At 44.8% G+C, this 144,179-nt stretch overlaps 1 protein-coding gene across 1 annotated transcript; it reads left to right on the top strand.

The window, feature by feature from the left end:
* Positions 1–70,401: 70,401 nt before the first annotated feature.
* LOC146830628 (ADP-ribose glycohydrolase OARD1-like) lies at positions 70,402–130,574 on the top strand. The gene is made up of 6 exons (XM_085604809.1): positions 70,402–70,538; positions 74,503–74,571; positions 109,021–109,165; positions 109,309–109,367; positions 110,937–111,049; positions 128,926–130,574. The coding sequence occupies exons 2-6, from the start codon at positions 74,536–74,538 to the stop codon at positions 129,026–129,028; spliced, it is 456 nt and encodes a 151-aa protein (XP_085460935.1). The 5' UTR covers positions 70,402–70,538; positions 74,503–74,535; the 3' UTR covers positions 129,029–130,574.
* Positions 130,575–144,179: the final 13,605 nt, after the last annotated feature.

Genomic DNA, 144,179 nt, shown 5'->3' with positions numbered 1-144,179 from the left:
GAGCTCCCCCTTATCTCTTGTCTGAGCTCCCCCTTCTCTCTTGTCTGAGCTACCCCTTCTCTGTTGTCTGAGCTCTCCCCTTCTCATTGGTCTTAGCTCCCACATTCTCTGTCGTCTGAGCTCCCCACTTCTCTTTTGTCTGAGCTGCCCCCTTCTCTGTTGTCTGAGATCCCCCTTCTCTGCAGGCTGAGCTCCCTCCTTCGCTGCGGTCCGAGCGTCCCCTTCTTTGTTGTCTGAGCTCCCCCTTCTCTGTTGTCTGACCTCCCACTCTCTTTTGTCTGAGCTCCCCACGTCTCTATTGTCTGAGCTGCCCCCTTCTCTGGTGTCTAAGCTCCCCCCTACTCTGTGGACTAAGTTCCCCCTTCTCCGTGGACTGAGCTGCCACCTTTTCTGCTGTCTGAGATACCCCCTTCTCTGTGGTCAGAGCTCCCCCCTTCTCTTTTGTCCGAGTGTCCCTCTTCTCTTGTTGTCTGAGCTCCCCCTTTCTCTGTTGTTTGAGCTCCCTCTTCCCTGTTGTTCGAGCTGCCCCCTTCTCTGTTGTCTGAGCTGCCCCCTTCTCTGTGGTGTGAGCTTCTACCTTCTCTGTTGTCTGAGGTCCCCCCTTTCTCTGTTGTATGAGCTCCCCCTTCTCTGTTGCTGAGCTCCCCCATCTCTGTGGTCTGAGCTCCCCCCTTACCTGTGGTCTGATCTCCCCCTTCTCTGCGGTCTAAGCTTCCCCCTTCTCTGTTGTCTGAGCTCCCCCCTTCTCTGTTGCCTGAGCTCACCCTTCTCTGGTCTGTGGTCCCCCTTCTCTGTTGTCTGAGCTCTCTCCTTCTCTGTGGTCTGAGCTCACCCTTCTCTATAGTATGAGCTCCCCCTTCCCTGTGGTCCAAGCTCCCCCCTTCTCTATTGTCTGAGCTTCCCCCTTCTCTGTGGTCTGAGCCCACCCCTTTCTCTGTGGTCTGAGCTCCCCATCTCTGTTGTCCGAGCTCCCCTCTGCTTTGTTGTCCAAGCTTCTTCCATCTATGCTGTATGAGCTTCCTCCTTCTCTGTTTTCTGAGCTTCCACCTTCTCTGTTGTCTGAGCTCTTCCCTTTTTTGTTGTCTGAGCACCCACCTTCTCTGTGGTCTTTATTGTCCCCTTCTCTGTGGTCGGAGGTCCCCAAATTTCTGTGGTCTGAGCTCCCCCATTCTCTGTGGTCTGAACTCCCTCCTTCTCTGTGGTCTGAGCTCACCCTTCACTTGGTTGTAGCTCCCCCTTCTCTGTGGTCTGAGCTTGCCCTTCTTTGTTGTCCATAGTGCACTCTTCTCTGTTGTCTGAACTTTCTCCTCCTATGGTGTCTGAGCTCCCTTCTTCTCTGTTGTATGAGCTTCCCCCTTCTCTGTTGTCTGACCTTCCCCCTTTTCTGTTGTCTGAGCTTCCCCCTACTCTGTTTTCTGAGCTCCCACCTTCTCTGTGGTCTGAGATGCCCCTTCTCTGTGGTCTGCGCTGCCGCCTTCTATGTTGTCTGAGGTCCCCCTTGTCTGTTGTATGAGCTCTGTCTGAGCTTCCCCCTACTCTGCTGTCTGAGATTCCACCTTCTCTGTGGTCTGATCTGCCCCCTTCTCTGTAGTCTGATCTGCCGTCTTCTCTGTTGCCTGAGGTCCCCCTTGTCTGTTGTATGAGCTCTCCCCTTTTCTGTTGTCTGAGCTCCCCCCTTCTCTGCGGTCTGAGCTCCCCCTCTTCTCTGCGGTCTGCGCTCTCCTCTTCTCTGCGGTCTGAGCTCCCTGCTTCGCTGTGGTCTGAGCTCCCCCCTTCTCTGTGGTCTGAGCTCCCCCTTCTCTGTTGTCTGAGCTCCCCCTTCTCTGTGGTCTGAGCTCTCCCCTTCTCTGTGGTCTGAGCTCACCCTTCTCTGTTGTCCAATGTGAACCCTTTTCTCTTGTCTGAGCTTTCTCCTTCTCTGTTGTCTGAGCTCCCCCTTCTCTGTGGTCTAAGCTCCCCCTTTCTCTGTGGTATGAGCCTTCCCCTTTCTCTATGGTCTTAGCTCCCCTTTCTCTGTTGTCTGAGCTTTCTCCCTCTATGTTGTCTGAGCTCTCACATTCTCTGTTTTCTGAGCTCCCACCTTCTCTGTGGTCTGAGCTCCCACCTTCTCTGTGGTCTAATCTACCACTTCTCTGTGGTCTGAGCTCATCCCTTCTCCGTTGTCGGAGCTGCCCACATCTCTGTTGTCTGAGCTGTCCCTTCTCTGTTGTCTGAACTCCCCCCTTCTCTGTGGTCTGAGGTCCCCCCCTTCTCTGTTGTCTGAGCTGCCCCCTTCTCTGTCGTCTCAGCTCCCCCTTCTCTGTTTTCTGAGTTCCTCCTTCTATCTTGTCTGAGCTCTCCCCTTCTCAGTGGTTTAAGCTTCCACCTTCTCTGTTGTCTGAGATCCCCCTATATCTGTTGTATTGGCACTACCCCTTCTCTGTTCATTGAGCTCCCCTTTTCTCAGCGGTCTGAGCTCCCCTTCTCTGTGGTCTGAACGCACCCTTCTCTGTTGTCTGAGCTCCCCCTTTCTCTGTTATTAGGGCTCTACCCCTTCTCTGTTGATTGAGCTCCCTCCCCCCTTCTCAGTGGTCTGAGATCCCCCTTCTCTGTGGTCTGAACGCACCCTCCTCTGTTGTCTGAGCTCCCCCCTTCTCTGCAGTCTGAGCTCCCCCATTCTCTGTGGTCTGAGCTCCACCTTCGCTGCAGTCTGAGCTCTCCCTACTTTATTGCCTGAGATACATCCTCTCTGTTGTCTGAGCTCCCCCTTCTCTGTTGTCTGAGCAGCCCCCTTCTCTGTAGTCTGAGCTCCCCCTTCTCTATGGTCAGAGCTCCCCCCTTCTCTGCTGTCTGAGCTCCCCCTTCTCTGCCGTCTGAGGTCCCCCCTTCTCTACGGGCTGAGCTCCCCCTTCTCTGTAGTGTGAGCCCTCCCCTTTCTCTGTGGTCTGAGCTCCCCTTTCTCTGTTGTCCAATCATTCTCCATCTATGTTGTCTGAGCTTCCCCTTTCTCTGTTGTCTGAGCTCTCCCTTCTCTGTTGTCTGAGCTCCCACCTTCTCTGTGGTCTAAGCTCCCACCTTCTCTGTGGTCTGAGATCGCACCTTCTCTGTGGTCTGAGCTCTCCCTTGCCTCTGGTCTGAGCTCCCCCTTCTCTGTGGTCTGAGACCTCCCCTTTCCCTGGGGTCTATGCTCCCGCTTCTCTGTTGTCTGATCTCACCCCTTCTCTGTGGACTGAGCGCCCCTTCTCTGTGGTCTGAGCCCTCCCCTTTCTCTGTGGTCTGATCTCTACCTTCTCTGTTGTCTGAGCTTCCCTCTTCTCTGTAGTGTGAGCGCCCCCTTCTCTGTGGTCTGTGCTCCTCCCTTTTCTGTGGTCTGAGCTCCCCTTTCTGTGTTGTCCGAGCTTTCTCCATCTATGTTGTCTGAGCTTCCCCTTTCTCTGTTGTCTGAGCTCCCCCTTGTCTGTTTGTCTGAGCTCTTACCTTCTCTTTGGTCTGAGCTCCCACCTTCTCTGTGGTCTAAGATCCCCCTTCTCTGTTGTCTGAGCTCTCCCTTTCTCTGTTGCCTGAGCTTCCCCTTTCTCTGTGGTCAGAGTGCCCCCCTTCTCTGTTGTCTGATCTCCCCCCTTCTCTGCGGTCTGAGCTGTCACCTTCTCTGTTGTCTGAGGTCCTCCCTTTCTCTGTTGTATGAACTACCCCCTTCTCTGTTGCTGCGCTCCCCCTTCTCTATTGTCTGATCTTCCCCTTCCCTATGGTCTGATCTCTCTCTTCTCTGTAGTCGGAGCTCCCCTTCTCTGTTGTCCAAGCTCCCCCCCTTCTTTGTTGTTCCGAGCTTTCTCCTTCTATGTTGTCTGAGCTTCCTCCTTCTCTGTTTTCTGAGCTCTCCCCGTCTCTGTTGTCTGAGCTCACTCCTTCTCTGTTGTCTGAGCTCCCACCTTCTCTGTGGTCTGAGCTGCCCACTTTTCTGTGGTCTGAGCTCCCCACATCTCTGTGGTCTGAGCTCCCTCCTTTTCTGTAATCTGAGCTCACCCTTCTCTTGGTCTGAGCTCCCCCCTTCTCTGTGGTCTGAGCTCCCCCTTCTCTGCTGTACGTAGTGCACCCTTCTCTGTTGTCTAAGCTTTCTCCTTCTATGGTGTTGTAGCTTCCTTCTTCTCTGTTGTATGAGCTTCCCCCTTCTCCGTGTTATGAGCTGCTCCTTCTCTGTGGTCTGAGTTGCCACCTTCTCTGTTGTCAGAGGTTCCCCCATGTCTGTTGTATGAGCTCTCTCCTTTTCTGTTGTCTGAGCTTCCCCCTTCTCTGCGGTCTGCGCTCCCCCTCTTCTCTGTGGTCTGGGCTCCCCTCTTCACTGCGGTCTGAGCTCCCCCCTTCTCTGCGGTCTGAGCTCCCCCTTCTCTGTGGTCTGAGCTGCCATCTTCTCTGTTGACTGAGGTCCTCCCTTTCTCGGTTGTATGGCTCCCCCTTCTCTGTTGCTGAGCTCCCCCATCTCTATGGTATGAGCTCCCCCCTTCTCTGTGGTCTAAGCTCCCCCTTCTCTGGGGTCTGAGCTTCCCCCTTCTCTGTTGTCTGAGCTCTCTCCTTCTCTGTGGTGTGATATCACCCTTCTCTATTGTCTGAAATCCCCCCTTCTCTGTGGTCTGAGCTCCCCCCTTCTCTATTGTCTGAGCTCCCCCTTCTCTGTGGTCTGAGCTCCCTCTTCTCTGTGGTCTGAGCTCCCCTTCTCTTTTGTCCGAGCTGCCCCCTTCTCTGTTTTCTGAGCTCACCACTTCTCTGTTGTCTGAGCTCCTACCTTCTCTGTGGTCTGAGCTGCCCCCTTTTCTGTGGTCTGAGGTCCCCACATCTCTGTTGTCTGAGCTCCCTCCTTCTCTGTGGTCTGAGCACCATCCTTTTCTGTAATCTGAGCTCACCCTTCTCTTGGTCTGAGCTCCCCCTTCTCAGTGGTCTGAGCTCCCCCTTCTCTGTTGTCCGAAGTGCACCTTTTTCTCTTGTCTGAGCTCTCCCCTTCTCTGTTGTCTGAGCTCCCCCTTCTCTGCAGTCTGAGGTCCTCCTTCTCTGTGGTCTGAGCTCCCCTCTTCTCTGTGGTCTGAGCTTCCCCCTTCTCTGCTGCCTGGGCTCCCCTCTTCGCTTCGGTCTGAGCTCTCCCCTTCTCTGTGGTCTGAGCTCCCTCTTCTCTATGGTCTGAGCTTCCCGCTTTTATATAGTTTGAGCTGCCCCTTGTCTGTTGTATGAGCTCTCCCTTCTCTGTTGTCTGAGCTCCCCCCTTCTCTGTTTGTCTGAGCTCTCCCTTTCTTTGTTGCCTGAGCTTCCCATTCTCTGTGGTCTGAGCATCCCCTTCTCTGTTGTCTGTTCTCCCCCCTTCTCTGTGGTCTGAGCTCCCCTCTTCTCTACAGTCTGAGCTTCCCCCTCCTCTGTGGTCTGAGCTCCCCCTTCTCTGTGATCTGAACTCCCCCCTTCTCTGTGGTCTGAACTCCCCCCTTCTCTGCAGTTTGAGCTCCCCCCTTCTCTGTGTTCTGAGCTCCCCATTCTCTGTGGTCTGATCTCTCCCCTTCTCTGTGGTCTGAGCTCAGTCTTCTCTTGGTCTGAGTTCCCACTTCCTCTGTGGTCTGAGGTCCCCCTTCTCTGTTGTCCGAAGTGCACCCTTTTCTCTTGTCTGAGCTTCCTCCTTCTCTGTGGCCTGAGCTCCCCCCTTCTCTGTTGTCTGAGGTTCCCCCTTCTCTGTTGTCTAGGCTCCCACCTTCTCTGTGGTCAGAGCTGCCCCTTTCTGTGCGGCCTGAGCTGCCACCATCTCTGTTGTCTGAGGTCCCCGCTTGTCTGTTTTATGAGCTCTCCCCTTCTCTGTTTTCTGAGCTCCCCCTTCTCTGTGGTCTGAGCTCTCCCATTCTCAGTGGTCTGAGCTCACCCTTCTCTTTTGTCCGAAGTGCACCCTTTTCTCTTGTCTGAGCTCCCACCTTCTCTGTGGTCTTAGCTACCCCCTTCTCTGTGGTCTGAGCTCCCCCCTTCTCTGCTGTCTGAGCTTCCCCCTTCTCTGCGGCCTGAGCTCTCCCCTTCTCTGTGGTCTGAGCTCCCTCCTTCTCTGTGGCCTGAGCTTCCCCCTTCTGTGTAGTCTGAGCCAGCCCCTTGTCTGTTGTATGAGCTCCCACCTTCTCATGAGTCTGAGCTCCCCCCTTTTCTGTCATCTGAGCTCTCCCTTTCTCTGTTACCTGAGTTTCCCCCTTCTCTGTGGTCTGAGCACCCCCTTCTCTGTTGTCTGATCTCCCCCTTCTCCGTGGTCCAAGCTCTTCCATGCTCTGTTGTCTGGGCTGCCCATGTCTCTGTTGTCTGAGCTGTCCCTTCTCTGTTTTCTGAACTCCCACCTTCTCTGTCGTCTGAGCTCCCCTCTTCTCTGAGCTGCCCCTTCTCTGTTGTCTGAGCTCCCCCCTTCTCTCTTGTCTGAGCTGCCCCTTCTCTGTTGTCTGAGCTCCCCCTTCTCTGTTTTTGGAGCTCCCCCTTCTCTATTGTCTGAGCTCTCCCCTTCTCAGTGGTCTGACCTGCCACCTTCTCTGTTGTCTGAGGTCCCCCCTTTCTCTGTTGTATGGGCTCTACCCAATTTCTGTTGATTGAGCTTTCCCCTTCTCAGTGGTCTAACCTCCCCCCTCTCTGTGGTCTGAATGCACCCTTCTCTGTTGTCTGAGCTCCCCCCTTCTCTGCGGTCTGAGCTCCCCCATTCTCTTTGGTCTGAGCTCTCCCTTTGCTGAAGTCTGAGCACCCTCTTCTTTGTTGTCTGAGCTCCCCCTTCTCTGCGGTCTAAGCTCTCCCCCTTCTCTGCGGTCTGAGCTCCCCCCTTCTCTGCCATCTGAGCTCCTCCCTTCTCTGCGGTCCCTCCTTCTCCAGGGTCTGAGCTCCCCCCTTCTCTGTGGTGTGAGCCATCCCCTTTCTCTGTGGTCTCAGCTCCCCTTTCTCTGTTGTCCGAGCTTTTTCAATCTATGTTGTCTGAGCTTCCCCTTCTCTATTGTCTGAGCTCCAACCTTCTCTATGGCCTGAGCTCCCACCTTCTCTGTGGTCTGAGATTCAACCTTCTCTGTGGTCTAAGCTCCCCCTTGCCTCTGGTCTGAGCTCCCCCATCTTTGTGGTCTGAGCCCTCCCCTTTCTGTGGGGTTTGAGCTCCCACTTCTCTGTTGTCTGAGCCCCCCTGTTGTCTGGGCCTCCCCTTCTCTGTGGTCTGAGCTCCCCCTTCTCTGTGGTTTGAGCCCTTCCCTTTCTCTCTGGTCTGATCTCCCCCTTCTCTGTTGTCTGAGCTTCCCTCTTCTCTGTGGTCTAAGCTCCCCCTTCTCTGTGGTTTGAGCTCCCCCTTCTCTGTGGTCTGAGCCCTCCCCTTTCTCTGAGGTCTAAGGTCCCCTTTCTCTGTTGTCCGAGCTTTCTCCATCTATGTTATTTGAGCTTCCCCTTTCTCTGTTGTCTGAGCTTGCACCTTCTCAGTGGTCTGAGCTCCCACCTTCTCTGTGGTCTGAGATCCTACCTTCTCTGTGGTTTGAGCTTCCCCCTTCTGTGTAGTCTGAGCTGCCCCTTGTCTGTTGTATGATCTTCCCTCCTCTCTGTTGTCTGAGGTCCCCCCATTTTCTGTCGTCTGAGCTCTCCCTTTCTCTGTTGCCTGAGCTTCCCCCTTCTCTGTGGTCTGAGCACCCCCTTCTCTGTTATCTGATCTACCCCCTTCTCTGTGGTACGAGCTCCTCCATTCTCTGTTTTCTGAGCTGCCCATATCTCTGTTGTCTGAGCTGTCCCTTCTCTGTTGTCTGACCTCCCACCTTCTCTGTCGTCTGAGCTCCCCACTTCTCTTTTGTCTGAGCTACCCCCTTCTCTGTTGTCTGAGCTCCCCCTTATCTCTTGTCTGAGCTCCCCCTTCTCTCTTGTCTGAGCTACCCCTTCTCTGTTGTCTGTGCTCTCCCCTTCTCATTGGTCTTAGCTCCCACATTCTCTGTCGTCTGAGCTCCCCACTTCTCTTTTGTCTGAGCTGCCCCCTTCTCTGTTGTCTGAGATCTCCCTTCTCTGCAGGCTGAGCTCCCTCCTTCGCTGCGGTCTGAGCGTCCCCTTCTTTGTTGTCTGAGCTCCCCCTTCTCTGTTGTCTGACCTCCCACTCTCTTTTGTCTGAGCTCCCCACGTCTCTATTGTCTGAGCTGCCCCCTTCTCTGGTGTCTAAGCCCCCCCCTACTCTGTGGACTAAGTTTCCCCTTCTCCGTGGACTGAGCTGCCACCTTTTCTGCTGTCTGAGATACCCCCCTTCTCTGTGGTCAGAGCTCCCCCCTTCTCTTTTGTCCGAGTGTCCCTCTTCTCTTATTGTCTGAGCTCCCCCTTTCTCTGTTGTTTGAGCTCCCTCTTCTCTGTTGTTCGAGCTGCCCCCTTCTCTGTTGTCTGAGCTGCCCCCTTCTCTGTGGTGTGAGCTTCTACCTTCTCTGTTGTCTGAGGTCCCCCCTTTCTCTGTTGTATGAGCTCCCCCTTCTCTGTTGCTGAGCTCCCCCATCTCTGTGGTCTGAGCTCCCCCCTTACCTGTGGTCTGATCTCCCCCTTCTCTGCGGTCTAAGCTTCCCCCTTCTCTGTTGTCTGAGCTCCCCCCTTCTCTGTTGCCTGAGCTCACCCTTCTCTGGTCTGTGGTCCCCCTTCTCTGTTGTCTGAGCTCTCTCCTTCTCTGTGGTCTGAGCTCACCCTTCTCTATAGTCTGAGCTCCCCCTTCCCTGTGGTCCAAGCTCCCCCCTTCTCTATTGTCTGAGCTTCCCCCTTCTCTGTGGTCTGAGCCCACCCCTTTCTCTGTGGTCTGAGCTCCCCATCTCTGTTGTCCGAGCTCCCCTCTGCTTTGTTGTCCAAGCTTCTTCCATCTCTGCTGTATGAGCTTCCTCCTTCTCTGTTTTCGGAGCTTCCACCTTTTCTGTTGTCTGAGCTCTTCCCTTTTTTGTTGTCTGAGCACCCACCTTCTCTGTGGTCTTTATTGTCCCCTTCTCTGTGGTCGGAGGTCCCCAAATTTCTGTGGTCTGAGCTCCCCCATTCTCTGTGGTCTGAACTCCCTCCTTCTCTGTGGTCTGAGCTCACCCTTCACTTGGTTGTAGCTCCCCCCTTCTCTGTGGTCTGAGCTTGCCCTTCTTTGTTGTCCATAGTGCACTCTTCTCTGTTGTCTGAACTTTCTCCTCCTATGGTGTCTGAGCTCCCTTCTTCTCTGTTGTATGAGCTTCCCCCTTCTCTGTTGTCTGACCTTCCCCCTTTTCTGTTGTCTGAGCTTCCCCCTACTCTGTTTTCTGAGCTCCCACCTTCTCTGTGGTCTGAGATGCCCCTTCTCTGTGGTCTGCGCTGCCGCCTTCTATGTTGTCTGAGGTCCCCCTTGTCTGTTGTATGAGCTCTGTCTGAGCTTCCCCCTACTCTGCTGTCTGAGATTCCACCTTCTCTGTGGTCTGATCTGCCCCCTTCTCTGTAGTCTGAGCTGCCGTCTTCTCTGTTGCCTGAGGTCCCCCTTGTCTGTTGTATGAGCTCTCCCCTTTTCTGTTGTCTGAGCTCCCCCCTTCTCTGCGGTCTGAGCTCCCCCTCTTCTCTGCGGTCTGAGCTCTCCTCTTCTCTGCGGTCTGAGCTCCCTGCTTCGCTGTGGTCTGAGCTCCCCCCTTCTCTGTGGTCTGAGCTCTCCCCTTCTCTGTTGTCTGAGCTCCCCCTTCTCTGTGGTCTGAGCTCTCCCCTTCTCTGTGGTCTGAGCTCACCCTTCTCTGTTGTTCAATGTGAACCCTTTTCTCTTGTCTGAGCTTTCTCCTTCTCTGTTGTCTGAGCTCCCACCTTCTCTGTGGTTTAAGCATCCTCCTTCTCTGTGGTCTGACCTGCCACCATCTCTATTGTCTGAGGCCCCCCTTGTCTGTTGTATGAGCTCCCCCCTTCTCTGTTGTTTGAGCTCCCCCTTACTCTGCGGTCTGAGCTCCCCCCTTCTCTGTGGTCTGAGCCCACCCCTTTCTCTGTGGTCTGAATTTCCCCCTTCTCTGTGGTTGTTTGAGCTCACCCTTCTCTGTGGTCTGAGCTCCCCTTCTCTGTTGTCTGAGCTCCTTCCTTTTCTGTTGTCAGAGCGCACCCTTTTTCTAATGTCTGAGCTACAACATTATCTGTGGTCTGAGCTCCCCTCTTCTCTATTGTCTGAACTCCCTGCTTCTCTATGGACTGAGTTCCCCCTTCCCTTTGGTATGAGCTCCCCCTTCTCTGTGATCTAGGCCCTCCACTTTCTCTGTGGTCTGAGCTCCCTCTTTCTCCGTTTTCCGAGCGTCCTTCTTCTCTGTTGTCTGAGCTTCCTCCTTTTCTGTTGTCTGAGCTTCAACCCTTTGTTGACTGAGCTCCCCCCTTCTGTGTTGTCTGAGCTCCCCCTTCTCTGTTACTGAGCTCCTCCCATCTCTGCGGTCTGAGACCCCCCTTCTCTGCAGGGCTGAGATTCCCCCTTCACTGTGGGCTGAGCTCCCCCCTTCCTGGTGGTCTGAGCTCAGCCTTTTCTGTGGTCTGAGCTCCCCCTTCTCTGTTGTCTGATCTTCCTCCTTCTCTGTGGTCTGACCTCACCCTTCTCTATTGTCTGAACTCCCCCCTTCTCTTAGGCCTGAGCTCCCCCTTCTCTGTTGTCTGAGCTTCCCTCTTCTCTGTGATATGTGCTCCCCCTTCTCTGTGGTCAGAGCTCCCCCCTTCTCTGTTGTCTGAGCCTTCCCCTTTCTCTGTGGTCTGAGCTCCCCTTTCTCTGTTGTCCGAGCTTTCTCCATCTATGTTGTCTGAGCTTCCCCTTTCTCTGTTGTCTCATCTCCCCCTTCTCTGTTGTCTGAGCTCCCACTTTCTCTGTGGTCTGAACTCCCACCTTCTCTGTGGTCTGAGCTCCCACCTTCTCTGTGGTCTGAGCTTCCTCCTTCTCTGCGGTTTGAGCTGCCCCTTGTTTGTTGACTGATCTCCCCACTTCGCTGTGGTCTGAGCTCATCCCTTCTCTGTTGTCTGAGCTACCCACGTCTCTGTTATCTGAGCTCTCCCTTCTCTGTTGTCTGAGCTCCCCCTTCTCAGTTGTCTGAGCTCCCCCCTTCTCTGTTTTCTGAGCTGCCCCCTTCTCTGTTGTCTGAGCTCCCCCTTCTGTTTTCTGAGCTCCCTCTTCTCTCTTGTCTGAGCTCTCACCTTCTCAGTGGCGTTAGCTTCCACCTGCTCTGCTGTCTGAGATCCCCCTTACTCTGTTGAATTGGCTCTACCCCTTCTTTGTTGATTGAGCTTCCCCCTTCTCAGTGGTCTGAGCTCCCCCTTCTCTGTGGTCTGAACGCAACCTTCTCTGTTGTCTGAGCTCCTCCCTTCTCTGCGGACTGAGCTCCCCCATTCTCTGCGGTCTGAGCTCCCGCTTCACTGCAGTTTGAGCTCCCCCTTCTTTGTTGCCTGAGCTACCCCCTCTCTGTCATCTGAGCTCCCCCTTCTCTGTTGTCTGAGCTGCCCCCTTCTCTGTTGTCTGAGCTTCCCCTTCTCTGCAGTCTGACCTCCCCCCTTCTATGTGGTCTAAGCTCCCCACTTCTCTTCCGTCTGAACTCCCCCTTCTCTGCGGTCTGAGCTCCTCCCTTCTCTGCGGTCTGACACCACCCTTCTCTGCAGGGCTGAGCTTCCCCCTTCTCTGTGGGCTGATCTCCCCCCTTCCTGGTGGTCTGAGCTCACCCTTCTCTGTGGTCTGAGCTCCCCCTTCTCTGTTGTCTGAGCTCCCTCATTCTCTGTGGTCTGACCTCACCCTTCTCTATTGTCTGAGCTCCCCCTTCTCTGTGGTCTGAGCTCCCCCTTCTCTATTGTCTGCACTCCCCATTTCTCTTTGGTCTGAGCTCCCCCTTCTCTGTTGTCTGAGCTTCCCTCTTCTCTGTGGTATGTGCTCCCCCTTCTCTGTGGTCTGAGCTCCCCTTCTCTGTTGTCCGAGCTTTCTCCATCTTTGTTGTCTGATCTTCCCCTTTCTCTGCTGTCTGAGCTCCGCCTTCTCTGTTGTCTGAGCTCCCACCTTCTCTGTGGTCTGAGCTCCCACCTTCTCTGTGGTCTGAGCTTCCTCCTTCTCTGTGGTTTGAGCTGCCCCTTGTCTGTTGACTGATCTCCCCACTTCTCTGTGGTCTAAGCTCATCCCTTCTCCATTGTCTGAGCTGCCCACATCTCTGTTGTCTGAGCTCTCCCTTCTCTGTTGTCTGAGCTCCCCCTTCTCTGTTGTCTGAGCTCCCCCTTCTCTGTTGTCTGAGCTCCCCCTTCTCTGTTGTCTGAGTTGCCCCTTCTCTGTTGTCTGAGCTCCCCCTTCTCTGTTTTCTTAGCTCCCCCTTCTCTCTTGTCTGAGCTCTGACCTTCTCAGTGGTGTTAGCTTCCACCTTCTCTGTTGTCTGAGATCCCCCTTACTCTGTTGAATTGGCTCTAGCCCTTCTTTGTTGATTGAGCTCCCCCCTTCTCAGTGGTCTGAGCTCCCCCTTCTCTGTGGTCTGAACGCAACCTTCTCTGTTGTCTGAGCTCCTCCCTTCTCTGCGGACTGAGCTCCCCCATTCTCTGCAGTCTGAGCTCCCGCTTCACTGCAGTCTGAGCTCCCCCTTCTTTGTTGCCTGAGGTACCCCCTCTCTGTCGTCTGAGCTCCCCCTTCTCTGTTGTCTGATCTGCCCCCTTCTCTGTTGTCTGAGCTTCCCCTTCTCTGCGGTCTGACCTCCCCCCTTCTATGTGGTCTGAGCTCCCCACTTCTCTTCCGTCTGAACTCCCCCTTCTCTGCGGTCTGAGCTCCTCCCTTCTCTGCGGTCTGAGACCCCCCTTTTCTGCAGGGCTGAGCTTCCCCCTTCTCTGTGGGCTGATCTCCCCCCTTCCTGGTGGTCTGAGCTCACTCTTCTCTGTGGTCTGAGCTCCCCCTTCTCTGTTGTCTGAGCTCCCTCATTCTCTGTGGTCTGACCTCACCCTTCTCTATTGTCTGAGCTCCCCCTTCTCTGTGGTCTGAGCTCCCCCTTCTCTATTGTTTGCACTCCCCCCTTCTCTTTGGTCTGAGCTCCCCCTTCTCTGTTGTCTGAGCTTCCCTCTTCTCTGTGGTATGTGCTCCCCTTTCTCTCTGGTCTGAGCTCCCCTTCTCTGTTGTCCGAGCTTTCTCCATCTTTGTTGTCTGATCTTCCCCTTTCTCTGCTGTCTGAGCTCCCCCTTCTCTGTTGTCTGAGCTCCCACCTTCTCTGTGGTCTGAGCTCCCACCTTCTCTGTGGTCTGAGCTTCCTCCTTCTCTGTGGTTTGAGCTGCCCCTTGTCTGTTGACTGATCTCCCCACTTCTCTGTGGTCCGAGCTCATCCCTTCTCCGTTGTCTGAGCTGCCCACATCTCTGTTGTCTGAGCTCTCCCTTCTCTGTTGTCTGAGCTCCCCCTTGTCTGAGCTCCCCCTTCTCTGTTGTCTGAGTTGCCCCTTCTCTGTTGTCTGAGCTCCCCTTCTCTGTTTTCTTAGCTCCCCCTTCTCTCTTGTCTGAGCTCTGACCTTCTCAGTGGTGTTAGCTTCCACCTTCTCTGTTGGCTGAGATCCCCCTTCCTCTTTTGAATTGGCTCTACCCCTTCTTTGTTGATTGAGCTCCCCCCTTTTCAGTGGTCTGAGCTCCCCCTTCTCTGTGGTCTGAACGCAACCTTCTCTGTTGTCTGAGCTCCACCCTTCTCTGCGGACTGAGCTCCCCCATTCTCTGCGGTCTGAGCTCCCCCTTCACTGCAGTCTGAGCTCCCCCTTCTTTGTTGCCTGAGCTACCCCCTCTCTGTTGTCTGAGCTCCCCCTTCTCTGTTGTCTGAGCTGCCCCCTTCTCTGTTGTCTGAGCTCCCCACTTCTTTTCCGTCTGAGCTCCCCCTTCTCTGTGGTGGGAGCCCTACCCTTTCTCTGTGGTCTGAGTTTCCCTTTCACTGCTGTCCAAGCATACTCCATCTATGTTGTCTGAGCTTCCCCTTTCTCTGTTGTCTGAGCTCCCCCTTCTCTGTTTTCTGAGCTGCCCACCTTCTCTGTGGTCTAAGCTCCCACCTTCTGTGTGGTCTGAGATCGCACCTTCTCTGTGGTCTGAGCTCCCCCATGCCTCTGGTCTGAACTCCCACTTTCTCTGCGGTCTGAGCCCTCCCGTTTCTCTGGGGTCTGAGCTCCTGCTTCGCTGTTGTCTAAGCTCCCCCCTTCTCTGTGGCCTGAGCTCCACCTTCTCTGTGGTCTGAGCCCTGCCCTTTCTCTGTGGTCTGATTTCCGCCTTCTCTGTCGTCTGAGCTTCCATCTTCTCTGTGGTGTGAGCTGCCCCCTTCTCTGTGGGCTGAGCTCCCATCTTCTTGGTTGTCTGAAGTCCCCCTTTTCTCTGTTGTATGAGCTCCTCCCTTCTCTGTTGCTGAGCTCCCCCTTCTCTGTGGTCTGAGCTCCCCCTTCTATCTGGTCTAAGCTCCCCCTTCTCTGTGGTCTGAGCTGCCACCTTCTCTGTTGTCTGAGGTCCTAACTTTCTCTGTTGTTTGAGCTGCCCCCTCTCTGTTGCTAAGCTCTCCGATCTCTGTGGTATGAGCTCCCCCCTTCTCTGTGGTCTGCGCTCCGCCTTCACTGTGGTCTGAGCTTCCCCCTTCTCTGTTGTCTGAGCTCTCTCCTTTTCTGTGGTCTGAGCTCCCCCCTTCTCTATTATCTGAGCTCCCCCTTCTCTGTTGTTCGAGCTTCCCCCTTCTTTGTTGTCTGAGTTCCCACCTTCTCTGTTGTCTGAGCTACCCACTTCTCTGTGGTCTGAGGTCCCCATATCGCTGTGGTCTGAGCTCACCCCTTCTCTGTTGTCTGAGCTCCCTCCTTTTCTGTAGTCTGAGCTCACCCTTCTCTTTGTCTGAGCTCCCCTTTTCTCAGTTGTCTGAGCTCCCCCTTCTATATTGTCCGTAGTGCACCCTTCTCTGTTGTCTGAGCTTTCTCCTTCTATGGTGTCGTAGCTTCCTTCTTCTCTGTTGTATGAGCTGCCCCTTCTCTGTTGTCTGAGCTTCCCCCTTCTCTGTGGTTTGAGTTTCCCCATCTCTATGGTCTGAGCTGCTCCCTTCTCTTTTGTCAGAGGTCCCCCCTTGTCTGTTGTATGATCTCCCCTTTTCTGTTGTCTGAGCTTCCCCCTTCTCTGCGGTCTGAGCTCCTCCTCTTCTCTGCGGTCTGAGCTCCCCTCTTCTCTGCGGTCTGAGATCCCACCTTCTCTGTGATCTGAGCTCCCCATTCTCTGCGGTCTGAACTCTCCCTTCTCTGCGGGTCTGAGCTCCCCCTTCTCTATGACCTGAGCTCCCACTTCTCTGTGGTCTGAACTCTCTCTTTTCTGTTGTCTTAGCTTCCCCCTTCTCTGTGGTCTGAGCTCCCCTCTTCTCTGTGGTCTGAGCTCCCCCTTCTCTGTGACCTGAGCTCCCACTTCTCTGTGGTCTGAACTCCCCCTTCTCTGTTGTCTGAGCTCCCCCTTCTCTGTTGCCTGTAGTGCACCCTTCTCTGTTGTCTGAGCTTTTCCCTTCTATGGTGTCGCAGCTTCCTTCTTCTCTGTTGTATGAGCTGCTCTTTTCTGTTGGCTGAGCTCCCCCCTTCTCTGTTGGTGAGCTCCCCCCTTCTCTGTGGTCTGAGCTCCCCCTTCTTTGTGGTCTGAGCTCCCCCTTCTCTGTGGTCTGAGCTGCCATCTTCTCTGTTGTCTGAGGTCCTCACTTTCTCTGTTGTTTGAGCTCCCCCCTTCTCTGTTTCTGAGCTCTCCCATCTCTGTGGTATGAGCTCCCCCGTCTCTGTGGTCTGAGCTCCCCCTTCACTGCGGTCTGAGCTTCCCCCTTCTCTGTTGTGTGAGCTCTCTCATTTTCTGTTGTCTGAGCTCCCCCTTCTCTATTGTCTGAGCTCCCCCTTCTCAGTTGTTTGAGCTCCCCCCTTTGTTGTCTGAGCTGCCACCATCTCTGTTGTCTAAGCTGCCCACTTCTCTGTGGTCTGAGGTCCCCATATCTCTGTGGTCTGAGCTCACCCCTTCTCTGTTGTCTGAGCTCCCTCCTTTTCTGTAGTCTGAGCTCACCCTTCTCTTGGTCTGAGCTCCGCTTTTCTCTGTGGTCTGAGCTCCCCCTTGTCTGTTGTCTGTAGTGCACCCTTCTCTGTTGTCTGAGCTTTCTCCTTCTAAGGTGTTGTAACTTCCTTCTTCTCAGTTGTATGAGCTGCCCCTTCTCTGTTGTCTGAGCTTCCCCCTTCTCTGTGGTTTGAGTTGCCCCATCTCTATGGTCTGAGCTGCCCCCTTCTCTTTTGTCAGAGGTCCCCCCTTGTCTGTTGTATGATCTCCCCTTTTCTGTTGTCTGAGCTTCCCCCTCCTCTGCGGTCTAAGCTCCTCCTCTTCTCTGCGGTCTGAGCTCCCCTCTTCTCTGCGGTCTGAGCTCCCCCTTCTCTGTGGCCTGAGCTCCCCCCTTCTCTGCGATCTGAGCTCCCCCTTCTCTGCGGTCTGAACTCCCCCCTTCTCTGTGGTCTGAGCGTTGGGCCCTGGCCTGGTCAGGCGTGGGCTACTCACTTTTCTAAATTATATTCTAACCAAGCTAGTGATATTGATACAGCTCCCTTTAATGAAGAACATGCCTGGGTGTCGGATTGTACTAATCTTGTTGTCCCACTCACGAGAGCTGATCATGCCGCTGGCATCTCACAGCTTATTATGCCTCCTATTGTTTGGGAGCCAGAGTTGGCAGATCCCGCTTTTTCTATTAAAGAAGTTGAATATGCAATTAGCACCATTAGGCCTCAAAAAGCCGCTGGTCCTGATGGCATCCCCGGGGATTTGTTGCGTTCAGATATCTTGAAATGGGGTAAACTAATCCATACCTTGCTAAACGCTATTAGTAAGGGTGCACCCATTCCCGCATCTTGGAAGGGGGCGGAGGTTGTGCCTGTTTTCAAGAAGGGGGCTAGGGACGACCCATCCAATTATAGACCCATAAGCCTGCTGGATATAACCCAAAAGGTGGTTGGCAAGGTGTTGCTGCTTAGATTACTCCAATGGATCGACGAAAACAACATCCTTTCCGACCTCCAGGCAGGCTTTAGAGTAGGTACTGGCACAATCGAACAAGCCTATAGGTTGTTGCTAATATACTGGAAGGTGGTGGTCCTGGCCAAGGGCAGTCTTTATCTCGCATTTATCGACCTAAAGACTGCCTTTGACCTAGTACCCAGAGCGACCCTTTGGAGAGTCCTCACTGATATGGGGGTACCCCATTATATACTATCGCTAATTATAAGGATGCATGAAAACACCTTTGCTCAGATTAGATGGGGCAGGGAGGGAGAAAAAACTGGTAGAATTCCGGTAGAGAGAGGGGTCCGCCAGGGCTGTGTGCTGGCTCCCACCCTCTTTTCTCTCTATGTTAACGGTGTGGTCGAGCATCTGTTGAAAGATCCTTCAGACGAACCATCCCTGGCGGGGGAACGTATCCCCACCCTCCTCTTCGCGGATGATACACTTTTACTCTCCAAATCCCCAATGGGCCTCCAAAAATTGTTAAACAACTTTCAGTCTTTTTGCGTAGAACGGGGCCTAGTAATTAATGCTGATAAAACGAAATACCTTGTGATGAACCCACCTAAGAAACCTGTGCGTCCCCCGAGGTTGAATGCCGTACCCTTGGAGAGGGTGGATGTGTTTGATTATCTTGGGATTCGCTTATCACATAACATGCTCTGGGCCCCACATTTATGCAAAATGCTGTTAGCCCATAAAAGGGTTACAGGGGCTCTCCTGAAGGAGCAGCGCTCTTGCGCAATTAGACCTATAGCCCCTGTTATGGAAATTTATACAGCAAGGGGAGTCAGCTCCGCTCTCTATGGGGCCGAGCTGTGGGGCTCATGCAACTCTAGTGAGTTGTCAAGATCAGAGAGAAAGTTCTGCAGGGCTATCATGTCACTCCCTCAGGGTACCCCCACGACCCCATTGATGCTTGATTTAGGTTGCCGGCCTATTGATGAGTTGGCGAAATTTCGCCCCCTACTGCTATGGGCTCGGTTGTGGCGAGTCCCGGAATTAGCTAAATATGCTAAAGGCCTCTCTGAAGTAATGTCATTTCCCGGGTGGTACAAGATTAAATGATTGAGAGACATGAAAACCCTCCTTTGCAATCTGGGACTAAGTTTAGCATGGGAAAGCAGGTCCTCCCCACCGAAAGCTACACTCAAAACCTTATACTGGAACTGGATTGCATCCCAACAGAGCTCTAACTGCATATTAGGCAGACTTATGGAGGACTTTCTGAGTTTCAAGGACCTGCCCTTCCGGGAATTATATCTAGATATCATAGAGAGACCATTTGATAGGACCCTTTACTTCAAATTTAGGACTGGGACTCTTCCACTCCATGCTTTCACATCTGGGTGGAAACCTCCTGCAAAGACGTCAGAATTTTGCCCTTTTTGTACATCTAGGCACGAGACTGTGGCACACTTTCTATTCGAATGCCAAGTGTATGTACTCCCAAGAAGAAGATGGCTCAAACATTTGTGCCGTTCATTAGGTACCAGACAGCACGTTGAGACGGTACGCATTTTAAGGTCCGACTCCCGTCCATTGTATGCTTGTGCCCTCTCTAAATTTTTATCTTGGGCATGGCGCATCAGAACCAATAGGCTTAAAATAACTGTTTAATCTGTTTTTAAAACTTATTTATGATATCTTTCTCTTTTTACTGCAAAAAATGGTTTTTAAGCTAAAATGAACTGGAATTTTTTATTGTGATGCTTTTATGATAACTTTTTATCGAAATAAAGCCTTTGATTGATTGATTGATACACTTATTCATTATGACGTTAATCCGAACAACCTACCTCCTGTCTGGACAGTATCTGAGGTTGTCCGAGAGAGAGCGCCGCATCTGTTTGATACCAGTCCCTCTTTTGTGTCATTCTGCACGTTAGCACGCCTGGCAAGGCCTTTATAAAGACTACGCTGGCGAGCTGAGCATCGATACCCGGAGACGTGACTGAAGGGTGTTTGTGGTGGCGAAGGAGAGGGATTTGAGACATTTACAAACGAGCAGCTTTCACTTCAAATCAATTAACCCCTTGAGTGCCCCGCCCTTTCCCCCTCCTGTGCCGGGCGTTTCATTAGCGGGCGGGGTCCATGACGAGATAGTCTCGTCATGGGCACAGCGCAACCGCGCTCCATGACGAGACTATCTCGTCATGGGCACAGAAGGGGTTAATTGGTGCTGTCCTCTGAGCACAGAGAGAAGACAACACATGACAAAACAACTGCGCAACTGGGAGCTCTCTCAGGCTTGTTGTGCACCAATCCCAGGATGGTCGAGCTCACAGAGTCTGCCTCAGAGGCCAGGGATTTCCAAGTCTATATGTGAAGTAGTGGTATAGACAAGATAACTGAAGGCTACTTAAGAAAAGATATGCAAGCACTTCACCATTCTGACTGACATAGAGAAAAGACTCGTCCACATCGTTCGAGTGCTTCATGACGTGCTCAAGTTTCTCAGTGGGGACTGGAGATTTTAAGGTACAGAACTGAACTGGACCAGCAAGTGACAGTAGAGGGTCAGGCCTCCTCTAGGGCTGTTTGAGGTGCTGTCCCCTCACAAATATTTGGGGGAAAAGTGAGTCCTATGAGGCATGTTACCGCACAATATTTACATACATTTTGCAAAAATGCGATATGTTCTGACAGGGCACACTTCAAATATTGTTTTACATTAATTGTGTGCAAAGAAAGCTGCAGCTTCACTATGGTTTTGCTGGTTCATCCTACATAAAGGATACAAGAGAATAGTTTCAAAATGGTGAATTTTGCAGCACACCCCTTAAAATAGCTATAATACTATAGCTGAAACATTCAGATCAGAAAATTATATTTCAAGGGGTCTGTATTTCTCGTGGCATCTTTCTTAATTTCTACATTTTGCTTCCTTTCATTTTTCCATCTTGCCACTTCTAAGGAAATTCTCATTTATGACTTGAGATATGCCTTGGTAGGGACATGAAACTGAATGGCCCAGTGTCGCGAGTTCATATTGTAGACAGCAGAGCAGTAGATATGACAGACCCATACTCCAGCGCTTTCACTCAAGTTACGACATCAACGTGTTTGGAAATCAAACAGATTGCACTGGTCACAGGGGCCAGGTATCAGACAACAGTAGTGATTAGTTCTCAAATATCAAATGTATTGTCAAGAAAATGTTAATCAGTTTTAAGGAGAAGACCAGTACAAGTAAAAACAGCAAGCAAATAATTTGAATCATAAAAAAGTTCAAATATAAGAATGAGGACTTGGTTTCAAATGATGTCTGGTCAGACAGGGAAGAGGAGTGGACCCGCACAAAAGGAAGACAGAAAAATAGCATCTGCAAGTAGAAGAATCTAATCTATTTATACCATTCGGTAAATGCTCCTGAAATCCTTTCATTAAGAATATTCTGGCTTTGATCTGAATACATAACTTTCTCATATATAGACAACAGGCATTTCCATAATCCATTCATCAACGCATAAAAATCCCCTTTTTGCTTAGACACCGAAGGAGGAATCACTTGGATAGACTAATAATACTTAGGTACCTTTCACAGTAAGACCAAAAGTCATGTTCACTATACTAGAGTTATTTTATATCAATCATAATGTTTCTGTATTAGGTAATCCAAGCCTAGAGATTACCTCAGTGAGAAGACGCCTACTTAAAGACAGCGCTGAGTGTCACCCCCTACACTGTTTCTTTCACCAGGGATACTGTGCAGGGATGGGTATTCGCTATCTTTACCGTGCTAATTTTCCTTGTTTGGTGGATATTTCAAGTCGTGTCCTGACGCGAATGTTTTTTATTCATTTTCTATTAAGTTTGAATTGATGTTGTTTTTTTCCTAAACAGTAGTTCAACACTTGTGATAACATGTTGTAACTCTTTGTTAGTTCATTTTTATTGAGCTTTTCTTTGACTGGGGATTTGAGTCTTAAACTTACTTTTCACTCCACCAGTGTCATGTCTGGGAGAGGAGGCCTACTTAAGGACAGCTGCAGATATACTCTTCTATGTCGAATATTTTCTGTTTTTGCAGTTCCTATTTCCCTTGTTTGGTAGTTTTTCAGTCGTTGCCTGGCTCAAAGTTTTATAGCCAACTTCTATGGAGTTGTAATTGGTGTTTCTTTCCTAAACAGTATGGTTGTGGGAGATTTGTTTTTAAATCTCTCCTAACTATTACTCCTGATGTTGTTGGAGATGTATCAGATGAAGAGGAATTGGTCGCTTGTTGTATGGCCTCTCACTATGTTACTCTCAACATTGTTTTAGTATACCAGGTGCCTTCCACTAGGGCTTTTCTAGAAAACGTATTGGATCTTGAATGGGCGGTCTCCATCAAAGAAGCCAGAACCATTGTATTGTATTTGGGCTGCGCACCCCACTTGCAGGTAAGCAAGCAACACCCTGGAGACTATGGCTAATGGATATATGTAAGTATTAGGTTTTATTCACTTTACTACACTATATTTTACTAGTATGGTGTATTCCAAAGTATTTTACATTTTTACTACTTAATTGTTTTTATCCCGAAAGCTGCCACAGTACTTCATAGGTAATAGCGTGGTTCTCCGTAAACTGTTTAAAAAATATATAGAAAAGTAGAAATGCATTTCACTACCTATTACCCTTTAATAAAGTGGAAGTAGGTAGGGAACAGCAATAAAACCTACTACTTAACTATATCTCAGCCCCTAAACCAGAATGCAGCCAAAGTGTGCTTAAAACTACATGGCTGCCTTTTATATTTTCTGCAGACAGCCATTAGCTAATCATATACTGCCTTCTTATCACTGTGTACCATGGTACACCGTGGCACAATGTATAGCTAAGTATTTTCACACTTCTAATTTTAACACTACTTAAACAATTTCTACCTACTACCAAAAATTTCATTTAGACCCCAGAATATATATTCCCGTCACGTTACATCTACTTTCATCCACATGCTTTCACGCTACGTTTGTTAAACTACCACACTCCACTCTACGCCACGCCACTCTATGCCACTCCACTGTACGTTTTGTACGCCTATAAACTCTACATCACTCCACTATACGCAACTCCTCTCAGCGCTAATACAATGTACGTCACTCCTCTCTATGCCATTCCACTCTACCCGAGTAAACTGTATGCTATTTCAATCTACACCACTCCTTTCTATGACACTCCAGGCTGCGCCACTCCACTGTATGCCACCCCACTCTACGTCACTCCACTGTATGCCACTCCACTCTATGCCACTCCAATCCATGCCACTACACTATACACCACTTGACTGTATGACATTCCACTGTACTCTGTTACACTCGACACCACTCCACTCGACACCACTCCACTTTCATGGTATTCCAGAAAAATCCAACTCCATTGTACACCACTACAGGCTATGCCACTCCACTGTACCCCACACCACTGTAAGCCACTCCACTATATGCTATGCCACTGTAATCAGCTACCCTCTACACCACGCCACTCTATGCTTTTCCACTTCACACCAGTCCATTCTACCCCACTCCACTCCACTCTACGCCACTCTGCTGTTCGCTGTTCCACTGAATGTAACTATACTCTATGCCATGCCACTCTATGCTATTCCACTGTACGCCACTCCACTGAATGCCACTCCATTCAATGCAACTACACTCTATGCCACTCCACTATACGCTATTCGACTGTACACAACTACACTCTACGCCACTCCACTTCATGCTATTCCACTCTACGGCACTACAGTCTACACCACTCCACTGTACAACATGACATGCTATGCTATTTCACTGTATGCCACTCTACTGTATGCCACTCCGTGTGCCGCTCTACTCTACACCACTCTACGCTATTCCACTCTAACCCACTCTAGTCTGTACCACTCCACTGTACACCACTCCATTTTATTCTAATCCACTCTAGGCTATTTATCTGTGTATCACTACATTGTACCTTACTCTACACCACTCCACTTTCAGTACCCCACTCTACTGTACACTATTCCACTCTACACCACTCCACTCTACCCCACTCTCCCATATGCTATTCTACTGTACACCACTTCACTCTACCACACTCCAGTCTACACACCTGCATTCTAAACCACTCCACTATACACCAGTTCACAGTACACAACTCCACTGTACGCCAATCCACTGTATGCTATTTCACTGTATGCAACTACATTTTACGCCTCTCAGCTCTAGGATATTCCACTCTACACCACTTCACTCTACCTCCCTTCAGTTTATGCCACTCCACTCTACGCTATTCCACTGTACTCCACTGTACTCCACTCCACTGTACATCACTCCACTGTATACCACTCCAGTCTATGCCACTCCACTATACTCTATTCCACTGGGCGCAACTACACTCTATGTCACTCCACTCCATGCTATTCCACACTACAACACTTTAGTCTATACCACTCCACTGTACACCGCTCTACTCTACGACACTCCGTTGTATGCTATTCCACTCTATGCTACTCCAATCTGACCCACTCCAGTCTATGCCGCTCCACTCTACACCAGTCCACACGATGCAACTGCACTCTATGCTATTTCACTGTGTGCTGCTGCACTGTACTTCACTCCACTCTACACCACTCCACTGTAATGCTATTCCACTGTACACCACTCCGCTCTACAACACTTCATCTACGCCACTCCATTCTACACTACTCCACAGTACTCTATTCCTCTCTACACCACTCAACTCTACGCCTCTATGCAGTCTCTGCACCTACACTCTACACCACTCCACTATACAGTATTCTCCAGTAAGCAAATCCACTGTACACCAATCTACTCAACACCATTCCCCTCTCTGCCATTCCGCTCTACGGCACTCCACTGTACACCACTCCACTTAACACTATTCCACTGTGTGCTACTCCACTCTATGCCACTCCACTCTACCCTATTCCAATCTGCCCCACTCTACTCTACACCACTCAACTCTATGCTATTCCACTTCACGCCATTACAATGTATACTACTCCAATATACGTCACTCCATTGTATGCCACTTCACTGTTTGCTACTCCACTCTATGCTATTCTATTGAGTGCAGCTCCACTCTACGCCTCTCCACTCTACGCTATCCCACTCTACGCTATCCCACTCTATGCCACTCCACTCTATGCCACTCCATTGCAAGCTAATCCACTGTACACCACTCTATTCTACGCCACTCCACTTAACGCTATTCCACTCTATAGCACTCCACTGTATGCCACTCCAGTCTACGCCACTCCACTGTATCCCACTCCACGTTACGCCACTTCACTATATACTATTCCACTGAACTCAACTGCATTCTGCGTCACTCCACCCTGTGCTATTCCACTCTATGCCACTCCACTTTACCCCACTCCACTTTACCCCACTCCACTCTTTGCCACTCCACTGTACGCATCTCCAATGTACACTATTCTACTCTACGCCACTCCAGTCTATGTCAATCCGCTGTACGGCCCTCCACTCTATGCTACTCTACGCTATTTCACAGTATGATGCTCTACTGTAAACTATTCCACTGTATGCCACTCCACACCACTCCCCTATACACCACTCCACTGTACGCTATTCCACTGTATGCCACTCCACTCTATGCTATTTCACTTTATGCCACTTCACTCTACAATACTCCACTCTTCAACACTCTGAAGTTCACTATTCCACTTTACACCACTCCACTCTAACCCACTCCGCTGTATGGTATGCCACTCCAGTCTATGCCACTCCACTCTGCACCACTGCACTGTATGTTATTCCACTGTACACCACTCCACTGTACGTCATGCCACTCTGTGCCAAACTATTCTAAGCCATTAGACTGTACGTAATTCCGCTCTACGCCCCTCCACTCTATGCAATTCCACTCTATGCTACTTCACTCTGCACCACTCCACTGTATGCCACTCCACTGTACACTATTCCACTGTATGTCACTCCACTCTAACTCACTCTACTGTATGCTATTCTATTCCACTCTATGCCACTCCACTCTAAGCCAATACATTGTACTCCACTCCACTGTATGCTATTCCACTATATGCCACTCCGCTCCACTCTACCCAAATCCTCTGTATGCTGTTCCACTCTATGCCACTCCACTCTATGCTATTTCACTGTACGCCACTCCATTCTATCCAACTCCGCTCCATGCCACTCTACTGTATTCCGCTCAACGACACTGTACTCTACTCAACAACAGTCTACGCCACATACCAGTATACTTCACTGTATGACACACCACTCCACTCTACAAAACTTTACTCCACTGTATGCTACGTTAGTCCACTCTACTCCACTCCACTCCACATCACTCTACTCTACAACATGCTACTCCACTCTACGCTACACCACTATGCTGGACTCCACTCCTCTATATTCCACTTAACAACACTTTAGCCTCACCCTATGCCACTAAAATATACTCCACTCTACACCATTCCTTTCTACCATCCTGTACTCAACTCTATGCAAATCCACTGTACACACTCTACTACTCTCTGTGCCACTACACCACTCAACTCTACTTCACTTCATTCCACTCTTCTCCATTCTACAACACTACACTGTATGACACTCTTATCCACTCTACTGTCCAACACTCCACTAAATGACGCTTCACTGGACAACGCTGACTGTACGATCTGAAGCACATTTTTATAAAAAAAACATTACATTTGAACGGAAAAAACAAAGGGTAAACCATAGTAATAGTTAAAAAAACAGTTATTTATTTTTTCTATACAAACCAAACTTTAACTACACAAACATAAGAAGTTCTTACATTATAGTTATACCTTAAATTTATAATTTAAGCACCACATTTAAATTACTATATTTTTATTTATTATTTCTGTACAACCAAATTTAAACTATACAAACATTACATATTCTAAAGTCATACTTATGCCTTAAATATATAATTTACACAACACCGTCAAATTATTATAACTTGCGCGCCTCGAGGCACAGTATATTGAACTCTGTAGCCACACTATTTTAACTATGAATCGCCACTCTGCCATGTAGTGTCTTCTCACAAATTATGCGATTTGCAATGTCTTAAGTTTTGATGTAAATGCTATGATTTTAGATGGCATAAGTGATGTATTATGAAAGGGTATAAGCAGTGCATGTAGCAGGGCCGGACTGGGAACATAAACCGGCCCTGGCAAACTGCTCAGCTGCCCCCCCCCCCTGGGGTGAGGGGAGTGCAGCCGAGCAGTTTGCGAGGGCCGGTTTCAGCCGATTTTGTTACAGAGGGCTGATATTGCCGACCCCCGGTAACAAAAACGGCCCCCAGGGGCCCAAAACCGGCCCCCACCCTAGCGGCCTACTGGGGAAATGCCCAGCGCCTGCTATGGCCAGTCCGGCCCTGGCATGTAGTGGGCGCTAGTTGTAGTTAATGAAGTGTGCCTATCGAGTTCAATACACGGTGTATGGAGGTGTGCGAGTTAAAATAACTTGAAGGTGTTTCATACATTTTAAATTTGAGGAATAAGTAGAACTTTAGAATTGCTGTTTATGTAGTTTGAGTTTAGTTTGCATATTATTAATACATTAAGTTATAGTATTTTAAAGGTGGTGCACAAATTATACATTTAATATATAAGCATAATGTTTGTGTTATTAAATTTGTATAGAAATAATAAATAAAGTTTGCCTAACTATAACCATGGTTTGACCTTTGGTGCTTTCATTGAATGAATATATATATATATATATATATATATATATATATATATATATATTCACTGAAAAAAACAAAGGTTTCAGGGGCGTTATAGTTAGGAATTGGCATTTTAAAAACCTTAGAAATTCACTGAAAAAACCATAGGTTTCAGGGGTGTTATAGTTAGCTGGACATTTCCCTCGTACAAAACCCTAGAAATTCCCTTATTATAGTTAGTTCAGCTAACTATAACTCGCGCCCCCGCAATGCACTGCTGATGACGTCACATATTACATCACTCATGACATGGTCAGTGACATCACTGATGACATCATTGATGACATCTCAAATGACATCACTGGTGACATCACTGATGATGTCATCCATGTGATAAATTAGTGCATCTTCTCACACCCTAATATAACCTTTGATACACCGACTCAAAATTTCAGACGGCCATTTTGCCAACCATAGATACTCCAATACCAATAACTACTCACCCACTCATTGACTTTTAGGTCTACATACATCTCCACTCACTCACCTGTACAGTCACTCATACTTACAGTCACTCTGTGCATTTATACACCTATATAGACACTCACACAAAGCCAATCATCCATTGAGGTACTGACACATCTAGTCAGTCATGCAAATAATTAATCACAGCAAAATTTACTCACCTATACAGTTAAAAACACTCAAGTTCACTTACTCATAAAAATACTAACAAATTCTGTGTCTTCCTGCAGAAAAACAAACAGCACATGACACAGATATCCTTGCACTATGGCGCATACAGCCACTCCCAAAATCACACACTCTCACATATAGATAGTTATATACTCTTACACACATATACACTGCGTTTCACATATGTAGTTACTGACACATGTACAACTGAGATATACATTCAATCACTCGCACACCCATACATACACTCACCCAACCAAACAGTCCTTCCAGATGCACTCTTAAAAACATGCACCCACTGAATCACCCACTCACACATGTAGTCACAGAGTCACACACACCCTACCCACACAAACACTCAGGCACCCATACAGATACTCAGACAACCAATCAATAACCCACATAGACACTCATATAGCTATTCACAAAACCATGCAGCCACTTATACACCAACACACAGACACATACAGACATTCACACAGTTTAGTCACTAGTCTGCAGTAAGATACATTTAATGACTCACTTATAGACTCAGTTACGCACCTAGAAAATCATCCATTCACACACTTGTACACCCACTTATTTTTCAACAGGCCTTTCCCTATATATATTAAACATAATAAAACTGTTCAGAAACACATACTCAGTGGATGATGTCATCAGTGATGTCATCAGTGATGTCATTTGAGATGTCATCAGTGATGTCATCAGTGATGTCACTGACCATGTCATGAGTGATGTAATATGTGACGTCATCAGCAGTGCATTGCGGGGACGCGAGTTATAGTTAGCTGAACTAACTATAACAGGGGAATTTCTAGGGTTTTGTACGAGGGAAATGTCCAGCTAACTATAACACCCCTGAAATCTATGGTTTTTTCAGTGAATTTCTAATGTATTTTAAATGCCAATTCCTAACTATAACGTGCATGAAACCTATGTTTTTTTCCGTGAATTTCAAAGGTTTTTTAAATGCTAATTCCTATCTATAACTTATCTCTGAAGATATCATGAAAAGCATTCTTTTTTAAAAGTAGGGTGCACATTAGTTTTGTGGAAACGCATCTTTGTGATTGGTTAAGAAAAAGCAGTTTCAACGTGGAGTACATATCATAGGATAAAATTTGCTCAGCTCAACCACACCTGCTACTTGCATTTGGAAGGCACTGTTCGAACTTAAAACAATCGTCAACTGTTAACCTGCACGTGTCGTTAAATGTTCAAGAAAATGTTACAAAAAAATATCGTAAAGTTTTAAAAAATTGATGAACTTTTACCCTGCACGTATTGTAGAATGTTCTAGAAAGTGTGTTGATAGAATACGTTGCACTTCTGACTTCTATGTGTTGTTGAATATTAAAAATAACGGTTCATATGGAAAATTAAAAAGAAAGCAATAGAGAAGTTTTGAAACCTAAAAGAATCAAGGAACTATTCTAATTTATTCTTTACATGTATTTATGTGTGCAGCAACAAAATTATAGACACAAAAGCACTAGGAAGAGGAAGAAGCAGGGAGTGGGGGGAGGGGGGAGATGGGCAGAATGGCACACATGCACAATTAAGTACAACACACATATAGACTAACAATGGCCAAAATGAAACACACCAACAAGGAGCACAACTCACACAACCTGCCAACATCACACCACTGAACGAGCATAGAAGTGAAAACCACGCTGCATTTATACAGGATGTGTACAAAGGCCAGTCGTTGGTGTTGTGGGATGTCAGCGACCGTGGTCATCATGGATGAGATGCCCAGCATGTGGCACATGGTCGAGTTCACTGTGTGTTATGTTGCCAAACAGCTGCTCCTCCCTTCCACGAGCCCCCACACTTTTGTACGGTGAGCTGTTGTATCTCGTGCACTCGTACGGCACGCCATTGTAATGCCTATTTGCGCATGTCCTGCTATATTCCAACTACAACATCACAGTGCCGTTTGGAAGTGGTGCATGCCACTTTACAACATCGACTGCTGCGGCTCTTGTAACAGGCCACACCAGAACACAGAGACACACTTACCGCACTTCCTGTACATGGACATGTCCTAGACACCTAGGCACACCCCTGCACTGACCTGTGAACAACAGACCAGCACACGCCAGTTGTGCATGCAGGAGGATGTGTACGTAGCTACACATCCAGGCTCACTGCCAACGCTGAGGTGACAGCACACTGTGATGTTGCAGGGCTCGTGCCTATCATGCTAAGACAATGACCACAGGGACCCACTTACTAAGATGTGGGTTTGGGGGGCATTGGCGGTCCTGAAGTTGTTGAGATGAGTCTTCTGGCCCTCATGGGTATCCCTGTATCATGCTCATTGACTCTATGGCACCTGTGGGTGTTCTGGTGTGGCTCTTGGCTGTGTTCCCTTTCATGGTGCAGGTAGTTGTCCTGCTTAACACCAGCAGAAAGCAGGTGTAAAATCCCTGGTGCTAACGTGTCTTATCGCCGGAATTTGTTTCGTATTGCGATTGGTGTGAAAGTTGTGATTTGATTTTTTTCGTGTGCACAACAATATACGAACTGAGCAGTGTATCTCGTCAAGATCCAGCACCTGACGCACTATTCACAATCAATATAAATACAATGAGATTTCTTAATAGATTTTGTGTGTACACTGTAAGTGCAGCCAATACCACAGTGCAATACAATACAGGATTTTAGTATTTAGAATAAATCGCAAAGGTGCACCTCGTGTCTTTTTGCACGGGAACGGCTAGTCTCCATTTCATTATCAGCACTTTAACGGAAGTAAAGTTGAGATAAATCTAACACACTATTCAGAAGTTGGTGCAAACTGCAGATATCACCAGTATTCCAGCGATAAGTGCCCCAAAATTTAACACCATGGTGGACTCCATCAAATAACAGTAATAAGAACAAGAAAGAGTCACACAGCAGCTAAAAGAACAACCAAAAACATTATTAATTTTTTTTCAAACTTTATTTTTTATAATAATAAATATATAGCATAAATATAAACAATAAACTAATAAACAAAATGTAACAACAATAATACAAAACAACAAGGCGGAACACTCCTGTGGGAACCACGGATGTCGACGACAGACCTGGAAAATCAGAAAGATTGTTAAAAAAAAACAACATGGTATTCTCAACAAAATACCACAAGAAACAAATCAAAGATATATAAAATGTATACAGCTAACAAAATTTTATAATTTTAACTTACAAAAACTGTAAATGTAAATGTTGCCGCTTTAAAATATTTACCGAATCTGAGGAATTTTTTTTGCAGAAGGCACCACGCCCACAACGTTTTTCTTCAGTGGTGAAGAAATTTTTAACTTTTTCCAAGGGGCAAACAAAGACCAATGCCACCTTCTTCATTCGCAAGATTTGCCAAAGAGTTCTGTTACGAGGGGATCCTAACAAAAAATACTCGTGCGGCACTGCAAGTATGATGAAACACCTAAGGACCCTTCATCCAAACAATCTTGCACGAGAAGAGTGCAAACAGATGAGAAACACTCCTGTTCTGTATCTGTAAAAAAGAATCACAAATAAATGTATATTAATAACTTTCAAATTTATACTATTCCATTACTGTACAAACACATTTTATATAAAAACTGACTAAGAAACTATAGCCCTGAACCACAAGTGTGACGATCGTTAAAACACTACATGCATAGTGCATACTACTTTGAAGCAGTTCATGCCCTAAAGCCTACCTCACTAAAAGACTACATGCTAACTGACTAAATGATTACAGTACTATAAGGAGACACACTGGGTGAGTGACAGGGTGTTTTCTAGAAGAGTATGAATACTAACTAGGGAATTGAAGGTGTGAAACACAACTGTGTAGGTGATTAGAGGACTGCATCCATACTGCGTAGGCATTTAAAGCAGTCCATGTGCTAAGGCCTGGCTCACTGCATGACTACTTGGGTACTGACTGAATGATTAGAGTACAGCAAGGAGAGTGCCTAGGTGAATTTATAAGTGCTAGGTTTTTCGCACAGGGAATTGATTAGTACTTGGTACTGAATGGGTCACTAGAGGAGTGCAAAGGCAGTCACAAGTGCTGGACTGTATGGATACTGAATAGGAAATTGAAAGTGTGAAAGACAAGTGTCTAGGTGGTTAGAAGACTGCATGCAAAGTGCATAGGGGTTTGCAGCAGTCCATGTGCTAAGGCCTGGCTCAGTGTATGAATACTTAGGCACTGACTGAATGATTAGAGCACTGCAAAGATGGTATCTTGGTGAATTTATAAGTGTTTGGGTTTTAGCACAGTGAATGGATTAGTACATGCTGCTGGATGGGTCACTAGAGGACTGCAAAGGGAGTGACAGGGTATTTCCTGGAAGTGTATGGGTACTGACTAGGGAATTGAAGGTGAGAAAGACAATTGTGTAGGTGGTTAGAGGACTGCATGCATAGTGGATAAGGGTTTGAAGCAGTCCATATACTAAGGCCTGGGTCACTGGATGAGTACTTGCGTACTGACTGAATAATTAGAGTACTGCAAGGAGAGTGCCTGGGTGAATTTATTAGGGTTTGGCGCAATGAATGGATTAGTACATGATGCTGAATGGGTCACTAGAGGAGTGCAAATGGAGTGACAGGGTGTTTACTGGAAGTGAACGGATACTGACTGGGGAATTGAAGGTGTGAAAGACAAGTGTGTAGGTGCTTAGAGGACTGCATGCATAGTTGATAGGGGTTTGAAGAAGTCCATGTGCTAAGACCTGGCTCAGTGCATGAATACTTAGGCAGTGACTGAATCATTAGAGTACTGGAAAGAGAGTGTCTTGGTGAATTTATAAGTGTTTGGGTTTTGCCACAGTGAATGGATTAGTACATGCTGTTGAATGGGTCTCTAAAGGACTGCAAAGGAAGTGACAGGATGTTTCCTGGAAGTGTATGGATACTGACTAGGGAATTGAAGTTGTAAAAGACAAGTGTATAGTATGTTAGAACACTACATGCATACTGCATATACATTTGAAGCAGTCTATTTGGTACTTAGAAACTGACTAAATAATCAGACTACTTCTAGGACAGTGCTTAGGTAAAACTTTTACATTTTCAGTTCTGCCACAGTGAACAGAATAGTACATGGTACTGCACCTTAGTGTCAAACCCTGACTCATTTTATCAATGCATAAGCAAAGACTAGCTTCTAATGCTACTAAAACTTGACAACATGAGAGGTTTTAAATTAGTTATCTGTCAGCAAATACACGATGTTACCAAATGCTTCTCTCACAGTGGTTCTCAAATGCACACAGACTCACAGTGTGATTCGAGACAACAACCACTATACCTAGGAGTTTACCAAAAATCATCACTAATGTGGAAGTGGTAAGCGAACTGCACACAATCTTCATATTTCAGGACTGCACTTTTATGTCAAAGCCTGACTCATATAATCAAAGCATAAGCAAAGACTGGCTTCTAATGCTGTGAATACCGAAAGTCTTAAAATTAGGATTTTTCTCAGTTTAGTAGTAGTATAGTTAGGACTCCTAACTTTAGGACTCCTAAATGCCTTCTGTGAATACCGAAAGTCTTAAAATTAGGGTTTTTCTCAATTTAGTAGTCCTAAGTTTAGGACTCCTAACTTTAGGACTCCTAAATGCCTTCTGTGAATACCGAAAGCCTTAAAATTAGGATTTTTCTCAGTTTAGGAGTCCTAAGGTTAGGACTCCTAACTTTACAACTACTAAACTGAGAAAAATCCTAATTTTAAGGCTTTCGGTATTCACAGAAGGCATTTAGGAGTCCTAAAGTTAGGAGTCCTAAACTTAGGACTACTAAATTGAGAAAAATCCGAATTTTAAGACTTTCGGTATTCACAGAAGGCATTTAGGAGTCCTAAAGTTAGGAGTCCTAACTATACTACTACTAAACTGAGAAACATCCTAATTTTAAGACTTTCGGTATTCACAGAAGGCATTTAGGAGTCCTAAACTTAGGACTCCTAACTTCTGTGAATACCGAAATGAGTAAGTGCCTTCTGTGAATACCAAAATGAGTAAGTGCCTTCTGTGAATACCAAAATGGTAGTAAGTTTAGGATTTTGTCTTAAGTTAGTTCTGTGAAACGGGCCCTACATATTTAAGTACACCACATCGGTGTCAAAGCATGACTCATTTAATCATCGCATAAGCAAAGACTGGATTCTAATCCTACTAAAACTTCACAACATGACAGGTTTTAAAACAGTTATCTGTAAACAAATACATGATGTTACCAAATGCTTCTCTCACAGTGATCCCAAATACACACTAACTCACAGTGTGATTCTAGACAAGCACCATTATCCCTATGAGTTTACCACAACTCATTCACTACAGTGCAAGTGGTAAGGGAACTGCACACAATCTACATATTTCACAACTGCAATTTACTGTCAATGCCTGACTCATATAATGAAAGCATACGCCATAACTGTCTTCTAATGTTACTAAAACTTGACAACATGACATGTTTTACAACACGTATCTGTCAGCAAATACACAATGTTACCAAACACTTCTCTCACAGTGGTTCCCAAATGCCCACAGACTCACAGTGTGATTCTAGACAAACAACACTATCCCTAGGAGTTTACCAAAACTCATTCACTACAGTGGAAGTGGTAAAGGAACTGCACACAATCTACATATTTCATGTCTGCACTTAAATGTCAATGCCTGACTAATTTAATCAACGCATAAGCAAAGACTGGCTTCTAATGCTACTAAAACTTGACAACATGACAGGTTTTAAAACAGTTATCTGTCAGTAAATACACGATGTTACCAAATGCTTCTCTCACAATCCTTACCCAAATGCACACAGACTCACAGTGTGATTTTAGACAATGAACACTATCCTAGGACTTTACCAAAACTCATTCACTACTGTGGAAGGGGTAAGGGGAATGCACACAATCTACATATTTAAGTACAGCACATCAGTGTCAAAGCATGACTCATTTAATCAACATGTAAGCAAAGACTGGATTCTAATGCTACTAAAACTTCACAACATGACAGATTTTAAAACAGTTATCTGTCAGCAAATACATGATGTTACCAAATGATTCTCTCACACTGATCCCAAATACACACTAACTCACAGTGTGATTCTAGACAAGCACCACTATCCCTATGAGTTTACCAAAACTCATTCACTACAGTGCAAGTGGTAAGGGAACTGCACACAATCTACATATTTCACGACTGCAATTTACTGTCAATGCCTGACTCATTTAATGAAAGCATACGCCATAACTGTCTTCTAATGCTACTAAAACTTGACAACCTGACTGGTTTTAAAACAGTTATCTGTCAGCAAATACACGATGTTACCAAATGCTTCTCTCACAATCCTTACCCAAATGCACAGAGACTCATAGTGTGATTTTAGACAATCAACACTATCCTAGGAGTTTACCAAAACTCATTCACTAGTCTGGAAGAGTTAATGGTACTGAACACAATCTACATATTTAAGTACAACACATCAGTGTCAAAGCATGACTCATTTAATCAACGCATAAGCAAAGACTGGATTCTAATGCTACTAAAACTTCAGAACATGTCAGGTTTTAAAAAAGTTATCTGAAAGCAAATACATGATATCACCAAATGCTTCTCTCACACTGATCCCAAATACACACTAACTCACACTGTGATTCTAGACATGCACCACTATCCCTAGGAGTTTACCAAAACTCATTCACTACAGTGCAACTGGTAAGGGAACTGCACACAATCTACATATTTCAGGACTGCACTTTTCTGTAAAAGCCTGACTCATTTAATCAAATCATAAGCCATCAGACAAAAGATGGGTGTGGCAATGGGTGCTAAATTTTCACCCTCTTTTGCAAATTTATACATGGGCCTATATGAACTAATACACATCTGGAGGGAATGTCCAAACGTCTACAGCGAGAACATCATTCTGTGGACTAGATATATAGACGATGTCCTACTATTTTGGTCTGGAACTGAGAAATGTCTTTTGGAGTTCATGGGGTATTTGAACAACAATACGTTTAACATTCAACTCACATATCATTATGACACTACTAGCATCGACTATTTGGATACCACCCTATATATAACGGGACAAAAAATTAGATCGAAGATGTTCCGAAAGCAGACAGCCTGCAATGCGGTGCTACACGCAACAAGTGCGCATCCACCAACACAGATCAAATCAATCCCCTATGGGGAAATGATTAGAACAAGAAGGAATTGCAGTATGGACAATGTTTTTTGGAGGAACTTGACAAACTAGAAATGAGGTTTAAGGATCGGGGTTACTCAGGAACACTACTGTCTTCAGCTAAAGAAAAGGTAGTTAAAATCCAAAGAACAAAACTCTTACGTAACACACAGCATAATCAAAAAAAGAAAAAAGAGGAACGGGGTAGAAGACCAGCATTAGTAGTACCATATAGCGCGGCTACGCCAGATCTTTTTCGTATACTCAACAAACACTGGTACATCCTCAAAATGGACAGTACTATAAAAGAGAACATTTCCCAAAGGGCAACTGTGATTCATAGTAGGGGTAGGACTTTAAAACAGACTCTGTGTCACAGTTACCTCAAACCAGTAACCGCTACCACTTGGTTACCAACACCGCCCAGCGGTTTTCACAGATGTGGACAGTGTAGCATTTGCCACTTAGCCAAAAATAAACTGTCTATGTTTAAATACAACACGTTAAAAACATATAAGATTCAGGATTTCATCACCTGTAATTCTAAATATGTTGTGTACTGCATAGAATGCTGTTGTGGCAAAATATATATAGGTAGCACCATACGTCCCTTAAAGGAACGCATACAAGAACATGTCCGGGCTATCAGAAATGCAAACTTTGACTACCCTTTGGCAGCTCATTACAACCAATCACACATTAGTGAGGGGAAAATCAATATTCAGTTTCATGGTATTGAGAATTTAAAAACATCTAAACGAGGAGGTAATCTTACCCTAATGTTAAGACGGTTGGAGAGCAAATGGCTAATTAGATTAAGAGCGATTGACCTGGGGTTGAACATTGACAGGGAACTGTACACCTTCTTGTAACAAAACATAATAAGCTGCTGACAGATGACATCAACTGTCGACTAAATTTGTAAATTACGTCTGAACAGTGTCATAAGGTCTGCATACAGAATAAAAACGAGGCAGTATACTGCGCAAGTGTGTTGTTAAATAGGCCTGTATACGCAATGATTTATAATCAATATATGGAAATATGCCACAACATATTCACAATAACTAACTACACGTCTCAGAAGCTTGAGCATAAATGTTCTAGTACGATGTATTGTATTAACAAATATGTTGAACATCTTCACTAATCGTTAATATTGACAGTAGAAGACTATGATTTATTGTAATTCTACTGACACCTAAATATACCTTTTTCTATACTACTTTCTCTTTTACTATCTGCTCACGGTTATATATTTTAGAAAACAATTCTTTTACAGGGTTACCCTGCCATCAAGGTTAGGACAACCTACTTTTTCTAACTTGTTCCGCTGTGTCCCTAAAACGATATTATAAAAATTTCTATTCATTGCTATTTGTTTTCATCACGACTAAAACATCGTGACTGTGGCAAAATGGCACAATCTTGAATTCGTTATAAGGGCTTACACCCAGTCCGCTTTCTATGCCCACTCCTTTTACGTCGATACGCCGGGCAGTTTTTCAGATAAAAGGGAAACAGGACCAGGGGGCAGTCCATTGGTCGTTTCTACTACGGAAGTCAGGACGAGTCTACGGGTGCCGTCAACAGGTATGTCGGGTTGCATCCATTTAGAAAGAAGAGTCTCCAACTTTAAATACGGACAGTTTTTGACATAATTTTTTTCTGATTACCAATACGGGGTTTGTTTTCTTAACATTGCCACCGATTACGGATTTTCAATGTTTACTTAGCTCGAACTAGGGGGCAAGTTAATGCTGTGTCAACTACGTGACACCCACTTTGGCTCTTTCTCCCTTGTAGTAAACCGCTGCTAGTGTGGGGCATTCACTCGACGAGCCTAGTACACCCCTTATCTATAACAAAGCTGTGTGGGCAATATATGATCTATACCGCTAAATTATTCTTAAAGATGTGTCCCATGCGACCCCCTAATGCTCAATTATGTCCATTTCATATTCCTGACTATGCGGTGCACACATTACTCAAGACTCATAGGTCATTATCCATGATTCTTTATATTTATTGTAGGTTTATCACGACCTGTGCAGCAAACCAATATTTAGAAGACAACCCTGGTTTGGGGATAATTTTCGAAAAAGACTATGATGGGACAACTATAAAAGTACAAGTGGGTTCCGACATCACTGATGGTGACAGGGGTCCTTCTTAAGCCATTGGAAAGAGAACCAGGCGCTCTGGTAAGAATGCTTGGGTATACATATACCTAACGATAAGAACGTTGTGTCTGGGCGGCTTATCTCATTAACAGTCAGTTTTAATTTTGCATTGGATAGAACGGTTAGATTAATAGCCTGTCACCCACAGTCAAGTGGTTTGTTCTACTCGTCAAAATGGCTAGTCTATAATAGCTCTACAGTACCTCCATAATCATTAACACTTGTTTAACTAGTAGCTCTCGGGCCACATATATGGCCATGTTTTTTATTCTTTTAGATAACGACTCCGAGACTTTCCTTTGATAGGTTTTTTATTCTTTGATACACAGGTATATTAGCACCTGTTTATTGAGATTTCTGCCTGATCGTGACTATTTGAGTGGGGAATGCTCGAGGCATTAGAAAGAAAATTCTGACATGAAACACTGATCGTTTAATGCCAAGACTGACCATTGAGAACAAGAAGTGGTCGTTCATATCTGATTTTATATATATGGAGAGAGACTCCACTTTCCATTGAGGTTAGTTCCATGTTATTACACCATTAGCAGACACTACTCTGCTGACACACTATAAAGTATCTCACACTCCAACAGTTTCTTGATGGTCCTACTGGTGGTGGCTCTCTCTACTCTATAGCTAACATCTTCTTTACCAACTGTGTATTTATGGCCTTCTTTTTTCATTGTATTGATTGGCACTAGCCCCTCATTTGTATCGAGTGCCAATTTATAAGGAATCAATATCGCATAGATGTATGTAAATTTGTATTTTAACAAGAGGACCATTTTAAAACAAAATTGTGTTTTTTAACATCAACACTTTAGACAGCTAATGTTTTTATGTATTTTGTAATATTGTATGTTTGTATCCATTTGTTACAGCCTTGAAAAAGTCCGGATGGACGAAACACGTTGCGGCTGTTATGTGTTGTATTGAAATTTGGACAATCCAAGAAAAGAATAAGAAACAAATGATAACTAACTAAACTCTTTGATTTGTTTGTGGACTTTGAAATTCTCTTTGACTCTGTTACCACATGAAATTTTTGAAAGACGAATACCTATAATGTGCCTCAACTGATGCGTAATTAGTGTGTGACCTTAGTGAGATATCCTTTTGGGCTTCTCTACGGGTTTGTGTTTTTCCTTCGACAAGCAGAGGAGGAAGTTAGGTTTGAGAGCACTATAGGCTAAATAGAAAGAAAATTATACAAAAAACATACTGTCAATTATTGTGAAGCTAAAAACTGACAAAAAGACTGATGTGTGACAAATTGCTGCTTAGGTGTATGTGTATCAAAAATCATAAGCCATAACTGTCTTCTAATGCTACTAAAACTTCACAACATGACAAGTTAAACAGTTATCTGTCAGCAAATACACGATGTTACCAAATGCTTCTCTCACAGTGGTTCCCAAATGCACACAGACTCACTGTGTGATTCTAGACAAACAACACTATCCCTTGCACTATACCAAAACACATTTCTTCATCTAGAAGTAGTACTACATTTTAGTATAGAAACATAACATAACTCATTTCACAAATTCATAAACAATGACTGGTTTCTAATTTTACCAAAATGTAAAAACTGCACAGTTATCTGTTTACAAACACATGAAAAACACAAATGCTTATCACAGAATGGTTTCTACATGCACACACATTGTAGAGAAAAAATGTACTCCCTACAATTTAGCAGGAAAAATACATTAGTCAATTCAATTCAAATATCTTTATTCGATTGTAATCTTTACAATCATAAAAGTTCATTTCACAGACATACAATCATTAACATATTTCATAAGTAGGCAAAAAACAAACCGTCCAAATCATTTATGAGACAACACATTTGAGAGACAAAATAAGTTACAGAATTATTATGGAACCAGAGCAACAGACAGTATAAACAAGTTAAAAATATAAATAAGTATTCAAGATAAAATGATTAAAAAGTACAATGATAGTAACAGCATGGTTAACCCTCCATACTTTTCCTGAAGGTAATGGCTAATTTAAAAAAACTGCATATAAATAAAGTGCAGTCGCGATTCAGGAGTTGAAGGTAATAAACAGCTGGTTTAATCTGTGTGAGATTTAGATTTTTTAAACAAGGCTTTAAATATAACTTCCGCGGTACTGTATAATAAGGACAAATAAATAAAAAGTGCGCCAAATCTTGCGGAGACTTCCCGTCGCAGCCGCAGGCAGGTAGCACTTGACCTCGATGGGCCCCTCTCGGTATTGCCAACAGGAGGTGAAATAGGTCGAAAAGGAACCGTGTCAATAAATAGCGTTGATAGCCAGACATAGGCCAAGATAGATATGGTTCCATACATAGACAAGTTTTAAGTAGGGCATGACTCCTAACACTGACTTTCATCAGTTCTCCCTCCTCCCGGGCAAGATACCTAGTAGACATGAATGTTTTTTTCACAAAAGTAACATCAGCTTTAGTTATGGAGTTTGGGGATGAGAACAGATCTGGCCGTCCCATTTCAGTGAGACGGTCATTAATATATCTTAGCCACGGGACCTTGAACCTGCCATCCCAGGTTAAAGCTTCTTTTAGTATGTCATGAGTAAGAGGTATATTGTTGTTTAGCCAAGAATTCAACCAACATAATAGGGGATTTGCTGCTAGTCTATCACTGAGAAAAGGTGCACCTAACTCCTCGTGTACCGAGAAGTTTCCAGCTCCCCTTGGCAGCCTCAAGACCTTCTTTAAAAAATCATTTTCTGCGACCTCCAAGTCACGCGTCTGGCTATATCCCCAGAGCTCGCTGCCATAACAGGCAGTGGCAACGCTCTTAGCTTGATATAATTTAAGCAAAGCAGCTACCGGACTATTGCCCATTTTTCTTTCAAAGCCAAGTATGGCTGTGTTGACACGTGTTACCTCGCCCTTCTTTTTAACAACAGCTGGGCCCCAGGTTAATTGATTATCAAGGAGGACCCCAAGATATGAGAAGGTTTTGGAGTTTGGAATATTTTCCCCGTTTATGATGAAGGAATTAGGTTTTCGCGATCCATGGCCTATTTTCATGACATAAGACTTTGAATTATTAATGCTTAGGCCTCTAGACTTCATAAAATGAGTTAAGAAGTAACTGAATACCGATTGCTGTCCTTGAAATAAGGACAGCATCATCCGCGTAGAGCAGAACTGGGACGCCTTTTCGGCCGACATAGGGGTAATCCGCACCTGTTCTTATCAGGTAATCCTCCAACTCGTTGATATACAGGTTAAACAAAAATGGTGCTAGTATACACCCCTGGCGGACTCCCCGGTTAATTCTAATGTCTCCTGTCACTTTCAAGTCTTGAGTGTAACGGACATTAGCTCTTGTATCTAAATGCAAGTCAGCCAAAAGATGAATTAAATTCTGCTCGACGCCCAGCCTTAGCATGATGTCCCATAGTTTACCTCTATCCACACAATCAAAAGCGGACGATAGGTCCATAAAAGCCATATGAATGGTTCCCTGGCGGGCCAAGGTATATTTACCTACAATCAAATATAGGTTCAGACATTGAGTTATTGTTGAATGGCCGGGTCTGAAACCATATTGTATTGAGGATATAGCGTTATTCTCATTCGCCCATGTTATTAGCCTGTTCAAAATTACTCCACCTACCACTTTTGCTACAGAGTTAATTAAAGATATTGGCCTGTAGCATAGCGGGCTGCTCCGGTCGCCCTTTTTAAACACAGGAACTATGGTTGATTGCCCCCAGGACTTTGGGCAGCCAAAAATTGCAGCTGCGTTTATCACCTTTGTGAGAACAGGGGCCCATAATGAGATACGAGATTTAAAAAGATCTGGAGGCAAGCCATCCGGGCCTGGTGCCTTATTGCCAGTTAACCCTTGGATAGCCTTTTCTACTTCATTGACTGAAAAACATGGAGAATTCACCTTTGATAATAAAAAGTCACGTACTGTCTGTTGTTCATCACTTTTAAAAATTGCACTAAAATGAGTAACCCAGTCTACCTCTGAGATATTAGTACCTATTCGCAGAATCACTCGTGTTGTCAAACAAAGGTTTGTTGACAATTTCCCAAAATGTACTGCTGTTACCCAGGACTGAAGGGTCAAACAAAGACTCCCAGGTGTAGGCTTTAATTTCCTTTTTCCGTTTATCAAGAGTTTTTTTATATATCAGACGGAGATTTTTAATTTGGCCTGGGTCTCTGGGTTTAATTTTTAACGCATTTCTTAGATTTCTACTTGCCAAGGAGCATGTGTGATCAAACCATTTGGGACTGTTTTTGACTTGCCCCTTCACTGAGACTGATAACATAGACCCTACTGTTGTCACTACACCTTCAAAGATAGCTAAAATTTGCTCTGGGGGCATAAATGTTGATACACAGTCCACTAAATCCCTGCCACATATCTTGTTGATTTCATTATAGAGATTTTCTTGGTTTACCAACTGCCATTTCAGACGACGTTTACCATTTATACATTTTAAAGTTCCCACATCTTCACAGTGTTTTCGCTGTTCGAATACACCCCCGTTCAATTTAATAGTAAGGGGGTTATGATCACTGTAGATGCTTGTCTGGATGGTAAAAGTAGGTGCCTGATTGACAAAGTCGGCAGATAATAATATGTGATCTATAAAGGATCCAAGACCTGGGCCTTTAAATGTTGGAACTTCTTAGACTTTGGTGTCAGGGACCAATGACATAGCTACAACCAAGTTATTTTCATTTAGCAGATCATTTAAATGTGATCCACGCCTAGTATGATGAAAGTGGAAACCATCCATGCGGTTACACCCCAGGGATCCCATAGGGGTATCTCGAGGGTTACCGCAGGGATGTGCATTGAAATCTCCTATAATCAATACATTACATGGCAATGTGCCAGGTCCATCTTTCAGCGATGCATTCAGTGACAATATATTACACTCCCCTTGGCTAGTTATAGCGTTATAGAAGTTAACTAAGGTTAGAGCGTGTTTGCCTCTCTTCAGTACGAGCATTTGAATATTACAGTTTGCATTTTGTTGGCTAATTATGTCACAAGAAAGAGCCAAATTAATAAAGATAGCAAGACCCCCCTTTGCTCTGTCACTAACTGAGGGGGCTGCTGGCCTAAGAAAACTTTGATATCCTTCAATGAAGGCATTATTTCCTTCCATCCATGTCTCTTGGAGGCATATAATTGCATATTTTTTAACAAATGCGAGCCAGGCAGAATCACATATTTTGTCAGCCAGGCCTGCTATGTTCCAAGAGACTAAACTCACGTTACAAGCATCACCGTTCTCTATATCAGTTACAACCTCGGTGGTAGTGGGTTCTAGTACCTGATTTAGTTGTTCAGCATTTATAACTCCCACAGATATACTTGGAACAGTGGGTACATTCCCTTTCAAAGCCTCGTCCAAACCACCCATAGTCAGAAAGTGTACACCCACTGTCTCCTCCCCTCCTAACTGTAAACTTCAATCACAGGCATCCAGACCGCTGAAGATGTCAAACCTATTTGACATCTCCAGCGGAGTGAATGGCACTGGATAGTCCGTACTCACATGTACAGCAACACCCGGCTTGGTAGGTACTAAATTCCACCCAGGCGTCTCTGCGACTGGAGCTGCATGGTAGACATGGGCCGAATTCCTATTATTCGGCATATGGGGGAAGTTGGTAGTAGGAAAAGGATAATCATGGGCAGATTGATGAGGAAATACTACAGATCTTGGGTAGAAGTAGGTCAGAGGGCGTGGAGAAATGCTACTATTAAGATTTGTCTGGGGCCAATTCAGGATGTATCGTACTGCATTCTGATCTCTGAAATTGACTACAACCACATCCCCCCCAATGTCTTTAGGTCTTCCACCCAACCACTGAAGACGGCGTACATGTATTATTTTGCCATCTATGTTACTGGCAATTGGTCTGTGTAATGTCAGCCAGTGAGTTATTTTATTCTTTAGTTGGGAAAAACTCTCTCTCTTGTTCACTGAAAGCTCAGGTACCCCTGTGAGAATCACTACATATGGTACAGCCTCTGGGGGAAGATCCGGTAGTGGTCTCCTATTCTGTTCCCCCCGGATCTGCCTGAGGCCTCCCTCCTCAATTCTCATCATTTCAATCGGACAACTGCCCTGATCTCTGAGAGATTTAGTATCAGAGATTGTTGGATAGCAATTAGTTTTAACTGTTGCAGTGCTCACAGGAGCATTTATCATATTGGTAGTAAGGTTATTATGAGCACATTTAGGGGCAAGAGCTATCCCATTCAGAGGGTGTCTACTAGAAGACGGAGCGTCTGGTATAAAATTATTTGAAGTTGTATTTAATACTAACACAGGTTCAGTAGACAATGGCCGGGAATTATTAACGGAGTTATCCACTAGGGAAGAGACTGAGACCAGTTTAAGCTCTGGATTAGCTTTTTGACTTGTAGGGCTTCTCTTCCCACCCAACTCTGCTTCTATTTTCCCCAGTCTGTTCTCCATACTTTCCAATCTTTCCACTATAGCTAGGGTGTAGGTTCGCATAATAATCTCAATACTGTCCAAGAGGTTACTGGTATGTATTGGTTTAAACCCATTATCCTCCAGGCTAGATTTAATGCTAGGTTCCCCCTCAGGATATGCAGAAGTCAACATTGATATAGAAGCATTAGCGGTTCCAGTCACTTCCGTGAGAACTGCAGCAGTTGTAACATTAGTACCAGAGGGGATGGTGTTTTTCCCAAAGTCAGTAGAACTTAGCTTCTGTTTATTAGGTTCCATCCTTTTGCGTCTCCTCTTGGTAGGAGGTGGTCCATGCTTTGTAGTTTGTATAAGTTTCTTAGACCTTTGTCGTACTGTCTTAGGAGGAGTAGGTGACACAGCAATCAGAACTCCAGCGGTACTGTGAATGCAGTGAGTATTATGTGGTGAAGTTGGAATGTCTGTACCGGTGAAACTAGTGCAAGGCACTTCACAGTCTCTCAACAAGAAAGGTACACCATCTGAAAATAGGGTATCATTTACAGGATCTAAGGCTATCTCGTTATTAAGAATGGCTGCGGGATTAGACTCAGACAATACCCTATTCTTAATATTTTCTATAGAGCGTCGGCGTTCAGCCCGGCGCTCTACAAGTGAACGTTCTGTCAGGCCTCCGGATGATGTTCTGACAATATAATTATCCAGGGTTCCATTCAGTGAAGTCCCCACTCTATTGGCCACTGTTATTATCGGACTCAGCACTGGCGAGGTCATATTATGAACTTGGCAACCAGATATCATAGTGATAATATGAAATGGAGACTTACTGTGCGCGCAGCTCGTATCAAGCACGATTTGACCAGGGAGACGGGTCCAGTCCGGTCTCCTCCTGATTAAAATCAAAATAGTCTACATACATCCCCTCACAATTAAATAACTCATCTTTCAAGTTCTTTTGTAGATTAAGAAGTATATCAATCACTCACCATATTTTCTTTTCCAGAATCTCTGCACTGTGCATCTCTCAGCAAAAGCAAAGAATGAAAAAGTTTCCCTTTCATTTTCCCCACATATACATGTAAACATCAAATCACAATCCTTTGCACATAAACTCAAAAGCAAACACACATTTCTATTGGTTAAACATTTCAACCCTTTCCAACTGAAATACATTTCAACCCTTCCCCCAATCTGCCTTCTGCCTGTTACCATAGAAACAGGTCATGGAACACTGCACTGAGCTCACAGGTCACAAGTTCAGCACACAATGTTCCTACACAAGACACAAAGTGTGCTTGACTTTTCAACATATCAGCTTATCATATATAATGTTCCTTACAATCTGTTTCTGTTAACCAATAACAATCATACCTCTAAAAAACACAAATTTACACCCTACCTTTCAGTGTAGAAAGTCGTCATACAACCAATGATTTCTTGTCGTTTTTCAAAAAACGTTGCCGTGGATCCGCGCACCCACCGCGAGAGAATCCGTGCATCCAACGCGATAGGATGCGCGCACCGTGTGCGCATTTCGCCGTGTTTTTTTTTTTTAAAAAGAGGGCCCATGGGGGTCCTTCTGGGACCCCCTAAGCAACTCTAGAGGGTCAGAGTATTTCCACTCTGCCCCCTTTATATGTTTTACACACTTATTCCCCTTGCATCTTCAGCCTCGCTTCTACCGAGGCAGAAAATGGCCGCCAACAGTTCCTGGTTTCGAATGTAGAGAGACACTCGACAGCCAATTAGCATTCAGCGCGCGATCGGGAAGGTGCGCGCTCGGTTCGGGGAGGGTGCGCTTACGGTGCGGGTACGGTACGCGGATCCTCCGCGGCCATAGATATCACTAACATTTTTACCCTAATTTTCTCAGGAACTACTGAACAGATTCACACCATATATGCAAGAGGCACGAGTCCGAACTGAGGACTACCTCTTTGCCAAATTTGGTGTCATTCCGTTCAGCGGTTCGGGCTGTAGCTGCGACAACAGATCCTATCGGAAATTGCATGGGGAAAACGTGTTTTGGGACCCCCCTTTTTTCTCGGCCCCCGCTTGACGGATCACCGCAAAACTTTCAGGGTAGGAGCGGAACGGAGCTGGCCAAAAGTTTGGAAAATTTCGCGAGGATTTGTCAACCGGCGCCAGCGTTAATCCCAATAAAATGTTGCGGATTTCCTATGGAAAATAGGTCCTAACTATAACTATCTACTGGCGACCGCCAGTAGATCATATATATATATATATATATATATATATTGTTCACCAAAGGCGTAGCACTCATTGGGTTCCAAGTATGAATTTATTAGAACAAACAGACGTGTTTTGGCATCCTTGCCTTTATCAATGTTTGTATGGCTTGCTGATGTCACATTTCGATTTAAAAGCAACTTGTCTCGCTCCTATTGGGTGAACTCATAGAAGAAGGACTATTAGTTCACAATGAACAGTTTATATTAGTCTCGGCCATCTTTGCATGTAGTTGAAAACAATGCGTTTTGTTGCCCCCGATATTCTATTGCCTTAGTTAGGTGTTTTTCCACAATGGCTTTGGGCAAACATTAAAAATTATGATGACAGTTAGTTGCTGCACACGTAACATCACTTAGTGACTCTCATTTGGCTGTGTGTTCCCCTTACTTTACCACCTGCCTGCAGAAGCTCGTCATCGTGATCCAAGCGCCTGTCTATTTTGTAATGTCCCAATCCAGTTGGCGGGGGTGGTTCACTATTGGGGTTGCGGCGGTTCTGACATACTGTAAAAGTAAGATTTACCAAACTGCCACTGACTGCTGTTGAACTCCTCATGAATGGGTGCCTCCGTAGCGCATGTGGCAACGCGTATTTAAATTGTTCACCAAAGACGGAGCACTCAGCGGGTTCCAAGTGTTGATTTATTAGCCCAAACAGACGCGTTATGGCATCCTTGCCTTTATCAATGTTTGTATGGCTTACTGATGTCTTATTTCGATTTCAAAGCAGCTTGCCTCTCTCCTATTGGGTGAAATCATAGAAGAAGGACTATTAGTTCACAATGAATAGTTTATATTAGTCTCTGCCATCTTTGCATGTAGTTGAAAACAATTCATTTTGTTGCCCCCCGATATTCTATTTCCGTAGGTAGGTGTTTCTCCACAATTGTTTTGGGCAAACATTAAAAATTATGATGACAGTTAGTTGCTACTTCACTTAGTGACCTTCATTCGGCCGCGTGTCCCCTTACTTTACCACCTGCCCACAGACGCTCGTCATCATGATCCAAGCGCCTGTCCATTTTGTAATGTCCCAATCCAGTTGGCGGGGGGTGGCTCACTATTGGGGTTGCAACGGTTCTGACAGACTGCAAAAATAAGATTCACCAAATGGCCACTGACTGCTGTCGAACTCTTCATGGTTGGGTGCCTTTGTCGTGCCTGTGGCAACGTATATTTAAATTCTTCACCAAAGGCGGAGCACACAGCGGGTTCCAAGTATGGATTTATTAGCCCAAACAGACGCGTTTCGGCATCCTTGCCTTTATCAATGTTTGTATGGCTTGCTGATGTCACAATTCCATTTAATAGTAACTTGCCTCTCTCCTATTGGGTGAAATCATAGAAGAAGGACTATTAGTTCACAATGAATAGTTTATATTAGTCTCTGCCATCTTTGCATGTAGTTAAAAACAATGTGTTTTGTTGCCCTCGATATTCTATTGCCTTAGGTAGGTGTTTCTCCACAATGGTTTTGGTCAAACATTAACAATTTTGATGACAGTAGTTGCTGCACAAGTAACATCACTTAGTGACCCCGATTTGGCCGCATGTACCCCTTACTTTACCACCTGCCCACAGACGCTTGTCATCGTGATCCAAGCGCCTGTCCATTTTGTAATGTCCCAATCCAGTTGGCGGGGGTGGCTCACTATTGGGGTTGTGATTGTTCTGACAGACTGCAAAAATAAGATTCACCACATTGCCACTGACTAGTGTCGAAATCCTCGTGAATGAGTGCCTCCGTAGCTCGAGTGGCAAAGTATATTTGAATCATTTACCAAAGGCGGAGCACTCAGCAGGTTCCAAGTATGGACTTATTATACCAAACAGACGTTTTACGGCATCCTTACATTTATCAATCTTTGTATGGCTTGCTGATGTCACATTTCGATTTAAGAGCATCTTGCCTCTCCCTTTATTGGGTGAAATCATAGAAGAAGGACTATTAGTTCACAATGAATAACTTATATTAGTCTCTGCCATCTTTGCATGTAGTTGAGAACAATGCATTTTGTTGCCCCCGATATTCTATTGCCTTCGGTAGGTGTTTCTGCACAACGGTTTTGGGCAAACATTAAAAATTATGATGACAGTTAGTTGCTGCACCTGACGCGTTTCGGGGCCCCCAACCTATTATTCATAGGTAACACAGCACCTGTGCAGAAATGCTACAAACTCCCATTTAATCATATACTTAAAATTCAAACCCTCTAGTGGGTTTCAGATGAGTACCTTATTGCCATGCATGATGGAGTGTTAAAACAAACAATTTTTCCCTTCGGTGGGTTTCTGCGCGGCTGCTTGATTTTCGAAATTCTGCAAGCCCTCCAGTGGGCCTCAGTAAAGCATATATATATATGTGTATATATTACCTACTGGCGGTCGCCAGTAGGTAGTTATAGTTAGGACCCCTTTTCCATAGGAAATCCGCAACATTCTATTTTGAATAACTTTGGCGCCGGTCAACGAATCCTAGCGAATTTCTCAAAATAGGTGGGGCGCTACGCTCCGCTCCTACCCTGAAAGTCTCGGGGGGATTCGTCAAGCGGGGGCTGAGATAAAAGGGGTGTCCCAAAACGCGTTTTTCCCATGCATTTTTCCATAGGACCTTTAGACAGGGCTACAGCCCGAACGGCTGAACAGAATTACTAGAAATTTGGCAGAGAGGTAGTCCTCAGGTCAAGGAAGTGCCTTTTGTAGGTTTGGTGTAAATCTGTTCAGTAGATTCTGAGAAAATAGCCTTTAAATCAATATATATATCTGAGCCAGCTTACGGTACGCTTACCGTAAGCTTACCGTACGCGTACGGTGGCGTGCGCGAGCGCGATTCTGATTGGCTGTTACATCTAAGTAAACATTCGAATCGGTCGAAACCAGGAAGCGGCGGCCGCCATTTTCTCTCTCGCACTCTGAGGGGGGGGCTGTAAATAAAGGCAAAAAACATATAAAGGGGCTGTTTAGACAGCGCCCATGCACATAGCCATGTTAGTTGAGTCCTCAAAGGCCAAAAACGGTAAATTTTTATTTTTTGAAAATTTTGCCGATTACGCTTACCGTACGCGTACGGTGCGCTTACGCTAAAAATTTTAATAAAAAAAAAAAAACACTCTCTGTGCATGGCATATTATTGTCATCACTTACAAATTAAATTTAACAGATTACCTATCACAAGGAAGCGCATAATATGTCCTCCATGTGCGCACGGTGCGTAACGTGGGCACGCGGTGCGCGTAGCGCACTGCGTGCCCACCTTGCGTGTACGGCACTAACTGCGTAAAGTAACTTAGCATTTAAAAAACCGTACAAATTCACTGAAAAAACCATAGGTTTCACACACGTTATAGTTAGGAATTAGCATTTAAAAAACCTTGCAAATTCACTGAAAAAACCATAGGTTTCAGACATGTTATAGTTAGCGGAAATTTTACTGATAAAAAACCAATGAAATTCCCCCGTTATAGTTAGTGCAGGCAACTATAACTCACGCGACCGCAATCTTCTGCTGATGACATATGTGTCTTTATGAAAAAAAAATATTTCTAATATATGTATAGCTAAAAATTTATGGAAGAAGACATGGGCAAATAAGTGTCTAAATACAGTATTAGCATCAGCAGAAGATTGCGGTCGCGTGAGTTATAGTTGCCTGCACTAACTATAACGGGGGAATTTCATTGGTTTTTTATCAGTAAAATTTCCGCTAACTATAACATGTCTGAAACCTATGGTTTTTTCAGTGAATATATATATATATATATATTCACTGAAAAAACCATGGGTTTCACACACGTTATAGTTAGGAATTATCATTTAAAAAACCTTGCAAATTCAGTGAAAAAACCATAGGTTTCACAGACGTTATAGTTAGCTGGACATTTTACTCGTAAAAAAACAATGAAATTCCCCCGTTATAGTTAGTTAAGCTAACTATAACTCGCGCACCCGCAATCCACTGCTGATGACGTCACATATAACATCACTCATGACATGGTCACTGACAACACTCATGAGATCACTGATGACATCTCAAATGACATCACTGATGACATCCCTGATGACATCATCCAGTGAATGTGTGTTTTTCTGAAAATTAAATATGTTTTATATATGTATATCTCAAGGTCGATGGAAGAATAAATGGGTATATAAGTGTCTAAAAGGATGATTTTTTTTCAAAAATATATTTTGTAACTGACTGATTAAGTGTATCATAGTGAATACATGGCTTAGTGAGTAATGTTTAAATATGTAAATATCTGTATCAGTCTCTCACTTTGTGTATAAGTGGCTGCATGGGTTGGTGAGTAGCTACATGGGTGTCTATATAGGTTATTAGTTGTTTTTTTGAGTATCAGTCTGAGTGTCTGCATGGTTCGGTGGGGGGTATTACGTAGTGCATAGGTGCATGAATGAGTGACTCACTGTTTGTGTTGAAGACAGCATGTGTGCAGGACTGTATGGGTGGATGAGTGTGTGCATGGGTATGTTAGTGAGTGAATGACTGTCTCAATAGTGTCTCTATGAGTAACTACATATGTTTTAAACTAGTATATGTGACTATTGGTGTATGTAAGTGAGTATATGTGAGAGTGAGAGATTGAAAGAGTTCCTGTATGAATAAGTATGTGTTTCTATAAGTGATTGTTTAAAAGACTAAGTATGTGTAAGTTTCCGTGGAAGTAAGTGTGGTGGTGTGTGTATAACTGTATATGCAAATAAATGTATGTTTGATTCTTTATTAGCATGAGTGACTATGTGTGTGAGTAACTCTATGGATGAGTGGCATTGTGTAACAGGATGTATAGGTGTATGAGTACATATGATGAGTGAGTACATGTATGAGTGACTGTATAGGACTGTTGGTGAATGAGTGGATGTGTATGTGGATCTTAGAATTACTGAAGAGGTTGTTGTAACTGGTATTGGTATGTCCATTGTTTTGAAAAGTTTAGTCTCTATTTTTTAATGAGTGTATCAAAGGTTATATTAGGGTGAGAGGAGGTCTGCCACTTTATCACAAGGATGATGTCATCAGTGATGTCATCAGTGATGTCATTTGAGATGTCATCAGTGATGTCATGAGTGATGTCAGTGACCATGTCATGAGTGATGTTATATGTGACGTCATCAGCAGTGGATTGCGGGTGCGCGAGTTATAGTTAGCTTAACTAACTATAACGGGGGAATTTCATTGGTTTTTTACGAGTAAAATGTCCAGCTAACTATAACGTCTGTGAAACCTATGGTTTTTTCACTGAATTTGCAAGGTTTTTTAAATGATAATTCCTAACTATAACGTGTGTGAAACCCATGGATTTTCAGTGAATTTGTATGGTTTTTTAAATGCTAATTCTTATATTTAACGTGTGTGATTTTTTTTTTTTTTTTGCAAGGTTTTTTACATCTTTTTATTTTTTCTTTATATTCTCTTTAAACACTATTGTAAAATTAAAAAAATTCTGCAATATATATTTTTTGCACCTTTTTTTTTTAACCAAACAGGTAAGATATATTAGTATAACATAGTGATTCTTTTTTTCCAATTTTTTTTTTTTTTTTTTTACGTGCGCGTACGGTAAGCTTACCGTAAGCGCACGTTTTGCTTTATGTACGTAATATTTCTACTCTGTTTGCGTATGGTTATGCAATTTACGTAGACGTGCGTACTGCGTACGCGGCGCGTAAGCGCATACGTTACACGCGTACGTTACGCGGAAGTGTTGGGGCGTGCCTGTTATGCGCAGGCGCGCGTGCGCGTGTCTTTTATACGCGCATGCGTACTTTTACCGTAAGCGCTCCGTAAGCGTAACGTACGCGCACGGTGGGTCATGTGATCAAGAAACAACACTTTTGATTGGTTTAAACTACTTTCAGTTCTAGAACTCTCCTACACCACACCCATTCCCCTCATTTCTGCTTGTGATCCCTTAGGAGAAGGAGCTGAGTTGTCTTTGTGATACGAAGGCAGAACAGCAGTCCTCTTCTGAGAGTGAGGCTAGCAGCACCACCATCAGGCAGAGAAGGAGGAAACAAAAGAGCTCTTTTATATGGGAGTATTTTACGTTTCCTGATGGCCATAAAAAGGTAAATGCTCCTTTAGTGACTTGCAAGCTTTGCCAGCGTGTACTTTCTAGAGGTAATCCTAACAAGAAGTATTCCTTCGGGAATCACACTATGTTAAGACACCTTGAGGATGTACACCCTAGGACAAATGCTCGACATACTGGAGCAAATCCTTCAGTAAGTCGACCGAGCACATCCACAGCAGCTCAGCCGAGTACATCTTCGGCAGCTCAGCTGAGTCCTTCATCTGTGGGGGGAGAATCACCTTTTTCTGGTCCTCTGGAAACTAACCATCGATTTGCGAGGGTTACAATGCGGTGCTCAAATTGTCATGGTCTAATTGTTCGTGGGGAGACCAGTGTTCCCCTAATTAACAACAGAATAGACCAGCACATTTGTCCTACCAGCTAATATTCCCATTCTTTCTTTCCTCTGTCCCTGTATGAACACAACGGCTCTTTTAAGAGCCAACCTTACCTTTCAACTTTTTTAAATTTTTTAAAAAAAACTTTTTTTTCTTTTTTTTTACCGTACGCGTACGGTAAGCGTATTTTTTTTTTAAAAAACACTAAAAAACAATTACCACATTACAAGGTCCTTGAGGGATTAATAACGAAAAACTGAAAATCTGATTGAGGAGAAGTGGAAAAAAGGGACCATGAAATTTCTGACTTACCTGACCCACCCAAAAAATTAAATATCAATTTAAATTTTATTTAAATTGCTAGAAAAATGGTTTTATTTTTCGAAAATTTTCTTTTTCAATCTGAAAAAAAAGAATAAAGTATTAATATTTAATAAAACATTTTATAATACAGTACACGTATTTACATATTTTCCAAAAACAATTTTTTGCCATTTTTTTGCTGTTTTCAGAATATATTGCATTTCACTATAAACCGTGAAAGCAATTGCATTCATCACTTAACAGCGGGCAAAAAAAAATAACAATCTCAAAGATTGTTTTAAAAAAGCCCAGAATCTCTTCTCACTTAAACATAACATTATAGAAATGCAAAATATTAAAAAAAAAATTCATCTAATAACAATAACTATTTCTAAAAAATACCGTCTGACAATTTTGTTACAGAAGCATAATCACAAAAATAATATATCTCAAATAACTCCACAATACATCTGGTTACCTTTCCTTTAGGCCAAATGGTAATTTTTAAATTCTTTTTTGATTAAATTTCCAATGGTAATCCAATAAAATTCCAAATTTTGATTTGTACAGATGTTACCAATTCTCTCTAAAATTTTGGTTTCCGAAAGATTAATTAGGAATTAAATAAGTCCACAATACAATTGGTTACCTTTCCTTTAGGCCAAATGGTAATTTTAAAAATCTTTTTATTAGAAAATTCCAATGGTAATCCAATAAAATGGTAAAATTGATTTGTACAGATGTTGCCAATTCTCTCTAAAATTTAGGTTTCAGGAAGATTAGATAGGAATTTGCTAAATCAAAAGGCAAACGTTGCTTAAAAACCAATTGACAATCATTACACATTGTCCAGCCTTTTTTACATTTTAGATAAACTGTGTAATGACCAGAAGTTACAGTAGGTCCATCATGGAAAATTATTGCAACTGTTACAAAAGTTTTTCCTGAAATTGATAATTGCTGTCCTGTAAACTTCTTTATTAAAGTATCCAATTTTGAACCATCAGCTCTACATCGTTGCATCATTAAAATTACATACTGTCCATATTCCTTTAAAAATAACGTTGAAAACATGTCAGATTTACACTCACCGCATTCCATGCTATGATTAGCATCTTTAACTAATTTAGCAAAAGTGACTGATTTACTCTCTGGCAATGTTAAATAAATAAACCTTTCAGAATCAACATTAGAGCCACATGTATTGAAACAGTTTTCACAACTATGTTCCCATTTATAAGAGAGACCAAACATATTTTCTATTTGTACCCCTTCTTCTTCCAGTACCTGAAGAAAATACATCAAGAATTCCTGTGCATCTTGCTGTACATTTTGAGAAAACTGTGTACATCCTGAACATACATCTAAAAGTTTTCTAATTTCAGTAGCCCTTTCTATTTTAGTTTTTATCAATACTCAGCTTTTCAAAAAGGAGACTCAGCACAGAACAGAATCTTTTTCCCTGATTTACTATTATCTGCTCTTGCAAACTTTCAAGATAAAATACAACATTCAGCACTACATTAGCATAGCAGTTGACACCAGAGCTATTTTCAAAATGACAACCAACAACCTCTTCAACATTGTCCTTTTTCTTTTTGCTTGCAATTACATCACTCTTCTTTTGTTTTCTCTTCTCTACATCCTCATTACAGATATTCTCAATTCTCCTTTTCCGAGAAACAACACGTTTTTCCAACACAGGATACTGACCTAAATGAGGAGCATAGGTTCTTCTTAATCTATTATACTCCTTTATACAATTTGCATCAGCACTAACTTTTGAGTCATCAAAGTCTATCATGAATAAACCAGATAATGTTTTCACTCGTGACAAAGCAACATAAGCCATACCTTCTTTGAACACAGTTGAACCAATGTTCACAAAAGCACAATCTACAGTTAATCCTTGAGACTTGTGAATAGTTACAGCATATGCTAGAGAAAACGGAAACTGCTTCCTACGTACATATAAGTCTTTCACAAGCAAAAAACGGACTGAACAACGACAAATGTCTTTAACCTCTTCAATCTGATCAAACTTTATTTTTATAAATTCAATCCCATCTTTTTTCTGGTAGTTCACAAAACCCACAACTTTACCCATAGCTCCATTCACTAAGCCTTTTTCAACATCCAAATTTCTCCTTAAAAATACTCTACAGTTCATGCAAACATATAGATTTTTTTCTAATCCAGCTGTTTTCGAAATTTTCTTCTCTAGAGAATCCAATTTTTTTCTCAGTTCGCCTGTTAATGTAATTGTAATTCTTTCATGCTGAATTTTGTCCACTGCTTCCAATTTCTTAATCTCTTCCTTTTCCAATTTCAAAAGTTCCTCATTGAATACTGAGCACTCACGTAGTGTTGGCATTAAGCAGATTACAGTATTTTTTCTGCAATGTTCTGGTATATTTTCTCTGCAACTATTTCTTCACTTGGGAATAAATTATGTAGCAACCGACTCTGTAATGCTTTCCTGCCAACTTCAGTGAGTAGTCCAATTCTGATATCTTTCAGAATACTTGCATAATCTTCATTGTTTGCTTGCCTCATATTAGTAGTAAGTTCCTTGTACTCAAAGAAGGACCAAATATTTGCATTACCAATGCTTCCCAATGACTTCTTTGTGTCTTCATGTGTCACAGTATTAAACACTGGTTGTCCTTTAACTGGAGTAAGCTGTAGAAGATCCCCAAAAACTATGACATGTTTTCCACCAAATAACACGTCATAGTCTCTCCTTAGAATTTGCTGCATTCTTAAATGCACAAAGGCAAGCATTAAGTTTGATACCATGCTCACCTCATCAATAATGAGAACTTGCATCTTCTTCAACACTCTTGACACTTCAAAGCATGCTTCTCCTGTTAGCTTGTGGTATTCTATTTTGTTCTCATGCTCCACTGGTAACATTAGCAAACGATGTAAGGTAATTCCTTTTATGTTATATGCTGCTAACCCAGTTGGAGCATTTACCACACAAGACAAAGTTGAATCCGTTTTTTGCTGTAGGTAGCTTCTGATGACTTTTATTAAGAAACTTTATCCAGTTCCAGCTTGTCCGCTCACATACATCCTGATTGGTTCAAATGATGTGCATGAGCACTCTTTTTTTTCATGTAGTAATCTGTGATCAATTTTGTTTCTGATCTCTTCATAAATTTGTTGCTGTTCTTCATTCAGTTGTTCTTCCAAATTTGGTAAGTCTATTAATTCTTCTTGAGCTTGATTCATAGCCGTTTCCACTTCAGTCATGGCTATTGCAGCTTCATTTTCTATGATTGGTTGTCCAAGGGGATCTTGACTGAGCGTTCCTGAACTTTGGCTGTCTTGAGAACTGTCTCTAGCTACTTCAGCTGCAATTGTAGCTTCCTGTTCAATTTCTTCATTTAACATTTGGACATAATTTGTGAAAGTACTGCATTCAATCGTATCTTTACATGCATTAAATGAGTCCTCATAGCTCTGGAATTCTCCAAGTAGTTCATCCTCTGAACGCCATGGTTTGAACAGCTGTAAAAGTGCCAAGTAGTAAAATTCCTTTTTGTCAGTAGTGTCGCAACTCAGCTTCCGGTGATTTATCAAACTTCCTTTTGTTTGCTTCACCAAACATCCTTCCTCACCACTGACTTTATATTTTCCATTGTTGATGTCTTCTGTGGCATTCCGTTTAAAAATGAAGTTCTGCAGCACTTCATAGAGACACATGTTTTCAAGGTGATGACTTCTTTTTGGGTAATATGTGTCCAACATGTTTGTTTTTAAAATGTCTGTACTTTCAGGTTCGAACTGTGCTAAATATTCAATTTCTCCAACAGATTTCAGTACCCGATTTCTCATTGCTGCAAGGCCTAAACTTGCCCAAATTATTCTTCTTGATTTCGAGTAGAGACTTGCAGAAGATAACATTCGTAGGATCCAATTTCTCGATGCGATAACATCTTTAAACTGAAACTGTATAGCTTCTTACTGACAGTCTTCTCGTGAGAAATCTCTTCCCACATTTCTTTCAATTCAGTCTTTTCTGATTTAGTAATGTAAGACGTTACATATCGAGCAACAGCAATGGAATTGTCAGCTACATACTGTATATCCATGTTAGCATTCCACATGGATAAAAGGACTGGGTTGTAGTCATTTATATATTTTGATTCTTCTTTTCTTTTTAGGTTGTAGGTATTCTTAGGTGATTTTCTTGTAATAGTATGTCTCACAGCTGACATAAAACTGTTTACTCTTCCTTTTGAAAGAACAGGTCTAGGAAATCCAAATCGACATTTAGTGTAGAATTTATCTTTGCTATTGTATTTCCGTCGACAGTATTTTCCACACCGATGACTTTGGAAACGTAAAACTTGCTCCTTTAACTTTTTCTCTTCTGTGCTTTTTGGTATAGCACATGTTGCATATTCTTCAATGAAAGATAACACTGCTTCATCAGCATCTGTTCCAAATTTTGGGGCATCCTTGATCCACAACAGCATATGAATATGAGGAGCACCTCTTGCTTGGTACTCTTTGCTCCAAAAGAAATCCACAACTTCTCCAAGAGGGGGATTTTTTTTATTGCAGATGAAGCACATCATAGCCTCAAATCTATGATTGAAATATCTGCAAACATTAACCGGATCTAATGAGCACAGTTCTCCTGCTGTCTTGTATTGGATGTTTTTAATGTTTGAATTTGCCTCTCGTAGAAAATCCAGTAAATCATCCCAAGCGTACTCAGCACAGCTTAGGGTAAGGAACCATGTTGGAGTTCCTAAATTCCGTAACATGCATTTTAATTCACCATGGCGTCGGTACCAATATTCATTTGTTCCACGCTGACAAGCCATCAGATTCATCAGTTGTGTTTCCAAATGATCATCTCGGTGCTGCACTTTCTCCATAAAATCCTTAGCAGACACATTTTGTAAATGTACTCCACTTTTTAAAATGTGATTTACTGCATAAGATAATGCAGACAAGTCGCTTTCAAATAAAAGATGGAACAAATAAGGAATACTTTGACGAAATCTTGGATCTTCTGCATATAGTCTTGTAGTCCGATACTCAGAAGCTGGAATCTGTTCTGGACGTTCATCGTATCGTCCTCCTTTTCCTGTAGGAAACAGCTGGGGAAAACATCGAGCTTCCAAGCTCTCCTCCCATACACTCACGGGAGTTCCTTTTGCTTTCTTCATCTGAAACAGATCAATAGTGTCTCCCATAACTTCTTTTGAATGAAGAGGATGTATGCTAAAATGTTCATAAATTTCTTCTTCCTTTGACTTGTCCACTTTTTCAATTTGACCAGTTGGTGTTTCTGTGTCTTCTTGTAAATCTTCTTCTTCTTCTTCTTCTATATAAATTGATTCATACCATTTATTATTTTTTTTCAAATACAAATTTGCTCTTTGTACTTTTCGTACATCCACCAGCTCTTGCCAAATCTTCTTATTCTTTGTAGGTACACCATTAACCAGAATTACTAATGGTTCAGTTTCCAAAGTATCTGCATCAATAGTTTCCATATTTTTTTTCAAATCCAAGGGCAAATACACCACTCTTCCTTTTAAACCTCTCAGTAAATCAGAAGGAGGTAATTTACCAGTTTTGGGCTCCATACGTACTATGGTCTGGAACGGATGAACACATTAAATGAGTATAGACTCATATGTATTTAAATCAGAAAGTTCGGCAGGAATAGCATCCAATTCTAAATTATTATGTACAGCTCTGGTCGGCATTCTATTTTCTTCTAACTTGTTATAACAGTATTTACAAATACGCTGATCTTCACCCAATTCAAAACAATTTTCCAGAAATATATATGTTGCAAAATCCTTCCACTTATAATTATCTTCATTTTCACTTTTTTTATACAGATCAACATTCCTGGTTTGATTTTTATAGTGAGTTCTGCGGCAACAAATACAAGTAATATTTGGTCTTTCATTAGAGATTATTGCAAATGTTGTCATTTGATCATCAAATTTCTTACTTACAGAGGGTTCTACATTCTCTTCCACATCTTCCTCGATAACTGTGTCATTACCTGCACTCTCTTGTTCTGGACCAAAGTAACTAAACTGAATTTCATCAGTAACCTTCTCTACATCTGATACCGATCCACGGAACAGAGCCCTATTCAATTCATCTAACTTTATTGCTGGACTTTTAGCAAAATACAATCGTCGCACAAACTTTCTCATTTCAGTATGATGAACTGCCAGCATCCTAAAATGGTGAAAAACACTTTGACACACTTTCCTAGATAGACAAGCCAGAGAGTGTCCTTGCAAACCAGTATTCTCTCTCACTCTGCATGGATCTAGACTTTGAAGCACCTTAATCTTCTGTTTAACACTTTTTTTACTATATTCTCTTAGAAACTCACGAAATTTATCAATAGATTCCTGACGCACAGTGCAAATACTACTACAATTCCAAGTATACACTGGGGCTTTAGGACGTCTCCCCATAACCTCATCCGCCATCACTTGTTCCTCATCTCTTGGAACCATTTTCTCCTTCTCCATTATACAACCATTTTTCACTTCATAAGCACGACCTCTGGTGTCAACTGCATGCAGCAAACTATTACTTTGAAGATAACTCTCTTCATTAAAAAAAGGTTCACTACTTGAACTATGCATCCATTCTCCTAAAAACACTTTACAAAAGTTTGTTCTTTTCACTAGTCTTTTCCTTTTGCTTTGTGATTTCAGTACATTGACCATTTTATCTAATGTACGTATCCTGTTCAAAATTAAAATGAATAGTTTCCTTTTTAATTCTAAAGCCTTTGCTACAATGGCTTCAATTTCTTTTTGTTCTCTTATAAAATTTAGCTTTTTTCTTATATTTCTTCACATCCTTTATCAAATTGGACATAACTCTTCTCTGAAACATTTTTCTACGAATCTCTTTAAACGCTGTTTTTCTTTTTAAGTTAATCTTTATTGTTTCTGAAGGTATATTTGCATTAACTAAATGCTCAATTTTCTCCTGTTGTTTTCTATTTAAAACATTATTTCCAGTACAGACATTTTGTACATTTTTCCTTTTTTTGAAGATATTTTTAAAAAAATCTTTTGTCTGCTTACCAGAAGACTTTCTCTTTTTCCCAACATGAGCATCTCCAACTAACTTAGGTCCTCCAGTTGTCTTCAAATATAGATTTTGTTTTCTGGTTTTTCCTTAGTCTGGATTTTGTAGGCATCTTAAATTTTGTTCACTGCTCTTCAGCAATACCTGAAAGAAACTAAAAAAAAATTCATTTATTTTATTTAAATATATTACTATATTTTTTATGATCTTTTCAAATCTTAAAATACTATGTACCCCTTTCCTACAAGTGAAAATCACAATAAAACCATCACAAATTAAATATCTAAAAACAATTCCTTTTTGCACACAGTCATGGTTTGATATTAGGCAGAAAACGAAATTTCTTTGCCAATTTGAAAGCTCACTTACTACTCTTTTTTTGGCAAGTGATAAGTACTTTTACAGTCTGACACATTTTCAATCCACTTTTCAGAATCTGAAAACAGCACATGTCCAAACAGCTTTTTGAGACCAGGAACATGTGTAACCTGGGCGAATGACTACACTCCAGCAAAGGCAACCAGCCTTAGTGTTGTTGAATGTATTTGCATTACTCACTGCAACCTCAAACACCACTCGGTTGTGAATACTATGCATGATTCTACAGGATAAGCAGCTGGGTGTGTGCTAAGAGTCTGCTTCTGCAGAAAAATAGCTGCCCCTTTCCTACTAATGCCAATCTAAAATTACCAGAGTAATACGCAATAAATCTCTGTCAACAATTCCTCTTTGCACACAGAGTCATGGTTTGATATTAGGCAGAAAACGAAATTTCTTTGCCAATTTGAAAGCACACTTACTACTCTTTTTTTGGCAAGTGATAAGTACTTTTACAGTCTGACACATTTTCAATCCACTTTTCAGAATCTGAAAACAGCACATGTCCAAACAGTTTTTTGAGACCAGGAACATGTGTAACCTGGGTGAATGACTACACTCCAGCAAAGGCAACCAGCCTTAGTGTTGTTGAATGTATTTGCATTACTCACTGCAACCTCAAACACCACTCGGTTGTGAATACTATGCATGATTCTACAGGATAAGCAGCTGGGTGTGTACTAAGAGTCTGCTTCTCCACCAAAAAATGGCTCCCCCTTTCCATCTAATGCAACTGTGAAATCACCAGAGCAATACGCAATAAATCTCTGCCTGTAATTCCTATTTGCACACAGAGTCATGTTTTCACATTAGTCACAAAACGAAATTTCTTTGTCATTTTGAAAGCACACTTACTACTCTTTTTTTGGCAAGTGATAAGTACTTTTACAGTCTGACACATTTTCAATCCACTTTTCAGAATCTGAAAACAGCACATTTTCAAACAGCTTTTTGAGACCAGGAACATGTGTAACCTGGGTGAATGACTACACTCCAACAAAGGCAACTAGCCTTAGTGTTGTTGAATGTATTTGCATTACTCACTGCAACCTCAAACACCACTCGGTTGTGAATACTATGCATGATTCTACAGGATAAGCAGCTGGGTGTGTGCTAAGAGTCTGCTTCTGCAGAAAAATAGCTGCCCCTTTCCTACTAATACCAATCTAAAATTACCAGAGTAATACGCAATAAATCTCTGTCAACAATTCCTCTTTGCACACAGAGTCATCTTCTGATTCTATGCAGAAAACAGTATTCCTCATTCATACCAGTACACCTTAATTTATGGTGAAAACATAGTCCATAATATTTTACATGTTCCTTACATTTAAATTTCTCCCAAAACACAAATTGAAAAACACAACTTCAACAAAAGGAATTCCAATTCTATTATTCATTTCTAAATTTACCACATACATCCCCTCTCAAACTCTTAACTCACCTTTAAAATTAGTTAGTTGTGAAAGAAATGTGGCACTCAAACAGCAGATTATCAGAGCCAGGATCTCTGTTCTGTACACCTCTCTCCTCTCAGCAGAACCAGATAATGGCAATGTTTCCCTCTCTTTTTCCACACATATACATGTTATTTACAAATCTCAGTGCTTCCCCCTTTTTTTCAAATGAAATCACACATTTCTATTGGTTGAAAACCAACCCTTTTCCAAAAGTACCCTTCCCCCAACTTGACTTCTGCCTGCTACCATAGCAACAGCTCATGGAACACTGCTGTGTGGAGTCAGGTCAGAAGTTCACCACACAATGTTTAATTTCCAAAGAGCAAGAGTGCTTGACTTTTCAAACCTAACAGCAAATCCATAGTAATGTTCTTTGGTAACACATTTTTCTGTACCAATACAAAACATGCTTCTATAAATTTACACATACAGCCTAGTTTTTAGTGTAGAATGGTGTGAAACAGCCAATGAGTTCTTTTTATTTTAAAAAAATATGTATGCCTCCATTTCCAAACTGTCTTTCATTTTTTTTCCCCATTCTACTGAAATACACCTCCTGAGTGCATCCAGATCTCCTTGGAAGATGTTCACAGTGTGGATTGTAGGGCACAGCTATGTCTTCTGGAGTGAAAAGTATGCAGAGAAAACAGGTATGGTGAGAGACCTTGCTTTGCCAAATGTAGACATTAAATGGATTGGTTAGAGAGGGTTAAAGTGGCACCAATTGATGCCATTGGTGAAATCCTTCATGCAAATCCAACACCCTGACCTCATAAAAGTGCACTGTGGTGGCAATGACCTAGGCACTTTGGCTGGGGTAGGTCTGGAAATGCTTATGAAGGAGACCTTTGCACAACTTTTTTCACTTTTCCCTAAAACTGCCTTTGCGTATTCTAACATATGCCAAAGGCAAAAATGGAACTGGTCCAATCAATTTTGTCCACAGATTGACAAAGCAAGAAAGCACGTCAACAAATCTGTTTCTGCTTTCCTCCGAGACTATGGTATGGGTTCCATTTTCCACAACAACTTGCGTTACAACATGCAAGACATTTATAGAGGAGATGGTGTACACTTCACTGATGAAGGGAACAGAGTCTTCCTCTTGAACCTTAGACTCTGCATCGGTACTTACTTGTAGGTACCACTAAAAAATCACTTCATAAACACAACGGCTCTTTTTAGAGCCCCCTAATATCTAAACACTTAAATCTGAATTTTATTTCTTTTTTATTTTTTTTTTCTGCCGTACGCGTACGGTAAGCTTACCGTACGCGCACTCCGCGATTTTTTTTAAAAATTAATAAATGTATTTTTCGTACTTTCGTGTCCTTCTTTGACCCCCTTTCAAATGTTAGGGGGTCTGTAACTCTCTTCCTTGCCCCCTTTTCACGTTATCTCCCTTTTTTTTTCTGTGTGAAACACGAAATGGCGGCCGACACTTCCTGATTTCGTCCGATTCGAATGTTTACAGTCATGTGACAACCAATCAGATTTGAGCTTGCGCACAGCACCGTACGCGTACGGTAAGCTTACCGTAAGCGCACGGAGCGCGCTTACAGATATATATATTGCTTTAAATGCTATTTTCTCAGGAACTACTGAACAGATTTACACCAGACCTACAAAAGGCACATCCTTGACCTACGGACTACCTCTCTGCCAAATTACAAGTAATTCTGTTCAGCCGTTCGGGCTGTAGCTCGGACTAAAGGTCCTATGGAAAAATGCATGGGGAAAACGCGTTTTGGGACCCCCCCTTTTTCTCTGCCCCCGCTTGACGTATCACCCCGAGACTTTCAGGGTAGGAACTGGACGGAGCGCCCCATTTGTTTTGAAAATTTCGCGAGGAATCGTCAACCGGCGCCAAAGTTATTCAAAATAGAATTTTGAGATATCCTATGGAAACTCGGTCCTAACTATAACTACCTACTGGCGACCGCTAAATGTGCTAAAAAGATCTGTTTCCGGTTTTAATTTTTTTTTAAATTCACTGAAAAAAACAAAGGTTTAAGTAACATTATAGTTAGGTGAATTTGTCAGTCACAACATTAATGTTTTGAACTAAACAAAACAAAGAAATGTACCCGTTATAATTAGCAGCGCCAACTATAACTTGTGCCCCTGCCATGCACTGGATATGACCTCACATTTGACATCACCCATTACATGTTCTATGACATGATTTAGGACATCAATAACGACATTACTGATGATATCACTGATGACATCATTAACACTTCGTTTTGCCGCCTATTGGTCTATAAATTACCATGGCATTAGAGGTCTGACAGTAAGTACAAAATAGCTCAGGAGAATATCAGCCATCATTACTGCCATCACAGACACAACTCCATTAGATTCAGAAAGCATGTGTTCTGTGCAACATTGACCCTATACCATAAACTTTGCAGCTAGCATAGTTTACATGAACAATCAGCCACAGATACATAGGAAGCCCTCATTGAGTACGGAGTTCAGTCTTTATACCACTGTTCAGAGAAAGCCAAGTTCCTAAAAATAGTGAATGTCAGTTTGAAAACAAATGACCTACTATGGAAATCTTTTATCGGTATCAAACACCTGAAACTCACCAAACCTATATTGAGAAATGAAGTTGATATCAGTAGAGAACTGGGTACTGTAAACAGTGCTTACTCTATGGAAAGAGTTTAGTTTATACCGCACTGTTTGCAAATAGTGAAACTTTCATAAGAAACATACCACAAAGTATTTTAAAAGTATCTACTAAGCACAGTGTACTCTCTATGCAACAGTTGTCAAAAAATACACTATTTGCTAAAAATAACCAAGATCTGAAAGTGCTATACGACTACTACCTGCACCCTTTACACTGTCGGGAAAGCTTTACAGATAGACCATCTTCCCTAGCAAACCAAGCATATGTATATAGATTAGTACCTGGTGACACAGTCTTCTACGTTATGTAGAAATTGTCATGCTGACACGATTTTGTTCAATAACTCAAGCCTGCTTACAAATGTTAGTATCTACCATGTAGAGTCTTACTCTTAAAACTGTTTCTGCAGTACCAAAAACTTGTGTGGAACATAATGAAAACAAGTCATCAGCTGTCACCTGCACGCAGAGTTACTCTTAAATACAAAGATTTATAACATGCCTCTACATACCTATCGTGCATTGGAAGTGGATGTATTGGGAGTGGATGTATTTCGTAAACACTTACATCCATTAGCTGGACCCATCCTGTACAAAATGAGGTGGATAAGTAATATGGTACATAACTGCCTCTATGTAATCTACGTAAACTATAACCCAAACTATCACATTTCAAGACAATTTCAAGAAAACAGAAGTGGGGAGTAAACCCAAATAGTAATAGCTGCCAGTTGTACAAGACACTCAAAAAGGGGGAATTAAGCTTTACACGACATACAGGTGAAAAAACCTTGAATGCCCATGTTGGAACTCTTAGTACGTGGCACCTCATTACTGCATAGTCTATCCTTCAGTGAATCTGCCTTTCTGTAGGTAATGTTTGGAAAACTACCCACTACATCTTCTAGGGTAGATTCAGTTCTGAGGACTTTCCAATGTCTATTAAGACATTTCCGTACCTCCCATGAGCTGGAGTTATAGGTAGTAATAAATCTGATGACCTTATCACCTTCCTCCCCTGTCTTCTCTTTAGGTACTAGCAGGTCAGTTTGTGTAAAGTTCGCTGCTTTCAAATGTGCTTCTTTGATCGCATTAGGGTTGTACCCTCTCTCCAAGAACCTTTTAGTCATACAGTCACATTCTAGATTGAAATCTGATTCAGTGCTACAATTTTTCCGCGCCCGGAGAAATTCCCCATAAGGTATACTGCGGATCAATGTTGATCAATGTTTTAGGGTGACCACTTTCTGCATGTAGCAGAGTATTCCCCGCAGTTGTCTTGCGATAAAGTTTAGAAGCTAATTTGTTCTCCACCACTTCTATATGTAAATCTAAGAACTCAATCCTCTGATCACTTATTATTCCCTCGAATTTTAGGTTGTTCTCATTTGCATTCAGAGTGGAAATGAAGTTATTAGCCTGTTCATAAGACCCGTCCCAAATGATAAATAGGTCATCTATATACCGCAGCCATAAATTCACATGGCTGCAGTATTGGTCTTGTGCCCTGGACACCTAATGCTCCCAGCAACCCATAAAAAGGTTAGCATAACTGAGAGAAAAGCAGATGCCCATAGCTGTGCCTTGTTTCTGTCTATAGAAAACTTCATTAAAAATGAAAAAATTATTCATTATTCTTGAGACAGAACTTGATCATCTGTAAGACCATTTCGTTATGTTGTAAAAACGAAATGGATCGAGAACTGAGGTACTGTCTGCAGGCCTCAACACCATCAGCATGTTTGATTGATGTATATAGGCTGCAGACGTCTATAGTGATCAATAAAAAACCTTCCTGCCAATCAACATCTTTGATTTTATTCAAAAAATCCTTACTGTCCTTTAAATAAGATGGTAGAGTCTCCACATAGGGCCGCAAAAAATAATCAATATATTTGGATGTTTTCTCCAATAGAGAACCCATTGAAGAAACGATGGGTCTCCCGGGAGGTATAATAGGGTCTTTGTGCAATTTGGGTAATAGATAAAGAATTGCAACCTTGGGATTATGGTTCAGAAGAAAAGACTACTCGCCCCATTCAAGAATACCTAGTGAATGCCAATCTTTCAACATACTATGGAAAATGGCATTGGACTCATTAACAACATCTTTGGTTACTTGCTCATAGCAGTCCTGACAATCTAGTTGACGTAACCCCTCTTGTATATAATCATCCACATTAAGTATGACAACATTTCCCCCTTTGTCAGACTGGCGGATAATAATATTACGATCTGATAGTAAAGATTTAACAGTCAGTCATGCCCATGGGCGTCCGCAGGGGGGGGGGGGCAAGGAGGGGCGCTTGCCCCCCCCCCCCTGGAGTGCTCCTCCTTGCCCCCCCCTGCGGCCACCCATGCTTTTACAGACGCCTTTTGTCCGTAATTACGGGCCCTGCAGGGAGCAGAGGTGTTCCCTGTCAGAGGCCTCCACTCCCTGATGGGGCGCCTCGCACTGCTCCTCGCAGCCCCTCCCGCCCATTGTCATTCTGTCTGTGGCTGATGATCACAAACAGAATGACAATGGCCAGTTTGAGCTGCGCGCCACAAGCACGAGTGGTTGGGTCTGGACACAAAGACCTCCTTTTAACACTCTGTAGCCTGAGAGCGAGGGGTCTACTGAATGAAGGTCTAGGGGGAGTCGATGCATTATTCTCCCAAGTCTAAAATTGAGGTTGCAGCATAGCCCGGATTTCAGATCCCACTAAAACGTACACAGACTCGTGTCAATAACATATCTATCTGCCAGTATGCACCCTATCATGTCTGGCAGGACGTCCCGACCCTGTGTTTCACTACCTCATATCCCTCTGCCCCCACTCCCCACGCTCACTGCCTCATATCCCCCTGTACCTCACTCCTCGTGCTCAGGGCCGGCTCTAGGGCGGTGCGACCGGTGCCACCGCACCGGCTGCTGACTTCGTGTAGGGGGCCCTAATATGATGATTTTAAAAGCACCTGCTTCTTTCCTGGACTCCTAGAAATTTTCAGCCACCAATAAAAATGTCTAAATGACTGAAGTGATTAATGCACTTCCTTGGAGAGAGAGAGGGAGGGAGAGATCAAAGTTTTGTGTAATGGAAGTTTCTACTCATCTTAAGGTAGCGCAGAGGGTCACTATGCTTGCTGCAAAGAATGTGCAGCTCACAAAGTGCGTATAATGTAATGTAAATAGGTCAGTGGGTCACACTTTTGTCAGAGAGACCATATTGTTAAATCTTTATGAGTTAAAATCCTAATGTGGAACAGTGAGCAAGTAACTGTTATCAAAGATGCATGCAAACTGGGCTAGAGCGTTATGATTTCCCCCCAGTTTTTCATTATCATAATGTGGCAAAATGGGTTAATTTGGGTAGAAATCAATTCTTATGAATAAAGAGAACCCCCCCATCCATGGTGCTAGGTTTTAAATTCTAGGTTTCTGATTCTCCTGACCAAGCACTCTTAAACTATCCTGCCTACCTGTATGGATGACATGTGACTCCTACACCTTCTTGTCCTCTCTCTTATGTAACATTTCCTATGCACTGATTTACACACTTATGATTGATTGTCTCTATGTAATCTGTGTGATGTAAAGTGTTCTGACACCTTACACTGATAGGAGCGGCGCTATAAAATGAATTAAATGCACCTGAGACTGAATGGTTACGGAGGCTTGAGGGGCGCTGTGAAAGGATGGTTATGAAGAACCTGTAGTGGAGGTGGTCATTGGGGGTGCCAAAAAGCATTGTCGCACTTGGCGCCACGAGCGCTTAAGCCGGCCCTGCCTGCGCTCACTGCCTTATATCCCTCTGTAACCCACACCTCGCGCTTTCTGCCATGACATATCCCTCTTTACCCCGTACCTTGTGCTCACTGCCACAACATATCCCTCTGTACCCCGCACTTCGCACTCACTGCCACATATGCCTCTGTATCCCACTCCTCACACTCACTGCCTGATCGCTCATTTTACCTTGCCATTCATCTTCTACGTGTTCTCTCCCCTTCCACTCGTTCTACCTCTGTTCACCCCTTTACTTCTTTTTGTACCTTACTTCTTTCTCAATATCTCTACTTCTTTTCCTCTTCAGTAACATCTGTGACACATCTCTGCACTTCCTTTATATCAATGCACCCCTCTACCTCACCTGTCTACCTCAGTCTTTATTATTCCCTCTTCCTCAGCTGTCTCTACCTGTCTCTGACACACCTCTCCCTCTCTCTACCTGGCCCTCTCACGTTCTACGGCTGCGTTATTGTGCCCTCTCCATCTTTGATTTACCTGTCTCTGCTCCTGAATCTTCTACACCTCACTTCTTTGTCTACCCTTCACCCCTCGCTACCCTTCTGTTTGCCTCACTACGGTCTTTACCCGACCCACCTTCAGTGCCTCTTCCCATTTCGCCTCACTCCCTCACAGCGCTCTCCTAGCATGCATCTGTTTCTCCCCTCACCACCATGCCTGCCTCTACTCCGCCTTACCTTTCTAACCAGCCAAACTTTCTACCTTCCTGTTATTCCTGGTAGTGAACCTTTCATTTCACCCCTCCGGTTGTATTACCTATGCATTCAAATTGAGTAGGTCATTGCTGTGCTCCCAACCCGACATCGAGACCCAGTCCCCTAGCCTCTCAACATAGATATAACAACAAGCTTTGGCATAGCCAATTGGTCTCGCCTTTGGGACCTGCTGCAGAACTAAATACTTATACTGCCGGCATCATACTAACCCAGCGCCAAGACGCCTTGGCAAAAGTGCGCTATATAAGTTCTTCAGTCAGTGAGTCAGTCATAAGGTCCCAAAGGCGAGACCTATTGGCTATGCCAATGCTTGTTTATCTCAGGTTGGCCTGAACATTACCCGATCCTGATTGTCTGCCATTTTAGCCCCGCCCCTATTGATTAACATTAGCCACGCCCCTTCATTTGCCAGGTTCGCCCCCCCCTGGAAAAATTTCTGCGGACGCCCATGGTCATGCCGTATATTTAAACAGCAATAGGCAGTTTCCCTACATTTAAAAAGTGTATGGGCTAATGGATGTAAGTGTTTACGAAATACATCCACTCCCAATACATCCACTTGCAATGCACGATAGGTATGTAGAGGCATGTTATAAATCTTTGTATTCAAGAGTAACTCTGCGTGCAGGTGACAGCTCATGACTTGTGTTCATTATGTTCCACACAAGTTTTTGGTACTGCAGAAACAGTTTTAAACAGGAGTAAGACTCTACATGGTAGATACTAACATTTGTAAGCAGGCTTGAGTTATTGAACAAAATCGTGTCCGCATGACAATTTCTACATAACATAGAAGACTGTGTGACCAGGTACTAATCTATATACATGTGCTTGGTTTGCTAGGGAAGATGGTCTATCTGTAAAGCTTTCCAGGCTGGAGGCTCCTGATTTTTAAAGCCAAAAATTGGTTTATTTTGGCTATCTCCCTCCAGAAACTGTAGACTTCAGTGGACTTCAATGGAGAAAATAAAGCCGCGCACCCACTCCCCTATTAAAATGCATCAAGTCTACAGCTCCTAGAATGTACTGATATGCAAGGTCTAGGGATGGAATAAATAATAATAATAGTAACTGGTGCTATGTAACACTACGCTTGCTCTTTATAATTCTACTACGGTCGCAGGACCTTCACTAGCGCTCTCTGATGCCAAGAGCCACCCGGTCTTTACTTCGTATCAAGCGCGTCATCCAACCCCCTACGGCCTCCTCTGCCTCCCTCCGGGTCCTAGGCCACATCAAGTTCGACGGGTGGCTGTGGCTTCAGGCAGGACGGCCCGTCTCCTTGTCTCAGAAGCCTGCGCGTGACCCTGCGGGATACCGTTTGCAGTGAGTGCGACTCCGCTTTGTAGTGAGGAGCTGTGGTATAGGCCGGGCTGGATAAATGTTTTACACAGTTACACTACACCTCATCCGTAGGCTTTACGGCACCTGTGGAAGCGGGTTACGCTGCCTCTTGGCCTCCTCCTCAGCTCGGGGATGGGGTGGGGAGGGGCGGAGTTTCCCTAGTTCGCAGTCATTCTGTGACCAACTGGCATTTACCCACTCGATTGGTATAAGTTTTCTTCGGTGCTTTGCACATATCGAGCCTGTACAGAGCTGCTTACTAACTGGAAGTGTTGCTTGCTAGGACCAGTCTGCCCACACTAGGTTTATTTACAAGCCCCTTGCGCTGCCGGTACGTCACTTTTTCCATGTTAAAAGTGACGTACCGGCAGCGCAAGGGGCTTGTAAATAAGCCCCTAAATGTTCGTAGTTTTCGGCAGAATTGAACATGTAAAACACTTTAACCTGCTTTCAAATGAATCTGTTGTGTAGGGTACTCGTTATCATCGAGGGGAGTTGTGTGGCTTGAAGGAGCTGTTACCACATGCGCCTGTTTGTGGTGAAAGAACTTCGGGGCAGATTTATGAGCCCCTTGCGCCACTTTTGCGTCACTTTTAACATGGGAAAAGTGACGCAAAAGTGGCGCAAGGGGCTCATAAATCTGCCCCGTCTTGCTTGTACTCACTTGTGGGAATTAAGATGAGCATGTCCAACGAACGGTGACTGTAATTGTCCAAACTAACAACCGTTCCAGTTCACCCTGCCCTTAAAACGTGAGCGAAAAATGCACAGCGAATGATCCAACTACATCTCATATGCAGTGGTCGAAGTACATTAAAAAGGTACGGGAACTGTAATGCGGGCAACGGGGGCCGTGGTTAAAAAATATTCTGTAACTTTTTTGGGTCTTTCACCTTCAGGTAACTACATATAAAACCACGCACAGCATAAATGAAAATTAAATGCAAGTTATGTTAATCAGTCGGAAATGCACTATTGTACATTATGAAACCTCTATTAATTTATGCACCACACCAGAGGGCTACATCATTGAATCTTGGTTGCTGCAGTGGAGAATAGTGGCTCGTGTATGTTTAGTACTAAAAGGTCCCAGCCTGAGATAGCTAGCACTATGAACATGTAAGTAATGTCTTAAAATGTACATTCCACACAGTATAAGACAGGCTGCTACAAAATGCACAGAAAGGTTTTAGAATAAAAAAGTGCTTCCAAAATATAGATGTCAGTAATACCCAGACTGTACGTAGTGGATTTTTTTTTTTTTATAACTGTCATTTAATAGCATACACTATACAGCTTCGCTGGTAACTCGCTTACAATAGCTCTCAAAATTAATAAATGTGCTTCATCAGGGAGCTTCAAGTGATTCCATCAATGAAAACCAAAATTGGCTTCCAAGCACCCTTTACATTTGTAGATTGACCAGTTGCACACGTTTACATTTCTTTCAGGAAAGCAGGCACCCTGGCAGCAAGGCTTGCATAGCTGTCTGCTCCTCCTTCGGTTTCACAGCACAGGAGACTCCCTACCTTCAATTAACCGGAAGCCCTTCAACTGTCGGAATTTACTGTCAAAATTAACATCCCGGGATGTTTCTCTTTTCATAAAAAAAGGAGAACTATTTTCCTAAATTAAAAAAAGTATGGGCACGTTGTGCCTCTCAGAACCCCAACACTTCTACTAATGCTCATATATCTTTGACAGTAAATTTCCCATGTTGTGTAAAGACACCCCTCCTATTTCCTTCTATTCTTGGCTAATGGTCTGGTCTAGGGATTGAGTTCAGTGTCTCAGTGCCTGTGCTTGGTTTTATGCTCTGGCTTGACAGCGAAGCTGCCTCCAGACTATTATGTGAGAATCACCAGGTGAGGGGATCTGGCCACATTTTGGGAGCTAGAAATACATGTTTTAATTGGGCATACTTTGTCAGCTTCCACATAAAAGTGCTTTTCCTCCACACAGCTGTGATAATTTTGTTTATTTATACACCTTCCATTATTTTAACCTTCAGGGACATACATGAGATTGTAAAGCTATTAAAGTGCCTGATAATTTATTGAATTTTTCTATGGCTGCAGCACAGATGGGAGAAGGGCAGTCATTGACTGGCATGGATTTTTAGGTCTGGTTTGACAGTTAGTGGCGATCCGTGCAGGTAAGCACGGTGGGGCATGGCGGGGTCAGAACGGGGGTGGGGGATGCAAGTGGCAAACGACCGGATAGAAAATGTAAAATAAATAAAACCACTTACCTTGCGAGCACTAGGTTAGTGGTTTTATTTATTAATTCATTTTACACTCTCTATCCCACTTACCTGCACAGACCGCCACTGTTGACAGCGCAACAGTCACCTGCCCTTTTAACCTATACCAATATTGTTCTGCAGTTGTTTGCTTCCACACACATACAAATCCATCCCCTTGCTACCCATTTGCAATTCTTCACATTACAATATACCTTTCATTTTAAGCCTACCTATTGGCATTGTCAATGCTTATTATTTTGGGTGTTTTGCGACATGGTCACATGATCCCCTCACTCACAGTGGAAACAGAAGGAGTGATTGACACACATTAAACATTGTTTGGTAGTATTTGTGGCTCCATGTTTATTATCCTCAGATTATCACTTACCTGATGTAGATAGCACATGTGAAGGAACCACATTAGCAGTTGAAGAATTCAGGTGCTGTGTCAAGAATGTGAGATTATCTCATTACTGGTATTATTGTGAACAATATTAATAATCTTTTATTCTACATCAGATTGGATTATTTAGGGAGCATTTACTGTGTTATTAAGGGTGCTTGTATTTGCATCAGCAAAGCTATGTGTTTACACTACTGTATAACAGGTTCTAAAGATTCGGATTTGTGCCACCAACAGAGATATATAGATGTCAGTTTTAGATGAATGGGGTTTAGTAGTTCTACAAACGATGGTGCTGTTTTCTGAACTGTGAAGTCTCAGCATATGGATTCCAAAGTTCCGTGGGTACTTGGATGTCTTTCGAAGTTTTGCTTCTCAACTGGATCTGCTGTCCACTTTCTCTTGCTGCCTTTTCAGAATCTCTGGAGTTAAAGTGGCTTAAGTCGAATCAAGCTACACCCTGAAACACTAAAATGTAAAACCTCCAAAGCTGGCAATTGTATTTTCTCTTGGGCCATCTCATCTGTTTGAAACTCCCCTCCAGGCGACATCTGAACTTTACATACAATAAAGAACTCATCTCGTCACATCCACCTATACGCATCTGATGGCCCTCACCTAGTCTTTGAGAACAATATATACCCCAGTCTATTTGCGTTTCTAACCTGCTGTTTTCTTCTCTATGTTCTATTTCTTGGTTACTATATAAAGCCCCCCTAGTGCATTACAGCGACAAAGCACTATATCAAACTGACCAGTACATTTCAATGGGTTGGTGACCTGAATCAGGTTGTAGGAAGGGCAGTGCAATGACACGATACTTATATGTTTTGTAGTAATTATATCTGAGTCCAGAGTAATTATGATGTAATTATTGCTATGTGTCTGTGAGGCAATGGTGTTGTACATTGCTGAGGGTTTTGAAACGTATATGGGGGATTTCCGTGTATATTAAAAGTCGCAAGCAGTTCCCAATTTTGATTTAATTGGCAATGTTTTCATTTGGGATCATTTTGCTTTTGCTTCTCTGCTCTGGCCGAGCAGAGGGTCAGGACTGGTGCGCATAGGCAGATCTGTCATCTAAAATGGCTCAGTGCTTTCATGGATCATCACTAGATAAAGTGAATTTGAAACTTCCTCTTTACTGGCAGAGATGAAGTAAGCTGCACCATGACAGTTCCATGCATATACTTTGGTTCTTCAGCTTGTTAAGTTACTCACTCTTTACATCATAATGGATGTTGGAATTTAAAATCTTCCCCACGTTTTTCATTTTGCTATTTTTGATTTCACTTTAGAGTGAAGAATTGTAATTCAAAAAAGACTTTGAAATGGCATCCAGCCCTTCCAATGCGCCGAAGCAATGGGTATGTAGAAACTTTGTCGTAAACATCAAAACCATCAGAGTGTCATGAATATGCTTATTTTGTAAAATTTGATATTCCCTGAGAATTCAGTGTGGCATGTACGTTTTCCCAGTGGCTGGTGAGTTTGCCCGTCTGTGTAATGAATAAAACGATGAATCTATTAATTTGTGCTTCTTGCAGATCTGTAGTGGGCATGGTACGTGGCAGACCATTTGACTGATCAGACAGATCTGTGCCCCTCCAGTCAAGAGAAATTAAGTGTATATGAAATGTATCCTTCCTTTCAGAAACTCGAGTGTTCACAACGGATGCTCTTGATGATCAACCAGAAACCTGGACCCCTTATATTTCAAAAACGCTTCTGCAGCCATCCCCAAATAGTTGAGATTATCTGACGGGATCGAAGTGGTCAGACAGAGTTCTCGTCCACAGCCGGGGCAGCGTGCTCTTGCACAAGGCTTATGCTGTTCAGCAGAAAAGTGTACTCAAAGCTACAGCCTTTCTTTGACCCTTAAGTGATGCCTTGAAACCAACCGCAGGGAGGATATTGTGCTTACAAACATACCAGTGTCACCTATATCAAAATACCGACCTTTGGCAATGTAATTTAATGACTGCTTTAAGTTTCTTTTCGAAGGCAATAACAGTACAGTATGCTCCTTGTTTCTAGTTCTTGGGTTAGCTCAGTTTTATTTTTTCTTTAAAAAGACAAACCTGATGAATTGAGAAGTTTCTGTTTTGGTTAATGTCGGATTAATTTGGCACATTGGAAAATGAATACAAGTACATATGTAATGCAGCTCATGATCTACTTAATTGTGTTATCTACAGCGTATTTTGTTGAATACATGACAGATCATTGTGGAGGTGGAAGTGCATACTTAGATTCCAGTGACCCATGTTTAAGCACGCACGCCAAAAGTAACGGCTGCAGTGACAGACACTCGCAACATAGGAAGATTGCTCATTCCCCACTAGGCAACTGCGATCTTGGAACTACAATAGTTGGTAGAGAAAACTGCTCAGAGGAATACATAACAGAGACGGCTTAACCATTTCTGAGTGTATACAGTGCTAGGAATACATACCAGAGATGGCTTAACCATTTCTGACTGTATACAGTGCTAGTATCGAAGTTTACCCCAGTCCAGAGTTCCATGCTATTTGATGCACAGGTCCCAGGCCAAATGGTGCATAATAGGCACACTTGATTGTTTGAGTTGGTACTGTGAAAACCATAGACACTTAGACCTGGATAGAGGTGAGTGAGTTCTAAATGGATCAATGAATAGCGAGGAGCAATAATCTAATGATCTAAGGGAAGACTGCTTAGAATAAGAAGGCAAAGGTTCACTTTTGATCAGGAAATGCAGACAGATGTAGATAGGATATAGAGGGCAGACAGAAATCGTCCATTATGTAAGAAATGTTACCTGGTAGATATCTAGAGGCCACATGTATTAAGCACTTTTGTGGTCGGAAACGGCCGATCGTTCACATATGTATGAAACACAAATTGCGATTCGGTAACACGTTACCGAATCGCAATTTGTTTTTGCCATTCGGTATTTGGAAGGGCGTGTTTAGGGCGTCTTTTCCAAATACCGAAGCTGAATGGGATGTATGAATGTTTTGCGACCGAATTATGATCGCCAAACATTCATATTTTGCCCACTCCTTGAAGGAGGTGGTAACCCATGCGCAAATGGGAAGGAGTCCATAGGAGACCCCTTCCTCTTTGATAATGAAAAACACATATTTTTTAAGAGCAGGGAGTGGTCCCACGAAGTTTCATTTTTCTTTTTAAATGCATTCCATTTTCCTTTAAGGAAAACGGGATGCGTATTTGAAAGCAATCACAGATATGGTGGTCTGCTAAACTCAGCAGGCCCCACCATCCCTGTGATGGCGTAGATTCCTAATGGTTCGCAAACTACCTCATTAATATTCATGAGGTAGGTCTATTTGCGACCCATTAGGAATCACTAAAGAAACTCAAGTGTTTCGTAAATTAGGAATAGCGATTACCTAATTGCGATTCAAAGAAAATCGCAATTAGATAATCGCTACTTGAAATAATGATAAATTTAACTCGATGTGTAGAAAAACTGCACAAATTGGAAGTCTTTGAGTGCAGATAAGTTTTGAAAATTGTAAATCCACCAGTTTAATCCAACAAGCTACTGGTTGGCGACAGAAGGTGAAGGGTTGATTTCTGCAAGTTTTCCCACTTGCATTGCGCTTTTATTAGATTCACCTGCTTCAGCACTGAGAATGCACTGGTGTTATTTGAATATTATATTGGACTTCTGGTTTTTTAGGTCTAGCCTAGCGTTGCTGCGCACATGCGCAGCAACGCTCAGCAAGATTTAATGCAGATGAGTACTTTTGCAAAAGGACTTTAAGCCCCGCCCCTCATTCCCATTGGCTGGCGTCACCGTTTATGTTAAACGGTGCACTGCCATTGGAAATCAGGATTCCGGGGTGCCTCCTTTTCGCTTTTTTGTCCGGCCCACCCGGACTGGCTCACCTGCATTACGGCTGTCGTGACGAAGTTTCTTATCGGAAGCTTCGTCACACTGCCTTGCACGCGCCAGTCCGGCTCTTTGATTGGGCCGGACAAAAAAGCAGACAGGGCGCTGCGTGTTTAAAGTGAAAGCGCGATGCAAAAATAAACAGTGGATGTCTGGCGAGCGCTTGTCTTTGCATTCAGCTTTGGCAAAGTCAGCCGCGTGTTTACTTTCGCATCGAGCTTTCACTTAACCCCTTCGCTGCTAGGCCTCCCCCCCCCCCACCCGTCGCTAAGCCTTTTTTTGGCTATTTGGGGTAGTTCGCGCTTGGGCCCCTGTAACTTTTTGACCACATAAGGTATCCACGCCAAATTTGCGTCCTTTATTTCCAACATCATGGGGATTCTAAAGGTACCCAGGGTTTGTGCATGCCCCTGGAGGGGACCCATAATTTAGCCAAAATACAGCTTTTGTTTTTTGGGGGAAAAATGCGAAAAAAGGGCTACAGATGAAAGTGTCTGTTTTTTTTCCCTGCAAACGGTATCAAAAAAGGGGTTGTGGTCCTGAAATCACCATGTTCCCAGCTTTCAGGGACAAGCAGACTTTTGTCAGAAAAACAAAATTGTTTACACAGTTTTGGCATTTTTCTGGGACGTTGCCTATTTTTGCTATTTTTTGTGCTTTCAACCTCCTTCCAGTGAATGGTAGAAATGGGTATGAAAGCAATAATGGATCCAGGAAAGCTATACATTTTGGAAAATTAGACACAATTCTGAATTCAGCAAGGGGTCATTTGTGTAGATCCTTCAAGGTTTCTTTATAGAAACTAACAGTTAAATATAGGAAAAATTGAAAATTTGTTGAAAAAAACTGCCTTTTGTGTCAACGTTTTCACATGTAACTTCTTCTAATTATGACAACTCTTTGAAAGTAATATACCATTACATCCGCTGGACCTTCCTGGTTGTGGGGATATATAGGACTTGTAGGTTCACCAAGAACCCGATGAACCCAGAGCCAAAAACTGAGCAGCAACTTGAAATGGTTTTTTATTATGTACCGGGTATATAGCAATTATTCTGGGAAAATGTATACATGGAAAAATTGGTATGAAAGACACCTATGTATTTCTGAAATGGGAACAAAATATAGAGTTTAGAAACAGTAGATATTTGCACATTTCCGAAATTGGGAATATTCATACTAGCATGAGAATTATCGATCATTTTTCAAAATTACTTCTTTTTTACACATTGTCTTTCATTTGGAAGGCAGAAATGCATCGAAAGTCAATAGGTAATAACAGTTGCTTTACAAATCTGAATTACCCTAAGTCTCCTGATAAAAATGATACCTCAATTGTGTGGGTAGGCTTAGTGCCCACGACAAGAAACGGTGCAAAACACAATTTCACAGTGAAAAATTACCCTGTTTGGCAAAGTACCTAGCTGTAGTTTTTTAATCCTAGCTCTTCCAGCACCTAGGGAAACCTAGCAAACCTATACATTTTTGAAAACTAGACACCCAGGAGAATCCAGGATGGGGTGACTTGACTAGCTCACACCAGGTTCTGTTACCCAGATTCCCTTGCAAACATTTTCCTCATATTTCTGTGGTGGAAAGTTCTGGAATCTGTGTGCATCCACAAATTTCTACCCACCCCGCATTCCCCAAAGTCTTCCGAGAAAAACGGTACCTCACTTGTTTGGGTAGGCCTAGTGCCCGTGACAGGAAATGGCGCAAAACGCAACATGGACACACCACAACTTCACAGTGAACAAGCATTGGCATAGCCAATAGATCTCGCCTTTGGGACCTTATAAGTGTTTAGCCATGCAACAGTTCATGTTGTTGCACCAACGATATTGTGCTGGATAACTAAACACTTATAAGGTCTCAAAGGTGAGACATAGTGGCCATGCCAATGCTTGTTGTAATTGGCTTCTGTTAATTTTGCAGCAAAGAGATTAAAAGCATAATCAGAGCCTCCGGTCCTGACATAGAATTTAAAGCATAATCGACACAGAATTGAAAATTCTTGTTCATGAATGGTTAAAAATGTTTGATTATTTACAATTTACAAGCTAGCGGAGTTTGTTAACCTTAGCATGTCTGTTTATGAATACTTCTTTTTTTTATTGTCATTCAATAACCATTAAAATTACTCAAACGTTTAAAAAAGCAGTGTCAAATAAGCGTTGAGAAAACTGTAGTTTCAAACCCATATTGACAGCTCTTGACAGCTCTTGCAGCCTGCTCTCCGAAATTGCTTCTTACATAAGCAGTTTAACGTCTTACTTTGTCCTATCCCACAAGCCGTTTACTTTGTTTTTGTAATTTGTACACAATCCTCCTGTACTTAGCGGGGAGCCACCGGTCCTATTTACTGCGTTAGGATTTTACCTGCTCTGATGCATATCGCTGAAATAAATCCGCTTTCAGACCCAAAATGTCCTCTTGAAGTTTTCCATCAGTTTAAACAGAACGAGAATTCACCCAATTAAAAATGGCCGACAATCTGAAACAAGGGCTTTCCGCCCGTTAACGATTACGGTGTTATGGAAGAGACTCTGTTGAATGGAGATAGTTCCCAATGCAAGATGGTCGTGACGCCCTCTTATACTATAAAGAAGGTTAGGGGTCAATGAAAGATGGCGGCGCCCATCAGAGGAGCTGCGCAATTTTTGAGTCGTAGGAACCGGAGAGGCACTGCAGCCGGCCTAGAAGAGGCGCAAACAGAGGTTTCCGGGGCATGGGGACTGGCCCAGAAATTGCGAGCGGAGAAGAGAAGTGTGGAAAAGGGACGAAAGATAAAGGGGGCACCAGGAAAAGAGGTGGGGCAGTGCGCAATGGTGTGCTATCTGTCGAGTTTTCAGTTTGCCCATGTGTGTGTCACTTTCATGTTTTCAACGTGTTTTTGTGTATTTTACTGCATATGCGTGACAATAAGTCTAGCACACTTTGCTTGAGCACGCAGAGGAATTAGAACAACAAGAACAGAAAGCACAGGATCAGAGAGAAAAGAGGTGGCAGAGATCACAAGACGGCAAAAGTGAAAGCAGGGGTGTGCGCGCGACGGCAAACACGCGAGCGGCAAAAGGGAAAGTAATTCAGGGTCCATATGGCGCCTTGGGCGCTGAAAGCTGGCGGCTGCGCGTGCTTGTGCGCGTAACAGCAAGCTGGTGGCCGGCTGCTTCTGGGTAGTACTTCCAAAACCCGCTTACTAAATGTCTCGCTTGAGACAGCGCATGCGCTGGCTCAGGCGAGACCTAAAAGTGACCCTTTTTAGGTCTCGGCTAGCTGGCGAGATTTTATGTTTTTGGGTAGCTTTCACTAGCGGGGTTTAAGCCCCGCCCTCTTTTCCATTGGCTGGCGGTGGCCAGCCATTGGAAAAGAGCTTCAAGTGACGTACACTTTTCTCTTTTAGAGCCGTCCCAGTTGGACTGGCTCGTCTGACTTCCTGCTGGCGTAAAAGGTTTCTTATCTTCTTTATGGGGCCAAACACATGGCCCCATAAATACAAGAAACCTTTTAGCAGTCGAGGCCGTCCAAGTGGGACAGCAGAAAAAGGCGACGAAAACGTCATGGCGAGCGCTTATTATTTTCTTACTGTCACGCGCTATGTCTCTGTAATCCGTGATTTATCTGCAGGGAGTCCTTCTATGCCACACACAAGCACCTTCATGGCATTTTGTGCCACAGCAGTCGTTCCTAAACATCTTTAGCTTCCTCGCGTGGAGACAGTACAAGCAATTTCCGGGCGTGTAAGATCCGCAGAGCCGTGTTTTTTGTCTCGCAGTTTTATATTGCTCGAATTCAACCTGGAGGTATCGGGCGCTTTACAGGAGCACCAGCTGATCCAGACGGGCACATCCATGTTTTGTTAGGCGCGGGGAGATGAAGTGATTTGCCCAGAATCACAAGAGGTTGAGCCGCAGAGACTCGAACCTGGTTACCCAGCTTCGAGGTCATATGCTCTAACCGTTAGGCCACATCTTAATGAGTCCAGCCTGCAGGGACAGCGGCCCATGTTCTTACACTCCAGAGTGTGTCACTCTTAAGTTTATCAGTCCTGTGTGTCTCTCCTGAGGTTATCACTCCTGGATGTATCACTACTTGGTGTCATTACTGAGGGTGTCACTCCTGAGTGTTTCACTGGGGCGTGGGGGAGAGCAAACAACCCCGTACTGGTCACCATGTTCTATTTGTATGCCGATGCTTGTTTAAACCCGAGAGGCACACTTCGCACGTACTGTAATGTACAAACTATGCACAATCTGTCATGCTCAGTCTTCTGAAAGAAAGGCAGCTACCGTTGAATAAATAAACATTGATTGTGTCTCCCAGCTGTTTCACATGCAGACCCCACAGAGGGCAGTGCTTCAATGCGCACCCTCCGAGCTTTGTAACACTCACTTGCAGCCTCCGATTCTGTACACCTCCAGAGCCACACACCTATTCCTATGTGTACCTCTCCTGTGTCCCTGGCCACACGCTTTCTCAGCGTACTGAAACTACCCTGCATGTCTAGCTCCTCTTTACTCCTCTTGGCGCTATGTCGTATGCTACAGGTGCAGTGCTGTGAGGTGAACACAGCTGTGAGGAAATGAGGCGCCCTCCCTTGATCGGTAGCAATCAGAGTATGTCAGGCATGTGAGGAGGGGCACCGACCACCAAAAAATACAATAATTCTGTTTTAAATGCAAGCCTTCAGCTGTTCCACAACTACAACGTGTCAACAGCATCGGTAGTTATAGGCGCAGTGTTGACACATTCTGTAGTGTGCACACCACACACACACTTGACACGTACTGTACTGTACACACCACACACTTGACACGTACTGTAATGTACAAACTATACACAATCCGTCACCATCAGTCTTTTGAATGAAAGGCAGCTACCGTTGAATAAATAAACACGGATCGTGTCTCCGAAGTCCGCGCTCGGCATTACTCACAGTGAGGACTCTAGAATCTTCCTTTCAGAAACTGTTGCTAAGCTCGAAACTGCATTAAAGGTTTGCAAGATTTGGCTCCCTCTAACCCACGGCTCTAACCTTCATTAGGTACGCCTTCTGTGTTGTGTACCGTTCCCATTGTACCCTTCACACTTTGTAGCACACAGTGTAGACAAGGGTATTCATAGACCAGTGTAGACACTTTCTAAACAAAAGGAGTCATATGTGGTTCGGCGAAGTGGCAAACCCTCTGCAAGGGTTAACTGGTCAGCTTTCAGTTGACGATTGCTGCATTCAGGTGTTAAATTGGTACTAATACGGTGTGGCTTTGCTCATACACTATTAGTAGTTGTTAAACTGTCAAAAAAATGAAATATTACTGCTACATATTGTGCCACATTATGTTACATATTCGACTTTCCTTGCTGCATAATTATGTCAACCCTATTCTTCACTGCCACTTAATTCTAGTGGCCATGCTATAGTGTTTTATAGTGTTTAATTAGCTGATTTAAGAAATACCTCATGGGCAGATATTTCTATTGTTCTGGTGTCAATCTGGCACTGACCAGATGTGGCAACAACACCTTGTCACAGCCTGGAGTGCTGGTCCATTGGCAGAACCCCCAATCTGAAGCGAGAATAAACAGTATACATGGGTTGCGGGTCATTATATCCGAATACGTTTTTCTGGCTATAGATTTTGTTTCCAACTATCGCTATCATGTACTGCTAGTAATTGCGGCCTCCGTGGTGGTTCTTTCTGGCTTATCTGTACGTCATAGACATTTTCACCATTCAGAAATAAATAAATCTAAAGGGAAAGTTGAAAGAAATAAAGGGCGACAGCAGCTCAAGTATTTAGGATTAACAAGTCAGGATTCATGGTGTTACAGTTCGCATGAAGCGCACAACAGGAAGCAGCTACGGATAGGTCACATTAAAGTACTTAGTGTCATGTGACACAGAGCGCCACTGTTGGACTTGGCCCTTTTTGCAGGGTCATCCCTGAACTTTTTTTTGCCTATCTCCTATATTTTTTCTGACCTGTTGTTGGCTGTTTTATGACTCTGGGCACTTTACCACTGCTGATTAGTGCTAAAGTGCATATGCTCTCCCCTATGTAAATTAATGTATGATTTGTGATTCCATGATTGGTTGGTTTGGTTTACCTGTCAGACCCTAGTACAGTGCACCAGGAGTGCCCAGGGCTTGTAATCCAAATACTGCTGGTGGGCTTGCAGCACTGGTTGTGCCACCCACAGAAGCAGCCTGTAAACATGTGTCTAAGGTCTGCCATTGCAGAGCCTGCATGCAGTCTGGTACTGTCATGCTGACTGGGCAAGTGCACCCATTTGCCAGTCCCTAAACCTTCCCTTTTCTTCATATCAGATACCCCTATGGTAGGCCCAAGGGCAGGGTGCATTGTAAGGATAAGGTAGGACATGCCCTTGTGTGTGTGGCATGTTCTAATGGTGAATTACAGCCATTTTTGTTTCTCACTATTGCAAGGCTACATGTTCTCCATAGGCCAGAATGGGCAGTTTGGTTATTACATTTTATAATCTTAACTGACTCAGGGAACATGGTAGAAATTCGAATGTAGTATGCCTGAACTCAGGATGATAACATACATCTTTTAGTAAAGTTGGTTTTATCATTCTGTGTTTGAAAATGCCACTTTTAGAAAGTAGGCATTTTCTTGTCTAACCATTCAAACCTGCCTCTGCTAGGCTGTGTGTATTCCTTTGTCTGGAGTTTGAGTGACAGGGCTGGGGAATTCCAGGAGACAGGGTGAGGTGCCCCAGTGGTGAATAAAGAGATCTGCATCTAGATGGGTGGGAAGAGTTGCACCTGGGACCTGAATAGGGCTATGCCTGCCTTCCACAATGCTGGCTCCACTCCCTGGGGAGCGGCTGATGTCTCTGCCCTGCACAGTGAATGAAGAGAAGGAATCCTGTCAACAAAGTGCTCCAGTGCTGTACTTGCCTTCCACAATGCTGGCTCCACCTCCTGTGGGGCGTCTAATGTTTCTGCCCTGCACTGTGAAAGGAAAGGAGAAGTCTGGTAAACAGAGTGCTACCCCCCCCCCCCCCCCCCCCCCCGACATCCCCCCAGGGCGGCAGAAAGTCGACTGGGCACGGAGTTGTTTTTAGCAATATGCCTACCTGTGGATTTTGGGCCCTAGCGCAGCCGGCAGATAGGGAAACCTAGCTAACATGTACATTTTTTAAAACTAGACACCCAGGGGAATCCAGGATGGGGTTACTTGGTTGGCTCTCACCAGGTTCTGTTACCCAGAATCCCTTGCAAACCTAAAACTTTGTCCAAAAAAACACATTTTCCTCACATTTCTGTGGTGGAAAGTTCTGGAATCTGCGTGGGTCCACAAAATTCCACACACCCCGCATTCCCCAAAGTCTTCCGAGAAAAACGGTACCTCACTTGTGTGGGTAGGCCTAGTGCCCATGACAGGCAAGGGCCCAAAACCTATTGAGGTGAAATCAAAATTTCGCTCAAATTTCTGGAATCTACGTGGATCCACAAATTTACACTCACCCCGCCTTACGCAAAGTCTTCAGAGGAAAAATGATACCTCACTTGCATGGGTGGGTCAAGTACCCGTAACAGGCAAGGGCCCAAACCCTATTGAGGCAACATCAAAATGACCCATCACAAAACAACCTGGTTTTGCGTGGGGGGGGGGGGGGGGAGGGGTCACCTGGGTTTTTGTCCCCGGGCTCGGCGGCCATCTTGGAAAACTACCAAACCCAAACATTTCTGAAAACTAGACACCCGGGGGAGTCCAGCGAAGTATGGCTTGCGTGGGTTCCCCAACGTTTTCCTACCCAGAATCCCCTGCAAACCTCAAATTTAACTAAAAAATAATCACTTTTTCCATACATTTTTGCGTAGGATCACCGTGCTGGCACAAATGTCCTACTACACAGCGTTCCCCTAGTAAAATGATACCTCACTTGTGTGGGTGGGCGAAAGGCCTGTGGCTAGGAAGAGCCCAAAACATAGGGATTTAGAGTATAGCACAGAGAATTCAAAGCGCTACTTTTTAAAAAAATACATTTTTAGCCAGTTCTGCTTTGGACACCCACACAAGTGAGGTATCATTTTACTCGGGAGAACAAGGGGAACGCTGGGTGGTAGGACATTTTTGCCAGCACGGTGATTCCATGCAAAAATATGTGGAAAATGTGGTTTTTTTCAGCTAAATTTGAGGTTTGAAGGGGATTCTGGGTAGGGAAACAGTGGGGGATCCACGCAAGCCATACCTCATTGGACTCCCCAGGGTGTCTAGTTTTCAGAAACGTGTGGATTTGGTTGGTTTCCCTAGATGGCGGCGAGCCAGGGGCCAAAAAACCAGGTGCCCCCCCAAAACCAGGTAGTTTTATTATAGGTAATTTTTTAAGTCTCCACAATACGATTTGGGCCATATCCTGTTTCAGCCACTTTGCCTACCCACACAAGTGAGGTACCATTTTTATCAGGAGACCGGGGGGGGTGCTTGGTGGAAGGAAATTTGTGGATCCACGGAGATTCCAGAACTTTCCCACACAGATATTAGAGAAAAAAAAAGAGTTTTTCAGCTAAATTTGTGGTTTGCAGGGGATTTTGGGTAGGCAAATGTTGGGAGACCCACGCAAGCCATACCTCGCTGGATGTCGGGTGTCTACTTTTCAGAAATGTGCGGGTTTGGAAGTTTCCCATGATGGCCGCCGAGCCCAGGGCCAAAAACCCGAGTGAACCCCCCCCCCCCCCCCCCCCTTGCAAATCCAGGTTGTTTTGTGATAGGTAATTTTGATGTCTCCTCAATAAGTTTTGAGCCCTTGCCTGTCGCGGGTAGTTGACCCACCCACGTGAGTAAGGTACCATTTTTATTGGGAGACCTGGGCGAACACTGGGTGGTAGAAAATTTGTGGATCCACGTAGATTCCAGAACTTTCCAACACAGAAATTTCAGAAAAAAGCTAAATTTGAGGTTTGCAGGGGATTGTGGGTAGGAAAACGTTAGGGGACCCACGCAAGCCATACCTTGCTGGACTCCCCCGGGGTTCTAGTTTCCAGTAATGTATGGGTTTGGTAGGTTTCCCTAGATGGTCGCTGAGCCCTGGGCCAAAAACTCATGGGACCCCCCCTTGCAAAACCAGGTTGGTTTGTGATAGGTAATTTTGAAGTCGCCTCAATAGGTTTTGGGCCTTTGCCTGTCGCGGGTCCTTGACCCACCCATGCAAGTGAGGTACCGTTTTTCTCAGAAGACTTTGGGGAAGGTGGGGTGAGTGGAAATTAGTGGATCCACGCAGATTCCAGAACTTTTCACCACAGAAATGTGAGGAAAATTTGTTTTTTGTGTGACTTTTTTTAGGTTTGCAAGGGATTCTGGGTAACAGAACCTGGTGAGAGACAGTCAATTCACCCCATTCTGTATTCCCCTGGGTGTCTAGTTTTCAAAAATGTATAGGTTTGCTAGGTTTCCCTAGGTGCCGGCAGAGCTAGGGTTCAAAGACTACAGCTAGGCACTTTGACAAAAAAGGGTCATTTTTCACAGTGAAATTGTGGCGTGTCCATGTTGCGTTTTGCGCCATTTCCTGTCGCGGGCACTAGGCATACCCACACAAGTGAGGTACCGTTTTTCTCGGAAGACTTTGGGGAACGCGGGGTGGGTGGAAATTTGTGGATCGAAGCAGATTCCAGAACTTTCCACCACAGAAATGTGAGGAAAATGTGGTTTTTTTGGACAATTTTTTAGGTTTGCAAGGGAATATGGGTAACAGAACCTTGTGAGAGGCAGTCAAGTCACCCCATCCTGTATTCGCCTGGGTGTCTAGTTTTCAAAAATGTATAGGTTTGCTAGGTTTTTCCTAGGTGCCGGTAGAGCTAGGGTTAAAAAACTACAGCTAGGCACTTTGTCAAACAGGCATTGGCATAGCCAATAGGTCTCGCCTTCGGGACCTTATAAGTGTTTAGCCATGCAACGGTTGATGTTGTAGAACTAAGGATATTGTGCTGCATAACTAAATATTTATAAGGGCCCAAAGGAGAGACCTATTGGCTATGTTTTTCAATAGTGAAGGCAGTAATCCTTGTTATTGGCAGGGTGAATGTGCACACTGAACAGCATTTGCTGCTGCTTTTCGGCCATTCCAGACCTGGTTGCATCTTTTTTTTATTATGGTGGGGAGAAGGGTTTACATTACTTATCAGATGACATTTGTGTCAGAGGGTGGCTGTTAGACCTGGGGGTCTCTAGTTGGCACAGGTATGCACTTGTGACAAATTGGGACACTCGCCTCTAGTCAGGGTAAGGGGGTACACTCCTAAAATAACCCCTGCTCACCCCCTTGGTAGCTTGGCACGAGCAGACAGGCTTATCTCAGAGGCAGTGTGTAAAGCATTTGTGAACACATACAGTAATCAAGTGACAACACTACAACTGGACACCACACAGGTTTTATATCAACAATAAGTATTCTTTTATATAGATTTACCACAAGACCATTAAACGACAAAAACACACAATACTGTTACTTTTAAATGGTAGGATTTTGCTTAGTTCTCTTAAGTTCTTAAATGCGACACTTTAAGTCAATGTACCTTTTAGATACGACAAGCAGGGCAACGAAAGTGTTGCAACGATGTTGATGCGATGAAGTTTTTGGTGCAAAAAAATAAAGACGTGAAGATCTTCCAGATGCGTTACGCTTCTCCGATGTTGCGAGAAGACTCGACGCGTCAGCTGCAGCGGCGACACCCCTTTACGCGATGCGACAACAGCAGCTCCGATGGCGGCACGCTTCTCCGTGGATGCGAGGCGCTTTTCTTGATGCGGTGCAATGCGACAACTACGATGGCTGTGATGGCGACATGCTTCTTCCTCGATGCGAGACTCTGCTCTTGATGCGGTGGAATTCGTCAGCTACGATGGCTGCGATGGCGACACACTTCTTCGGCGTTGCGAGACACTTCCTGGATGATGCGAAACGCTTCCGCTCGATGCGATGCTGCAGCAGCGACACACTGTACGCGATGCGACGACAACAGCTCCGACGGCGGCACGCTTCTCCTTCTTGAGTCGCGCTTCCAGCTGCTTGCGACACGCAGTCCCTCAGAAGGCCCAACAACAGCAGCAGGCACTTCCAAAGAACTCTGGGGAGCTGGGGGGGGGTGAAGTCTTGTTCCTGAGACTTCAGCAGGAGGCAAGCTCTATTCCAAGCCCTTGGAGATCCTTCACAAGTTGAGCAAAAGTACACAAAGTTCCTTTCTCCTCTCTTTGGCAGTAAGGCAACCACTGCAGGCCAATCCCCCAGTTTCAGGGACAGTTTCCTCCTCAGCTTCTTCTGGTTCCTCCCTCAGCAGAGGTTCTTCTTGTTAAAACTCGAGGTTGCAATAGCCATGAACGGAACTTCGTGTTGGCTGATTCAGTTATTGCACCAGAAACCATAATTGTAAAGTACACTTTTACACTGACCTCTTTGAATATGTACAAATGCAGTCATATATGAATGAAAGCAATGAGTTGATCAAGTTGGAAGTCCTCTGTGGTAAAATGTGACGTAATAACTAGGCAGCAATATTTTCCTTAGTGAGTTTGCGCTACCGTATAGTGAATTAATACATTAAAAAGCACGAGATACTAAGAGTACTTGCATGTACCTTGATGATTAAAGTCCTTTTGCACTCTTTATTATAAAGGAAAAAGTAAGGTACTACACATAATTCAATGTGATGTCTGCCATATAAATATCCATTATTAGATACTGGGCTAATAATATTAGGCAGCAGTGGTGGTATAATTTTCTTTCCACGGGAAATGGAAATTCATGACAAAGAAAGACCATTTATGAAGAATACACACTTGTATGGAACCTTCCATGGCTCATAAGCTTATTTTGACATTTGAACACCAGTGAATACATAATAGGGGTCAATCCTATCGTACATGCCAGGGTTTCCTAATTATGAAAGTTGTACGTGTTCAGCAGACCCTATTCAAAATGTTATTCTTGAACAAATAATGATTTTGGTTTGTGAATAAACACAGGACTTACCTTTTAGTCACAATGTTCATACCTTCACAGTATACAGTAATGTGTCAACCGTATACACTGCTGCACTCGGCAGAAAAATGTCTTGGTCACATTTTTCTCCTGATCTCTTTTTTCCCTCCTTTCACATTTTCTGCTTTTCTGTCACTCTTTCACATGCTGCAGTTTTCTGCTTTTCTGTTACCTTCTTGCGCTTTCTGCATTTTTCCACTTCCTCTTAACACTTTTGTGCCTTTTCCTCACCGTGTCCCCGCTGCTGCTCTTCACCCACGGCACCACTGGTTCCCACCTCCTAGCTGTCCAGCACTCCCCTCACGCTTCCTAACGGTGGCCCCTATCCAGCCAAGCCGCTGGCGTGCCAAAGGCCCCTGGACCATGCCCAGCACCACAGACCCTGGTCCTCAGACCGTCCACCGCTACGACGCCAACATCCTCCAAGCCCTCAACACCGGATGCCTGCCACAGGGCATCGCCAAATGATACCCAGGGCCCTTTTTCCTGCAGAAACTACAGCTGCACCTCCTTCTGCCACCACACCCCAGCTTCACCCATAACACGACCGACAATACCTGACCCAACCGCCTCAGCTGTATTCTGCTCAACACACACTCCCTCCACAAACACGCCCCGGGACCTACTCGACTCCATCTATCCCGACATCGCCTTCCTCACAGAAACTCTGATGAACTCCACCTACGCCAACGACATAGCTACAGCCATAGCGGACAGCTACAAGAACATTCACAAGGGCCGCATCAACAAACCAGGTGGAGGCATCGCCATCATACACAAAAGCACCCTATGCCTCACCACCCACTCAGACGACCACTCGATCAACATAAAGCACCTCCACTTCCAGGTCTACACCACCCTCCATGGCACCCTCATCTACAGTCCCCCGGACCCTGTCCACCCTTCAGTGACTAAATCATCGACTTCATCGTACCCCATGCTCTCGCCTCCATAGACTACATCCTCTTCTGGGACCTCAACTTTCACCTGGACAACCCAAACGTCAAGAACACCGCGTCCCTGCTGTAAAACCTCACCACTGTTGAACTAAAACAAGGGGTCACCTACCTAGCCCACTCAGCAGGACACATGCTTGACCCCATCTTCTCCACCAGCGACAATATCCCCGTCAGCCACACCTCTGAGCTCCTTTGGACCGACCACCGCTGCATCCACTTTTCCTTCACCAAACATACCCTACACCAAAACACCCACTGCTACTCTCACAGAAGTTGGAACAAGGTCACAGAAGAACAGCTCACCACCCCCTCAGCAAAACCCCACCACCGACATCCGGATGCGCTAATACCTCAGCACACAACCTTCATCGATGGATCCCCAACTGAGCTGACACACTGGCTCCCCTCAAGAAAGTCCCAAGCAAGCGACACTCCAAAAAAGCGAGCTGGTACTCTTCCCGCCCTTCATGAGTCCAGACACACCTGTTGACAGCTCGAGAAGAGATGGAGGAGCAGCAGGAACCTGGAAGACCGCTCAAGCTATAAAACCGCTGTCGCAGCACACGACTACCTCATTAGAACAACAAAGAAAGCAGCCCTCCAAGAAAGGATCAACACCAACGCTCTCAATAGCAAAGAACCTTTCACCTTGGTCAAGGAATTCACCAAACCCAGAACAGTCGGCAAACATCCCTCCCTCCCAAGATCTCTGCAGCAACCTTGGCACCTTTTTCCACCGCAACATTAAGGAGTAACACGACAGCTTCAACAGCCTCGATACCCAAGCACCTCTCGCCCAACACGCAAACCACCGGACCCCAGCAGACCCTGCTCAGCTGGATTACCTTCACTGCTGACGACACCCTCAAGATCATGAAGAGCATCCACTCCAGAGCACCCTTGAACCATGCCCTCACCACTTCTTCAACAGAGCCGGCACATCCATTGCCCCCAAACTGCCACACCATCAACTGCTCTATCACATCCGCCACCTTCCCGGAACACTGGAAACACGCAGAGATCAACCTCTTGCTGAAGAAACCCTCTACGGACCTCATGAACTTCAGACCCATCTCTCTGCTCCCCTTCCCAGCCAAGGTCATCGAAAAGGCATCAACGCCCAACTTTCCGAGTTCATAGAAGCGAACCACATCCTGGACCTCTTTGAATCTGGCTTCCGAAGCACTGAAACCACCCTTCTCGCTGCCACAGACGACAGCCACATCCTCAATTGGTGCGAAACTGCAGCCCTCATCCTCCTGCACCTCTTGGCCGCCATCGACACAGTCTGCCACCATACCCTATGCACAAGACTCTACAACGCCGACAAAGCCCTGAAATGGATCCGTTCCACTCTGAACCCACAGAGATCAGCTGCGGTGTGCCCCAGGGCTCCTCCCTGAGCCCCACTCTCTTCAACATCTACATGGCCCGCTCGCAGCCATCGTCTGGAACCACAGACTCAACATCGTCTCCTACGCTGCCGACACCCAGTTGATCCTTTCCCTCACCAACGAACCCACAGTCGCCAAGAACAACTTCCACAACTGGTTCAAGGCTGTCCTTACCTGGATGAAGGACAACTGCCTCAAGCTCAACTCGGAGAAGACCAAAATCCCCATCCTGGGCTCCACCCCCTCCACCCGCAGAGCTTGGAATCCCTCCCCCTCCCCCCCCCACACTCCCACAGACCACGCACAAAACCTTGGAATCATCCTGGACTCCTTGCTCACCATGAACAGCCACATCAATGCAGTCTCATCATCCTGCATCTACACGCTACACCTGCTCCGAAAGATCTTCAAGTGGATCCCCACCGAGTCCAGAAAGATGGTCATCCACGCACTCATCAGCAGCAGACTTGACTACGGCAGTGCACTCTACGCATGCATTACCCAGAAACTCCTCAAGAAACTGCAGAACATTCAGAAAGCCTAGGCCAGACTCATCCTCCATATCCCCCGCTGCAGCCACATCACCAGCCCCCTGAAAGACCTCCACTCTGGCTCCCAGTCAACAAAAGAATCACCTTCAAGCTCCTCACACACGCCTACACAGCCCTCCCCGACACGAGACCTGCGTACCTCTTCCACCACCTCTCATTCCACGCACCCACCAGAGACCTCTGCTCCGCCCTTCTGACCTTGGCCACAGTCCCGCGTATCCACAAGACCACCGCTGGAGGAAGATCCTTCTCCTACCTTGCAGCAAACACCTGGAACACCCTACCTCTACACCTCAGGCAATCACTGTCACTGCCTCAATTCAGGAAGGACCACAGCACCTAGCTCTTCGACCGAACTGCAGTGCCTTCTGTTCTGCGATTCTGCAGCCCTCCCATAACTCCCCTGTGCCTTGAGACCCTTACGGGTGAGTAGTCCCGCATTACAAGTCACCTGATTGATTGAGTATATTTGGGTACTTAACCAGTAGTTAACTAACCACCTTAAGCTAAGGTGGCCAGATTTTGTAAACCGTGGAATTTTGCAAAAATAGAAGGACTACAATTCTACATCAACCGAGGCGCACAAAATGACTCAAATGACAGCATTCATCAACATAGAAACACAGAAAATTAGGCACTAAGGAAATACATCAAATGTAACTTTTAACCCAGTATCATGTGTGTTAATTAACTTGTTTTCTGATAAGAGCTGTTAAGTAGTCCTGCCTTAGAACCAAGAAAATGGGGCTCCCTCCAGCTTGGCCCTGTCTGAAAACCGGGACATGGAATTTGCTGAAATCTGTTGAGACAGCTGGTGAAAAAACTGGGACAGTTTTGGCAATCCGGAACACATGGTCACCCTACCTTACGTTTAACTCGTACAAAAAAGACATCTTAACACGCAGAGGCTGGAAGAACTACCTGCCACTTCAGTCTGTCCCTAGGAAAGTGGGCCACCAACGACATCATAATCATCAGAAGCCAGAAAGCTGGGAGCACTCATGAACTACAGCTTCTGGATGGCTTCTAAGTAAATTATGTCTTAAGAGCTAAGAGCGACCACCTCCCTTGTTATGTCACGTTTCAGCAATGCAAACGGACCTTACTTTGAGGAGTCTCACTCTCATTGCTAAGGTGATTTAAAAAACTCCAGACAGCCGCAGCAAGATAGCTGCTCCGTTCTCTCCTTCTTTCTGCGCCCCTCTTTCCCCTCCCTCTGCATCAATCTTCTCCAGTCTCTCTCTCACCTCCGTGAACGCTCCTCCATCTTGTTCTCTTCCGCCCCTTCCTTTCTCTCTTCCTCACCCTCCTCTTTCTCACTTCTCACTGTACCCTCTCTCCTCCTCCACATGCCCTCTCCTAGCTCACCATCCTTTTCTCTCCTTTCTTATTCCTCCTTGCCCTCGTGCCTTTTTAGGTCTCGGTCTGGTGAAAGCAGCGCATGCGCTGCTCTGCCAGCAGAGGCCTTTTGGAATCGATACGATTCCAGCGTGCACGCGGGGAGACAAACGAGACAAAAGATGTGCGCGCGGGGATTGGATGCTTTACTGGCGGAGTGATACTCTGGGGACTATTTTTCACCGCCAGTAAAGGCAGTCCCCGCGTGCACATCTTCTGTCCGCCCTGTAAAGAGCCGTTCGCGTCCCATGACGGGCCGCGCTTTTTTAAACTACGACCTGCTTCCTACATTTACTCTTGTCTGGAAACACTGACAAATATCGGAACACATCGTTTTGGCTATAGTGATTTGCCCAAGGTCACACAGTTTAAGCGGCTCTAGGTCTTCTGTGACATAGCTGATGGCAGCGTCGCAGGCCGTGTTTCCTGGCATGGCTGTCCTGTATGGGATCATTCCAGTTTTTTATTATAAATCTTTCCTTGTACAGCTTGTGCATGTTACAGGATTGTTAAAAAATAAAAAAGCGAAGGACGATAAATCCACATCAGATGGTCCCAGCTGTGTTCATGTCCAAAGCAGCGCCGCGTGAACTCTCCACTTAGAAAGTGTTGGTGTTCACGTGGCGAAGCACTGCGAAGCCATCCTGTGGTAGCACTTTAGAAAACAGACTGTCACTTTAACGGCGCCTGTGCCTTTTCTCGGCGTGTGCTGTTGTTTGCCTACCTTTGAGTGTGGTGAAAGGTCCGATGTGTGAGTGTTTTTTAGCGGCTGCACTGCATTCTTTCATCACACCTTCAACGCTTTAACCCCACCCCCTGCTGCCGGGTGCGCCTAGAAGCCCTGGGGGCGCCTCGCCCTCTCCCCTGACATTGCTCACATTGTGGGTACTGCCAGTAGCTACCCCTCACTGCTGTGCTGCGGGGTCATTGCTGCTGGGAAGCGCACCAGGCGGCTCCCTCTGACAGCAAACAAACACTGGAAAAACCAGCGGACGTGTTTTGTAAGTCCAACTATTTGGCTTTGCCAATGCTTGTTTTCAATAGGATTCGCTTTTCACCATCCGCAGCATTATGTCGCCAGGAAGATACTTTGAGGGCGAAATTCCATGATGACGAAATTTTCCTGGAAAAAAATGTAGCTAATAGGAATTATATTCTTAGTTATCAGTAAAGGAGACATAAACCATTAAAATAAAGACATGCCTCCAATTAAAAACCCAAGGGATATTAATAGAGCAGGCTGATGGCATTATTCCGAGAGTTGGACCCAATTATGTGACAGGGTTAACTAAATTATGGGGCAAAAAAGGGAAATAATGCAGCACGTTTAGAAACGTTATTACTTCACTATTTTGTATTTTTGTACATGTATTAACACTGTATGGACGAAGGCGTCACCTCACTAATATCGGTGTAACATCTAAATGCAGAAATGAACTGAAAGGGGAACTTGTCTCCATGTGACTAAGGCCTATCACTGCGCGGCAACACATGGTCGGTTTTAGTAATTTATGAGCTGTTAGGGCTAGAAACAGCTTTTTTTATTAATGTATGCAATTCTGCAGAAGGTGGTGGATTGTTTGGCACGGGTGGCAAATCCATATTTAAGCAGATAGCGGTGCATTTGCAGAATCACATAATTCCAGTGACCCTGCTAAGAGGAGCTATAGGGGAAGGATTTGGTTGGTTCTTTTAAGGTTCATAGTTAAGATTGGGTTTTAAGATGGATTTAGGGTTAGGATCAGAGTTGGGGATGATGAGGTAGATTTGAGGTTAGGATCAGGGTTGGTGATGTAGATTTATGTTTTATATAGGGGTTAGTGAGGTAGATTTGGGTTAGTCAGGGCTATGGTTTCTGAAGAAAATGTAGGGTTAGGATTGGGTTTGGTGAAGTAGATTATGGTTTAGGGTTGGTGAGGTAGTTTTATGGTTAGGGTCGGTGAGTGAGTTTTATGTTTGGGATCAGGATTAGATTTGCTAAGGTAGATTTAGGGTTGGGATCAGGGTTAGGGTTGGTGAGGTAGATTAGGGTTAAGATCAGGGTTGCGAAGGTAGATTTTGGTTTGGGATCAGGGTTAGGGTTGGTGAGGTAGATTAGGGTTAAGATCAGGGTTAGGGTTGCTGAGGTAGATTTAGGGCTACGGCTGGTGAGGTATATTTAGGGTTAGAATCATGACTAGGGGCTGCTGTGCTAGATTTAGGGTTAGGATAAGGGCTAAGGCTACATGGGTTGATTCAAGATGAGGGTTGCTTAGGTAGATTTAGGGTTAGAGCCAGGGTTGTGGTTGCTGAGGTAGATTTAGTTTTGTTGTTGTAATTGTTGTTATAATTATTAGTGATTTGTAAAGCTCATAGCTACCTAGACACGGCTTCTTACCACAAGCCTCCTCACTAAACCAAGGGCGATCAAACCATCACATGACAATTATAGTGATGGAAACAGGCAAGTTTTAAACTGCATCCGGAAAGCTATGTGCGATTTGCAGTCTCTCAGTGAGTGTGGCGGTCACACCAGAGCTTATGGTAGAGAATAGCAAATGCCCGGCCACCCCGGAGGGACTTCCTTATCCTAGGAACCATTGCCAGGTCCTTATGGCCAGAACGGAGAGAACACTTTGGAACATATATTTAGACACCAACGGTCTCCGATATATTGGCCCAGTATTGGCGAGGCACTTGTGCATGTAGCATAAGGTCTTAAATTGGACTCTTTGCTCAATGGGTACCCAGTGCAAAGTAAGCAGCAAACTAGCTGAGGAGGTGAACCTGGGTGGATGAAGAAGTAAACGGGCTGCCACATTTTGAACACTTTGGAGCCTTTCGAGCAGGGATTTTGCAGCACCCAGATATAAAACATTACTGTAAACCAGTCTGGAAATCACCAGAGCCTGGACTACTGTTGGTTGAACAGAGACCGAAAACTATTCCAAGATTCTGTTTAGCCATTGAGGGATGCCAAAGCACATGGCAGCTACCTTATTTATCTGGTGACGCAGGGACAGCTTGTCATCTAGCCATACTCTCCCAGACTTTTCATCACCTGAACTGGGAAGGGGGTTCTACCCATAGTAGATGGCCAAAGATGAGGACCCTAAAGATGGGGGTGATTGGCCACCAGCAAAACCTCTGTCCTGTCCTCATTCAGTTTCAGTGAACTGATATTCATCCAAGCTGAAACTTGGGCAAGGCATATATTAATGGCTTCAGCAATGCGTTTTTTCTTGGTGGATAAGAGTGTCATCGGCATACAAAAAAAGTGTAACCGCATGGGATTCGATTCCACAATGTCGGCAAGAGGCCTTGCATATTGATTGAACAGAAGTGGGCTAAGGGTAGAACCCTGTGGCTCCCCTGAGGCAAGAGGGTGTGACTCGGACTTGTATTGATAAGTGTCCCTGAACGTTGCCATATACAGGAAATATCTTAACCACGACAAGGCTGTGCCCTGCACTGCCATTCCTTCTAGTTTGTGAAGCAGAGTGGAGTGATTCTCTGTGTTGAATGTGGTGCTGAGATCAAGAAGAATCAGTGCCACCGTCCTACCGGAGTCTAATTGTCCTTGTAGATATTACATCACACCAAGAAGGGCAGATTCAGTGCTATGGCCAACCCTGAAGTCTGATTGTGAAGTGTGCAGTATCCCATTTAGCTTAATGTAGGATGTAAGTTGCAGATTTACATGTTTTTTCAACACCGTAGCTAGGGTAGGCAAGAGGGAAATGGGTCTATAGTTTGACCATTTGAGAGGTCCAGGTTGGGCTTTGTGAGTAGAGGTGTGACTAAGGCCCACTTCCATGCTAAAGGAACAAGGCCTCCCACCAAAGAGAAGCTAGGTGACATGTCCCATAGTTGAAATGGCCAACTTACCCTATACAAAAGTGGGGTAGGTTTAGGATAAGAGTCAGGGTTATGGTTACGGAAGAAGATTTAGGGTATCAGGATTGGGGTTGGTGAGGTAGATTTAAGGTTAGAGGCAGCGTTACGCTTGCTGAAATAGATTTAGGATAAGGGTTGGGATTAAGGTCAGTGAGGAAGGTTTAGGATGAGTCGGGGTTATGATTACTTAAGAAGATTTAGTATCAGGATTGGGTTAATAATAGGGTTAGTATCAAGAATGGGGTTGGTGAGATAGACATGGTTAGGGCTGGAGATGTAGATTTAGGTTTAGAGTCAAGGTTAGGGTTAGTGAGGTAGTTTTTGGGTTAGGCTCAGGATTAGGATTCGTGAGGTAGATTTAGGGTTAGAATCGAGGTTGGTGAGGTAGATTTAGGGTTGGGATTGGGGTTAGGGTTGCTGAGGTAGATTTATGGTTCCAGTCTGTGTTAGGGTTGGTGAGTGTAGTTTCTTCATCAAGGAGTCTGTTATAGAAGTCTAGTTATTACTGACTCACAACAAGCTGCAGATTGCAGAGCATGTTACATGGTAATAAACTGTGCAAAAAGGGTCATCTTACCCAATGCATCCACGAGACCTCGAACCAAAGGAAGAATATCTTTACCATTTTCCGAGAAATATCAAATCCTGAAGCGCTGCAAAACTCTCCATCATTTAATCCACCACTCACAACACAACACATCGGAGCCACCTTACCGAGCGATTAAACCCCCTGCCCCTCACTCTACCACACCATATTGTCACTTTTAATCTCATGTTAAATCAATGAGGACATTTTTCCGGGTTGGAGGGGAGAAATATACACCTGCTCAACTAGGAGATAGAAAGATCAGAGAGTAAGACTCATGACATGGAAGGAAGTGACCAATCTTGCCAATAAAAGTGACGTCACCAGCCTCTTAGTTGAACCATACCCGCCTCCACCATGAAGACACTTCTTTCAACCCTAACAGCTGACATTAGAAGCAGGGGTAACGCTTGCCTTGGCAATGGTACAGTTCTGACTCTTTGAAACAGTCATCACCTCCTTGTTACATACACCTCGGTGAGACCCCCAAGTGTTGTCCAGCGATCAATCGGGGTCAAAGCTTGCATATTCAAGCAGAATCTTGCAAAGCAACTTCACAGGCAGTTGCAAGAACATGTTGACCACAACATCATTTGGAACGTTTGCCTGTCAGGCTACAGACCGTCTCAAGGTGTAGACTCTGCGTTTGGAAAAAATCATAGAAGACCTCATTGGCACCCATCAGCCGTCAAGTGGTCCTGATTGTTCTTGTCTCTGGGCACTCGATCATAAAGTGATCTGTTAGACCTGGCACCTTGGCGTGAGTCTCCCTTCCTCTTTTTGTCACTGTGCCTCATGTGTTTTTATGGTGTTGGCCGCTCAGCGCGCTGTGCCACTGCCAACCAGTGTCACGGTGCGAGTGCTCCCTATGTAAATTGTATATGTTGGTTGGATTCCATGATTGGATTGTTTGATTTACTATCAGACCCCAGTAAAGTGCGCCAGGGGCGCCAGGGCATGTAAATGCGAACACCGCTGGTGGGCTTGCAGCACTGGTTGTGCCACCCACAGAAGCGGCCGGTAAAAGATATCCGAGGTCTGCCATCGCAGAACCTGCGTGCAGTCTGGTACTGACATGCTGACCGGCAAGTGCCCACACTTGCCGGTCCCTAAAACCTTCCCTTAGCTGCATGTTAGTCACCCCTCTGGTAGGCCCGCGGGCAGGGTGCGTTGTAAGCCTAAGGTAGGACAAGCCCGGATGCGTGGCATGTCCTAGTAGTGAATTGCCGCCATCTTGTTGTTCACTACTGCAAGGCTACCCTGTTCTCATAGGCCAGTATGGGCGGCCGGGATTATTACACCCTATGATCCTAACCGACCCAGGGAACAGGGTAGGAGATCGAGTTTAGTATGCCTGAACTCGGAATAATAAGGTACATCTTTTCGCAAGGTTTATTTTAATATTCCGGGTTTGCAAATGCCGCTTTTAGAAAGTTGGCCTTTGCTTGCCTAAACCTTTCAGCCGCCTCTGCGTGTTGTTGTCTGACGTCTGGCTGGTGTGAGTGACAGGGCTGGGGGAACCCAGATGGGCAGGGCTAGGTAGCCTGGTATGAATAGGACGATCGACAGGTAGATGGGTGGGAGGAGTGCTCCTAGGTTCTGAATAGGACAGTGCTCCGCTACCTCGATGCCGGCTCCACCCCCTGTGGAGCGTCTGATGACTCTGCCCTGCACTCTGAAAGAAGAAGCCTGCATCACGTAAACAAAGTGCTCAGAAACCGGACTGAACTAGGCAAGGGCCCCCCTGGCCTGGGAGAACAAAAGATTTGTGGTATAAATGGAGGAGCCCTGCTCCTAAGAAACTAGATCCGCTTTTGACCAAGAAGAATCTCTGCCTGAGGAGGAGGCACCGGGAAAGCTGTAGGAGGAAGACTGTCCCTATCCTGGGGGATTGGCCTGCAGTGGTGACCTTGCTGCCAAAGGAGAGAAGAGAAACTGTTGCTGAAGACTTTTACTTTACTTTTACTTTCAAGACTTGTGCTTTTCCAAAACGATCTCCAAGGGCTTGGAACTGAGCTTGCCCCCTGAACTGAGCCCCAGGACCATTGGGCTCTACCTGATCTTCACTCGCCTGCTGCTGGACTGTGGTGTCCTTTCCCTCGCCGGAGCTGTGACCCTCGTGCCCAGTCCCTCCCTGAGCCGTGACCAGGACTGCTTAGCCGCCCCCGCCTTGGGAAGAGCCTCGCTCGACCGGAGCCGCTCCCCCTACGCTGTGCTGGGCTGCCCCGTCACCTCGCTCGTGGAGGCTCGCTGTGCTCCTTCACCCTCCCGCCGGAATCGGCGTTGTGAGCCTCTCCAAGCCTCGGACCGCCCGGACGCATCGGCGTGCCCGGCTGCCCCGCTTTGTTCACCCGCCACCTGCAACACCCCGCTCTTGTCGTGAGCCTGAAGATCAGACACCCTCGTGAAGTGTGGGAGCCCCGGACGCCGCCTCGCTCTTCTGTCGAAGAGCCGCTGAAATCCCGCACCCGCCTTTGCGTCAAGAAACAAGGTACTGTACTTACGAACTCGACCGCGAGCTCGCATCGGATCCAGGGTCCGCAACGTTCTTATTTCCCTGTCATCTGCTGTGTGCTCCCTGGGCGCTGCCTCAGCACGAAGTGCGCTGAGGCCTGCAGTTACCTTGTGCCCGCCTAAAGAACTTTCCGTACAAAGAGAACTTGACCGTACTTCCAAGAATTGTGGCCCCATCAGTTCAACGTTACTGGGCCTTGTATTTAACTCTGCTGAAACTACATAAAGGCTTATTTTTATATACTTCCGGATTGGTGTCCGTTTGTGGTGCATGCAAGGGGTTTACTGTATGTGTAATTGCATTTGCTTAACCGTGTACGCCTGAGACTTAGCCTAGACTGCTCGCGCCACGCACCTAAAGGGTGAGCAGGGGTTATTCTAGGGAGTCATCCTTCGCCCTGACAAGAAGTAAAGGGTCCCTGCTTGTTGTGGGTTCACACCTGCGTCAACCAGAGCCCCCTCATTTCTAACATTGGTGGCAGCGGTGGGATTTACGGATTTGCATTTGTGGTTTGCGTATAGTGAATCACTGATCACCACGTAGTGAGAGCAGACCAGTAACACAGCCACAAGGCTAGCATTTGTTTTTGTTTTGCCAAGAGTCTCCGTTGTTAGAGCCATGCCTGGTTCACTTTCAGCCGGAAGGGCGGCTTCCATAATCTCTGGATTTGAAGACGTAGATTGGGAAGAAGACGCGCTTCTGAATCGTACCAATGAAGACTTGAAAGGTCTTTGCTCCAAGTTCAGGATTGCCCAAACTGGATTGAAAAAGAAGGAACAATTTGTGAAGGCGCTGAGGGCCTGGTATGAGTCAAAGGCACCAGAGAATCAGGTGGAAGTGGTTCCACCTGAAAGTGTCCATGAGTTTGGCAGGTGCCTGTCGCCAGAAGAGTTGGCAGACAGGGCCGCAACCCGGGCACACGAGGTGGAAATGGCAAAACTTCATGGGCAGATGGATATGGAAAAACAAAGATTAGCCATGGAAGAAAAGAAACTACAATTAGAGCATGACATGAAGCTGAGGGAGCTGGAGCTGAAAGCAAAAAGTTTGGAGCTTAATCCCTCTGGTGGCAGCACACCGCCAGTACCGGCGGAACCAAGAGTTTATATTCCCAAGGATGTAGTGAAGGAGTTCTTCAGGAATGACGACATCGGGCAGTGGTTCAGAGCCTACGAGGTAGCCATGTCTTCCCACCGGGTCCCTGAGAAAGATTGGGGAGCAGGGTTGTGGGGAAGGTTCCTGAGTGAAGGGCGGGACACACTGTTAGATTTACCTGTTGATGTTCGTAATTCTTATGCCCATATGAAGGAAGCATTGATGGCTAGGTATGGGTTGACCCCTGAGTTATATAGACAGAGGTTCAGGGGTTGCACTAAGATTCCCCATAGTACGTATGTGGAGTATGTGACTTTCTTTTGCAGAGCGCTGGATGGTTGGGTAAAGGGTAGTAAGGTAAATGATTATCAAGGGCTTCTTGATTTAATGGCATGGGAGCACTTGTCCAGTAATTGTTTTCCTGAGCTACGCCAGCACCTGATCGATAGTAAGCTGACTAACCCGAGGAAGCTTGCTGAGGAGGCGGACCGCTGGGTCAGTACCAGGGTCCACAAGGGTACCGTGGGAGATTCCGCCAAAGGTGGGCAGGGTCCCCAGCAGAAGAGTGGGGGGGACAGGGGTAAACAGAAGCAGTTCCAAAAAGGGCCCCAAAATAGTCCCCAAGGGAACCAAGGGAAGGGTTCTCAGCCTCCCCCACCCCAGAAACCGACCGGGGCCCCGACAGGTCCTCCTGTTCCAAAGGGGCCCGTAAGATGTTACAGGTGTAACAATTTGGGGCATTTTGCCTCTGATGTAAAGTGTCCATTGTTTGGTAAACCAGCACCCACTGGTGCTCCACCCCGACAGGTGACTAGTGTAGCCTTGGGGGAGGAGAGGGATGTCCAAGGTGGGTGGGGTCCCGCAGAGATGTCCCTGGTCTCGCTAGGAGACCGTGAAGTGGTCCCTCCAACCCAGCTGCCTGAGAACACTAAGAAGTACAGGCAGTGGGTGACCATAAATGGCCATAGAGTGGAAGCTCTTAGAGATACAGGAGCCAGTGTGACGGCTGTCAGGTGTCACCTGGTGTCTCAGGAGCAGGTGGTCCCCAATGCATTCTATCCCGTTGTTGCCGCTGACAACACAGAGAGACACTGCAAGGTGGCTCAGGTTCCCTTTGAGTGGGGGGGGGGGGTCTCTGGTACTCTTCAGGTAGCTGTGAGGCCCGCCATGCCTGTAGACTGTTTGTTAGGGAACGATTTGGAGAGCTCACCTTGGGCTAAGGTGGAGCGGAGTGCTCACCTGGAGATGTTGGGTATGCCGGATTGGGCGTGTGTCACCACACGGTCCATGGCAGCCAGTAGAGGTACTCAAGAGGTCCTGGAGCCTGAGAGGGAGGCCCAGGAACCGGCCTCAGAGAGAAGGAGCAAGGGGCGCGGGAAGCCGGCCCCTGAAGTTCCCACGGTCCAGGAGGAAGCAGACCTTGAGGGGGATGCCCTGGAGCCTACAGGGGAGCAGATAGCTGAACTGGGAGACCTGCCGGAGCTGACCCATTGGCAGCAGGAAGGGGGTCCCACCAGGGAGGACTTTTGCAAGGCACAGAAGGAGTGCCCTTCTCTCGTGGGTATGCGGCAGCAGGCTGCAGACCAGGCCGCAGGTGATCAGTCAGGATCACATTTCGTTTACTGGGAGAACGACCTCCTATATACAGAGCCTAAGGTTGCTGAGCCTGGGTCAGCCCGTGCGCTGGTGGTACCCCAGGACTTCAGAGCCTTCCTACTGGGGCTGGCTCACGATGTGCCATTGGCAGGGCATTTGGGGCAGGACAAGACCTTTGAAAGGCTTGTCACCCACTTTTATTGGCCTCAAATGCGCAGGAGTTCAGATACTCACTGCAGGACATGCCAGACTTGCCAGGCAAGTGGAAAGAGTGGAAGGAAGCAGAAGGCTCCACTCCAGCCATTCCCTGTGGTCGGTACCCCATTCCAGCGAGTGGGGATTGACATTGTAGGGCCACTGGACCCCAGGACAGCGATGGGCAATAGGTTCATCCTGGTCCTGGTGGACCATGCCACCCGGTACCCGGAAGCCATTCCTCTAAGGACAGTGACGGCCCCCGTGGTGGGACGGGCACTGATGGGAATTTTCTCCCGAGTGGGATTCCCTCTAGAGGTGGTGTCTGACCGAGGTACCAATTTCATGTCCAAGTACATGAAATCTCTTTGGCAAGAGTGTGGTGTAACCTACAAGTTCACCACACCTTACCACCCCCAAGGAAACGGGTTGGTTGAGAGATTCAACCGAACCCTCAAAGGCATGATAATGGGCCTAGAAGGAGCCATGAGGCGTAAGTGGGACGTCCTCTTACCATGCCTTCTCTTCGCTTACCGTGAGGTGCCACAGAAGTCTCTGGGGTTCAGTCCCTTTGAGCTTCTGTATGGTCACCCAGTCAGAGGACCTCTAAGTCTGGTCAAAGAAGGCTGGGAGCAATCTCCCAGGAAGCCTCCCCAGAATGTATATAGTTACATGCTGGCCTTCAGGAATCAGACTAGGCGATTCAGGCAACTTGCTGAGGCAAATCTGGAAGCCAGCCAGGAGGAGATGAAGCGGTGGTACGACCAGAATGCCACTCTGGTAGAGCTTCAGCCTGGACAGAAAGTATGGGTCTTGGCCCCCGTGGAGCCGTGTGCGCTCCAGGATAAGTGGACCGGTCCCTTTGAGGTGGTGGAGCGCAAGAGTCCTGTTACCTACGTGGTGGACCTGAAGTCTCCTAGGAACCCCTTAAGGGTCCTACATGTCAACCGCCTCAAGCCCCACTTGGAGAGGTCCCAAGTGGGCATGCTCTTGGCAACAGTTGCTGGAATGGAAGAGGAGACAGAACCTCTTCCTGACCTCCTGTCAGCCAAGGAGCAAGATGGGTCAGTGGATGGTGTCATCCTCTCTTCCACCCTGACCCCTGAGCAACAGAATGATTGTCGCCAGTTGCTGGGACAGTTTTCTGACCTGTTTTCCCTGGTCCCTGGTGTCACTGATTGGTGCGTCCATGATGTGGACACTGGGGATAGTCCACCTGTGCGGCACAAGGCCTACAGGGTGACTGACAGGGTGAGGACCTGCATCAAGGAGGAGGTCTCCAAGATGTTTGCCCTCGGGGTAATTGAGTCTTCTAGCAGTCCTTGGGCCAGCCCCGTGGTCTTGGTCCCAAAGGCTGCAGCGCCGGGAGCCACACCCGAACTCCGGTTCTGTGTGGACTACAGAGGACTCAATTCGGTCACTAGGACCGACGCACACCCCATCCCCAGAGCTGATGAGCTCATCGATCGGCTAGGGGCTGCCAACTACCTCAGCACGTTTGATTTAACGTCTGGGTATTGGCAGATCGCCTTGACCGAGGGGGCCAAAGAGAGGTCAGCATTTTCCACCCCAGATGGGCACTACCAGTTCCGGGTCATGCCATTTGGGATGAAGAATGCCCCTGCCACCTTCCAGAGATTGGTCAACCAGGTGTTGGCTGGGCTGGATTCGTTCAGTGCAGCCTACCTGGATGACATCGCCGTGTTCAGCCCCACTTGGGAGGAACACTTGCGTCACCTCTGGGAAGTGTTGATGGCGCTGCGCAAGGCGGGCCTCACGATCAAGGCGAGTAAGTGCCAGATCGGGCAGGGTTCCGTGGTGTACTTGGGACACCAAGTTGGGAGTGGCCAGGTGGCACCCCTTCAGCCCAAGATAGAAACCATCCTGAATTGGGAGGCGCCCAAAACCCAGACGGAGGTGAGAGCCTTCCTCGGTCTCACCGGGTACTACAGGAGGTTTGTCAAAGGGTATGGCAACATGGTTGCCCCCTTGACAGCGCTGACTTCGAAGAAGCAGCCCAGGACAGTGATCTGGACTGACACCTGTCAGAAAGCTTTTGAGGCCTTGAAAACTGCTATGTGCACGGCGCCCGTGCTCTTGGCTCCCAACTTCTCCAAAGAGTTTATCGTTCAGACAGACGCTTCAGAGCATGGTGTGGGGGCTGTTCTTTCACAGATTAATGAGGAGGGCCTAGATCAACCCGTAGCCTTTCTTAGCAGGAGGTTACTTCCACGGGAGCAAAGGTGGAGTGCTATTGAGCGTGAGGCATTTGCTGTGGTCTGGGCGCTGAAGAAGCTAAGACCCTACTTGTTTGGGTCTCACTTCCGGGTTCAGACGGACCACAGGCCCCTCAGATGGTTGATGCATATGAGGGGTGAGAATCCAAAGCTGTTGAGGTGGTCCATTTCCCTACAGGGTATGGATTTCACGGTGGAACATCGCCCTGGTACAGATCACGCCAATGCTGACGGTCTGTCCAGATTTTTCCGCCTTAGTGGTGAGGAACTCCCTGGGGTAGGGTAGTTCTCCCCACTTTTCAGCTGGAGGGGACACGTGTTAGACCTGGCACCTTGGCGTGAGTCTCCCTTCCTCTTTTTGTCACTGTGCCTCATGTGTTTTTATGGTGTTGGCCGCTCAGCGCGCTGTGCCACTGCCAACCAGTGTCACGGTGCGAGTGCTCCCTATGTAAATTGTATATGTTGGTTGGATTCCATGATTGGATTGTTTGATTTACTATCAGACCCCAGTAAAGTGCGCCAGGGGCGCCAGGGCATGTAAATGCGAACACCGCTGGTGGGCTTGCAGCACTGGTTGTGCCACCCACAGAAGCGGCCGGTAAAAGATATCCGAGGTCTGCCATCGCAGAACCTGCGTGCAGTCTGGTACTGACATGCTGACCGGCAAGTGCCCACACTTGCCGGTCCCTAAAACCTTCCCTTAGCTGCATGTTAGTCACCCCTCTGGTAGGCCCGCGGGCAGGGTGCGTTGTAAGCCTAAGGTAGGACAAGCCCGGATGCGTGGCATGTCCTAGTAGTGAATTGCCGCCATCTTGTTGTTCACTACTGCAAGGCTACCCTGTTCTCATAGGCCAGTATGGGCGGCCGGGATTATTACACCCTATGATCCTAACCGACCCAGGGAACAGGGTAGGAGATCGAGTTTAGTATGCCTGAACTCGGAATAATAAGGTACATCTTTTCGCAAGGTTTATTTTAATATTCCGGGTTTGCAAATGCCGCTTTTAGAAAGTTGGCCTTTGCTTGCCTAAACCTTTCAGCCGCCTCTGCGTGTTGTGTATCTGACGTCTGGCTGGTGTGAGTGACAGGGCTGGGGGAACCCAGATGGGCAGGGCTAGGTAGCCTGGTATGAATAGGACGATCGACAGGTAGATGGGTGGGAGGAGTGCTCCTAGGTTCTGAATAGGACAGTGCTCCGCTACCTCGATGCCGGCTCCACCCCCTGAGGAGCGTCTGATGACTCTGCCCTGCACTCTGAAAGAAGAAGCCTGCATCACGTAAACAAAGTGCTCAGAAACCGGACTGAACTAGGCAAGGGCCCCCCTGGCCTGGGAGAACAAAAGATTTGTGGTATAAATGGAGGAGCCCTGCTCCTAAGAAACTAGATCCGCTTTTGACCAAGAAGAATCTCTGCCTGAGGAGGAGGCACCGGGAAAGCTGTAGGAGGAAGACTGTCCCTATCCTGGGGGATTGGCCTGCAGTGGTGACCTTGCTGCCAAAGGAGAGAAGAGAAACTGTTGCTGAAGACTTTTACTTTACTTTTACTTTCAAGACTTGTGCTTTTCCAAAACGATCTCCAAGGGCTTGGAACTGAGCTTGCCCCCTGAACTGAGCCCCAGGACCATTGGGCTCTACCTGATCTTCACTCGCCTGCTGCTGGACTGTGGTGTCCTTTCCCTCGCCGGAGCTGTGACCCTCGTGCCCAGTCCCTCCCTGAGCCGTGACCAGGACTGCTTAGCCGCCCCCGCCTTGGGAAGAGCCTCGCTCGACCGGAGCCGCTCCCCCTACGCTGTGCTGGGCTGCCCCGTCACCTCGCTCGTGGAGGCTCGCTGTGCTCCTTCACCCTCCCGCCGGAATCGGCGTTGTGAGCCTCTCCAAGCCTCGGACCGCCCGGACGCATCGGCGTGCCCGGCTGCCCCGCTTTGTTCACCCGCCACCTGCAACACCCCGCTCTTGTCGTGAGCCTGAAGATCAGACACCCTCGTGAAGTGTGGGAGCCCCGGACGCCGCCTCGCTCTTCTGTCGAAGAGCCGCTGAAATCCCGCACCCGCCTTTGCGTCAAGAAACAAGGTACTGTACTTACGAACTCGACCGCGAGCTCGCATCGGATCCAGGGTCCGCAACGTTCTTATTTCCCTGTCATCTGCTGTGTGCTCCCTGGGCGCTGCCTCAGCACGAAGTGCGCTGAGGCCTGCAGTTACCTTGTGCCCGCCTAAAGAACTTTCCGTACAAAGAGAACTTGACCGTACTTCCAAGAATTGTGGCCCCATCAGTTCAACGTTACTGGGCCTTGTATTTAACTCTGCTGAAACTACATAAAGGCTTATTTTTATATACTTCCGGATTGGTGTCCGTTTGTGGTGCATGCAAGGGGTTTACTGTATGTGTAATTGCATTTGCTTAACCGTGTACGCCTGAGACTTAGCCTAGACTGCTCGCGCCACGCACCTAGAGGGTGAGCAGGGGTTATTCTAGGGAGTCATCCTTCGCCCTGACAAGAAGTAAAGGGTCCCTGCTTGTTGTGGGTTCACACCTGCGTCAACCAGAGCCCCCTCATTTCTAACATGATCCATATTACCTTATGGTAGAGGTGTAATGGATGGAAAAAACCTTCAGAAATTGATTGTGTTATCAGGGACGGCCCTTAAGTTTACTTCGTCATTTCCTCACAACTGGAGCAGCAGATAGGAGTAAAATAATCAGTTTCACCCCTACCAAAAGTGCAATGCGGAGTTCTTCAGGGTGTACGGGGGTGGTCCTTCGTCTACTTTTTTATATCTACATGCTTCTCGGGCTCAAACTAAATCATCATCTGTTAAAATGACAGATGTTCACATGCAGTACTCGGGTACAAGTCCGCTGTGAAACGAGAGCAAACAAGCATTGAAAATGCAATAGGTCGCACCTTTAATTAAATTAAAGCCATTTGCTTTGCTATGCAATACCATTAGCAAAGCAAATGGCTTTAGCTTAATAAAAGGCGAGACCTATTGCATTTTCAATGCTTGTTGTTAGTGAAGCTGCCCCTGTTTCTAGCCTGTTAGTGAACCTTCGAAAATACTTTTCACTTCTCCAAAGCCAGAACAATTGGCTTCGACGTTTCTAGTTTTCTCGTTACAGGCGTGTTTTCACATCAGAACACGCCTGTAATACGAAATAATGTAGGCCCTGTTTAAGAACTATCATGCTCTCACAGCGATTAGAAGACCTTTAAGTGTGCAGTTTTGTAATTCCTTCAGTACCCATATAAATCGGAGTTCATCAATCTGCGACCTGAAAAGGGAAGGGCGCTCTGTTGTAAGTGTAGTTTAGTGTCATGCCTGTCTTTTCTAATTTACGTTTTGAATCAGCGGAGAAAAGTTTTCTTGGCATTTGTTAAAATAGAGCCAAAGGGCTATTGTACTGCTGCACCACCATCCTGTGTGAAACATTTGACATGTTTAGAAAGTCGTCATTTACTCCTGTAAAGGCAGTACTTAATGCCAGTGTCCTTCTCACTGATTCTAGGTCCAGGATGTAAAAGGGGACCTCTTTTCCTGCCCAGCCACAGATTCTTTAGCACACTGCATCAGCGAAGATTGCCGTATGGGAGCTGGCATTGCAGTCATTTTCAAGAAGAAGTTTGGCGGTATTAAAGAATTGAAGAATCAGAGTGAGTTGTGGGATACTTGAGGAGGAACTTATCACAGAAGATACCAGTCTTACGTTTTGGGCATTGATATTTTTTTATATGCATGGGGGAAAAAACAGCTAGCTGCTGCAAGCATTTTGATTCAGTGTTGACTTTACATTTAGATAAGAAGACTGGAGAAGCTGCTTTCCTGAAGAATGGGGACAGATATGTGTATTATCTGGTAAGGGCCAATATTCTACTTTTTAAAACTATATTTTAAAATATATGTATTTGTTGAAACAGAAAACGCAGAACACTGTCACGCGTAGCTTAGTGTTGGAGTTTGGGGTGTTGTTTTTATAGCTGTTAGTTTGATTATCAAATGGAAGACGAGACGGGAGACACAGCCATACCATAAGAGTTTTTGTAACCATGTACTTATTTCTAGAGGTTGTTTACAGAGTGACGAAAGCAGTAGGTGGTGTCTATGAACATTGTGGGCAGACTGAAAAAAGGTTGTGAGCGACTACCTTGTATATTTTTGGTGAGGTTGCTTTTGAGAGATGCTGGGTTGAGAAGGTACGATTTGTGGTAAGTATTGAGAGCAGGGAGAGATGGATTGGCCTGTAGGCCCTCACGGAACGGAATCTGGATGGTGCAGAGGGAGAGGGCATTGTTCACAGACAGGTTATTGTTAGCAGAGCACAGCTTTCGAGTGATAGAAGGAGCTGGATAGATAGGGTCCAGATCAGGTGTTGATTGCCGTCGAGAAAAAGGATAGGTGCTTAAAATATACTCGATTGCTTATCAATAACTTGTCTCCTGGTATGAAGTGTGCTTGCAGTGTGTTAAGTTGGAGTTGCAAAGTTAAGCATTTTCTCAATGTTGAAAGGAACAAGTACTCGAGTAGTCTGTTGATATACAGTTAATGGAATTTGGAGACTGTAGCTGATGGATCTGAATGATTCTAGTCACATTTTCGAGTCCTAGTACAGTATATGTTTTGTCAGTGGAAAAAGGTACTAGGCTTTCAGGCAAGAAAGTTGTTCAGGGGCATGGTTTAAGGGACACAGAAAGCTAGTGTTGTGTGTGTGTGTGTGTGTGTGTGTGTGAAGTTTAATCTTTTATAATCTAATTTTTTGCTTTTAACCAATTGCCTCGCACAATCCACGTTTTGTCTCTCTCTTACACCCCTATGCAGCACTTTTGACTCCACCTGTTAATTGATTCCCATGATTGTATGTAATTTGTCTAAGAAGCCAGTCCCCTACATCTTCCAACTGTCTCTTGCTGCTTTATCCTGTTATTCCTTATCTATGTCGACTGAGAATTATGTTAAAGTATTGCCTTAACCTTGTTTCTAAACCTGCCTCTATGCTTTGTTTCTGCTAACTCCTTCCAGCCATGTACTTGTACGTATTGCATTGATATATTCTTGTTGTGAGTCTGACTATGTTTGTTTTCTTATCGCTGTGGTTGTAAATGTACACTATTGCAGGATGTAACACCTGATCCTTATGTGTTTTATAAATACATGAAATCTTTAATTCTGTTAGCCCATTTTACCTGAAATTTCTCACTTTTAGAAACTCTTCGGGTTAGTCGCATTAATCTCCCCGGCAAAATTGACCATCTCGTGAAGTGTTACATGGAGCAATTCTGCTACATTGCTTTCAGATTCTGAAGGGCCACGTGATGAATATACCATTTTACCTTTGGTTACTGTTATGGCATGAAATTCTCTCCAATACCAACACCTGAAATGCTACTTTTCTATTGTAATGCCACTCTCACCTATTTCCCTTTGTAGATCACCAAAAAAAAGGCATCCGACAAACCAACTTATGAGAGTCTGCGCAAGAGTTTGGAAAGCATGCAAGATCACTGTCTGGCTAATGGAGTCAAGAGCGTGTCTATGCCAAGGTACGTAGATGGAGTTGGTAAGATACACTACCTACATTAACGGTTGTCGGAATCCATTGTGCCTTAATGCTCTGGTAGATAGGCAGAGTTGGTCATTTCTGTCTTCTAGGTAGTATTTCCTGTTAGTGAAGACTGTAGTGTGTTCTCTTGGCATACAGTCGCAAAGTTGATGATGCGTGTGGCCTATTTATTCTTTAGGAGCGTTGGTCATGTCAAGAGCTCTTAGTGATGCTGTCTGTTAAGCAGCACTGTACTGGCATGAATTATAGGAATTAGGAATCTCATTTTCATACTTCTATGCTTTGATTGAGTTACAGAGGTCATGATTCTTGTTCTCCAATCCTTGGTAGGCTTTCAGAGTTGGTGATAATGAGTTCTAAATATTCTTGCATGATGATAGAGTTAAAAGTTGTGGTCTCCTTATGCTTTTGCACATCTACAGGTGCACAATCTTGAAACCTTAAAACATTAATAGCATTAGTGAAATCCAAGCAAGGGATGTTGCTAGGGATGTCTTGGTTTATTTGTTTGGAACGCTGATTCAACTGGTGAAACGAGCTTTGATTATTGCTGGGAGTGGGTCTTCAGGGGAATGTATAGATTATTTGGTCAGTCATTTTGGCACATTTCCTAAAATATAAGTGTATGCAGAAAGATGCTCAAGCATGTCTGTTCACTGACTTTATTATACTTTGAAACTTGTGGACCGTGATTTGTGTAGATATACTTAATGAACCGCAGCACAGTGTTGAAAATTAGAGTAAATGTTGTCACATCTTTTTTTAATTTTTTTATTGCGACTCTCCAAATGCCTTGATGTCCTGTTATGTTAGGCAGATTTGTAGATCGCATTATCACCCGAGAGGGAATCCTCCTACTGAGCAGGTGTGAGATAGGCAAAACTAAGTGCTGAATGGGAGCCATTTGAAAATCTTCCTCAGTATCTTCAGCGTTTGGAGTGAGGCAATGACAGCATTGAGTTGTGCAGTCATTTCGAGTTTGCTGACAATCCCGAGGTTCTTGGCGTGGCTGAGTGTCGGTCCCAGCTCTGTTCGCCACCAGGTGAAGTCCCACAGTGAAGTGCTCTTCCTGAGGGTGTTAAACAAAAATTCCAAGAGGCAACATAAACAAAGTGTGAACAGCATAAATGCCAAACGCAAGCACTTAAGACGAGAGGAAGTCTTAGGGCACCATTAGTATCCGCCCGCCATACCCTCGGGAAACGGGACCGCCCGCTGAGGGTGCGGCGGTCCCGCACTCCCGATTAGCATGCGCCCACCACACTGGCGGGTGCATGGCACATCTGCAACATTGCGGCGGGCGGTGCAGAGAGCACCGCCCGCCGCAATGCCACAAAGGCAGCCTGTGCCTTTCAATGCACAACGTGACAGGCTTCGCGCGGTGCCTGCCACGTTGTACATTGAAATGCAGGGGGGTACCATAGGTACCCCCCATGTGCACCCCCCAGAATCCCTGGGGGCCCGCTACGGGCCCCCAATGTCAAACACCGCCTACATTTCCGTGGCGGCGTTGCTGCCACGGAAAGGCAGGTCCCTGCCTTCATAGTAATATGGATGGCGGTGTCTACCAGACTCTGCCACCATATGAACTGCTTTTCCGCCCGGTAGGCAATCGGGCGGATTGCCTACCGGTGGAAAACCGGCGGACGGTCTTCTCCTCCGCCGGGGTCCCCCCCCGCCATGGTAATGTGGCAGGGGGAAAATTGAATGCGGGCGGATCGCCACCGCCATATGGGCGGTGGCGATCCGCCCGCTATACTAATGGGCCTCTTAGAGTTTTCTGATCCTTTATTCCAAATGTAAATGAGCAAAGCCAATACAGCCAACGCGTTTCACCCGTGGCGGGCTTCTTCGGGGCATCCAGAAAGGAGTAATGCTCCTCTGGAGATACAAGTTCTATTTCCGTACAGAAAGCGGGAGAGAATGGACAACTTCACTGTGTGTGCCAGGAGAAATCCTTAATATAAGCCAATTCCGGCAAGACAATCCTATTGGTGGGTGTACTTCCCATAAAGGAGCCCCGCGATAATGCTGCGATAATGCAAATGTACAGGCGGAGAACCTGTTCTGGCTGAAGTACGGCCCAAACAGGATTAAAGTAGTGGACCAGTCCTCCACATCTTAGAGCATGCCCGTCGGGTATTCGGCCATCACAATGCAGCAAAATCAATTAAAAAAAGTCAGCTCTTCCTGAGGGTAAAGATTTTGGTCTTATTGGTGTTCAGCTGCAGACAGTTGGTCTTCCATCCAGTGAGGAATTTCAGTCATGCAGGCATTGAACTTGACCCAGATCCTGGGCATCTTGTCAGTGAAGGAGAGAATGAGTTGCATGGCATAGGAGAGGAGGTTTATGTGAGATGAGATGATGCTGGCTTGAGGGATCATGTATTCTTTGAAGAGAGTCGGGCTCAGGGAGGATCTTTGTGGAACTCCACAGATGAAGTCGCAGGCATTCGAGGGGTGCGTAGCCAAGCCGACTGACTGGGTCCTTCCAGTCAGGAAGGAACAGATCCATCAGAGTGCTTGTCCTTGGATATTGTCTAGGCATTTGATGAGGATGGGATAAGAGACCGTGTCAAAAGCTGAAGGGAGGTGCAGGAGGTTGAGGGCCAATAAGTCTCCTCTCTCCAGAGTCATGTGGATGTCTTTGTGGTGGCGATGGGACAGTTTTTTGAAAACTCTTTGTTGATTTTCGCAGTATTTTAACACTGTATTATAACTCCAGTGTTGCAGTACTTGCACACATTTTGCAGTAATATATTGCTTGATAACAGTACCCCAAACTCTCCTTAGCCCCCCATGCTACTTGTAGTCTTCTTCACCCACATCTCAATTGTTCGCGATCATAATACCTAGAAGCAATGGTCTGGGCTCCGTGGATAAGTGGGTTAAGGAGGCTTTGGATATGGTGGCACTCTGTACCAACTGCCCCCGATCCGGCGGACCAAATCTTCACCATGGTTCTACGAAACTTTAAGATCAGCAAAAAACGCTTGTAAGCACCTGGAGCGCATATAGAGGACTGACTTCTCAGAGGATAATAAGACTTCATAAAAACTGAAGTTAAAGCATTATCACTCTCTTATCATAAAAACTTGTGCTGCCTACTACAAGGATAGAATAGGGCAGGCAGAGAGCTCGTCCAAAGAATTATTCGCCATTTATAAAGATCTATCCTCACTGGCGAGAACAGAGACTCCGATGACAAACTCATCCGAAACGTGTGATAGAATTGCAGACTATTTTTTGGGAAAAGATAGCTGAAATATACGATACCATTCCGGTTGAGGATCAGGATGGGAGGAACTGCCAAGCTGAATGGACCACGGGGATGTGGCAAATTGCCTCTCTAAATTTGGCCCACCTTCACTTGTTGATCTCAAAGCCATAGCTTCTAGTATTAAATCTGGCTCTCCTACTGATCCTCTGTCGCCTAAGATCATGAAAGCGGGCCTGGAGATCCTACTGCCGTATGTATGACAACTCCTCAAGCTCCCCTACTCCAAGGGCGTGGTCCCTAAATCTTGGATAAATGTGTGAGGAGGCGCACACCTATGTAAACCTGTCGTCTAACTATTCTGATTAATGCAAGGGTGCTGCAGTGTGACGCTTACTGTCGAACCAAGCGTTTGAACTAGAACAGAAAATTACACAACCGGCAAGATCATGGACACTGCGCACTGTTCCTGATGGGTAACAACCCTTTTACTCTGTACATAAACGTACAAATTCTTTTATAGAAATTAAAGCACGAAATTATAATTCAAACATGGCATTTTAGTGGTATTGACCTATTTAAGCATATGTAATAATCCAATATAAATACACATCTGGTTTATACAGACATCAATGGTGTAGTCTTAACATAACAGCATGATAGTAACGTAAAAAAAGAACTTTTGCGGTCACAGTTGAAGTTTTTAAGATCATGCCCGATGCATTTTGGGACTGGCGCATCCCTTCTTCAGGAAAAACCTATGAAATAAAGATATCACATTTACTAAAACAAATGTGTGAATGTCTGTCAGACACCAAGAGGGCACCATAGTGTGAAAACGCAAAGTTAACACGTGATCATGGTTTACCATTAGAGTAACATAGATATCCAGTGTTCAATGTGGCAACATCTATAGTGATGAATGAACCGGTGTGGAGATGAGGAAAACGAGGTGAGACTCTACTAGGACCAGAAAGGACGATTATGCATAGGTTGCTGGTGCATACAATGGTGATAAGTCAAATATCAAAAGTATAGTGATGAAAATGTGGCAAACAAAGGGTGAGCTGGAAAGCATGTAGGATTAGAAAGAATCAAAAAACGTAACACTGTGCTGTCACGTGTGGACAGAGGGAGACACAAAATAGGGGCTCACCGATCGTAAGGATAAAGAATAACCTTCTTATGGGATGGTAAATGAAAGCTGTAAAAGCAATGAACAATAAATAATCTCAATAAAAACGCAATTATCTTCAAAAAAGAGAGATGTGTCTCACTCGCAATACAAAGTGTGCTCACCGGTGGAATCAATGTGACCGTACTGATGGTAAAACAGCTTACGGGCATATAATATTCTGTGGAAATGCAAAAAGGTACCAATAATTACAGGGCATTCGTGAACTCAACGTTCAAAAAATTAAGATATAATATCAATAATGAGGGCATGGGTAAAGCCGCCTACCTGAAAAGATACGGGGGGGGACCAAACGCTACGCCATTGCTGCAAACAGGGATACCGCTATCCCTGTGCCAAACGGTTCTGATAAAGCACAGCGAGGTTAAACATAGAAAGAGGACTGAAGCGTAAGCTCCGGTGTCAGACATCTTAGACTAGTGTGACTGATGGTGACTCGTAAACTGTATAGATAAGCTGTCACTAGTAACAAAAATAATAGGAAACTGCAAAGAATATATATGTGTATAAATTTTTTTTTTTTAAAAGGATACAAATGCCGAAAAATAATGAGAAGAATGTGCTGAAGCACTAGGTAATAAGAAAGATAACGGCTTGGCTCGAAAACGTAAATGAAGAGATATGTAAATATGATAATGAGATGAGGATCAACCAAAGGTGGAAACAGAACGAAGTGACTCAGGGCAAAAAAGAACGGGGGGATGAAAAGGAATCATGGTTTGACCAGCTGAGGGGTCCCAGGAAACCAGTAGAGAGAGGGGAATATAAAAACAATATAAATAACTAAGCGGTGTCTTTATGTGTGGTGATACAGAAAGGACCCCTGTAGGAAGGTGGATATCTGACTATGGTTACCCCCAAATTTTTGCCTAGTGTCTAGCTGGTTTTTCGACTTAGTTGGCCTGAGATCCTGCCATTCAGGATCTCAGCCTGGCTGTTCTCTCTTTAAAATGGACTCCATGTACCCTAGGTACATACCCAATTGGTTGGATCACCCTGTGAGCCCCTGTACCAGTGTACACTAGGTACCCAGGGCATTGGTGTATCTAAGGCCTGCCAGGGGCTGAAGCATGTATTATGCCACCCCAGGCTTGGCCTAACAAATTTGACACAACTGGCTGATCACTCAGCTGGGGTAAGTTGGTATAACCAGCTCTTACTTAGGCGTAGTATACCTATACCTAACCTTAAATGGGACACATGTTAACCTATAAGTCACTCCTATGGCAGGCCTTAACAATCCTGAAGGCAGAGTGCTTGGTTCCATGTGAGATGGTGCTCTGGCATGAGCTGAGCCTGTCTGCAGTGGTCGGAACCACTTCCTTCTACTGTTTCCAGATATCGTCATACCATATACTCTTAAGTGCATTATGAACCTCGCGGTTAAATGCTATCTTTGGTTTGGCTTTATCAAAACATGTCGAGTAAGGTGTCATACGAATTGGAATACTAACCCCTCGCCAATTCTGGCGACGGGGTTAGCATTCCACCCTTCTAGAGGGACACGACATGTACAGTACCTGAAACCCGGGTAAAATCAGACATAGCCTCAGCTCCACAAAATGGATGCTGCCACCACAGACACAAGTCTGCCCTCCTGCTGCTGGGAGTCCTTCCAGCTTGGGAGGTGTGGACAAAGGGTTTCCTGCCAGGGGAGGTGCGTGCACCACCCCAGACAGGATTTTGTGTATTGGTCAGGTAGGGCTTGAAAGAAACCAGACATGCCTGAGGCTCACAAGGAGCCTCGGTGCATATGCCAGTTCAATCCGGTCCTGGGGCACACCAGTCCCGGGCCTGGGGCGAGCTGGACAAAGGATTGGGGGTGTAACCACCCCCCTTCCTGGTCCCACCCTTAGGGAGGGACCTAGCAGGTAGTCCGGCCCCTAGAATCCGCTTAAAGGTAGGAGCTGTGTCCTAAGACTTCAGACATCCTGGAATCAACTTAACAAGAAGAAGAAGACAGGAACTTCGACGCTCTGCCGCACAGAGGACTGAAGCCAATCTCCCCTGTGGTCAGGGAGTGACCACCTTGCTAACGCAAGCACCATCCAGCGAATCAACGTCTGCTTTGCCGCCGCCTCCCGCCGGAGCCCGAGCCCAGAGACTGACAAGACCTGGACCTCCAGACCTCTCACCGCCCGATCCACAGTCCCTGAAAAGAGGAGACCCGTGGAGGCAACGAGACACGTGGAGCCAGCCATCTTGAAACGACCACGACAAGCTGCAAGTGCAACAACCGAGGCTCCCTCCAAGTTGTGCTTTGGGATCTGAGAAGCCCAACCCTCGAGCAGCATCTGCACCAAAGGTGAGCCCTCCAGCATCTCCACGATCTGCGTGGGGCCCTTCTGCATTTTGCCACTCTACGTGCCTAACCGGTTGCTGGCCCGCTGGCTAGTGGCCATCTTGGCGACGAACTTCAAGAACTACACCGCTGGTCTGGTTGCTCCAGACTGGCCCTTGCTCCCCTCCAAAGGAGCAATCCCTCTGACCTTGCTGGTCAGAACCATCAGCTTATTTCGTTTTCCACAACAATTGCTTTTGCCAAGGCTTGTTTGCTTCAATCAAGTCGCCGACACCGCCGACAGCGAGAGCCTGCGTGGGACAGCTCGTGAACCGACTCCTGGACGTCGTCGACCTTCAGGGACCACGTGGCTGCAGAGACAAGCTGCACCTTCCTTCCTGTTTGCACCCGACATCGCCTGGTACCCACCTGGTGCCACGCTGGTCACTGGCTAGTGACTGTGAACACTGTCCCCTCTGCTTACAGGTCTTCTACAACTCCGATCCACCCTTGGATCCACCGCATCCCTTCCGGACCGACCGCCTGCAGCATCTTTGTCCACAGGCTCCATTGAACAGATAGAAGAAACCCGACGCACTTCGACACCTATGCACCCGCTTCCTGTGGGTGAGGTAAAGCTGGCACTCCGGTGCCCAAGTGTAGAGAATCATCTCTAGTGTCTGTGTTTCCAATCTTGAGTTCATAGTCCATCCGGAAGATCCTTTTTGCAGTAACTTTGTACTTTTTACGCACCCTTTGAAAACCTATGGGAGCACGCGTGTGACTATTTGCTCTGCACACGCACCCCGTGGACCTCCTGGTCACTAACTGAAGTTAGCTCCTTGTAGGCCCAGCGATTCTAGAGGCCCTAGGCCTTTTCCCTTTTCTGTTCGTGGTACTTATACCACTATTTTAGTATATGGTTCGAGCGGCCACCAGGGCCTATCCATATAAAGTGCAACTTCTGTGTATTCTACTGTAATCTTGTTTGACGATTTGTGCTCCTGTGCTCATAAAGAGACTAGGGGTTACTTTGAGAAATAAATACATATATATTTTGAATATATATCTGTGTGGTGTCCTTTCATTGGTATAAACGGGGGTTGCATTTGGTAAAACAGCTGGCTTAACACGCTTCACGAGTTTAGCCTCAAAGACTGCTTAGCCTACGCTACCACTAGGGCAGCTAGTCCGAAAAGGTTGACTTACAACCACACCATAAGGGGTGCTTGGCATGGTACAAGGTGGTCACTTTAACTAGTGAACATCATATACCAGGCCAACTTCTCACAACCCCCCACCAACCTAAAACTGTCTTTGATGTCTTAGACCAAATTGCTCCGTCTAAACTAAAAACTCTGAGAAATATTCCTTCCAAATCGTGGTTCAATTCAAATCTCTACAAAGAAAGACATGCTCTTAGACTAACTGAAAGAACTTGGAGACAACACCCATCTCCTGCCTATCTTGCCCTCCTCAGATCCGCTCGATCCTCTTACAAGAAACACATTTTCTCTGAAAAAGCCTCCTTCTTCCGCACACAACCCGATCGGGCCAAAAACAAACCCAGAGAGCTGTTCAAAATAGTTCGAAACCAAACATCTTCTGCCCCACCAAAATTGATGGCCTCAACTGAAAGATGCGAAGAAATTGCAAACTTCTTCTCAGATAAAATCACCCAAATTGATCAATCCTTCCTTGTAACTAAGATCCCTCCCAACTCCCTTCCTACAGCTGACTCTACCTCTAAATCACCCACCCTAATAACGCCCCCCCGACTCCTCTCACCTTCTTGCCTCTACCCCTCCGGAATCCTGCCACTCATATTCACAACTTAAAAACAATGCCTCCTGATATAAGTTCCACTCCGTAACTGCGGTTGAAGTCTCTAAAATCATTTCTGAACTCAAACCTTCCTCTCACACTAAAGACCCCCTCCCTTATAACCTTGTCCATGAGCTAAAGCACATCATCACCCCTTATTGAACTACTATCATCAACTCCTCCCTTTCCTCTGGATGCGTTCCTGTCTCCCTCCATCTCTGTCAAATCACTCCCATTCTTAAAAACCCCAATGTCGACCCTAACGACCTGAACAATCTCCGCCCTATCTCCAACCTCCCCCTGCTTTCTAAAGCCCTTGAAAAATGTGCCCTACTCCAACTGGACAAACACATTGAAACTTTTGACCTACTGGACTCCCTACAATCCGGCTTCCAAAAAGGCTGCAGTACAGAAACTGCTATACTTAATATAGTTGATGACATCCACCACTCCCTTGACAATGGCGAGACCTGCTTACTTATTCTCCGCGATCTCTCAGCCGCCTTTGACACAGTTAACCATCCTGCCCTACTTAATGCGCTCAAAGTTCGCTTTGGCCTCAATGGTCCTATCCTCAAATGGTTCTCCTCTTACCTCCGCAACACATAACACAACAAATCAAAATCTACAACTGCCTCTCTAACCCTACACCTGTCTCCCTAGGTGTCCCCTAGGGATCTATTCTTTATCCCTCTCTCTTTAACCTCTTTATGGAACTCCTCACCCTCATTCTTAAACAAGCTGGAATCAACTACCACCTCTATGCAGATGACACACAACTTTATTACAAGATTAAATCCCACTCTGATGTTCTGCATCTTAACAACACCCTGTCTAAGATCCAATCCTGGTTCCACTCCAATCATCTCAAACTTAACCCTAAAAAACGGAAATCATTCTCTTCTCTCCAAAACACAATCCTCTACCCATCCAAACATGGATCTCTGATCTTAATGCCCTCAATTGTCCGCTCTCCTTATCCAACTCTGTAAAATCCCTTGGTTTCTCCATTGACAACTGCCTAACTCGTAATGTCCACATAAAAAACTCGGCCAAAGGAGCACTCTTCACTCACCGCCATCTTAAGAAAATGAAACCCTTCCTTCCAAGTGACGACTTTAAATCGGTTGTCCAATCTCTTGTCCTCTCAAGAATGGACTATGGTATCGCTATGCTCTGCGGAACTCCTAAAGTTCACCTAGGTCCACTCAAATCTCTGCTCAACCTTGCGGCCTGGCTAATCTCCGACTGCAAACGTTTTGACCACATCGCCCCTACCCTTAAAGCCCCTAAATGGCTTCCCATCAAAGGCAGATCCTCCTACAAGTTTGCATGCATTACGTACAAAGCCCTTCATCAAAATGCCCCGTTGTATCTCACTAATGAACTTAATAAAGAGGGCTGCTTCAGACCTCTGAGAAGCACCAATGCTCTCATCCTTATCCCACCTCTGTTAAAAAAGAAAAGCACACAATCTCGCACTTTCTCTGGAAACACCCCTAACATCTGGAATGCCCTCCCAAAAGACCTGCGTTGTAACCCCTCCTACATCAGCTTTAACAAAGACCTCAAACTGCACCGGCTCACAAAATATTTGGGTCCATAATCCTTTCTATTTCCCACTTGTTCTACTCCTCCCACCATTAAGCTCCTTTTCGTGTTACTGTACATAATATGTTTACCTGCATTCATTTCATGTATGTAGATAGAATAAATACAATTTACATATGTCAGAAGGCTATCTGCCCTTTTTAATCTGTTTTGATTTCCATGTTATGAACAATTGTGCTATTCCTGTACTTTATTCATACTCTTGTAAAGCGCTCGGATACCCCCGGGTCTAGCCAGCGCTATATAAAACCTTTAAATTAATACATTAAATTGTGTCATATGCAGATGACACGCAACTGGTGGTGTCATTATCTCACACCTCTGACGGAGCAGCCGCTAAATTCTCCTCGTGCTTGAAGGATTTGGTCTCCTGGATGACAATCAACTGCCTTAAATTAAATGGTAGTAAAACGGAGATCCTGGTGGTGGGGAAAACCCCCTCCATTTGGTCCTCGGCATGGTGGCCACAGACATTAGGCCCCACACCCATTCCGAATAAACAGGTTAAAAACCTAGAAATATGGTTAGATTCCAATCTATTGTTTGAGGCTCAGACCCGGAAGGTGGCAGGGAATTTTAAAGATGATGCGGAAAATTCTGGATGTTCTTCCCACTCCAGCTAGTAAAACCCTGGTCAATGCCTTAGTAACATCTCAGCTGGACTATGGAAATGTTCTTTACCTAGGAGGAACAAAAAAATGCCTTCATAGGCTGCAATGCATCCAGAACGCGGCAGCCCGCCTGGTTCTGAAACTACCCAGGAGAGCTTCTATGGGGAAGGCTCTTGATGACCTGCATTGGCTACCAGTCGGGAAAAGAGTCTTTTTAAAGCTCTATGCATCAGCCACCTTAGTTTACAGGACAAAGGCCCTAACTATTTGCATGGCTTACTCACCCCGTTTACCCCCTCACGCCAGCTCATATCAGCCGGGAGCCATCTGGTCAAAGTCCCTAAGATATATAGCGCCAGAATGGGAGCTCGGTCTTTCAGCTATCTGGCAGCGAAGAACTGGAATGCTCTCCCTCCTTTTCTCTTCACTCATCCACTTTATGACAATGTGCAGGATCGCATGCAGCAGGCCCAGTAAAAGGAATTGGTGGCTAAGTTTCCTCTTTTTCACTTGGAACGCACTTAAGAAATCAGTTTCTTATTATCACAGACTCATTCCACGAGATTAGAGAGATGAAAATTCCAAATAAAACAGCACATATCTTTCGTAGATTAATTCATACACCGCTTTCGTACCCCAAATTGTCACAAACGCAATTCAGCTGAACTGACTTATTTATTTTTATCACAATACAAAAGGTTATCTTACAAAACACATATATATCTCTCTCAGCGCATGACATACCTAAGCAGTTCATGGAACATTTGGCTATCGTCTGATCCCTTCAAGAGACTCTTTTACCATTTGTCCGCTGTGTCTAGCCAGTGGACTGCGTGCTGTAAGTGAGCCAACGTATAGTAGATAGTTCTATGTTGGGAATCTCAATTCCACCTCGCACCCAGGTTTGTTCAAGCATGGATAGTCCTATTTGTTTCCTCTTATTAGCCCATTGTAAGTCTATGATCAAATTATCTAGCTTGGCGAAGTAGCGCTGGGGGTTCTCGTAGAGCGTGCCTGCACCACATACAGACACCTAGGGAGCATCACCATCTTCACAAATGCTACCCATCAGAGACAGATGAAGGTCCCTCCAGAATCTAATCTTTATATACCTCCAGTACTTTCTCAACTATTGTGTCCGCATACTTTGAATTTAGCCAGGAGACCATCGCCCTTTGGCGTTTTCACGGTTTTTAGCTGTTGCAGCGCAGCCAGGAGTTCTTCACGAGTAATGGGCTCATCCATGGAGGCACGATCCTTTTCCACTAGCCTTGGGAGTTCTATCTGTGCCAAGAAGGCAGCTCTGTGATCCCCCGATTCCTCCCTTCAAATCAACGTATATCTTGCCAAGATGGGCCCGAAATGCCTCATTTATCAGAAGCTGGGTGTTGGCTACGGTCCCATTTTCATCCTGTAGCACCATCACCGGGTCACAGGTCTCTTGTTGCCTAACTAAGCATGCTACCTTTGCCTCGGTTTTATCTCCCTCTATTTTAGCCTCTGACAGTGTGCCGTGTATGTGTGTTTCTCCAGTCTACGCCAGTTATCTAAAAGTTTGTTACGGGTTTGTTGCCATTCCACAAGCTTCCGTGGGTGATAGGGAAGCTCCCTTTCCATTACACTCAAGTGTGATCCTGTCGGCCCTCTAAGTACCACTTCCATTGCATTCCAGTTGAGTGCCCTACTTCCGAAGCTCTCCAATTTTCGTTGAATTAGTGGGAATATTTTTCTCGCTATAGCTTTATATATGGGGGAGCAAGGGGGCCTGTTAATGCTTCTGCTCGAAGACGCCAAAGCGGAACCACTGGGCGGTTACATACCTTCCCTAGGCACATCAATAGTGGGGAGTGGAATAGGAAATAACTTTACCACCCGGGCTAGTCCGGACGATACAAGTAATAGGAAATATCTTTACCTTTTGCATTTGTCACCCTGAGTGGGACGGGTATGCCCAGACTTGGGTCCCGTGCTCTCCATGCCACTGGAGTCAAGCTATCCTAGCTGATGAGGGCTGAAAGCCCGTAACCGGTCCTAGGGTGCTTGTTTCCAGTTCAGTGAAGACCTGGCCTGGCAGTTCGGGCTGGAATGTTCCCATTGGGCGCAGGGTCAAGACTGATTTGCATATGGCTTGGTCCAAACTGGAATGGCATGGTGAGCAAAAAAACGATGGATTTAGGCCCAGATCTCTATACTGGGATGAATGTATGACATTGTTCTGCATTCTGTCCATCAATTGTTTTTTTTTGCATTTGTCACCCTGAGTGAGACGGGTATGCACAGACGTGGGTCCCGTGCTCTCCATGCCACTGGAGTCAAGCTGCCTTAGCTGATGAGGGCTGAAAGCCCAAAACCGGTCTTAGGATGCTTGTTTCCAGTCCAGGGAGGAACTGGCCTGGCAGTTGGGGTTGGACTGTTCCCATTGGGCGCAGGTTCAAGACTGATTTGCATATGGCTGGGTCCAAACTGGAATGGCATGGTGAGCAAAAAAACTATGGATTTAGGCCCAGATCTCTGTACTGAGATGAACGTATGACATTGTTCTGCATTCTGTCCATCAATTGTTCTTTTTGCTCCCGTAGGAGCACAACAGATACATGATAGCATTTCAGGTAGGCTTACACTCTGTGTCGTTTCTCCAACTAGGCCAAGCCCCTGACATTCCATGTCATAAGTTTCAATACATTATCCTTCTGTGTCGGATTCCTGTCCATACCAGACCTTCCAGGCATGCAGGCATACATCAGACTCTCAGGGCCCCAAAGCATCTGACACTAGAGCTTCCACTCAGATGAGCAGCTTGTTTTTCCCCAAAACTGTCAAAACATAATACCTTCCCAACGCCCTTCACCCCCTTTGAGCAGTAAAGTTAACTCGCCCTGCATGACAGGAGGCTGAATGTGAACTTGGATTTCCCACCCCATTCTCATTAGTTTGGAGTACAGTTTAAGCCAAGGGGCATATTTACATGCTCCTATCACCACAAGAAGGTAACTCTTGTTGACGTTTTGGTGGCAATACTGGCTTCGCCTTATTTACAAGGCAGCGTTAAGCCTTTTAAGGTGGCCTAACGTTGCCTTGTAAATATGACACCCTTTCACGCTATACTTAGCGTGAAAAGGGTGGGCAATGAGTGTTGCAGTGGGCGTTCCGCCGCAACCTCCATTGATTTAGATGCTGCTTCCTATTTACAAGAGTGGCATAAATATGGGGCAGCACCAAAATTGAGACCAGGGAAAACCTTGTCTTAACAGGGTGCAACGAGGAGAAATGCTTTATTTCTCCTCCTTTTTGCTGTTTTAATGTGTGCTGCACTGTGCAGCACACATAAAAACAGCAAAACGACATGCATTATTGTTTATGTGCAGGAAGGTGTCCCTTCCTGCACATAAATACTCATTTTAAAAATGACGAGTTGCAACTTCTGTGTGTGCTGCACAAAGCAGCACACACAGAAGTTACAAATCAGCATTTATTATTGTTTATGTGCAGGAAGCGACACCTTCCTGTAGAAAATAATCATTCCCACAACGCAGGCAGCCTTGCACTATGGTGCAAGGGTGCCTGTGTTGGCGCAAGGCAGCTGAAATTAGCTCCAGCGCAAGGGGAAACACGGGGATGCACTGTATTGTTGTAAATCCGGGCCTGTGTTTCAGAAGTGGCAGAGTGCGGCGTTAAGCCAAGAAGGGTAATGCCGCACTCCGTCTCTTCTTTGTAAATATGCCCCCAAGTCTCTTAACTTAATAACTCTATGCTTCACTAGAGGCCCGTATGCAAAGGGCGCTGCGAGGCTTTAGCACTCAAGCAGTTCCCTAAACGCCTGCACCCCTTTGTCCCTACTGCTCCTGCCAGTCCAATGTTTAATACATAGTATACAGTCAGTCGATGCTTCTCATCTTTTACTCTACCTCTTTTACAATTTATAGACCAGTGCCATAAGCAAAAACATCCAAAAATCAAGGCCCGACTCCCTCCACTGGAAAAGTCTCTATATCCTCAGCCTTAGAGGCACTCTGGTTTATCACTAGCCTCGCTTGTCACCTCAGTGTCACACAGCCTACTCCACCTCCTTATTACCTTGTCTTTACTCAGGTTACACTAATCTTCCTTGAGGCCAGTCCCCCATCTGAGTTGTCAGTGCCTGATCCAGGATTGCTCCACAGCTCATGAAATGAGTCCTGGGAGTCTGGCACTACATCAGTGTCCACGAGGGTGCCATCAGGTCAAACAGTCCATCCTGTCAGGCCCAATACGTCTGAGTCTTTGTCTTGACTATTCCAAAAGCAGGCCGAATGGCTTCATGCTGCTGGTTGCCATGCCCTTTTGTGTGGTTTCCTGACGAATCAGCGAGTCCACCCAGCCACTCGCTTTGCCCACGCTGAAGAACAACAATTTTCTGTCCTCGTAGTTTCGACGGACCCATGAGGCTGTACCTCAGATTAAGGTCCCTCAGTCGCTTCATGACTTCCATATATGGTTTTCAACTGCCCCTCAAGTTTCGGAGGACACTGTATTCATACGTGTTGCAGGATGGCATCCTGGTCCCTGAAATTGAATAGGCTGGTGATGATTGCATGCGGCGGTACACCAGGCCACGACAGAGGAGCCAGCGCCCGGTGGGCCATTTCAATTGTAAAGAATTTTGACAGTCTCTGTGGGACCATGGTAGTTGTAGTCCATTCTCACAGGAATAATTTTGCAGACTTCCCTTCCTCATTCTCTGGAAATCCCACATTATGCAGGTTGCTCCTCCTCGAGCTCCCTTCGGAATCTTCTTTTTCCAGTCGTACCATCATCTTCTGCAATGAAGACACAGTTTCCTGCATGGTGGTGGCCTCCCGCTGTAGTTCACCTACATTCTCCTCCCTTACTGTCACCTGTTCTGCTACTTTCTTCAGATCCATCCTCAGGAGGTTAACATCGATGGCAACCCAGTCAATCCTGGTGGCTAACTCCGTTTTGTAGCTCTTGATGGCCTCCATCAAGTCAGACAGGGACAGGTTGTGGGCCGGCTGCTCCACAGTACGATATCTCGAGTCTTATGCTGATTCATCTCCAGATTTGTCAGCTACTGGCACAGTTTGGCTGTAGTTTACTATCTTATTGGCCTGGGCTTCCCTTTCCAGCGTGTCCTTTACCATGATTGGTAATGTTTTCTTAGGGTCCAACTCCCACCGGCAGCAGCCCATCTGTAATCTGGCTCGTGGAGACCAGCACACCAACCCCGGGACACTAATCAATTCCGGAGCCTGTAGTTGAGCGCCCAAGGGTATACCCATCCCACTGTCCATGTGTCATTCAGCTCTCTCTGTTGTCCTTAGGGGCCGGATGGGCCCTGTCTTTGTTGCGGTTCTACTACCATACTCCAGGGGTGTCTTTTTTAATTGCTCTACCCAACTCCACTGCTCCAGTGCATGGGCTGGGCACTCTCCCACAGCACAACCAGTCGCTCCTCGTACCTCTGTTAGTGGCGTGGTGGGGTCAGCCATTTGCCAGTTTTGTAGGCAGGGGCACCTCTTACAGCTCCTGTTTTGTACTTTGCAGCACAGCTTCACGGGCCTCACCCGGATTGACATCCAGTCATGCAGAAGTCCGGCCCTACATTAGGGTATCAGGATGGAGGGGCCCCTTCTTTCTGCGCCCACCGGCCTCCACAGTGACACATCGACAGTTACTGTCCCCGGGGCCTTAGCAGCATCCTCCTCACCGTCTCTGTCTGTCATCACGCACCAGCTCCCATGCACAAAAGGTCTCCCTTAGGCCTGGATCGGTTATGCCGCCACGGACAATCTCTGGTTGCCAAAGTCAGGTGGCCAGCAAGTATTCCACTATCTAGGGCTACCACAGCTGATCCGGTAGTCAGGCCCTGAATTCACTCAGAGGGGGTGTGCAGCTGACAGCGCCTTCTGGTCTATCTGCACCAAGTCTTCTCCCGGGGCCCAGTAGACAGCCCCTCGCTGCACGGCACCCGTACATTTTCCAGGTGCCAATCGTCAGCTTGTTTCAGCTTCGGCCCCACGGTGCTTTCAGCAGGGCCTGCCCTAGTCCTTCAGCAGTCTGGCACCTCTCCTCCATGTCTCTGCATCCGCTTCCGGAGCCTCTGAGCGAGCTGCAAGCCGGTGTACCCGTCTGCTTCAGTCTCCGTTTTGTTTATGTGCTCCCTCCGCACCCTTTTAAGCATCGCAGGCAGATCTCACTCAGACTGGCGCCCGCAGTCTGCTAGGCAAGCACATCCGTAGTCCTGTTTTGATTTTCTCCAAGCCCTTGATGAGGGACGCTGCAGCAGTTAAAATTATTTTCTGGCTGGGCATTTTGTTGTCTGCCAGGCTGGAGAAAATGGCTGCCTTTATCCTGATGCTAGAGTATGAGTGATTGGAGCAGTTCTGAAGTCGTTATCAGGGAGTTTTAGTTTCACTTTCGAAAGAAGGAGAGCTGGTACAAGGCTGTTTTCATCTTGTCCATGTGTTCCTTGAGAGAGAAAAAGTAGTCGGTTTCGAGCATAAATCCGAGTCACTTGAGATTGGTTGTAAATTAAGGGCTAAAGCCATCCAGGTTGGAGTAGTTGTTTGTTGTTAACAAGTAGAAAGAATTTAGTCTTGATGGGTTTTAGCGGGAGGATTTCAGTCGGGAGGGTTGATCTTCAAGCCTCTAGATCTGAATGGCTTGAAGGCAGTGCTTGAGAGCAGAAGTGAGTTTCATGTGTGCTTAAGTGATATTGGTGTATTAGTGATTTGTTTTTGGTGTTCTCAGTGAGTAGGTTTCTAAGGAGCTTCAAGTAGAGTTTTAAAATGGAGAGCATAAACGCTGGAATACTCCAATATTAAGCTAGCAATATGGATGATCTCATGTCTTTTAGACTAGTATTAGGTGAAGTAGTAGAAGACATTGCTGGTGAAGCTCATTTGAGTCATCAAGGGTGGGAATGTGAGTAAGGTCAGTGTCTGATTTAGCTAATACACTCTTACACTGGTATTGTATTTACTTTTTGGATCCATGTAAATCATCACCGTACTCTTCATTTAGCTTCATTCCAAATGACTAAATTCATACAAACAGGTGACCTCAAGAACTCCTTTGAAATTGTAAAGCCATGGGTAAATGTCCCTTTCTTGTCTTTTAGGATCGGATGTGGACTCGACGGACTGCAGTGGGAGAAAGTCTCTGATATACTGGTGAATATTTTTGGTGAAACGGACATCAAGATCACGGTGTACAGCCTCTGACATCCCATTATATGGGAAAATAACTGCTTTTATTTAACTTTTATAAAATATGACTGGAAAGTAATAGTGGAATGAAAAGCAAATTCCATTGATCTCTTCTGGTGCTGCACTAGAAGAATTGACAAATAGGGGAGTTTGCCAATGTGCAGTCTTTGTTTTACACGGTGGAGTCTGCTGTCTCAGGGAACTGGTGACATTAATGGTGTGCAGGAATCCTCACTTGGCGGTTTGAAAACGTACTGCATGGGATCTCCGTTACATGTAAAGAGGCACTATTACACATTATTACCCGCCCACTGTTTAGGACCTTGATGACATTTTGAGTTTGAATAGAAGTTCAACAAAGTTTCTGTAAAAATGAAACAGACACTGTGTGTTGCAAGAAAAGCACTGTATGTATTTAAGCAGAGGAATGTGGAATGAAGGTTTGTCTTCAACCTGGATGTCAACGCTGGCGTTGTTTTCACTTTTAAAACCCAGCCATTTACTTGATCAAAGAAGACCCCTTTGCATAGAGATACAGGCGAGAGGTTAATTACTTCGCTCTGAAACAATAAACGACTTTAGGTTGAATCCAGACCTCACCACCTGACTATTTTGTGCTTGTAGCCATGCCACTGTATCTAGAACTGCCCACCATTCCAAACTGTGTCCATCTTTTAATCGGCAAAGTAATTATTTGTGCTTAAATATAGGTTCATTTCACAAGCTTGAGCACTATATAAAATAAAAATGGCCACTTAGATGGAAAATCTTTTTTCTGGAGGATGTGTTCGCAAGTACCATATTTTGCTTTTTAGATGCCAGGTGTGGATTATTTAACATAGTCCTACAAATGAGATTTTTTTGTCTTTACCAGTTGGCCTCAGAAAGAAATACAGCTCTCAATGTAGAGATGTGCATACACTACTAGCCTCTCATCTTTAGAGGAGATCCTCCAATTAAAAGACCAGCAGTTCATCATGCCTGAATACTCCCTTCGTAACTCCAGAGGGGATATTTCTGAAAACATATCATAGATTAGTGGCCTCACAGGTATCACACCCCTTCTTCCCCAGTTATTACCCTTCCCTAGAGTCTCAACAGATCAAATGGTAGCTAAACGTAATCCATTCGCAACTTCACCAGTAATTCTTTCATGAGTTTACTGATTATGGTGGCTTATTCTCTCATCTTTTGAAGTAACCTTTCATAGTTTCAAACTATTTAATCTGTAAGGTAGTGGTTTTGAGCTCTCCAGTTGGAAATGTTTTTTTGGCTGGGGAGTGGGGACTCGGAGAGCTATACATTGCAGTCTCCTCATATGTCAGCTAAAATCCCTAGCATCACAGCCCCCTACAGAGATGATCCTACTGTAGCTCAGGAAGTAGTTCATTGGGCACAAGGACTGCAAACTGCTGAATAAATCTCACTGAAGTTGGTGTTAATTTGAATTGCATTATTACAACATGTGGATCGACTGAGATTGATAGCAACCCAACCGCTTGTATGATTTGCCTCCACTGAAAATTCTAAGATTGAAAAACTATGAAGACATAATACCCTACTTGTTGTAGCAATGTGGTTCTTCATTCTACCTTAGAAAATGTTCATGCAGTATATCAATAAGCATGTGAACCCTATGTTGCTACTGGCAACCCTGAGCCTGCTGTGATGGTAGACCCAAGGTTAGGGCCAACCAACTATTCCCATTTTAGCTTTGAAATGTGCAATCTACAGTAGAGGATTTATTAGGAGTGTTAGTGCAACTCAAGAAAAAAACTGATCGTGAGTTGGCATCTCGGTCCTGGTAAGCAATTTATTTCAGTAAAGGATAAGCCGAGTGGATTACTCTAACAAGCTTCTAGATGTTGCTTTACTTAACCAGATGCAGTAAAGCATAACATTCTAAGTAACTGCATAGTAACATGGATGCTGGAAAGAACATCTAGACTTTAGCTTGGAAGTCTAATTTGATTACACAACCCACGCCTTTTGCAGAGAACAAATGCATTGGGGAGTGGGGCTGGGGGGCCGGTGGGTGGTTTACAGGTGGAGTGTGTTATTGTGGGATAGATGTGCATTAATTGTGTCTACTGGTAAGTCACTGGCCTTCCATAGGAAAAATGCTAGTATCCATTTGCCAAAAGAGAGAAATTAGCATTGCAGTGCTATTAATTATATTTCGGCGCATTCCGTGTTATGTTTCTGCTTGTTGAGTACTATAGTGAGGAACCCGCCATCCTTATGGTTGTTTATTGTCCCATCAACACTGCACAGATTCCCTATTTGTAAGAAACACCTCTCCCGGTTTTAGTAATCTATTATACTATTAACAATTGTACACATCTATTTGAAAGAAAACAGCACAGATTGTGAAAGATAAAACCATTTTATTTATTGCGCGGATTTTGTGTTGTGACCGGTTGCTGCTGTCGGTTGATTTGTACAGATGCAGGATTTATAAAGACGAATCACAGATGATCTCTCTTCCGTAATAGGAGTTCAACATCGGTCGCTGTGGCTGTCAGAAATTAGAGCCAGCTTTCAGGATTGGGATACATTCGGGAGGCTGTGCACCCCCAGGAAGTTATCACACAAGACCATGCTTAAGGGGGCAGCTTTTGGTAATAGGATGACCTGCTTAACACTGGCCACGTGCGTTTATTTAACACTAATTAGATAGACAATTCATGTATCGGTTGTTCTAAATCATCTCTTGCTATTTTTTTGCTTTTCCAATTACTTTAAACATACTTGCCTATCTATATGCAGGGCTGGCTTTTTAAACTTTTCGCTTTGGGGTAATTTAGACTTCGGTGAATGGCTTGCCAGGCCACCGGAAGGCAGAGGCGTCCTTCTGGTCGAGGGCCATCCGCCTATTTCCAGATCACCCCCTGCCTTGTGGAGCGGTCTGTGTTGTGAAGAGAGCCTCCACTGCAGCGGCTCCGCTCGCAACACTGCGGGTTTGCCGCGTATGTGCCAATGTAAAAGCGCCTACGTTGCTGACTAGTTTTGCGCTTGCAGAACATAAACTCCCAAGCCGGAGTTTCTCTAAAAAAGCAAATAACCCCGATGCGTTTTACATTTTGCCAGACTGTCTGCCCCGCCTTGCATCCCCAGTATGTCATTGTTTTTGTTTGGTTTTCATTACCCAGTGTGTTCGTAACCGTCTTGCTACGTTGTTCGCACTTTAAATGTGAGATGGATTTAACAAAGCAAGAAACCCTTACTAAAGGTGGTCACGTTTCTAAGAAGCTAGGTTTTCGACAGTTGGAGAAGAAAAGGGAATCGGCACACAGACCAAGTGTGTGTGTTTTTTTGCCTTTTCCCTTCTTTTCAACATACTAACTTTAGCAGTGCTACGTTGCATTAATAACATTTCAGTCCACTGAAAATACCCTAGACCAGGTCTACTTTATCTGTGCTGTGTACATATATATTGTAGTTTGTAGGCGTTAGTGTGAATGGAAATGTCAGTTTTGTTTTGCAAGTTTCAATAATAGACTGCCTTATGGCTCCTAAATTGGGTATACCACGTGAATACTAAGGTCTTTAATACCAGCTAACATGTTTCAGAAATTAGTAATTCACCAAGTAGTATTAAAGATTCCTTATTTTGCTGTGCTCCATGTCCGCGCTGGATAATAGTGACCTACACATTTTGACCTCAGTTGTGCGTTATGCAGTGAAAAAAATTGGTAGTTGTATTTGGGATAAATTTACCCCTCATGCGATATGCAACCTGGGTCCTAAAGTTGCCACTTTGAGGCACTAGCACGAACTAATATTTTATACTTTCATGCCAACACAAAATTGATTTTCTCTTTAAAAAAAGAAAAATAGAAGAACCACAAAATCCCCAGTCCTGTTTTTTCTGTACACACATAGCAATACTTTTCTACAGTGGTGCATTCTGAACATGAAGGCTTGTATCCACTGGTAGCTGGTGAAGGGAGGCACTCATAAGTTTCTCTTGGAGGAGGCTTCACTTTTTCTGTACTCAGCAGTGTTTTGCATAGTACTTTGTTAAAGCCCTTGTTCTCACTCTCTGCGATGGCCAAGTAGCAGAGGATTGATTTGCGTAAAGGTTGCTTATTAACGCATATTTTTTAGAACCTGCAGGCTTCTGTTCTAAATAGCGTCTGCTTGCATCATGTCAGCCTTGCAAATGCTCTGTTCCAGATGTCCCTTTTTTTCATCTCTCCCTTTCTGTGGACAGATGATGTGTAGCATACAAGCCAAACCTATGAGGAAACCAGAAGAAAACATTAGAATACACCCGAAATCTTTAAAATTACAATGATTGTAGTTCCTGTCAAGAGATTTGATTTGCTGATAGGGCTCTGTCTTTGACTTCAATAAGTTATATTGAAAAATAAGCCTTATCAAGGAGACTAACTGTTAAATGACTAGAGAGAATGAACGTCTCCCTCTCCATTAGTCGGTTCACTTCGGTGTTTGGGTTATGGGCACATTTTCTACCAAAACTGTTAGTCCATTGTTCAATCAGGGCAGTGTTTGCAGTTGATAACCAGATCCAGACAATGTTTGTAGGTGGTGACCTGGTCAAGGCTTGGTACACAAATCATTGTTCACTCAGTGTGATCAAAGCTGGTCTTGCAGGTCATTGTTCACTCAGCTTGATCAAAGCCCGGTCTTTCAGGTCATTGTTTAGTCACCCTGATCAAAGCCCGGTCTTTCAGGTCATTGTTTAATCACCCTGATCAAGGCCCAGCAGACAGACAATTGTCCAGATAACCTAATCACGGTGTCAAGGATGTTTACCAGGCTGGGAGCAGGAGATGGAAAACAAATCATTTACCCAGGGCTTGAGTGTCTCATGGCTTTCTGTTGAACTGCAAAGAACAGGGGGGTTGGGTGTGCGACAGTTCCTGGGCAGAAATGCAGGCTGCAAGATGGTTTTTGTCGTGTCAGTTAGAATTTTTCCAGGCATCAGCAGAAATGACCAGGTGGGTCGTGTGGAAGTGTTTTGACACGAGATGGCAATGAAAAAACAATGGAGTCTCGGTACAAATTATGCCGATCAGAAGAACACTTTTCCTCAGAGCAATGAATTGCCCTCCCAGAGTATACTTTTCTATTAAGTTACACCTCTAGATATTGCTCTCTTTAGTTTTTATTTTTGCAGGTTCAGAACGATCTACAATAATGGAAATCTATAGCAAATAATATGTTAATTGAAATCAAGCAAATAGGACATTACAAATCAAAAAGAAAAGCAACTAGAAAAATAGACCACATAAAGTTGAATGTAAGATTTTCAAAAGAAAATAAATAAATAAAAATAGCTTGACAAGACACAAGGATGAATATGCAGAAGATTTAGCCATTACTTGGCAATGTGTGAGGAAATAGAAGTGGGAAAAAGTAGGAACATACATAGCCCATATGGATTGGAATGTTTGCCCGATTGGTAAAGATTCTTAGCTGAGCTATCCTCAAGCTAAAATAGCGTAGTCTCAAACTGCTTCATAACTGTGGTTTATATCATTTTTTGTTTACTACACCACAACCCCAGTGTTATGAACGTTTTACAATGTAACGTTGCATTACAAAACATTTATCTGTAACTAAAACATACCCATAACTTCACTAACTTTTATAAAAATCTTATCAAATGGCTTACCCTTTGACTTCATTTACCATCTTTAAAGTATTAGAGCTTTTTCTCATTATTTTCACCTGCATCTCTGGATTACCACCATAAAGAGCAGAGGAAAGAATACCACAATGATCCAAATTTAGCTTTAGACATATATTCTCTATATTTGTGTATTGGTGATATATTGATTTTCTGCTGTCTGCCCTGTGTTTAAGAATGATCATGGTGGCCATAAGCAAGGGCCGTGTTTGAATTACTCCCTGCTTGCCGAAAGGTCATGCTCCATGTATTATTCTTTTTTTGTCTGATGCAATCATGGGTTAAGTTTACGAAATGTCTGGGATTAAGACTTCAAAGCAAGAAAAGGCATTCTCAGATGATGTGTAAAACTACTGAATCTCAAGCATTGCTCATTTTCAACTTTTATGCTCCACACAATGTTTCTGTTGTCAAATGCCATTCCTCTAAAATTTTAAATCGAATACATTTCATTCTGGTAACTCAGACCTCAACTGCCTTGGAAAGTGTAAGTTTACTGCTGGCCTTCTGTGATATAACTATTACACAAGGAATTGTTGCAGGGCAACTGCTGCAGATTTCTGGCTTTTTAATGGACCATTTTAAACCTATTTTAGTCGGGCGTGTTTTAAGTGATGTGAAGTCCTTTGAAATATGTGAGCTTGTTGAGAGGTGTCCTCTTTTAAAACATCATCGATAAAACGTATGCATTGATTTCCCATGTAAGCCTGAGAAATTGTTTGCCTCCTTCTTACCCTGCATTTGTTCCATAGTTGACGTTCTATGTCACTGTGTAGGTCCCGTTTTATTGGCATATATACAATTTTTCATTTATCAATATAACATTGTTGTAGAATTCCGCTACTGTCAAAGAGTAGATAATTCTTTTTTTGGGGTATCCTAAATTGAATTTTTATTGGTAGATCATTCCTTTCTGAGGTAATCCAAATGAACTTTTTATTGGTTAACTGTGTCTGCTTTATCCTTCAATTTAGGGCGGTCACTGACACCTGTGACACCATTCACAGGATGCCCTCCTTTTACAAAACGTTTGACTTACGTACTTGCTTTCATAAGTCAGTTGTTTGTAGTATGCCAAGTATATAACTTGAATTTGGTTATTGCCATTTTTACAATCTGTGCCACATGGAAAGTTGTAGTTTGGATAATGCCTTGACATTTTTCATATTCTATAAGTGGATGTTATTTGTCAAACGATCTTCTGTTTTTCCCCCTCCTCCTCATTCACCCTGATTCATAGATACTTCAGACATTACAGTTTGAAGTGTTAGTCACTACTTTCTGTGTCCTGAAGACCAGTTTCAGTTGAATTTTGTATACTGAAAAAAGTAAAAGGTGGTTTACCAATTCCAACAATTTGTTTATGGAGGTCCTATGACCGTAATGGTTCAACATGATCTGCCTCGAGCATGACTATTTTTTTTTTAACTGAGTTTTATATAGCGCACACTTGACCCGAAGGAATTGGGTATCGGAGCGCTATACACGAGCACCAGTTGTGTTGCATGAGGAAACATTCATTTTTGTGAGGCATAGGGAGATTAAGTGATTTGCCCAGAATCACAGGCTGTTCAGTGCCGAGACTCAAACCCAATCCCCCAGATTCGAAGTTGACCGCCCTAGCCGTTAGGCCAGCTCCTCTCCCCTAATATAACTTCTCTCACCCCCGTTCTCTTAATGTGATTTGTTCTAAGAGTTTTGACTGTGATACAAGTTGCGGCAGGTTTGAGAAAGGGGGATAATCAGCAGCCCCTGCACCTCACCCTCTTCCTGTCAAAGACATCTGATATTGGTCAGTTACTGCTTGCAATTCCTGTTTGATTGGCATATAGAGATGTAACTTATTTATATGTGATATTTATAAAGTGCAGAATTGCCTATTGGCGTTGTAGTTCTAAAGAGGAAAGGTACTTCATATTTAAAGTGTCATGAATCAAGAGAAGAATAGCCAGGTCTTTAGTTGTTTTTTGGAGCTTCAATTGCTTGGCCACCATTCAGCTTCCAACAAGCAGCAGGGGCACCCATCTGCCACTTCCTTCATCCCTTGTAGAAAATTCCGCCTTGCCTCATTTCCTTGTTTCAAACAACCCTTACATTTATTTAGTATTGTTTCCTTAACAAATAAAAGTCCATAACAAATAAAAGATAAATAATCCTCCTGAATTAGATGTACAAGGGGGCTACGTACTAATTAACAAGGGTTGGACTCAGAGAGGATCCATGTGGTACTGCAGAACTTAAGCCAGTGACCTGTGAAGTTGCATGACAACTGATTAGCTGCAACCAGATAAAAATTAATGAAGCTATTGCAACACAAAACCCTTGATACTTGCTTCTGCCAGTCGCTCACCAATATTTGATCGTCGTCGGTATTGAATACAGCCGAAGGGGCAGGTAACACAAGGGCAGCAACACCCAACAACCCGACACCGGTCTAATATCATCCGGAGTTCATTCTAAACCGAAATGAGTGCTGTGCCCTTACTGTCGAATTCTCGGAACACTGGTGTGGCGTAATGTTTTTGACATATTCCAAAAGCTGTCCATTCTCTGCTTTCAGCTATTGTAGAACAGAATGACACTAAAGAATTCTGGCAGCAATTGCCTAGAATGTCTGGATCAAAGGAAGCCTTCTTTAAAAATAGTAGTAAAAGTAGAGTTTGAGATTGCTCAGTCAGTAAACATTCCTATCCGTGAAAAACAACCTGCTAGCAGAGATTATCCCATGAGCCTGACTAGACAGATTCACTATAGTCTGTACTTCCAGTCGTAGTTTGAATAAAGGACAATACAGTAACAGTTCAGTCTTCTAGAAGAAGTCACAGGCTATGGAACTAGCATTTTGAAATGATTAACAGTTTCTCATTTTTTTTCCATGAAAGGTGGAATGCAGGCTTGCACATTAATTAAGTTTGCAAACTCCTTAACAATTGGAAAATATTTGTTTTTTAATAGCTTGAGTGCACATATCTAAAATGCGGCATATATGCGCATATCAATTTAATTATGTAAGCTTTACATCCGTCTTTCTATTTGATCTTTTCCTTCTGTTGATATTCTTTTCACCATCTGCATTCTAGTGGCTTACACTGATGCTTAATATCTGCCTATTTTCTAGTATACTGTGGAGTGAAGGGTCTTGAAGAAAAAGATAGTGCTTTGGTTACAGTTAAATCTTGCCTAATGGAGAAGTGAGCCATTGCTTGAAATTCATTTTATGAGCCTCTACATTCACTTTAGTAGTACAAGAAGGCTTATTGAAGCTTTGCATAATTTAGACTATGCTGTGTGTTAAAAATAAAAATAGTAATGGAAGGAGCATCTGATTCACATAGAATCACCAATCAAATATTGAAGTCCGTAACAGTTTCTTTCTTTTCAATTTCTTTATTCACCAAAAATATTTCTCCACAATTCAAAGCAAGACATTTCAGGGAGTCCAAGTCCAAATTCCAACAGAAATGTTCATTAATTCATAAATCCAATTCAACGATTATTTCATCCAGATTAGTTTAACACAAACAGAACAATCTTTGATTAAACACAGCCTGCGCGTTTCGTTTTCCTTAGGACATCATCAGGGCTGCAAAGTAAAGAACAAAGAATCACAATCTATTTCCAGAAAACAAAAATAAATATACATTTTCCCTTTTATGCCTGTGATCAGAATAAAATTGATCCATTATTTGGATACCCCTAACTCGTCCTGCCTGTATAACATTCTAATAGTACACATCATCCACCCACCTTGATAGCATATTCCCCTTATTTCTCCAAATCACATAATGTCCGAGACATTGTACTCTTCAAATCGGAAATGAACGTACCTCATCATTTTATAGCTTATAGATGCTGGTACTGTATCCTACTTCTCCTTGTGCATTAAAGTATTCTTCACCCCAATATTTATCGAAACGGCGCCTGTGTTTGAAAATAAACTATCATTATATGTTGTGAACTAATAGTCAAATTCAACTGTTCCAATTCCAACTAAAATAATCATTATGACTAGTTTCCCACTGTTTTGTCCCCTCCAAACCGGAGCCTCTAAATGTCAAAAAGCTACTGCTGCATAAAAAGTTTATTTCGTTATCCATGCTGAGGCTTGATCAATCCCAAAACCATCCTGCAGTTGTGTGCCTAAATTTATCACTTATTTAAAATTCCCTGAATAATTTGTTCTGTTGTCTACTATTGTTCTGGTACAACCCAAGTTCTCAATTCAAGCAATGAGACACTTACAATTATGTATTTCACCCTTCAAATCGCAATTGTTCTTATTCAGGGCTCCATCGTCTATAATCCTGAGCGGATGTAGCCCAACGTCAATCTGTCTAGACGTAACCAAATTTAAAATGAAGTGGTCCGCTACCGGTTTTCCGCTCTTCCCTGTTTATTATTACCAGAAACACTTGGTTAACCAATCCCCTTTCACCGAGATCTAATGTCCCATTAAAGGCATTTCCAAATAATCCGCTTAGTGCTGATAATATCCCGCAATGAATAAAAATACAAACCCGAACTTCATATTGCGATTCAAGAGCCTTTTTCTGTATTCTACTTCCAATTAACTTTTACTCAATAAATTTTCACATCGCTCACTCTCACTTGTCGCAGCTCCCTAAGTTCCGACTTCCACATTTTAAATGGAGTAAATAAACTCGACGCATGCACATTATTTACGATCGGCACACTTTCTACCCATTCCAGTGCTGCGTGTTGCGTGAAGTAGCTCAGTTCCGATTGAAGAGTATCCTGTATTCCCTGAATTAAATATCAAAATGCACACGTCAAAAAGTATTTACAATAACAGATGAATGCTGTTGAAATTTCCAACATCAACTACAGTCCTCATATTTGTGTAATCATTCAATTGTTTAACTCATACAAAATCATTCAGTTGAGAATACTAAATCATCATTATCTAGAGGCCAATCCCATTCATAAACCAACATTCCATATATATGTTAATTTATGTACCATTAATCTTCCTACAGAAAATAATGAAGTTCTGTGTCACTGTTCAGACCTCTAGTCACAGTTCTACACCTACTTATCCATCTGGCTTCTTGTTGCCTAATACTCCGTTCCCAATCTCCCCCTCTTTTTCTAGGAATGATCCTTTGAATACCATGGAACTTGATGTTATCCTGCAAACTATGCTTTTCTTTAATATGCTGATACAATGGTGATCTACCATCTTGATTAATGATAGCGCGTTTATGTTCCTGTATTCTTCATTTGAGCATTCTTTTTGTGCTGCCAATGTGCACTTTCGTACATTCGCATACAATAGCATAAACTACCCCAATACTTTTACAATTGAACTCCTTGATAACGTAACTTCGATTGGTGTTATATGAAAAATCCTTTATTCTGTTAATTCCTAAACCACAAACACTACAAGCTCCACAGACATAAAATCCATTTGGAGGTTTAGGTAGCCAACTAGAATCAGCTGTTTTCATGGGCTCTATATAGTTCCTGGTGACCATGTCTTTAATTGTCGGACTTCTTTTAAAAATCACCCCTGGTTTGTCACCTATCAAATTCGTCAAACCTGGTACACCCCTCAATAATTTCCAATTCTTGCCCAAAGCCTTGAAAATACTATCCTTCTGTGTACAATATGTAGTGACGAATGCCAGTTGTTCTTTAGAATGATCCTTACGTTTTTGCTCCAGAGTGGATTCTCTCTTCACATTCATTACTCTCCCTCTGGCTTTAGATAAATCTTCGTTCCTATAGCCCCTCTGTTGTAGTCTCAATTGCAATTTGTCTAATTCAGTTCTAAAATCATCTTTACTGCAGTTCCTGCGTATTCTAATCATCTCCCCAAAGAGGATTCTCCAGTATTGAATCTTTCATAGATTCACATGCTTGTATCTTCCCCGTCGTCATGGTGGGAGTCTCACGGTACAGAATGACCATAGCAGTAGAAGAAAAACTGCATAGCAAAATCCCATAGGGAATCATCTTATTTGGTAACCAAATCTCATCATTATGTGGTCAAAGACTCAGCCAATCGGCTGCTAGCCCTGCCCTCACACTCCCCAGCAGAGCCTTCCTGCCTCAGATTTCCAACCGCCTTCGTGTGAGGAGGAGTCTCCCTGAGCCTTGCTCAGTTTTGTTCCTGTGTGAACTTTTGACCTCTGGTTCAGCTAAAATGTACTTCTCTTTGCTGGGTTAAGGTACTGTGCTTCATTTTTTCTTGTTCAGTATGGCTGAAAGCTCTAAGAAGAGGCTTTTCAGGCCCTGCAGATCCTGTGGAAAGCCTAGATTGTTTTCTGAGGACCCACATAAGGACTGCTTATATTGCTTGCACCCAAAACATATGCCTAAAGACTTTAAACATTGCAGAACCTTATCTGCGAAAACCCTACGTGACAGAGAGGCACGTCTTCTGCTGTGGCTTCAGAAAAAGAAGGTCACTTCAGAATCTGACTCTGAGGCACGTCTTCTGCTGTGGCTTCAGAAAAAGAAGGTCACTTCAGAATCTGACTCTAAGGAGGAATCTAAGTCTTCAAAGAAGAGAAAATCTTCAACTTCGGAAGATATTTCAGAGCTGAAGAAGCAAAAGACAAAAGACAAAGGGGCCCCTGCGTCTTCATTACCTCATACTCCTCTTAAAAAATCTAAAGAGTCAAGAGAAGTTTCCTCAGCCCCGTCAACGAAAATCAGACCGTCGCCAGCTGTTATTGCTTTGAAACCGTCGACGACGACTCCGTCGACGACCACCATATCGACGACGACAGCGGCATCGACTAAAACCTCGTCGTCGAAGAAAAGCCCGTTGACGATCCCGTCGACGGCCACATTACCTTCGTCGACGAAGACTTCGTCGTTGACGACTACGGTGCCGACGATAATACAGCTGTCCCCGTCGACGAGATCTCCGCCGACGGAAGCCCCGTCGACTGGAACTTTTAAATCTTCTAAAGTAAAGAAAATAACATTGAAGTCTATGGCGTCGTCGTCGGGCTCGGCGACGAAGCAGACTAAGTCTACAGATTTTACAACATGGACAAAAATTTCTCCGCTTCCGCCTTCAAATCTACTAGACTTACAGTCAGATGATGAGGAGTCTTCAGGAGTGGCTTATAGTCCCTCCCAACTTCGCATTAAGAGTCAGGAAACGGATGAGGAAGAGTTTCATGAGGTTCAAGAAGTCTTCTCATTTCAGGATCGCCCTCCGAGAGATTCACGGAGATATGAATCTTTTCAGCAGTCTTATGACTACGAGGAAGAGGAAGAGCCTCAACATACTTCTAGAGAGGACTCTATTTCCATGCCGGTCTCCTTGGTGACTGACTTGCGGCTGATGATAAACGACTACTATCGGCGTTTCCCGGACGCTAACTCTCAAGCTCCACAGACGGTGGAGAAGCCGACGCAGGTACGACCACCTCATTCTTCTCCCAAAACTTCCACTCAGAAGATACGATCGCCACCGATTATGACAATCAGAGATGACTTGGAGGACAGTGACGCCGATCAACTGGAAGAAGGAGAACTCCTTCAAGATAAGCAGGTTGTCGATGAATGGGACCAATATATTCTCCCAACTACACCGTCGACATCTCCAACACCCGCGCACTCTCCGCCGCAAGATATAGGAGGGTTCCATGATATCATGGAGAAAGCATCAAAGCGCTTTGACTTTCCGCTTCCAGTTCAGGAAGCTGAATGTTTTCTATATGACTTTAAAAAGGAGTCACGCAAGTCTATGCGATCCATCCCGACAATCGCCCATATTTGGGAGGAAGGCTTGAAGATAATGAGGAACCCGGCTTCAGTGGCTGCTTCAGTTCCTCGAATAGACTGTAAATATAGAGCTCCAGAATCGTCTCCGGCCTGTTTGATTGGTCATCCTCGACCAGACTCTGTGGTGACGCAGGCCGCCCAAAGAAACTCAAAAAATCCGGTTTCAACAACAATGGTTCCACCGGACAAAGACGGAAGACGAATGGATGGCGCAGGGAAGCACTTTGCGGTGATGGCAGCGTCTTCCATAAAGGCTTCTAATGCATTAGCCCTCATCAGCAGATTCAACAGGCAGATGTGGAGCGATATAGCACCCTTGCTCTCCCATCTTCCAGAAGATAAAAAAGAAGAAGCGGCTGCTATTCTACAGGATGGGGCTAGGGCTGCATTGGAATCCATAGACATCGCTATGGATTTATCCTCAGTGGCTTTTCGACAAATGGCAGGTGCAGTTGCTCTGCGAAGACCAGGATGGTTGAAGGCCACCTCGTTCAGACCAGAGGTACAGGCCAAAATAGTGGACATGCCATTTGATGGAGAGAACCAGTTCGGAAAGCATGTCGATGAGGCCCTCCAAAGCATCAAAACAGACACAGATACAGCGCGGGCGCTGGGATCTCTTCAACAGGGCAGGTTTCAGTCCTTTCGGAGGAGAGGATCCCGAGGACAATTTACACAAAGATCCTCGTACCAATCGAACAGATATCAGCCATACCAGCAGCAGGGATATCGTCAATACTCAAACAATCAACAGTTTCGATCCTCAAATAACTATCAGCAACAGTCCAGGGGAAGATCATCTGCGAGAGGAAAGTCGCAGCAATCCAATCGACGACAATGACTTCTTCAACACATCCGCCACTTGTCCGAGAAGCAGCAAGCATTACCTGACTTCATTTTACCCAGCTTGGCTGTCAATAACAACGGACAGATGGGTTTTAGATGTAATACAACATGGCCATACACTGGAGTTCGTAGAAAAGCCTCCAATTCAGCCTCCTATACACAGGAGACAAGAACATCTATCAGCCCTCAAGGCAGAAGTGATAGCGTTATTACAAAAGGAGGCGATAAAAGAAGTTCCGCGGCTTCAACGCGGGAAAGGCTATTACTCGCATTTCTTTCTCATAAAAAAGAAAGACACATCAAAATGGAGGCAGGTAATGGACCTGAGAGGTCTAAACAAATTCATTCAAAAGAAATCATTTCGAATGTTATCCCTGCAGGAAATTCTTCTCCTGATTGGCAGAGGAGATTATTTGGCATCCCTGGACCTCTTAGATGCTTATTTTCACGTCCCAATCCACGTAAAACACAGAAAATGTCTACGCTTCATGGTGGCGGGGCGTCATTACCAATTCAAAGTCTTACCTTTCGGACTAAAGTCCGCACCGAGAATCTTTACAAAGTGTATGGCGCCAATTGCGGCCCACCTAAGACTACAAGGTCACCAGATTTTCCCTTATCTGGACGATTGGCTTATCAAAGGAAGTTCGTTCAGAGACACCCACCGCTCCCTTCACGTTTGCATGGAGCTTTTCAATCAGCTAGGTCTCAGAGTCAACCTAGAGAAGTCTCATCTCAGACCAGCGCAGTCCCTTCAATTTCTGGGGGCTCTAATCTGCACGGAGGAGGCCAAGACTTACCCGTCAGAGGAGCGTATTCGAAAGATCATACGGTTGTCAACACAATTGCAAATAAAGTCAGTTTCAGTACGGATCTACAAGTCATTGTTGGGAATGA

This window comes from Triturus cristatus, chromosome 5_1 (assembly GCF_964204655.1).
Source record: "Triturus cristatus chromosome 5_1, aTriCri1.1, whole genome shotgun sequence".
Lineage (NCBI taxonomy): Eukaryota > Metazoa > Chordata > Amphibia > Caudata > Salamandridae > Triturus > Triturus cristatus.
The sequence above is the reverse complement of the archived record's forward strand: the minus strand, read 5'-3'. Positions and strand labels throughout refer to the sequence as shown.

Bases quoted from the DNA above. Each gene is read 5' to 3' on its own strand.
- LOC146830628 (XM_085604809.1), top strand. From the start codon at position 74,536: ATGGCATCCAGCCCTTCCAATGCGCCGAAGCAATGG. The intron at 74,572-109,020 runs GTATGTAGAAAC...CACTGATTCTAG, and splicing joins CCAATGCGCCGAAGCAATGG to GTCCAGGATGTAAAAGGGGA. The intron at 109,368-110,936 runs GTAAGGGCCAAT...TTCCCTTTGTAG, and splicing joins ACAGATATGTGTATTATCTG to ATCACCAAAAAAAAGGCATC.